The following is a 121954-nucleotide window of genomic DNA, read 5'->3' as shown; positions in this document are numbered from 1 at the left end:
TGATGTAATTTTTTGGTTTCTATATTGTTAGACTTGTAATGTTTCAAATGGTATTTTATTAACTTTGGACTGGATGTATGTCTCTAGCAATACGAGGTACTTTCTAAACTGTCCTGGGGCTCACAGCCCTGTGTCAAGATAAGATGCTGGTCGTGTACAATTGCATTGTATTTTTTTTTTTTTTAGCCTGCAGGGATATTTTGTGTTCATGTGTCCAAAAATAATAATAATAATAAAAAAAAAATTGGCATTCTCGTGCCAAATGTTCTGTTTTTCCTTATTGCTGTCCAATAAATGCAATGTACAGAGTGAGCAACCAATACTGTTGCCTGTAAACAAATGTCTTAAACTATTTAACTTTTAATTAAAACTTGTACACAACGTGTTACCTGTGGAACTCATTACCACAATATATCTATATCTGATGCATTAAGAGTTAGCAAGTTAAAGAAATACCTATGGGTGACATGTCCCAGGATCCTACAGGAAGCTGAAATTGCAAACCCCAGGGATGTGGTTCAGAATGGGTCTGTTTTTATAAAGTTTATAGAGGAAATTTGGTGTTCATTGACTGTACCTGCATGGAGAGGGGATTCTATATCAGAGAGATGCAGTGAATAAATACAAGAGCTGTTGGCTGCTTCATCTTCTCTATGTGAGGTGAGGGTTTGTGTCCTCAGCCAGCTGCACTGCACTATAAATACTGCAGGAAGGACAGGAAAAGCTTTTGGAGGAGGCCAGAGCATGGGAGCTGTGACTGAAAGCGGGACAGGATTGTCTGAAATGCCCGGCACCTTCTGCAGCCCCGCCTTAGGTGTCAGTTCCGTTTGCGGGGCAGATCCTGAGGCTGCTCAGCCTCAGGGAAACCTGAGGAGATCAAGCCCCAAGGTTTGCTCATCCTGGTGTCTTCCAAACACGATGTAAAGACCAAACCTCAGGAGCCCAGGGCTGAGTGATGTGTGGGATTCTGTGCCACCACTTTGCTGTCTGTGCAGCTCCAATTCCAAAATCCCAGCTGGATCCTGCTCCAGCCTCAGGACAGCAGGAGCTGCTGCTCATGGTTTGGGAGAACAGCACGAGATGGGAATGCTTTGACAGCCTCAATTCCTGGAATGGGCCAGCCAGGAACACACACCTGGGCTCGTTGTGGGAGTGATGCTCCTGAGGTTTATGATGCTATTGACAAAGTCAAGGCACAGGGTCGGGATTTGCGCTTTCTGGGAAGGACAGGTCTGGGACGTGGTGGGAGACAGGATGGAAAGGGGAATGGGACTCTCTCTCGGTTATGTGCATTTAGATGGAGCAGGGCCACGGGGAATTCCTGCCTGGCGAGACTCAGGGCACGTCAGAAATGACCGTACAGCGGCCGATACAATGACTGGCCCTTCCTCCTCGGCCCGGCCAAACAAAAAAAGTCAAAAAAAAAACCCAAAAAAAAAGGGAAAACCACGAAATAAACCCACGAAATAAATATTTGTGGCAACGGCGCAGCAGGGTGCCCGAGCGCCGGCGGGTGGACAGCACTCCGCCGCTCCCCGGCTGCAGCGAGGCCGCGGCTGGGCATCCCCCGCTATCCCGAGCAGAGTCCCCCGGTTCCCCCCGGTCCCCGCGGGCCCCAAGATGGCGGCGGGGCCGGCGGGCGCCGCCTTTGTTGCGCGCGGGGCCGGGCGGCGGCGGCGCGTGCGCGCGGCGTGAGGGGCGTGAGGCGGCTGCGGCACCGGCCCCGGCCCTGCCCGGCCCCGGCCCCCGGCACGGCCCTGCCCCGGCCCCCGGCTCGGAGCGGCGCCCGCGTGGATGGGATGGAAGCGGGACCCTCGGGAGCAGGTACCGCCGGCGGGGATGGGGAGGTCGGAGCGCTGCGCGCCGGGGAGCGCCGGGAGAGCGGCGAGGGGCGAAAGGGATGAGGCCGGTGGAACGGGTGACGGGTGTGCGTCGGGGGCCAGGGGGCCTGTACCGGGTGGGGACCGGGGCGGGGAGCGCGGTGTAGGGGTGTGCGGAGAGGACCGCGGCGGGCGGCGATGGATGTGGCGGCGGCGCGGGATGTGCGGGGGCGATGCCGGGGATCGGCGGGTGTCGGAGCGCGCGGCTCGGAGCAGCGGGGCTGCGGGGGGGCTGCGGGGCCGGCGCGTCCCCCGGGTGCCCCGAGAGCAGCAGCGCTGTGGGCGCTGCGCAAGGGGCGATGGAGGGACCCGCAGAAACCTCGCAGGAGGGGACACAGGGCCGGGGTCACGTCCAGCCGCAGGTCCCCAGAGCGCGGAGCGAGCCCTGCTCAAGGGGCCTGTTCTGCACAAAGCAGCAGCAGCATCCCCCCAGCTTTTCAACCTTCCCCCCAGCTCCCATTCCATTCCCTCTATCTCCCACCCCCATCCATCCCCCCGGCTGCCTCTCCACACCCTTCCCTGCCATTCTCCCCCTCCCCAGCTCCCATTTCATGCCCCAGCTCCCCGTTCCCGAGCTCAGGGAGCGGGGCGCCGGCTGCAGCTGGCGGGAGGCCGGCGACGCCGTGTGCCGTGACAGCACGAAGCGTCTCCCCTGCCCGTGCCAGGGCATGCGCGGAGCCGGGGCCGAGCCTGGCCCCGGGGCCGAGCTCCAGAGCCACCCTGTACCCCCGTGTACCCTGCCCCAACCTCCGCCCCCCGGCTGGGCACGGGAGCAGCTGGCAGTGCCCTTGGTGCCGGGCAGCTCCGCGGGGGTTTGGGGAGCTGTTCCCTAGGCAGTAGCATCAGCTGCTGCTCGCTCCTGTGCCTGGCCTGAGCATCGCCAACTTGTGCTGATGAGTCGCAGAAGGATTTTGGTGCCTAAAATAAGGCAGAGGGAGGGATGGGGTGATGGAGATGCGGGTCACTGCCCTGCTGAGGCATGGGGCAATGGGGATGGGGAGCTGCTGCCCTTCCAAGGGACAAGGCACAGGGATCGGCAGTCACTGCCCTACCACCTCTCTCTTGTGCTGGTGCATTTGCCACCCTCCATAACCCATCAGCCTGGTGAGATTTTGACAGAAATCTGCTGAGTATTTGTAAACTTCAGTCCTTTCTTACGATGTTTACTTAAAGTGTGACACAGAAATCTCCCTCTGTCTGCCTTAGCTTCTGGCTGCTGGGTGCTTTGTGTTTGGGCTGATTTATGGCCTCTGGAAGCCGTGATTTGGCGGCACCACAGGCTTTGCCAGCGCCTTGGGGCGATAGCAGCACTGCTGCCTCAGGGCCACGCAGATAACGCTGCCAGGCACCCTCCTCCCCCAGCCTGAAATGATGCTCTTAAGGTGCTTTAAAATAATCTCTTGTGTTGTGATGGGCATGCACTTGGTGGACAGGTTTGGGTTGTGAGGGCTGCACTGGGAGCAGGGCTCTGCTGTTGCACCTTTGGGAGTTTCCCCTTCTGTCTGACTGGGGGATATCTGCTCCTACCCCTTGGGAGGGGACTCATGAACCCCATGTTGTCAGAGCTGCTGTGAATCCTGCCCTGCTGTGGAAACCCTTTGCTTGTGCCAGACCCTGAGCCTTGCATGTGAGCTCTGATGATGCTGTGGCTTATCAGGGCAATAAAGCAGAAACTGGCGTGTGCCTGGATGTGCCCAACATGGAGATGCTTGGAAAGGCAGCGGGAAAACCCAGGACAGCACTCGGGGAAGCACACACATGCGGTGGTTTTAAAAACTAAACTTATTTTCCCACAACTTTTAGTTTATCCCTTGTGAACTTCCTAAAGGCTGTTAATCTCAACCGTTGTCTTCCTGTGCTGAACCTTGCAAAAACCCCAAAGCTGCTCCGTCTGTTGGGGCTCTTTATCTTCAGGAAACACGAAATTGCGTATGCCTGGTTCTGGGACAGGATTAGGCTGAGAAACAAAGCCAGGAGAAGCACCTTGCCTGGAGACACAGCACGGATGGTTTATCTCTAAACACTCTTTGCAGCCTCTCCCTAAACCCTGGGAAGAACAAAACACAGACAAGTTATTAAGATGGCAGACGCGAGGAGGAAGCCAAATCAGGCAGAGAAGCTGCTCCTTGGGCAGGGTGATGTGTGCAGAGCCACGGGCGGGTTCAGCCTCCGCTCCGGGAGCCGGTGCCACTGCAGGGCTGTGATGGGACAGAGAGGAGCCGGCGTCGCTTTTGTCCTGTCCCTCCGGCACTGGGGGCCGCCTTTGTCTGCGGCTCTGGCTCTGCGCTCCCTGGCTGCTGCCTGGGCAGCGCAGGAGCAGCAGGAGACCCCGCAGGGCTGGGCAGGGCGTCTCAGCCTCCACCCGGCCCAGGCACCATTAGCAGGGACCCCAGGGTCACTGAGCAGAGTCACCCGGTGTGCTCAGCAGGGGTGCTGGCACTTGCTGTGACAGTGTTTCTCAAACCCGTCAGAGGGATGGAAAAGAGAGCTGCTGGACAGCTGAGCCCAGCTTGGCAGAGCCCTCACGGGTCAGCTCATGATTGAGCTGTGTCCACACCACTGGCATCACCCTGCTGGCATCACCACACCGCTGGCATCACCACGCTGCTCTCCAGAGCCAGAGCAGCTGGAGTACAACTCGTGTGCGGGTGTGATGGGGGTGGCACCCCTCTTGCTGCTGTTCCTTGGGCTCTGTTGTAGCCCCTACAGCTTCACCCTCTTGCTCGGCTCAGCCTGTGGGACTGCACGTCCCAAGAGTGCAGGGGCACCATTCGGCCAGGCAGGTTTATGGCTTGCACTTTAGGGTGTCACCTGTGATTTCCAGTGGGAAGCACAGCAGTGTCCTTTGCAATGTTTAGTGTGAGGATATGAAGAACTCAGCAGTTTTCAGATGTCAGTCCTGTAGTAAAACCGTTTAAAGCCCATTTTGACTCATTTTTTGCATGAAGCCACCCCAGAGCAGGGCTGAACCAGAGCTTGGGCAGCTCAGCTGTGCCCTCAGCAAGCCAGGCTCTGGTGCACAGACAGATTTAATGCTGGGCTCTGATGGCTGCAGATGGAGCCTCTGTCCGGTGTGTGCATCACCTGCTGAAACTCAGTTTGGTGTCAAACCAAAGAGCACTCACAGCTGCGTGACCCTGGCAGTGCTGAGGTCGCTCGGGAGGAACAGGCGGCGATGTCTGGCTTGGCAGAGCTGAGATGGGGCTTTTTGAAGTCTGGGCTGCATGGAATGGTGTTGGTCTCCTTAGAGCCAGTGGTTTTGAAGCTGTCGAGCCTGGAGATCGGGAATGCCAATTGCTCATCCTCCCCAGGAGCTGCCTTTCCCACTGGTGCAGCCCCTTGCTTTGCTCCCCGGCAGGGATTTCATTTCCCGGGGGGATTCTGGGGTGGTTTAGGATGAAGATGTCTCAGGGTGAGGATGGACACGCTGCGTGTCCGGTGGCATTTGTTGTGTCTGCACCTCCGTGATTACCGGCTGTATTTTGGCGGGTGGGTGTGCGGACAGGGCCCGGCACGGACCCGCCGCCGCCGCAATAAAAATCCCTTTTGTCTGGGCCCCGTTCCCGCGGCCCCTCGGCTGAATGCGGCGCTGGAGAGGATTTCAATGACATGGTAATTTCATGCCGTCCCACCGGCGGCTTCGCCCGGCGCAGGCAGCTGTTGGGCAGCGGGTCGTGTTCCCCAGCTGTTACAATAAATAACAGAAACAAAGCGTATTCCAGCGCTAATTACCTCAAAGTTGCTCTCACTTCGTTGGCTCTGCCCTCGCCGCCGTCTCTGCCCGCGGTACCCGGTGCAAGGGCGTCGATGCTCCGCCGCCGGCGCGTCCCCAGGGCACGGCTTTGTGTGCGAAAGTCTGTGATTCCTCCCGGGCCGCGGAATTTCTAATGGCAGCGGATTTCATCCCGCTCACTGGCCGCATTGTGCTGCAGGAACAACACTCGCCCTGCAGCCCCCGGCCCCGGCGCCCACATTTACATGACAAAGTGGGAGCCTGTGCGGCTTCGCCATGGAGAGTCGAGGTATGCAGGAGCCAACCCCCCCATGCAGGAGCCCCACTGTGTGCTGGAGCCCCCCTGTTTCCATGCACTTTGGGTAGCTTTTTAACGAGGCTTCTTCTTGCTGGCTCCTTTGCTGCTGCCTGAGCCGGCCTCAGGCATGAGGTGCCTGGGGATGTCTGTCCGAGATGTCCATCCGGGATTCCCTGGCAGCATCCTCCGAGCCAGGAGAAGGGTGGCTTTCACTGAGGCAAATCATGGAGGGACCCTGAGTGCTCCAGGGCAGGAATGTAGCATGTGAAAGGATGAGCCAAGCCTGCATGTTCAGCAAAAGGTTTTGGGGGTCTCTCCCACCTGGGCTGAAGCAGCCAAGGCTGGGTGAGAGCCTGCCTCACATGCTGGAGGTGCTGCCTGGGCAGCTGCTTTGGCTTGTCAACATTCAGGGACTGTGTGTTGTGGTCACCAAAATAAAACTCTGTGAGTCAGCCCAGCACTGAACTTGCCTATCCTCGATGCTGGTCATGGTCCTGCCCTGGTCTTTGCAGAGCATCTCCTGTGCCATCAGGTGCTGCTCCCTCTGGCCACTCTGCCCGTTTATCTTACCCTGTCTTTGCTGTATCTTCTGTGTCCAATCAAAATTCTGAGCCAACTTTTGTGTTGCTGGAGGCTGGCTCCTTCCTTCAGCTATGATTCATGAGCCTAATTGTGGGGTGTTGTGTTCATGAGGCATCTGGGGATGCTCTGGCAAAAGGGTTTGCATGGATAAGCCTTAGTTTGGGAGTGACCGAGGCAGTGCCAAGTGTGGGATTGCTGTGGGGCAAATTGATCATACCTCTGCAACTCCTGCCAGCCCTAAACTGCCTTCAGCCCTTCTTGGGCACCCAAGTGCCACTGAGCAGCTGTCAAACTGTGGCCACTGTCCTGTGTTCCCTGCATCTGTGGGGTCACCACGGGCACAGGGAATTGCCTGTGGTCCTGCTCACACACGGCTGCCAGGATTGTCTGAGGGGTGAGATGATCCAGAGGAGGAGAAGCTGTCGGTTCTGGCCTTGATGTGGCTGCAGGAAAGGCAGCAGAGAGCTGCTGTCCCTGACAGATCTTGCAGGTGGGCGGTCTGGCTCCTCACTCAAACTCAGGGACTGGGAGGCTCCAGCAGCACTGGCAAATACCTCTTTGCTTGTGAGCCATGATTTAAAAATGCATCAGCTCGCAGCCAGGGATCTGGCCACTGCCAAGAAATGTTAATCATGTGGAGACATGACTTATACCGGGAGCAGCTCATCTGAAAATCAGTTCCTTCAAACGAGCTTCTTCCGAAGTGCAGCACAGATGTTTTTTGGGGGCGGCTGGCACTCACCCTGTCCTGGGGCAGCTGTGGGTGCCTGCAGGGTCTGAGCCCCATGGTGAACTCAGGGATCCCCACCCTGCTCCAAGTCCTGTGCTGCTTTGTCTGAGGAGGTGCTGGGGCCAGGCAAGCCCCAGCTTGGGGCTCCCAGCAGATTTTGGGTCTTGAGCTCCTGTTGCAGGGCAGAAGCAGGAGCAGAGGTTGGCTTTGGAGAATTAACTTCTGAATCCAGCAGTTCAGCCCCTGGATGCTCACAGGAGTTTTCCCATCCCCTCAGTGTCCTGCAGCACAGGTGGCCTTCCATAGGCAGGAAAACTCTTGCAAAGTTTGGGTGCAAAAGTAAAAGGCAAATTTGAAGCTTAGTTTGCTGCTCTGCTGTTTTTCTGCTTCTGGTATTTTTAGCCTGGAATGGAAATTTGGATTTAAAAAGAAAGTGGATGGGAGAAAGGGGTGCTAAAAGCACCATGTGTTCAGGAGCTGGAATTGGAGCTGGGTGCTGTCTGTGGGCCGGTGTGGACAGTTGGCTGTGCAGGTGGAGCTCTCCAAGTACCCCCACACTGATCCCCACAGCGGCCCAGCTGGCTCGGACCTCACGGGGTTTGAGGAACAAATAGAAGGTGCAGACAGGGAGGGGTGGAGATGGGCAAGGTGGGAATGGGGCAGGAAGGGCAGAGCTCATCACCTCAGGGAGCAGCGGGGTGGAATAATTCCTTGGCAATATTTTCAGATATATTTGAGTCCAAGGGTGCTGTTGATTTACAAATGCAGCTCAGTCATGTAGCCATGTGCTGGTGCCATCCTGCATCTCCCAAACTTCATAAGTGAGTCTTTCTAATGGGAGTTGTGGAAAAACTGGTATTTCCCTCTTTACAGGTCCCCACACTGCTTCAAGTGGGGATTTGGGATTGGTTTGGAATTGCTTTGGGGTTTTTCTTGTGCAAAACCCAGCCGTTCAACAATTGTGTAGTGCAGATGGAATAATGCATTTCCTGTTTCTCGTGAGTTGGAATTTGCTGGGGAATGAAGGGGAAATGCATGTGTCTGTATGTCCCTGCTGACAGAGTATCCAGGGAATTGCATCCCCTTGGAAAGGGCACCATGATGATGGAGCTGGTGCTGCTCTCCCGTAGCAGGTGGCAGTGCTGGAGCCTGTGCCAAGGGAGTTGATGGGGCCCCTGTGCCTGGCACTGCCCTTCAGCAGCTTGGCTGGCACCAATGCTCCCCAGATGGTGCCCAGGGAAGCTGCTTCCTGGTGTGCTACTCTGAATTCTGCCACTGCCACCTCCTGCCAGGAGGAGGGGTAGTGGGACACCTTCCAGTTCAGGATGTGGTGATGGAGAGCGCTGTGACTCTGAGATCTGTCTGTCTGTCTGTCTGTCTGTGTGAGTATGGGGTCCCTGGCAGCCCTCCTGACCTGTGCTCCCTTCCACAGCTGCAGGCGCATACCTGCCCCCCTTGCAGCAGGTGTTCCAAGCACCACGTCGGCCTGGGATAGGAACTGTTGGCAAGCCCATCAAGCTCCTGGCCAACTACTTTGAAGTGGACATTCCCAAGATCGATGTGTATCATTATGAAGTGGATATCAAACCCGATAAATGTCCACGCAGAGTCAACAGGTAAGGCAAGTATTAGAGGTTTGGCACTTGTTCCCTGCTTCTGGTTTCCTAGTGGAGACTCTATAAGTGCCTGTCTCTGTCTTTGCAGTAGAAGCCATTAGGGTGACCATTATGGTAGGGGTCACAGCAGTGGCAGGGGTCATGGCACTGCATGATGCCCACAGGTGGCTGGACCCCCCAGCCATGTTTGTGCAGCCAGTGCTGCTTCCTGGCCTGGGAGCACGAGGGGTCTGGAGCCTCAGCACAGTCCCTGCTGCTCCAAAGCAGCTGTGCTACTTTGGCAACAATCCCTGATTTAAAAATAGCAAGCCCAGACCTCAGGCCATCATGTTCTTTTCTTTGTTTTTCTTTTTGATGTGCTCTTCCCTGTCTGTCCCCTCCTGCCCCTGCAGCCTGGGGAGCTCTGTGCCCCAAGGGCTGGTGAGCAGATGCTGCATGTGCTTTCAGCAGCGAGTCACACTGAGGCAGCTCCAGCCACTGTGTGTTCCCCTGTGCCATGTACACTCCTTCTTCCCCCCAGTGCCATGAACACTCCTTCTGCCAAAGCCAATGGCAGAGCTGTGGGACAAGGCACATGTCTGCTTGTCCAGGGGCTTTCCTGCCCCACAGGTCTCAGCTCTGTTTTCAGTTGCCCTAGGGAGAGAGGCTGGGGTGGACTGAGCAGATTGCAGAAGGTATCAGGCTGTAAAGAAAGTGACAAAACAAACCTCTCCCTTCTCTCCTCCTGCTCCTCTATCTTGCCTGTGTAGGGAAGTCGTGGAGTACATGGTGCAGCACTTCAAACCACAGATCTTTGGTGACCGAAAACCAGTCTATGATGGGAAGAAGAACATCTACACTGTCACAGCCTTACCCATTGGGAACGAGCGGGTAAGAGGGGCAGCGAGCCCCATGTGGGCACTGTGACCTCCCTCCTGCCTGGGAAAGACCAGCAGAAAGCAACCTCACCTCATCCTGCAGGGATGCCATGGTCACTGTCCCTTCCCTCCTGCACCCAGGTTGACTTTGAGGTGACGATCCCAGGGGAAGGCAAGGACAGGATATTTAAAGTCTCTATCAAATGGATGGCCATCGTGAGCTGGCGCATGCTGCACGAGGCCCTGGTCAGCGGGCAGATCCCTGTCCCACTGGAGTCTGTCCAGGCTCTGGATGTTGCCATGAGGCACCTGGCTTCCATGAGGTACCTGCACTGAGGGACAGTGGGGCTGTGCCAGGGAGGGGAGGGGACTGCTGCCCTTGGCAGGCTGCTGTGGCTGAGACTGGCCTTGACAGTCATTGGAGAAGGCAGCTGTGCCAGCCGTGTCCTTGGGTGCTCCTGTAAAAGAAATAGATGCAGCTGGCAGGGTGAGTGCCAGCTCGAGGGTCTGAGGGTGCTGCTGTGGGCGCAGTGTGTGCCATTGACGTGTTCACAGGTTCCCAGGTGTTCACAGGTTCCCTGGTTCACAGGTACACTCCCGTTGGCCGCTCCTTCTTCTCCCCCCCTGAAGGCTACTACCACCCCCTGGGAGGGGGCAGGGAGGTCTGGTTCGGCTTCCACCAGTCTGTCCGGCCTGCCATGTGGAAGATGATGCTCAACATCGATGGTGACGTTATTTCTCATGCTGGGGGGCTGTAGTGGGAGGGCTGGGTGTATTTGGGAAGGCTGGTTGAGAGCAGAGACACATTGTGATGTCTGTCCCACAGTGTCGGCCACTGCCTTCTACAAAGCCCAGCCTGTGATTGAGTTCATGTGTGAGGTGCTGGACATCCGGAACATCGACGAGCAGCCCAAGCCCCTGACGGACTCACAGAGAGTGCGTTTCACCAAGGAGATCAAAGGTAGAGCCCCCAGAGAGCTCTGGAACCCGTCCCCTGACACTGGCTGTGGCTTGTGTCCCACCTAGCCCCTGCAGTAAGGTGGGGCTACATTTTAAATGTCTTCTGGGGCACCACTGCCTCCCTCATGCTATTGTTGAGGTATTTGCCAGCAGAAAATTAGTTAAGGAAGCTGTTGACAGTGTCCTGGAGAAGGGACAAAGGGAAATTGCTCCCATCTTCACCATGACTGTGCTGTCTCCCTGTCTCACATCAGGTCTGAAGGTGGAGGTGACCCACTGTGGGCAGATGAAGAGGAAATACCGTGTGTGTAACGTTACCCGACGGCCAGCCAGCCACCAGACGTAAGGCGGGTGGGCAGATGCCCTTGGAAAAATCCTCGCTGCTCTCCTTGTTAACAGCTGCTGGTGTCGTTAGGGAGAGCTGAACAGGAAGCTCCAGTCTTTGATGGCAAAAGGAGACGTGTGTGGGGCTCTGCAGCCCTGTGCCATGTGTGGAGTGGGATGCAGGGAGATGGGAGCTCAGAGGATGCTGTGTCTGGCAGGCAGAGCGCGGCGGCGGGCGGGAGCTGACATGCCAGGAATTGTCCTACTTTTTACCTCCGGGTTTGGTTTTCTTCATTCTTAAAATACTCACTGCCAGAGCAGAGACTTTATCAGGAGCTAACACGAGTGTCTGCCTTGGAATTTTTTGTGTGTGCCTGAGAGCAGGCTGGGCCTGGGCACCCCTCAGTGTCTCCTGTGCGTCAGCATCCATGGGTCACAGCCTTGGGGCTTGGCGAGCACAGGAGGAATGTGGCACCTCGCTGATGTAGTCAGCCTGGCTCTCCTGTAATTTTGGTTCTGTACAGAGTATCAGGTCAATTCTGCATTTTCATGGAGCTCTTTATGGGGCTGGGAGTAGCTCTTGCTGGCTGAGGATGGGTATTGCACTCCAGTTGTGTCGTGGCACCTCTCAGCCCTGCAGCCAGAAAGTTTGATTTTTTCCCCTGTTTCTGAAGGGAGATGTTCCCTTCCTGCCTCCCTCTGCCCACCCTGCAAGTGCTGTCCAGTACCTGGAGACGCCAGTTAGCCTTTTCCTGCAGTTCAGTTCAGCTCCCAGAGAGGACACCAGGCACAGAAGCCCTCCTGAGTGACAGTGTTGTACTTTTGTGCCCAACCATGGCATGTGTGGCAGGTCCTGCAATAAACATCTGCCCTGATGTTTTATTTTGTTGTATGGCAGCTCAGGGTGGGAGCCTGGCAGCTCCCTTTTCCCAGCCACAGTACATAGTGCCTGAGGTCTGAAGTGTCTGTTCTGAGTAGGTACATGCCTTGTGTCCTGCCTCTGCCAGGTTCCCCCTGCAGCTGGAGAGTGGTCAGACAGTGGAGTGCACAGTGGCTCAGTACTTCAAGCAGAAATACAACCTGCAGCTGAAATACCCTCACCTGCCCTGTCTCCAGGTTGGCCAGGAACAGAAACACACGTACCTTCCCTTGGAGGTGAGTGTTGGCACCTGTGGTTTGGAGCTGTGCTCAGTTGTGGTCCCCTCGTGTCTTACCTGTCCCCAACACATGGCTGCTGTCTGTCCCCTCCCTGTGCAGGTGTGTAACATCGTGGCAGGCCAGCGGTGTATCAAGAAGCTCACGGACAATCAAACCTCAACCATGATAAAAGCAACAGCCAGGTCTGCCCCAGACAGGCAGGAGGAGATCAGCAGACTGGTATGTGACACAAGTCCTGGGGAGGCAGGGTTGGGGCTTGGCACCAATGGCAGATTATGGCATTGTGTCCCTGGTGGACTTTGCCATGGTTCTGCTCCTCAGCTGCTCTGTGGTGGAGAGCTGTGACCTGCTGAGGAGGTGTTGGTGAGGTTAATGGTGGGGTTTTATCCCCCTTTTCCCACTGAATCTCTGTGCAGTGGTGCCTGTGTGTATGTAATGGACAGTGGCACAGGTGAGCCTGGCTCAGAGAGACCACACAAATGCACATGCCACAAATTCAGGCCCTTGCATTGATGGAGCCTGATCCAAAGGGAGCTGGAACTAAAAATGGGAAACAGATTAAAGACACATCCCTGGCTGTGGTGTGTGTGGGGCTGTCTGTGGTGGGGCTGCAGTACAGGAACTCTGTGCCTGGCCCCTGGTTAACGGGGCTGTTGTTCCCCAAACATTACATCTGGGATTTTGAAGCCAGGGACATTTGGTATTCCTTCTGGGCTCTTGATAAGTTTCTTGCCAGTCTGAACCATCCTGTTGAAGTCTTAAATCCCAGGAGCAGGCTGTGCTGTTAGTTGCATTGGTTAGTGTGTTTCAAAATCAGGTCTCCGTGGATTAGTTGGCAGGAGAGGATTTGGGCCTCAGTTTTGATCTGCTCGGCCTCCCCTGTCAGAGGTGCTCCACCTGCAGCTCTGTGGAGAACAGGGTTCAGGTGTCCATATTTCCTGGCCAGCTGCAGCTGCCTGGGATGCAGCAGTTGGTCCTACTCCCTCCCATGGCCTTCCTTCCCTCTGCAGATGAAGAATGCCAGCTACAACCTGGATCCATACATTCAGGAGTTTGGGATCAAGGTGAAGGATGATATGACAGAGGTGACAGGGCGGGTCCTGCCAGCTCCCATCCTACAGTATGGAGGCCGGGTAAGTGGGGCTGCCTGGGCTGGGCTGCACTGTGCAGGGAGATGCTGTCCACAGCTGGAAACACTGCTTCTGAGCTGGAATGTTTTATCAAAGTGCCTTGGCTTTGAGTTTTTTGCAATATACCTGGTTCTGAAAGTTGTAGCCAAGAGTCATTGGTGATGAGATGAAGAGGAGAGGGGTGCTCAGCATAGGGCAGCTCGGGTGAACTTTCTCTCACTGCTGAGGAGCTGAGGCTGTGCCCATTGCCAGGGAGTCAGCTCCAGCACTGGGACAGGGAGCACAGCCCCAGGCCATGCAGGGCTCTGGGGCTGAGGGGCCAGGCAGGCTGTGGCTGTGCTCTGACCCTCTGTTTGCCTTGCAGAACCGGGCCATTGCAACTCCCAACCAGGGTGTGTGGGACATGCGAGGGAAGCAGTTCTACAACGGCATTGAGATCAAAGTCTGGGCCATTGCCTGCTTTGCCCCGCAGAAGCAGTGTCGAGAGGAGGTGCTGAAGTAAGGAAAGGGGCAGCCCATGTGGGTGGGGGAAGGCAGAGGGGCCGTGGCTGCAGAGCCACACTGCTGCTCACAGCTGGGGACTGGGGGTCTGGCATCTCCACTGCTTGTGGTACCAATCTGATGTGGGGTGTCCAGTTCCTGTTGCTTTTGCTTTATCCAGAGAGCCGGTTTGTCCCAGCTGCAGATGGTCCCAAAGCCATCACAAAGCTGCCAGGTTGGAGTGAGTACCTGTGAGCTGTCAGTCAGGCTCTTCTCAATCTACTCTTTGCATCAGGGAGCTGCAGTATTGAGAGATGAAACTGCCAGCTTTAAAGCTGTATTGAACTCTGAATCTCCTGAGAGAAGAGGTTCTGAGGATTAAAAATTTTCCCAATAATCTGAAATGATGTAATTAATGTAGGAAGCATACTAACTTTCCACCGGTTATTACAGAGAAGTTTTGGGCTTTCTGAAAAGCTTCGGTGGTTTAGAGAATATGTTTCTCTAGCAAAGTGACACAGAGCAGGAACAGTTTATTTGATTTAGGGAAATGGTCACTTTGTTTTTGGATTCTTCTGAGGCCTTAGGTTTCTCCTGACTGAGAGTGGATGCATCAAGGTGAGCACTTTGTGTGTTTGGCATGGTCAGTGTTTGGGGTTTGGAAGAGCTCAGAGTGTCCAAGTCTGCAGTACCTGGGTGCAGGTGGGAGTGACACTGCACTCCTCCCGTGATCCCTTTGCAGCAGAGCTGTGAGCCCTTTGTTCCCTCTGGCTCTTATGGCATCAAATCCTTGGCATTCCCAAAATCCAGAGTGTGGCTGAGTTGTGGTAAGTGCAGGCTGGCATCAGCTTTGCAGTCACCTGGAAATCAGCTGTTGCAGGCAGCAGGTTTGTTCCCTGCTGCTCCTGCTTCCTCAGGGAGAAGGGCTCAGCTCCATTGCATTAGGAAGAGTCAGTACATGGGTGAGAGGGCACTGAGAGGGGACAGTTCAGCCCTGTCATGTGCTGATCTTGTGTTTCTTGTTCCATGCATGTGCGGGTGCCATAGAGCTGATGGCCCTGTCTCTGTGCTGTGCTGCAGCACTCGGCCGTGGGGCTCAGTGGCACAGCTGGTGTGCAGGAGGGTTCAGGGCTCACAGCTTCTCCTCCCAACACAGGAACTTCACAGACCAGCTGCGCAAGATCTCCAAGGACGCCGGGATGCCCATCCAGGGCCAGCCCTGCTTCTGCAAGTACGCCCAGGGTGCAGACAGTGTGGAGCCCATGTTCCGACACCTCAAGAACACCTATTCAGGGCTGCAGCTCATCATTGTCATCCTGCCAGGGAAGACACCTGTGTACGGTGAGTCTGGGGCCAGCACAGAGAGGGGCTTTGGGCTGGCTCAGCAGGGCTGGCTCCTGCAGGGCTGTCTCTCCCCATTCCTGAGGGTGCTGCTGGAAGTGGTGCAGGGCTGATTAATTGCCTTGTGCTCATCTGCTTCCTCTGCCCACAGCTGAAGTGAAGCGTGTTGGGGACACTCTCCTGGGAATGGCCACACAGTGCGTCCAGGTCAAGAATGTGGTGAAAACCTCCCCACAGACCCTTTCCAACCTCTGCCTCAAGATCAACGTCAAGCTTGGCGGGATCAACAACATCCTTGTGCCTCACCAGCGGTTCGTATGGCCACTGCCTCTCGTACTTTGGGGGTTGTACCCCTGGTCCCTCATGATGCTGCCTGCCTGCTTTACATGGTGAAGAGGGGGCCTTCATAAAGCAGCTCTTTGAAATGAGGGTTTGTAACTTGTTTCACCTTGTTGATAATGAGGTGTTGATGTGTCCAGGCCAGAGTTGGAGATCAGGAGATATCCTTGATATCATCTGCTCATCTCCATTGGGTTGTACATCGCCCGGAGATGGCCCCAAACACTCACTACTTGTTTTCTCTCCTCTCCCACCAGCTCTGCTGTCTTTCAGCAGCCAGTGATCTTCCTCGGAGCTGATGTCACTCACCCGCCAGCAGGAGATGGGAAGAAACCCTCCATAACAGCTGTAAGTTCACAGCTTGGTGCCCAAAACCCTGCAGGATGCAGGAGCTGGAATGGGATTCACGTGTCCATGTGTTACTGCTGTCCCCATAATGACACTTCTCAGGGTAGGCCTGTACCCTGTCAGGTGATTTTATCTGAGTCCTGGGAAGTTTCCTCCCAATCCCTTCCTGCCTCTCCATGCAGGAAAGCTGCAGTTTCTGGGAGCTGCAGGGAGACTGGCAGCTGCCAGCAGATGGGGCTCGTGGTGTGCTGGCCCCGAGTGTGGCCCTGACAGCGCCAGGAGCTTGGTGCTGCATGCAGTCATTCTGGGGCATCCCTGTCCAGCTGCAGCCCTTCACAGACCTTCCCCCTGCTGGAGAGCTGGGGTTTGGGACATGGAGGAAACTGGCGTGACTGGGCTGCTGAGCCCTTTGTGCAGGAGGATTTGCCTTTTTCTCAAATTAAAAATGAGCATCCATGGAGCAAAGTGCTGCTCGGTGCCAGCAGGGCCAGGGACAGCTTGTGCCCCGTGTTGGGCTGGGAGACACTGCCCCGTGCTCGTTGCCATGCAGGATAAGCACGTCAGCATTTTCCTATTAAGTTCTTAACTTTCCAGGACTCACAGCTCAGGTTTTCCTTGGCATGCAAATGCGTCTTTGGAGGAGTGTTTTTTTCTTAATTAGAAGGGGTTGGGAAAGGCTTTGGGCTGTTTGCTGTAGGTGTGGGTGGGACAGAACAGTCTGTTTCCTGGCGGCAGAGCTTCCCCTCTGAAAATATCTTTTGTGGTTTGTGCAGGACCACTGGGGCTTTTTTCTTAATTTTTGTGAAAGCTTTTTTGAAGCTGCGGGGGAGGAGAAGGGAAGAGCCTTTGAAGTAACTTGACCGTGTCCTTGGTGTGTTGCTGGTTGGACAATAGCAGTGGGTCTGTGGCTGAAACTAAAGAAACAGTTTCTTGTACACATTGGTTCTAGTGGGGGAGCCCCAACCCCAGAGCTGTTTGCAAAGTGAAAATGAAAGTGTTGGGGAAGGCAGGGGCAGCAGATTCACACTGCTCAGGATGTGGAGTCTGTGGTGCTTCCCCTCTGCTCAGGGAACATGGGGCACACTGCACAGTCACTGCTGAGTGTGGGGAATGAGGCAGCTGGGTGTTTGTTCCCCAACATGGGCCAGCCCTTGATTCACACTGTGCCCCCAGCTCTGTGTCACAGCCAAGCCCAGCTGCCCCTGAGCTGTTGCTCTGATGTGTCTGAGGTCTGCCTGCACTGCAGTGGGAACTCCCTGCTCAATGGCTGCCATACAGTGACTCGACCTTCCACATCCTTGGGCTGCCCGTGGCTGTCTGGGGCAGCCCCACTCCCTCTCACTGCCAGGCAGGAGAAGTGAAGCAAGGGCAGAGCAGCAGCAGTCCCCCACAGCCACAGCATTCAATGGCACCCACCAAAGTTGTCTCACTGTAAATTCCCACAAACGTTTAAAAGGGCATGGCAGAGTGTGACTTCAGGATGTGGCTGTGACCAGGGATGTCCCTTTTGGGCACTGATTGCCTGTACAGTATTTGCTGTCCCATCTGATCTGTGAGTTCAGGTGTTCTGTTTTGTTTCTGTGAGAAGCAGGTGGAAGCTGGCAATGACCCACATCCCCTCTGTCCTTCCTGGTGTAAGACATGGCCTGTCTGTCTGTCTGTCTGTCGCTGCAGGTTGTGGGCAGCATGGACGCCCACCCGAGCCGGTACTGTGCCACAGTGCGCGTGCAGCGTCCTCGCCAGGAGATCATTGAGGACTTGTCCTACATGGTGAGGGAGCTCCTCATCCAGTTCTACAAATCCACACGCTTCAAACCCACCAGGATCATCTTCTACCGTGATGGTGTTCCTGAGGGGCAGCTCCCACAGGTGAGGACCCCTCAGATCCCTGTTTGCCAGTGGGGCTGCACCAGCTGCCATGGAGTTCCTTAGGGGTGCTCAAGGACAGCTGGGTGCTGCTGTGTCCCCTCATTCTGTGTGCCCTTGTGCTGCTGTGTCCCCTCATTCTGTGTGCTCTTGTCTCTCCAGATCCTTCACTATGAGTTGCTGGCAATCCGAGACGCCTGCATCAAACTGGAAAAGGATTACCAGCCTGGCATCACCTACATCGTCGTCCAGAAGAGGCATCACACCCGTCTCTTCTGTGCAGACAAGAACGAGAGGGTGAGTGCTGCAGGGTGCCAGGGCTGGAGGCGGCTGATTCATCCCTGTCTGATGGAAGAGCCAGCCCTGGCTTTCCGAGGGGAAATCTCACCGCTGGCAGGGAGAGCTTGTTCTGAATGAAACGTGCTGCTCAGTGGACTCCTACAGCCACATGGATTAGTCTGCTTCTAGAAGCCCAGCCAGCTGTTTGCTGTTATTATGAGTTACTGGGTGCTGATGATCCTGGTGACTCTTGAAATAGCCTCTGTCAGCTTGAAAACATCTGTTGTTTTGGTGATAGCTGGAGTTGCTGACGTGACAGTCTAAATAACCCCTTGCTTGCTCACAGCTTGTTCATGTGTGCTGTGTAGTAACATTGATTGCTGTCACTGTTCCTAGATTTCATCTGAATTTAATGATCAGATTGAGTCTAACCAGATTGCTCCACATGAGCAGGAAGATTTAATCTTGGGAACTAAAGACAGTTTTTGATCAGGATATAAAAGCCCCAGTATCTTGTGGCACAGACTCCAGCACATGCTCTGCAGAGATCCCTGGCATTTTCCTCATCTCTGTAGTAGGATGGGCCCCTGCCCAGCCCTTACCCTGCTGCTCTCTTTCCCGTGCTATTGGCTATGTCATGCCTGGTGTTGATGCCTGCAAAAAATGCCAGCAGGCCTATTTGTGCAGGGAGCAGAGTAGGATGAGTTGCTTCTGTCCCCTCTGAATAGGCGCTTGGAGACCATCTCTACATCTCAAAGGGAGATGGAAACCCTCTACCATGGTCCTGGGACAGGGCAGCTGTGTTAAAGACAGTGCTCTTGGCAACTGGAAATAACGAAACTCTGCAGTGCTTGGATCTCTTTCTATTCCCTGCAGATTGGAAAGAGTGGGAACATCCCAGCAGGAACAACAGTGGATACCAACATCACCCACCCCTTTGAGTTTGACTTCTACCTGTGCAGTCATGCAGGCATTCAGGTACTGTGCTCCAGCACTGGCTCTTGGGATGCTGCTGGGTTTTTGGCTGCTGTTACAGATTGTCCTCATGCATTTGTCCTGGCCCTGTCAACAGCCAGGATTTGAGGATAGTTGGATCTGAGCTGCCACTGCGGTGGTTTGGCAAGCAGGTGCAGGGTCTGTGCCGCTACTGCATTGTGTGGCACGTACTCGGTTTCTCTCCTGGAGCCAAGGGTCTCTCCTAAGAGATTTTCCTCCATCAGAGCAGCCAATTCAGCAGCTTGTCAGCTGGTGTCTGAGCGTGCCGGGCTCGCCGGGGCGCCCGCTCATCAGCAGGGACCTGCTGTCTGCCCGTGGGCGGGAGAGCCAGGCCAGCCGTCCCTGCCTGCTCTGCAGCTGCCTGGCTGCAGGCAGCCAAGATTAGTCAGAAACCGGACTGGAAAAACTGCAGCTGCTTCCAGAAGAGAGGCTGCTCGGCTTCCCCTCCTCTGTGCAGACAGTGGGAACTGGCCTGGGTCGGTGGGGATACAGTGGGAGATACAGTGGGGGATGCAATGGGGGATGTGTGGCACAGAGGGAACAGGCACCAGGCAGCAGCATTAGTACTGCTTTGCACCTTGGTGCTAAGGGTTTTCCTGCCTCAATGCCGTGTAGGGTTCTCACAGCAGGGAAGCACAGGCATCCCTCCTGCCTAGGCTGGATCACAGATCATTTAGCTCAGGGAGGAGCTGATGGGGATGTGAGGCAGCTGCATCCAGGTGCCAGCAGCATCTCTCACACTGGCCCTCTCCTTCCCAGGGCACCAGCCGGCCGTCCCACTACTACGTGCTGTGGGATGACAACCGGTTCACGGCGGACGAGCTGCAGATCCTCACGTACCAGCTGTGCCACACCTACGTGCGCTGCACCCGCTCCGTCTCCATCCCTGCCCCAGCCTATTACGCCCGGCTGGTGGCGTTCCGGGCACGGTACCACCTCGTGGATAAGGAGCACGACAGGTGAGGGGCAGAGCTGTGGCTCTGGGAGGGCACAGGCAGGCATGGGAAGGGGATCTTGATGTTTGAAAGTGCCTGTGTCTGAGAGTGCTGCAGCAGAGTGTTTCTAGGGGAAGACCTGCATGTAGCTGCATCCTCTTAAGGCTCAGCACAGAGGCAACGGGGATAAAGGAGGGTTAAATTCTACCCTAAGCTCATCCCAGGCTTGTGGGAGCATTCCTGGGGTGTCTGAGCATTTCCAGCTGCCTCAAGGTGCTGGAATCTGCAGTACAGGCATGGTGACCAGCATGCACAGCATCCCTGTGCACTGCAGTGAGGTGGCTTTCTGTGCTGCCAGCGCTCAGCTAATCCCTGTCTCCAGGGGAGTTTCTCAGTGTTCCTGAGGGGAAAATATGAAATAATTACACAGTGATTTCCTTGATTTTCAGTGGCGAGGGCAGCCATATATCTGGACAGAGCAACGGCAGAGACCCCCAGGCCTTGGCGAAGGCTGTGCAGGTTCATCAGGACACTTTACGTACCATGTACTTTGCTTGAAAGCCTAACTTTTGTTACCTCACTCAAGAAAGCTTTCAGATTTGTAGGAGCCATACAAAAAAGGAAGCATTGGGACACCTTGTTTTTTTTTCCAATGAGAAATCACTGCAGGGCAGGCAGTGTCGACTTGAGGCAGGAGACCAGCACCATGGGACAGAATGATCCAACACCTTTGTAGGATTGGAAGAGACTGATGACGATGATGATTATTTTTTTAATTTTTTCTGGCTTTGCAAAATTTTGACCTGACCAAACACATGAAGGCATTCAAGGGAAGGGATAAAACTCCCGGGAGGCGGAAGCAGGTTGTCATTTTTAAGATGCAATACTAGAGACTCCTGACTGTGAACTGGCGGCTTTGGTCCTCCGTTGCCCACCAGGCGCTGGTAGGTATTTTTTGTGGGGGTTGGGGGAGGGGATTTTTAGAGCCTTAAAACAGAAGACTAGATTTATAAAACTAATATTTTAGATTATGAGATGCTTTAATGGGTTGAGGGGAAAAAACACAAAAAACAAAAACAAACCAACTAGTTTATAGGAGAATTGTAACACTAACAGTTCCCCACCCTTGAGTAATTCCCCCCGGATAATGTAAGGCACCCTAGCACTTAGCTCAGAACTGAAAACTGTCTTCCTCGTGTTACAAGCTAGTCAGCTGCTGCCGCTCAAAGCAACAGTCACAGACTTTTCCATGGGTGAGTGCCTTACTATGATGCTGCAAAATTTCAATGTTTTTAATCTTGTAAGGAAACTAGTAATCTTGTCTTGATGGTGGTCCATATTTCCATCAGAAGGAGTTAATTTCTATGGTCCTCAGTTGCAGTTTGTGTCAGATCACGACCTCACGGTGGTTAAACCCCATTGAAAGATGTGCACTTTCATACAGGACACGTTTAATGGCTGCTGACCCATTTCTGTTTCCAATGTACTACTTGTTATTTAAAACTGTTTCTGACAAATGGGGGCATCTCCATCCCATTAGGACAGAAAGCGCTATCCATGTTTTTCTTTCTTTTATTCCCCCCCCCTAATTTTTATGATGGACACCGGGATTTTTTTACTAAACATTATTTTTATACGATATTGAGTCTGTTGCCAAAATCCACAAGTCATTAACATTCTCAGAGTTTACATCCCCACGCTTCCTGAGGCTGTGTACTCACACCACAGCTCTCCAACATTTCTGTCCAACGAGTGCTGCAGCCTGTGCAGTGCTGGGTGCTCCACAGTGCCCATGCCAGTGTGCATTTGGCACGTGTCTGCCCGGGCCAGCTGCTTTCCCATCTACCACATCCCCACCTCCAGCACCTCCAGGCTCTCACCCTCTCTGCTGCTAGGTTTTGCTGCTCTTTGTGTCATGGTATCACTGCTCTCATGCCCAGGGTTTTTATTCTGAAAGCACACCAGATTGTTCCTTAGAATGATGAAATCCCTGTTGTTGTCAGGTGGGAAACTCCTGATTTGTGCTTGTACCAGGAAAACAGCCTTTTTCCCCACAGGAACCTGGTCACTGCTTTTCAGACCCGTTTTGCTGCACAGTGACCGTACGCACGGTGGCGGGGCCGTGGTGGCAGCTCAGTACCAATATCATCCGGGCACATTATCTGGGTTTTTCTCTATGAAAGTGTTCACAGCGCTTCCTTCAAGAGACAAACGAGGCGCACGCTCCTGCCACGTTCTGAGGGGAAGAGCTCTGGTATCATTTTCCTGCCCAACGCGTTTCCCAGGCGGCCCCACGCGAGCGCTGCCCCTGGCCCGCGCGCGGACAGAAGCACATCTCCACCTCTTTGGTTTGTACTTTCTGACGTTGAAACTTGCCTTGCCTTCATGAAAACCACACTGGTCATGTTGGCCCATTGAGCTGTCCTAACCCCGGGAATTCACTCTTCCCGTTTTCTTTTGGGGCAATGTGTTTGTGAACAGTGACAACATCACTATGCTATGCAAACTAAGTGCTGAGCCCACTGATGTCACGTTTGGTGAAGATCCTACGTTTAGCACAGTCCTGTTTTCCTCAAGACCACACTGTTTGGTTCATATCCTCCTTTGCACCTTGTGTCAACCTCCACTGCTGTATATCCTCAAGGTGACGGGGAGGAGACCAGGACCTATCCGTGGTCAGTAGGTAGGGAACTCTTAGGAAGGCTTTTAGAGCGTAGGGAACACATCAACACTAAGTGTCAACATGAGAAGCCTACATTCCTCTACACAAGTGCCTGCATAGTGACACCAATCAGCACCTCCATCTCATCCTCCGAACTCTGACTTACGTTCATTGAAAGCAAAACAATCTCAGAGGGGCTGTTCCCGCTCACCTGGTGTTAGAAAGCTCCTCATTAAGAATAAAACTGGGGTCAAGGTCAAGGTTCTCTCTGCAAATCAGTTTGTTCACCAGCATTACACCGGAACGCACCTGGCTGCTGCTCTGCAGTGAGGGGCAAAGGTATTTTGGTTCCTCGTTTTAATTTTAGTGTTTTAGTTGGGTCTAGAATTCTGAAATGTCTTTTAGTAGCTGTGGCATAGCACGTGCCATTTTTAACCATTTGAAAAGAGATAGTGTGGGCATTTACAGAAACAGCTTGTTGCTCTGTAACAATTTTTTTTAACCTTGAGACTTGAAATGTAAAATGGACCTTTAAGATTTGCACTCATTTGTAAGGTGGCTGTTCATAGAAAACTATGAATGAAGACTTGCTGATGTAGCACCTACTTTTAACAGCAATTTTAACTACACAAAAGCTTCACAGCTTCTGAAACTCTCAGCTGTTGACTTGCAGATCGTGTTCTGCCCTTATTTCACCCTCTGCGTTGGGTTTTCATGGTTTTGGATAAACAAAAAAGCCAAACTCAGTAGCTGCTGTGCCCTTTAAACCCTGTTTCCACTTTGAAGAAGTTTAGAGAGGTTGGAGTGACCCGCATGTTTTCTGTACCGGACTATGCACCGTACCCTCTCCGCGCTCCAGCATCGGCATTTCTCCCCCTCTCTTGTCTGAGATGCAAACGAGTAGCTGCATGTTGAGGTGCGTTTTGCTGCCTGTAGCGGATAGGTGTATTACCCCAGGTACATATCAGGATCTGTAGTTAGCCCCAAACCCCACACGGGCATCCCGATCAGCTCTGCCTTCCCGAGTTCCACCTGCGCCTGGAAGCGTTGCCGAGTGCATGCAGCTCTGTGGGAAGAGGAGTAGCTTTCATTTACCTGTAGAATTGTTTCCCTTATCTGAGCAGGACGGGGTGGGAGGGCTGCTCTGCCCTCTCCCCACAGTTTCCAGGGCAGTCGGGGTGTTCTGGGATCGCACACGATGTCTCAAAGCATCCAGCGTTGCCTCGCGGAAGGTTTTCTTCTTGGAAAATCAGTGTGAAATAAAAGAATGTGATTGTTTCAGGAAGGGAAGCCAGACAGCAGGAGAGCAATAAACAAGTGAAATTCATATCTTGCCTGAGTGATTTGCACTTCAATAGTTGTGAAAGAAAATTTCCAGGACTCCAGTGCTTTTGTGTTTGATTTCCAGCCCCTTTCATACCTCCTTTCGATGAGCAAGTGTGGGACTGTACATAGGGTGTTTACAGGATGCTCCATTTGGGTTGTTATTTTTCTTGTGGGTTTTTTTTGCTCTAGCTTGAACTCTGTATGGTCCATTTGTTAAATAGCCGTGAACACTTGATGTACAGTACTTACTAAACAAGCAGCAGCACAAAACTTATTTTATTAAGAAAATATGGCTTATATTTTAAAGGTTGAATATCAATTTTTTTTTCTGTATGTGTGGAATTAAGACTGGTGAAGAGTAACAAAATCCTTGGATTAGGCCAAAAGAAAATACTGTAAGATCCTAACCACCTCTTTATTAAAGAAAGCAGTATGATTAAAGCTCCAGAACAGTGTATTTATATTGGATTTGATTTAATTGCCTTTGTGGATTTTTTTTTTTTGCCTTGGTCCTGATTTTTGCTTGCAACTTCGACTTGCAGTCCCAAATGTCTGTTACCCTGTAACTGTTGGCAGAAGACCTAAATAAAAGCAATGTGAATATGTCGGGGTGACACTCCTGAGTCACATTGGTGGGGAAGGAACATGTGCATCCCAGGCATTCCCTCGGGACAGGCTGGGGGACAAACAGGGAAATGCTGACTGGAGCTGAATTGCATCAGACACTGCAGAGGATCCAGCATCCTCACTGTCCAGGTCTCAGTTCAATGAGAGAAACACTTACGCAAATATGTGCTTAAATCTTCTGGGAATACCGTACAATTCCACTTTTATTAAAATGTCACCTGAGAACTGACTGATTTTGGGCTCCTGGGTTATTAGATAACAGAAATGTTCATCAAAATCTGCTGTTCCTGCAGCCTCACTGAGTGCTTCAGGGGCTCCTGGCTCTGAGGTGCTTTAAGGACAGATTTCAGACTCCTTTTGGATTGAGGTTAAACTCGATCCTCTGGGTTTCTGCACTGCCTCGTCTTTTGCATTTCCCATCATGTTTTACATTTCCCAGCTGTGTAAATCTTGCAAAAATCCTAATCTTCTCCAATGCCAGCAGCCTATGGTTGAGTTTTAGGGTCCAGAACTGAAGGTTGTTTACCATCCTCTGAGTTCCTTGTTGGAGGAGTTCTTTGTTTTACCTTACAAAGATGCAGGGGCAGACCTTAAGCCAATGAATGATTTAGCAGTTGAGCTGTAACTGGGTTTTTGAATAATGCCAAGGAATTTTAAGGAAATGCTAATGGCATGCAGGCACTTGTCAGTTAATTTACCTAACTGCAGCACGAGAAAGTTCTGCCCTGAGATGGGCACCTGTGCAGGTCCTGCACACATCCAGCTGCTTTGTGGGTTCTATCTCCTATTTTTAAAAGAATCTTTAGCAGTTTTAAAGGGGCTTTTTCTATGTGAGGTACAACAGCAAATCGTGCCTTGTGCAGCTGGGTATGGACTCCTGGAAAACAGGTCAGAAAACTGGTTTCAAGTGTTAGATTAGCATTTGAGCCCCAGCCCTGGTGCTGATTACAGTGCCCAAGCTGTGGGACCAGATGTGCTGCCCCTGAGGGATGTGTGTGTTTGCAGAGATGCCTCTCCCACGTATCTGCTTCATCCTGGAGATCACATTTCCCACTCCCCATTTCAGTTAGGAAATATTCTAGTAGGTTACCTTTAATTTGCATGGGTTTAAAATCCTTACTGTGTCACTTAACTGATAACTAAATGTATGCTTTTAAAGACTAATTCAGCTGGGAATCTTCAGGATGGTAATTCTTAATAATGACCCTGACATTTGGATTATGGATCTTTAACTTCTGTTGGCCTCAAATTCCAGTTCTTTGGTACTTCCCAGTTGTTTCCCAGGGGAAGGGCCCTCTCAGTATCACAAAAAATGACATTGTTTCTTCACAATGAGTAGCAGGTTCAAACCCACTTGGAAAAGTCCCAATATACTGTTTTTACAAAAAAAAAAAAGGATCTTTTGAGGGCAGAGGAAATAAAGGTGTCACTGCCTGACCCAGCAGTGAGCCTGTTGCATCTGGCACATTCTAATCTCTTCCCCACATGCCATTTGCCCCTTTCACCCCTCTGCTTGTTTGGTGTATAATATCCCTAACACAGCGGTACTGAACATTGCTAAAACGTCTCAAAAAATGAGGACAGGGCAAGCATGAGCTCTGAATTTATGTTGATACAGTGAATCATCAAATAATGAATCATGGAATATCCTTAAATTGGAAGGGATCCACAGGGCTCATCCAGCGCAATGCCTGGCGCTGCACAGACACCCCAACAACCCCACCCTGTGCGGAGAGCTCTGTCCTGGAGCTCTGGCAGGGTCGGGCCGTGCCCATCCCCGGGGGGCCGTTCAGGGCCCGAGCACCCTCTGGCTCCCGCAGCCGGGCTGGTTCCGCGTGTCCCGGCTCCCGCAGCCCGGAGCGGGTGCAGCGTGCGGGCCGTGCGGCCGCTCCCAGCCGCCGTGCCCGTGGGCATCCCCGGGGCCAGGGCGCGGGGCTCCTTCTGGAGGAGACACAAGCTGAGTTCCTTGGGGAGCGGGCTGGAAGCCCTCGAAGCCGCCGCACAGGCAGCTGCTGCGGGGGGGAGAAAACGCCGCAGACATAACGCGTTGTACTCAAACACCACAACACCGCGGGGCCGGGAACAACCCCCAGCGCTCCCGCTCTGACTCCCGCTGGGCTTATGTGGCTCAGGTCCCGGCCATTCCCGCTCCGGCGGTGCCTGCGGGGCTCCCCCCGCGCTGCCCCGGCCCTCAGGGGCCCTCAGGGCTCCTCAGGCTCCCGCCGCCTTTCCCGCCTCTCCCCGCCCAACCCCGCGCTGTTGCCATGACAACCGCGCCGGCTCGCGCCCCGCCCGCTTCCGGCGCCGCTTCCCCTTCCCCCGGAAAGGCCGGGGCGCGCGCGGGGGCAGGGGAAGCGCGGGCGGGATTTCCGGCGTGCGGGGCGCGCGCGCGGCGGGGCGGGAGCGGCCGCGCGAGCCGGGGCTGCGGGGCGGCCACGCCACTTCCGCCTCCGCCGCCGCGTGAGGGGCCGGGAGCGCCGCGGGGAGCGGCACCGGGAGCGGGACCGGCAGCGGCACCGGCAGCGGCCCAGCCGGGAGCGCGGCGGAGGAACCGCTGCCTAGCGCAGCCCCGCGCCGGCCGCCGCAGCCCCGAGCGGCTGCGCCCCAGCTCCATGAATGGAAATCGGCAGCGCAGGTGAGCGCGGGCCCGGCGGGGCCTGGCGGGCTCGGAGAACGGGCCCCCCGCGCTATCCCTCACTAGTCCCGGTGCCCGCCCCGGTGCCGCGGGGCAGCGGCCGGGCCGAGCCCATCCCGAGCGGGATCGGGCGGGAGGAGCAGGGCCCCGGTACCGGGCAGAGCCGGGGCCGAGCCGCTCCGTGCCCTGCTCGCCGTGCCGGAGGTGGAGGAGGAATTGTCGGTATTTCATAACCGGGGTGCCCGGCTTGCGTAACCCGCGCCGTGCCGCTGCCCGAGGGACGGAGCCGCAGAGCGCGGCGGGACCGGGCAGCGCTCCCTCGAGCAGCTCCTGCCGGGCTCACTCCGGGTATTTGGCTCCTGTGGGTCAGCACCTGAGTTTTGGGGCTAATTCCTGTGGCTTTGGGTGTGCTGCTTCACAATAATCATCACAAATGGGTTATTGCACGGAGAAACTGTGGTGCCCCATCCCTGGCAGTGCCCAGGGCAAAGTTGGACAGAGCTTGGAGCAACCTGGGATAGGGAAAGTGTCCCTGCCCATGGGATGGGCTATAAGGTGTTTTCCAACCCAAATAATTCTGTAATTCTGTGAAAATCTTCACATTTTGGCCGTTTGATCGTTTTGCCGGGAAAGCACGTGCTCAGTATTTATCAACTTTGTGGTTTAAATGGATTTTGGGGGTTGGAGAAGGAAGTTCTGATTCAGTTTTTCAAGATAACTTACTCCAAATCTGGCAGAAGAGTGGAGGAGGATTCAGGGTTTGGGCAGCGTTTGATCAACAGTTCCCTGGCTGTACCTCGACGGAAAAGGGAATGTCCAAAGCCACCTGGAGTTCCATGTCAGTCACTTGAATAGGTACCACAGGTGGTGAAAATACAACAGTGAGACTGAAGGTGTCAACAGAAAACGTGCCTTCCCATCTCCATATGGAGATCCTTTTCTAACATACTTGGAGATTTAGGGACAGTGATGCATTTGGCTGGAAAAACTCCCTACCTCAGCTGTTGCCTGCCTTGGGGTTGTGATGGGTTGAGAATGTTTTAAGGTGCAGGATTTTAACAATCTGGTGGAGTTCATATGATGCTCTCTTACACGGCGTTAAATGAATTTTAATTTTAATGTAGTGCAGTTGTAGTTGTCTCCTGATAAACAGATTTGCAAGAGGAACCTGTAAATGGTTTCGTTTTCCTTTGGGGTGAATTTTCCTGTTGTTAGGCTGCAATGTGTTGGATTTTAGCAAAGCTGCTGCAGAGTGTTCCTTGTGGGCTGAGGCAGTGTCCAGAACAAAGGATGGTATGGTTTTTCCTGTGCTTAGGAATGTGTTAAGTGCAGTGTGGGACACAAACCATCCTTGGTGGAGCAAATGAAGATTAAAACTCTGTCATGAAAGAGAGAAATACACTGAGATGTGCTTTGTTTTCTGTGCATGAAAGGAGAACATGGGATAAAATAAGCAGAGAGGGGAATAAAGATTGGGGTGTTAGTATCCCTGGAGTAAAGTGTGGAAGTGTGTGCCAGGACATCTGGGGTGAAGCAGTGCTGTGGGTGATGTCCTGGTTGTGTGAGAGGCTTAGGCTGAGGAATCTGGGGAGTGTTGTGGCTCTCCTGGTCCATGGAGTTTGAACATCACTGAAAGCAGGAGCTGGATGTGAAGGTGGTGTGGGTTGTGGTGAAACCAAACTGAGGAACAGCAATAAAATGTTCAGTGGGGAAGGTGCAGTGAAGGAAAAGCTGCTCTCAGCACAGCTCAGGCATTGCACTTCCACCAGGAGAATGTTCAGTAAAATTCCAAACAGGCAGGGAGGTTCAACCAACAGGGGATGTTCGTGGTGTAACCAAGTTGTGTCAGTGCCATTGTCTTCATTTCCATGTCCTACATTGTTCTTTCAAAGCTCACAGCTTTTTGTGTTAAAAGTGTTAACTTGTGTTGGGTTGGGTTTTTTAATTTCAGTTTTAATGAGGCACTGAAGGCATCCTTAATGTTCTGTTTATTTTCCATACAAACTTCGGGCAGAGAAAATCCTGAGAAGTGACTTTTCTCTGTGATTCAGAGCAGTGCTTTGGGAGGCCCATTAAAAGTCCCGTTTTTGTGGGTGTGGTAGAGCAGGGAAGGGGGTGATTCATAGTTGCCTTCAAAAGTTATTCTACTGTAAGATACAGTGGCAGATTTCCTCTGGAGTTGCTGTGGAAGTTGTTTGACTCACAGTATGAACATTACAAATTGTTTCATCCTCAGAGCTTTGCTTCCTCAGGGGTGAAGGTGTCGAAGAGTATTTCTTGAGCTAATTTTTACCTCCAGATTTTGGTCTGTGGAAATACCTTCCAGGGAAAACTCTTGCTGGGTTTGTGTGGGCTGGCACATTCTCTTCTCCCAGAGCAATTGGGTATTAACTTCACAATGTGCATTTTTGGGCTTTTTGTATTTACATTTTTGGGCTTTTTGTATTTACATTTTTTTAATGGTTCAGAAGCATTGATTGTCTTTTAAATTCTCCCAAAACACTCCAGTGTGTTTTCTGTAAGTCCACTAGGGCAGAATGAGTTACCACACCAGTGTTTGCTTGTGCAGTTGGCAGTCACAGAGCACAGCATCAAAACCTTGGCTTTTGATGAGTTTGGACATGACTTAGGATCCAAAACCTTGAAAAAAAACCAAACCCTAAATTGCAAGGAGGAATGTTTAGAAAACATGGATTGCATTACTCATAAATAATGTAATGCCACACGGCAAGGCCGAGTGACAGAAATGAGGCAATTCATGATTTCTGGCAGACGGCGCTCGATCATTGAAACCAACGTTTGAATCAAATCTTCTCTGTGTATTTTTTTTAATCCAGAATTAGGTTATTTTCTGTTAGTGATAAAATTTTCTTAGAGCTCCACAGGCTGGGCCTCTGAGTAGAGGCCAGGGGCCCTGTGAAAGGGAGTCTTTTATTTTTCCCCCTCCTTGTGAGAGCTGTAGCTCTCTCCAGTGCAGCTCCAGCCTGAGGCTGGGATCGGTTCCACAAATCTGCCTCATGTTCCTGAGCCAAACTGAGTTGTATTTACCTGCTCAGGCCTTGCTGTTGTGTTTTGGGCTGTTCCAGCACCCATCCAGTTAGATTTAGATCTGTATAAACAAAAATAAAACTACTAAGTTATCTCTTTTATTAGAGTTTGGCTTTATATGCTGAAGCCACAGTGTGAAAGAGGATAATTTCTTTCTGGAAGCTTGGTGGGGATGGCCCTTTCTGCAAGGAAATCTGCATTTCCTATTAGCATCCTGCTGGAGATCAGGGTTTTTTCTTCATTCTGTAAAATCGCTGCTTGTGCCAGAAGCTGCAGCTTTTTGTACAATGGTGCGTTGGAAGCATTTGCAGGTTTCTGAGCTCCTGCTCGTTGTGCTCAGGCTTTATTCCGACAGGGCTTCTCTGGTTGCTAGGTAGGTGCAGCCAGGCTTTGGATGGAGGCCAGGCCTGTCCGTGTGCTGCCCGGGCTGCGAGGAATCGCCGTCCCTTCTGGCTGTGTCTGAGCTCCACTGGAACATTGATCCTTGCATGCAAGAAAAAAGATTCTCACTCAGAGCTCCTTGGAGCCGTTAGAGGGCCTTGCACAGTGCGGCTGGGGGGGCTTTGTGATCCCTTCCAAGTCAAACCATTCCATGATCCTGAAACGTGCTGCCTTGCTGCACAAAAGCCTTCCAAGAATCTGTCTGAGACACCACTTTTAGTTCCTGTTTGTGTGTTCATTGTTTTCTGTTAGAAGTCAGTTGAGTTTTAGTGCTGGGAGCTTTGCTGAGCTGCTTTTATGAATTGAGCTCTGCTCCAGCACACTGAACAGACTTGGTGTGGGGGTTTTACTTGGAATTTTCAGAACATCCTGGGCATGTATCTGACAGGAGCCTACAAGAAAAATGGAGAAGGGAGACAATTTACAAGGCCTGGAGTGATGAGGGGGATGGCTTCCCACTGCCAGAGGGCAGGCTTAGATGGGATATTGGGAAAAAATTCTTCCCTGTGAGGGTGGAGAGGCCCTGGCACAGGGTGCCCAGAGCTGCTGTGGCTGCCCCATCCCTGGAAGTGTCCAAGGCCAGGTTGGACAGGGCTTGGAGCAACCTGAGACAGTGGAAGGTGTCCCTGCCATGGCAGGGGGTGGGAATGAGATGATCTATAAGGTGCCTCCAACCCAAACCATTCCATGATTCTATGGTATGTACATACCTGTACTGTAATGGCAGAATATTGGTTTCCTTAACACAAAGAAGTTTCTCCTCTCAAATTTGTGAGCAGCTGAGCAATGCAGAACTCTCTGGAAGCACTGAGGAGCTGCTCCATCCCCTGTGGAGGAGGCCTCACAGTGCTGCTGCTTTGAGAAAGGGTTTTCAGCCTTGACCCACTTTGTTTTTGCAAAGGTTAAAGGACTTGAAGGAAAGGCTCTGCCACTCGGGCATCCTGTACTCAGTAGAATAATAGCACTTTGAATATTTTTGGTTTGTGTGTTTATTTCCATGGGTTTGACACAGGACTTAGGCATGAGGTTGGGTGAGTCACCGATGGATCGGCGGCAGAGCCATCCCCAGAGCGTCGCTCTGCTTATTTGTGTTTTATTGGGCTTTGAGTCACAGCTCTGAGGCCACTGACACAAGACTTTCACAACAGAATCTGGCAAGGCAGGGTCTCTTCAAAGCAGGATCTTCTCAGTGGGTGCCCCTGTATTTGGGCAGTGCTGGCATACTCATGTTTTTAAGTTAATTTGTCCAAGGGAGCATGATTCACACAATAATAGCAAAATAGCTGAATTTCTTTAAATTGCACCTGAACAATGTGTAGGCCTGCACTTCTGATTCATTTATTGGTCACTTAACTCCTATTTGCCAAAATCTGAGTTTCTAACTTCTTCCAGGGTGACTGAGACACACAAGGCTGACCAGACTAAAAGAACCTTTTTAATGTTATCTTTATTTCAGCAGTTTTGTTACTCTGTCCTCCAGATAGGAACTAAATATAAACTGTGGTGTGTATGTCTTCAGAATATTAAAACAAACTGTTGACTTGTTTATGCCACTCAAATGTTTAGTAGTAACTTTTCTGCTTATGCTTTTATTCTGCAAATGTAGCTGGAGTAAATTCTAGGGCTGCTTTTACTCACGTGAGAGTATTAAAATGAAGGAAAAGTTGAAGAGAGCAGATGCTTGGAACAAGTTTTGCATAAGCAGAGTCTGTGAGCGGGTTTTAAATGATGCTTCTTGCTTTCTGTTTTGTTTTATCTTGTGGCTCCAAGCCAGCCCCACTCAGAATTTTTCAGTAGTTTTCTGGGTAGAGCCAGACAAATGTTACAGAGGAACTCGGCTTTGATGTTCACCTGTTCTCAGGACGTGACCATTTCCTTCAAGATAATACAGGGGATTTTTACAGAAATTATGGAGATTAATCAAAAGGCAAATAAAAAACATTTTTCCCAGCACTTGACATTTTAACTCTGCTATGAAAATGAGTGGGCTGGAATCGCTGCCTGCGTCACCGAGTGGGAGGAGAGGGGAGAACTTTGCACTACCTCGCTCAAATGCTCTGGAAATCAGGACATTTGTACCATGAGTAACTTCTTAAAACTGAAGCAACCAAGCACTTTGGGTTTGTTGTTGTTTCTTAACTGGAAAGAGGTGCTTTGAAGTGGAAATACCAGCAGAAATTCTGGGAAATGGGCTATGTTTACTACCCTGTTTGGTTTGTAAGGCATGAGTAATGCAAATCTTGAGTGGAGGGTTCTCACCTAAATGATGCAAAGCAAATTAAATAGATGAGAATGGAACAAATCTGGGCAGGTATTTTAGCTACTTTTATTTTAGCTATTTTTTATTTCAGCTATTTTCAAAATACCCATCTCATTGCAGATTTGGATCTTTGTCTGAGCAGTTCTGGGTATTCTTCTCTAGCCTACGAGTAATCAAGAGTTTTACAATCGTGTCTTAATCTGAGTCTTTACTCTTCTGGCAAATTGGCTTTATGGGGGCAGTTAGATGGGAGGTAATGGTCTTACTTTTCATCCATTTTCAGCCAGCAAAGTTCAAGAGTAATCTGTCTTCCAAGACTAAGCTGATATTGGCACTGAAATGAAGAGTTTATCTCAAATCCTGTGCATCAGTCCAGAGCTACTTCTGTATTTTTGTACTCTGCAGCCACTTGGTTATTACCAGAGTGTTCAGAAAAGACTTGTAAAACTTTCTGCGTTATATTTTGGGGTTGTTTTTGTTTAAGGGTTTTTGAGATTTTGGTTTTTTTCTTTTTGTTTTGGATTTTTGGTTGGACCTTTTTTTTTAGGAAATCTCCTAAACAAAACCTCCTGATTTTATTCATGCTGATCACTGAAGCTCATGAGTAAGAGAACAGTCTAGGTGTAGGAGGAGGATTAAGGATTAATAATGGGAAAGGATTTATTTAGAATTCCATGCTGTTGGAGACAGCTGATTTCCTTTCCTCGAGTGTGCTGCCTCTGGTGCCCACCTGCTTGTCCTGGGAGTTAGTTTAAGGGATTTTTTGTTGTGCTTTTCTCCTAATCTGTGGGATTTTTCCTTTGCAGGACCCGTGGGGGCACAGCCCCTGCTCATGGTGCCCAGACGTCCCGGCTATGGCACCATGGGCAAGCCCATTAAACTGCTGGCCAACTGCTTCCAAGTTGAAATCCCAAAGATTGATGTCTACCTCTATGAGGTGGATATCAAACCAGATAAGTGTCCTCGGAGGGTGAACAGGTGAGAAGATACATTTGTAAAATGTAAATTGTAAATTAAACCAATGGGAATGTTGAATAGCATCAGGATCTATGAAAAGGGAGATTTTCTTTTCCCCACCTCCCAGCTGGGAGGTGAAAGTGTTGCTGCTCATTCAGCTTGAAGAGGAAGTCAATATTTATCATCTTCCTGAAGTACTTTGGGTTAATATTGCCTGGCCAGGACGTGGTGCCTGGAAGCTGCTGCTGTGCAGGAAGGCTGCTTTGCATGTGCTGAAAGGAAAATGTTTCCATTCTGTGAAACACCAAGACCTCCCAAAGAATTCACATCCCAAAGGCCTGTTACACTTGGAGGTGTTCCAGAAGTCCACTGTGTTCCAAAAGTTTTATCTACTGCTTGCATCAAGAAGCATTTTTGTATAAGCTGAAAGTTTCATCATGGTTTTTCAAGTGTAATTTCAGTGCTTGTGTCGGGTTAATCTTTATTGCCATCAATTTATAATAAAGCGAGGGAGGCAAACCTATAATTGTGTGCAAATTGGATCAGACTTTTGCCTGATTTTGTAGAAACTCAGGTTATTGAGGACTTAAAGCCAAGCCTGTTTTGTTAGGGCATCTCATGTTTATAACCAGTGTAGGCAGAATTCAAAATCTCATGGAGGAGCAGATAAACATTGCTGCAGACAGCACAGTGAACTGGCTGAGCTTCCACATGGGGTATGTGCTGTTTTTTCACAGTAGCACTTTGTGGGTTTTTTCCAAGGTAACAGTGTTCTTGTTTTCCATCATAAAGATGATACCAAGGCCTTGGTAATTTCTAGGAGTTTCTGAAATTATTTCAGTACCAATATTCCTCAGTATCTGAGCATTTACATTGATTCTGATTTTATTCTGTAGTGTTTATTTAGTTAAAGTATGTGAAGCACCTTTTGGAACAGCAGTGGGTGTTTATAATTCACTCAAGTATTGTTTATTGCAACTACTTCAGCAAAACACCTGGGAGTGGGAGCCAGCTTGGGTCTGATCCTTCTTCAGAAACATTTTCAATGCAAATATCCCCTTTTCCAGGGACGTGGTGGACTCTATGGTGCAGCATTTTAAAGTGACAATATTTGGGGACCGTAGACCAGTTTATGATGGGAAAAGAAGCCTCTATACAGCCAATCCACTTCCTGTGGCCACTACTGGGGTAAGATAACTGGGAACATGTTATATTAATAGCAGCTTCATAGGAAAGGAAAACACCCAACTTTAAATATTGCTGATTTCAGAAAAGCTGGAAGTGTCTTACAGTATCTGTACTGAAACTGAGTCCTTCTGATATATTTCCTGCAAATTCCATTGTGTGTAAATGTTCATGTAATAGTTGCATCCAGAACTTCCTGTGTACTTTAGTAGCTGCTTTCTACAGCAAAATCTATTAAAACATTTCATTTTACAGACTGTAGCACATGATCTTATGATTAATTGAAAAAAAAAAAAAAAGCCAGAGTTTTTCTAGAATGTATTGCTTTATCATTTGGGGTGACAAAAATTTATTCTATCCTCTTCTGCTTGGTCAGGGCCCAGTTCTCTTCACTTTGTGCATTTGATAATGTACTTTCATCAAACGTGCTGTGTCTTCAATATCTGAGTTTTTGAGTCTCTGGCCCAGTTATGGAAAGGAGTGGAATCTCAAGGCTTCCAGATAAAAAAGCTGCTTTTTATTTCTTTCTTTTCTCCCCTGCCCAGGTGGATTTGGATGTGACACTACCCGGAGAAGGTGGAAAAGATCGTCCCTTCAAAGTGTCAATAAAGTTTGTTTCTCGGGTGAGCTGGCACTTGCTGCATGAAGTTTTGACAGGAAGAACCTTGCCTGAGCCTCTGGAACTAGACAAACCTATCAGCACTAACCCTGTTCATGCTGTCGATGTGGTGCTACGACACCTCCCCTCCATGAAGTAGGTTCACTGTCTTCCTGCAGTCTGTCTTTACCTGAAGTATCCCCACTGGGAGACCTTCATCCCCATTTCTTCACAGGTGAAAAGAGAAACTGTTCATTCCCCTCTGCAGCACAGCTGGTGACCTGAACAGGGAGCTTACAGCCAGTCCTGTACAAGTGTTTCTGTAGGCAGAGCAGGTGATGTGTGTGTTGGAAAAGATCAAGAAACATCAGGCATTTATAATAGGCTTTCATAGAAATGCTGAGAGGTTCCAGTGAGCTGCAGCACTGCTGTCCTGGTTCTGCTCAGCTTGAGCCAAGTGAGGGCGGTGCCTGTGGAAAGCAGAGTCTCTTTAATCCATTGGTACACTGTCACCAGTGCATGCTTCTCATGTCTGAAATACATGGCTGGGACCAGGACCTATCCTAACAAAGTCTCATATTTGCTATTTTATCTCAGAACCCTGAAATTTAGAGAAGGCTAATTTTGCTTGATTTGGTTAATGAAAGTTACTTTTGAAGTTGGTTGGCTTCAGGCAGCACAGTGACTTTGCTCTGAGCAGATTTCTGATAGGTTTCACTTATAGCTCTGATAGGTTTCACTGCGTGTAGCTGACAACCAAAAAAAGTGCCCTGTGGTTTTGTGGAATCCAGTGTTCCTCAGCTTCCCCAGATCTGAAGATGTTACCCTCTGTACCAATGCCTGTGCATTACAAAACAGGAGGTGTGGAGGCTCAGGAGCAGCTGCTTTCTACCTGTGAAAGAAACATCATTTCACAGGTAGAAAGCTCGTTGTTTCCCCCATAGTTTTTGCTTCTCTCAATGTATCTTGTATTCAAAAGTTCCCTATTAATTAGGAAAAATGGTATTTAAGGGTCAGGCCAGTATAGACAAGGCTGTTGTACAGAATCTGCTGTGGTGGAGATTCCACTTTCTTGAAGCAGAAGATCAGGAGGGGTAAGTTAACTTAGTTCTTGATTTGTTGTAAAAACTGAAAGTGGTTTGTGCATTGCTAAAAGTAGTAAATGTTTTTTGTCTAAATTTAAAAGCACTGCAACAGGAACAGAAGCATTCAGGGTATTTTGTTTATACTTGCTTCTTGGCACAGATTGCTGGTGCACAAAATGCCAAACAATAATAATGCTGTGTGTTATAATCTTTGTTACATGAATTTGGGGTTTGGAGAACAAGAACATAAATGTGTGGCCACCTGTTTCACCAGGTACACCCCTGTGGGCCGCTCCTTCTTCTCAGCTCCAGAAGGCTATGACCACCCCCTGGGAGGGGGCAGGGAGGTCTGGTTTGGCTTCCATCAGTCTGTCCGACCTGCCATGTGGAAAATGATGCTCAACATCGATGGTAAGTGGAGATTCAGAGCTGAGATTCAAACCAGACATGTAAGGCAAAGGCTACCCCTAGAAATTCTAGTCTGTTTTCCTTGCATGATGTCAATGTTTGAGCAGAAATTTTGCTGCCATATAAAAACCAATATCTCTATATAAGAAAGAATTGCACAGGGCTTGTTTTCCTGCTTAATTTCAGTTTTGGTGCATCCCCAGTGGCAGAGGCAGGTTGCCTGCACTGTGTCTCTGTGCAGCTGTACACAGTGAGTGGTGCTCAGTACTTCCAAGAAAACTCTGTAAAACATACCCCAAACACTTCTCTGAATAGGGCTGATTGGAATAGGCTTTCTTATGCAAAAGGATAAGCTCTGCAGCACTGTATTGAGTCCCAGATGAATGGATCTGAGATCAACTGGTGCCTGTGTCAGACTCCCTCGTCCTGTGAGCACTCAACTCTATTTAGTTGTTAAACCCTCATTGAAAAGTGTCAGTGGTGGAGATGCAGGTGCTGCCTGAGGTTTTCTCTGATTTGCATTCAGTTCTCACTGTCTTTGAAATGCTTTATAAACCCAAGGTAAATTGTCTTGCTTTACATTGAGCACCGCAAGTCAGGTTGTGCTTGGAGCATAATAAAATATTGCAGATGTTGAGCTGTCTTGCTGAAAATTTGCAAGTCCATGTGTTCTGGTTGACGTAAATTGTGGGTGATTCTTGTGTGACTGAAGTCACACAGTTTGTTCTTGTAAAATTGCCTTTCTAACAGCAGCTGTGCTTCAAAAAAATGAATGTAAAAATCTCAACCTGTCCCAAAAAGAGCCAGTTCTGGTATCTATATGCAAGGTACTGAGAGAATTGCAGTTTAGGTAGAAAAGGATGAATTTACACCAATTAATAATGTACTGTGCTGTTACTTTGTGACACAAGTTTTTCTTACCAGCATTAGCAAGTGTAGTAGTAACTCTTGGAGTAGAAGTTTTTTAGTCCTTCCTGTGAATGAGAAATTTGAAGCCCTTTGTAAGTGCTGATTCACAGAGCTGTTGTTCTGTTTCCTCATTTGAGACTGTGAAATTGTCTTCAAATCCCATCACTGGAGGTTTTTTAGTTGTTTAGTTGGATGAGGTTCTCCATGGAAGTGTTGCTGTGGGAGACAACCCACACACTGCCAGGGTGGGGAGAGTGAGGATTTGGGGTCACTCAGAAATCTGGAGCAGTCTCAGGCACCTGGAGGTGTTGGTTGATGCCTCATGTGAGGTTGGTAGGCTGCTCCAGTGACACATGTCTGAAGAATGTTGGGTTGTGTGAGCACAGATGTGTGGCAGGTTTGGTACATGAGATCTGGAAAACTGATAAATGCTTGTTGAATATTTCTTTTCTGTTGTTGACATTTAAAGTTTTAAATGTGTGGAACAGTTTGTGTCTGAGCTCTGTCTTGTCCCACCTCGCCCTTCCTGCCAAAGGTGTTGTTTCAGTTGCTTATAACTTTGTCAAGATGGTAATTTATGATTTATAATAAGTCAGCTGTCCTGCTTAAAACCAGTGTATTGTCCCTTAAAGTGGTGGTGTCATTAGCATGTGGGGAGGGTAAGATTTGAGTAGATCAAGGGTTCCACTCCCCCTACACCAACACAATTTGTGCATAGTCAAAATAGTGCTCATGTCTGCACCAGATATTGTTTCAGTAATTGAGCAGATTGTGTAACTGACAAAATTACATTGCATGTTGAATTGTGTTAGCTTTTAATATTCAAAAGTCTGTGGTAGAGGGATATTAATCCTGTCTCTGCAGCTTCATAGAGAGGTAAAAGAGAATGTCTCTCTGGGGTGTTGCAGCTTTCTAGAAATAAATGTTCTCTGGGGGAAAAACCCTTTCAAACCCCTGAAATTCCAGGTAGTAGCAGGATGAGTGTACTGGAGAGAGATGTGTCACTGTAGACTTTCTGCTGGCTTTTTGATATTTTTCTCTTGCAGAACTCACTGTTCTGTTTCTAAATGTACCTGAGGTTTATGTGGAATTCTAAGAAATATTGATGTATGAACTGCTTCACAATACCTTGACTGGGGTTTTTTTACACTTCATATTTTGCTCTTTGCAGTTTCTGCCACTGCCTTCTACAAAGCACAACCCGTAATTCAGTTCATGTGTGAAGTCCTTGACATTCATAATATTGATGAACAACCAAGACCTCTGACTGATTCTCATCGGGTAAAATTCACCAAAGAGATAAAGGGTGAGTAGAAATGGCTTGGCTTTGTTCCAGGTAACACAGTAAAGTTAATTCTAAGGGAATTGTTTTAACTGGAAGCCTGTTTAACATGGATCAGAAGGGCCTGGAGCTGCCAAGAGAATTGCAGTATCCATGTGTGTAGCTCTAATCCTGAGACAAATAATACAGCTCTGCAGAAATGGGAGCTGAAAAACATTCCCAGTGGCTTAGAGGGAAAAGAGGGGGCACGTTGTTCATTGCCTGGGCAGAGGTAAGTGGTTGGTGCCAACCTCTCCTAACCCAGGGTCCCTGAGGCCACCTGGCATTGTGTCTGGGCTCCTGTTGTTTCAGTGCTGTGGCAAAGTGAACATTGATTTTAAGGCTAACATTGATTCTTTGTTGTTAGAGTGAATTCTAATAACTGATTGCCTTGTGGAAAAATAAGTACCACTTGCAGCTGAAGGCCAAATTCCATTCCAAAGGAATTGCATAAGCTGCTGGTTTGAGTGGTTTCTCTCCATATATGCTACTTGGGTTTGTATTTTCCCATATCCTTCATTCCAGTGTAATTTGCAGAGAGAAAAACCTTGGAGGAGCTCAGCTCTTAAACACTTGATGCAAGATTAGACTCTACTGAAATACTGGGCAGCTAAAAAGTAAATTTGAACTGTAATCATAAAGGGATGTGCTCAGAGAAGAGCCATGACTGAAAAAAGACAGGAATTATTTTGTTCTAGTCCTAACATGCCCCCTTTTACATCTGCCTGTCTGCCTTAATTCTGTAGGGCAGGTGACTGGAGGTTGAGAAACTGCCTCTGCTTGATCTCAGATGCCTCAGAGGCTCTGTTGCCATAGTCAGAAAATATTGAAAGTTCTTCCTTTGCTCTCAGACTCATCTTTGCTGCTGTAGGGTCTGAGAGCTCCAGCCAGGACGTGACCATGTTGTACAGCAAAACGAGCCCTGCATTAGAGCTGGCTGTGTGTGAGCAGCACTGGGGGAGGGCACTGCCTTGCTAGTGTCACAGCAGAGTAATGACAGAGCAGGGAATGGGTTCCAGATATCTCTGTGTTCATCAGCCCTTGTCTGTGGTCACAGTGCCCCATGGTTTCTTTTCTCTATTTTCTCTTAATGCCGTGTCACGGCAGTGGTGGTTTATTTTTACTGTGCTGTCCTCTGAGTAATACTGATGTTCTTGATGCAATTAGTGTTGTCAGGGAGCAAGGAGGCACAGTCAGTGCTTCTTTGTGATATCTGTGTCCCCTGTAAACTGAACACAGTCTGGTGTCTGGTACCTGGGGACCTGATTTTGGGTGGTGTTCAGTCAGTGGTCCACAATCCACACAAACCTCAGCAGAATGAGCCATCCAGTTGCTCTCTCAAAGCCCTGTGGTACTAGACTTCACTAAAATTAGACTTTACTACTGGAGGTGAATCCTTTGAGTACCCAGGCTTTGTTTTTAGCTGCTTTCTGTCCTGTGGAGCTGGGGAAGGACAGCAGTGTGTGGATGCTGTGATAAGCTCAGTGCTCCCAGCAGATGTTGAGGCTGCTCTGTGTGAGCAGCACAGTGTGTGCACAGTCACAGCAACAGCCCCCAGAGCCTCCTGGAGCTGCCACTGTCATGATTGTCGTGGGCAGAGATAAGTCTGGAGAGGCTCTGCTGTGTAGGCTGGGTGCTTTGAGACGAGATTCTCAACATGCAAAATTAAACTTGGTCAGTGAAATTAAAGAAAATTACAGGATGAATGTGGACACAAAGCTGGAGGGAAGATGATAAAGTAGAAACCTTGTTTTGTCCTTTTAATTTCAATTACATTGGAACTGATAGGTTGGAGAGATGTACAAGATAAAGAAGGAGAACACGAGGATATGATGAAAACTGCTGTCCGAGTTCAGTCAATGCTTTTTAGATGAAATTCAGAAGCCATTGAACATTAAATATTTTACGTCATGATTTCTGAGGATAATCACCAGGATTAGTCAGAACTCAAATTATAATGAAAGTAAAAATGTTTGGCGAATAATAATTTCTTTGTGCTATTTGATGCTGACCCCAAAGCTGTTATGTTCTATCATTTAAAACCTTGTGTTTCCTGTGTACATGTTTGTGTAGCTATGGCATCAGGTTTTTTTTGATGCTTTTATGCAGGTCTAAAGGTAGAAGTGACTCACTGTGGGACAATGAGGAGGAAGTACCGTGTGTGTAACGTAACGAGGCGGCCTGCAAGTCATCAAACGTAAGAGCCTTTCTGTCAGAGCATGAAATGTGTGATGGTTTCACACTGAGTAACAGGACCTGACATTTCATTCATTTTGGGATGATGCTGTTTGACAGATAATATTTTACTGAAATGTCTGTCTTCTCAGCTTTCCTTTACAGCTAGAAAATGGCCAGACTGTGGAGAGGACAGTAGCACAGTATTTCAGAGAGAAATACAACCTCCAGCTGAAATACCCTCACCTTCCTTGTCTGCAAGTGGGACAGGAACAAAAACACACCTACCTGCCTTTAGAAGTAAGAGCCTTACTCTGATAGATCAGCTGGGCTTGGGTGGGTTCTGTCAGTTTACAAAACATTAAGAAATCTGTGCTCTTTGCAATACAAGTGTGTTTATGGGTTTACATGTACAGAGTACATGGTTTACTCTTTAATTTCACTAAATACTGTCTGCATCCTACAGTGCTTTGAAATGTAGAAATAAGAGAAAGAACAGGCAGTTGTTCAAACACACTGTATTTTATAGTGGCAGCACAGTGTCACGTGTGTGCGGTGTGGTGTGATCTGAGTGCTTCTGCTGTGAATTAATGCTTCTGATTTCCCCTGCAGGTGTGTAACATTGTGGCTGGCCAGAGGTGCATCAAGAAGCTGACAGACAATCAGACATCAACCATGATAAAAGCTACAGCCAGGTCTGCCCCAGACAGGCAGGAGGAGATCAGCAGACTGGTGAGTGCCCCAATCCCAGCTCCATGGGACACTGCTCAGAGTGGCACTGGACTGGATTGCATCCATGCAAAACTTCCTGGTATTTTCATTCCTCTTCATCCTTTAACTTAACAGATTTTAACTACATTTTTAATAGGGTTTATTTAGAATGGCATGCAATGATAGCATGAGTTCATAGTACAAGCTCTTGCATTATCATCTCTACACTTAATTTACTGTGAGGAAATGCTCCAAAAAATGCCTTTGAAGGAACTAACTGAAAATGAGCACTTGAGTAATGAAAGGAACAGAAACTATCTCATCCATTAGATCTCATGGTGGTAATTGTTTTCATTGGGGATGGGTTGATAGTGTTGAGCAGTCACGTCTGAGCCTTTTTCAATGAAATTGTTTTAAGAACACATCTGCAGTGTTCCTGTTAGCCTATGGTTTGTTATATGGATTATAATCAGATACTTCTGTAACATGTAAATCTCTCCTAGGTGAGAAGTGCAAATTATGATGCAGATCCATTTGTTCAAGAGTTCCAGTTCAAAGTGAGGGATGAGATGGCCCATGTGACAGGACGTGTGCTCCCAGCCCCGATGCTGCAGTACGGAGGACGGGTGAGGCTTTGGCTTTTCCTCTGCTTTCCATTTTGAGGAGTGATTCCTGTACACTTTGACTCTACAGGGATCAGACTTTGAATGATGAACTCTTCTTTGTTGTCCTGAAACTGCAAATAGCACTGGCTGCTTCTTTTTTTAGTCACTTGAGTGTCTGTTGCTTTTGTTTCTCCAGAATCGAACCGTGGCAACACCAAGCCACGGCGTGTGGGACATGAGAGGGAAACAGTTCCACACTGGGGTGGAGATCAAGATGTGGGCCATAGCTTGCTTTGCAACACAGAGACAGTGCAGAGAAGAAATTCTGAAGTAAGGCATGTTGTGGTTCAGGCTTTGGACTGTTCTCTTAAAGAAGTGAAACATGAATGTAGGATTACAATGAGCATTTTACCTGGGTTTAATGTGAGATGTTAGGGTGGGAATCTGGGCTGGTTTGCTTACAATCAAAACACTGTACTGGGTACACTGTGGGATGTTTGTTCACGGTATCAGAAAGGACTATATACAGTGATATTACAAGACAAAGTACTGTCTAGACTACTTTTTAGCCCATTCTGGTCTGTGGTGTTTCACAGCTGTACATCCTTCACATAACAAACATTTTTAAAATGTTGCTTTAAAAGCTATTTGGAATCATCCTCCTTTGACGATTCTGTCCCGTTGTGCTTTGCTTATTGTGTACTGCTGCTACTGCAAAAATCCAAAAATCTCCTCCTCTGCAGGGGTTTCACAGACCAGCTGCGCAAGATCTCCAAGGACGCCGGGATGCCCATCCAGGGCCAGCCCTGCTTCTGCAAGTACGCCCAGGGTGCAGACAGCGTGGAGCCCATGTTCCGACACCTCAAGAACACCTATTCAGGGCTGCAGCTCATCATTGTCATCCTGCCAGGGAAGACACCTGTGTATGGTAAGGGAACGCCTCTGTCTTTACCTGTTCAGTCAGGTATCATTTGGAGAATTCTGCTGCCTAGCATATGTTAAAAATTACTCAGAACCATCCTTTAGGTATTAGACACCACTGTTTTATGTCTGAAGATAAATTGGAAGCAGGTCTGAGTATTCAGATAAATTAGAAGTTACTGCACAGTATGTGCACTAGAATTATTGTGACTTATCTAAGATCAAAATGCAGCAATAACCTCAAATGGACTCAAGTTGTCTCCTTGTGTTTGCTTCCCAGCGGAGGTGAAGCGCGTGGGAGACACGCTGTTGGGAATGGCCACACAGTGTGTTCAGGTCAAGAACGTCATTAAAACATCTCCACAGACCCTCTCAAATCTGTGCCTGAAGATTAATGTTAAACTAGGAGGAATCAACAACATCCTTGTACCTCATCAACGGTAAGACTCTGAAGATTGCGTTGGGTTTTCTTTTTTTCTTTTAACAGATGTGGTTACATTTGCTACTTAGCACCCAAAATTTAAATGTGGCCAAGTTTTAAATTAAAATAGTCTTTTGATAATATTATGTGGTATTTGAAGCAGAATTAGTAGCTCAGAGTGGTGGTTGGCCTGTGCAGTAGGTCTTCAGCCAAGGTTCTTGTCAAATGTTTGATCAGTATCAAAGTTGAAATGAGGAACAGTTGTGTGAGGAAAAATATTTTAAAGGCAGTATAAGAGCATGCTGCTGCTCAAGTCCTGCAGAACAGTATAATGTGTATGCTGGTGCTGTAGCTCAGTGGGGCTCAGGGGACCCCCAGGCTCACATGGGGCCTCTAAATCCCCCAGCTGTGCCGTTCCACTGGAGCCCTGGGGCTGCTCCCCACCACAGTCATGCCCCAGTTCTGGCAGTGTGTTTGCAGTGTGTTTTGTGCTCTGCTGGGGAGGGTTCCAAGTTCACCTCTCGTGCACAAAGATCCCATTGTTGAGCCTTGGCCCGGGTACCTGATAAGGCTGAGACAGAAACAACCCCCACGGTGAGCAATGACCTTGTGGCAGCTCTTCAGCTACGAGTGTGACTTAGCACTTTTTTCTTTTTGAAGACCTTCTGTGTTCCAGCAGCCAGTGATCTTTTTGGGAGCTGATGTCACTCACCCTCCAGCTGGAGATGGAAAGAAGCCTTCCATTGCTGCTGTAAGTTTTATTAAATTTACATGGTGTTTTTTCATTGTGGGTAAATGTTAGAATAGTAAGTGCAACTCATGGGCTGTGTCTGTATCAAATATCTTTCAGGGCTTATGCCAGTTCTTCAGGGCTTATGCCAGTTCTTTGTACACATTCCCAATGATATTAAAAATCGTGTATTTAAAAGAAAAAAACTGCCTTGTACTTCAGAGTGGCTCCTTAGCTCTTTAATTTTTAAATCAAGGTAAAATGGCATTGTTAAATAATATATTTCTGCAGAAGTATTCTCAAGGAAATAACACAGCTTGGTGACATTAGCTATGGGAATAAATCATACAGAACATGATGGAAAAAGGCCATTCTGTATTCACATAAATAGCTAGCCTGCCTTAGAAGAAATTACAGGCCAGCCAGAGCAGGCCTGATTTTATGAGGCCTTTCTTTATGATTTTTCTTCCTTACTGCAACAGTTAGCTAGTAACCTTTTTGTTTTTCAAAGGAGAAAAGTGTCATTAAAGACCTGGTTTGGCAGAAATGTTTTTGACATTTCTTACCTTTTGTGTTGGTACAGTCCAGGAACTCAAGGTGGTGATTAGAGGCTTGGTCAGTCCTCTCCTACTTTGTCCCCTTGGTATTTTAGTTGCCATTGATTGCAGGAAACTGCATCTGTGTTTAAAGTAACTAAGGGAAGCTGAGGTTTTTCTCAGTGTTAAAGGTGAGAAAACGTCACAGAAAAATGTCTGTCTGGATTATAAAATACGCCTTAGCGAGAAGCCAAATTCTGCAGGTGCATTTCAGGATGCTTGGGGGCAAAAGGTGTTAAACCTGTACCAAGTACCAGTTCCTGTTGAAAGTGTTACTGTGGTTGTTGTTTAGCACAAACATCTCGTGCTTGCCTCTTTTGGCTTTTTTGTTTTTGATTGTTTTGGCATAGATTTGAGCTTGAAGGCTCCCCTGGTGCATCTCCCCACAGGTTGTAGGCAGCATGGATGCTCATCCCAGCCGGTACTGTGCCACGGTGAGGGTCCAGAGGCCCCGGCAGGAGATCATCCAGGACCTGGCCTCTATGGTCAGGGAGCTGCTCATCCAGTTCTACAAATCAACACGGTTCAAGCCCACCCGGATCATCTTCTACAGGGACGGGGTCTCTGAGGGACAGTTCCGACAGGTTGGTTCACTTGTGGGTTCTTGAAAGATTCTTCTACTCTGTAGTAGCTGCAGGTGTTGTTTTGTACTGTTTGAGTTGCTTACATTTACACAAAATAATTGAGGAGAGAATTTCTTAATCTTGTTGGGTAAGAAGAGTTGCAGGTTTTTTTCTGTCTGGGAAGGAGAAGTCTTCAAATTTGGGAAATCACATATCTCTAAGTACTTTCTGACATTACCAGCTGTTTGCCAAAGTTGTACTTGTTAACTACACCAAGTTGTGCGTAGAATACAGTGGAAGGAAAACCTAAACCCCTCTGTTCTTGTGCTTGTAGGTTTTGTATTATGAACTGCTGGCCATTAGAGAAGCCTGCATCAGTTTGGAGAAGGATTACCAGCCTGGCATAACCTACATTGTGGTGCAGAAGAGACATCATACACGGCTGTTCTGTGCTGACAGAACAGAAAGGGTAATCACTGCCCTCTGAGGAGCCTTTTGGGAAAGCTTCATGAGGAGCTTTTAGGCTGCTGGAGAAAATATTAGTGTGGGCTTCTGTCCATCTGGTTAAGTGTACATGCAGGGATGTGTTGATTTGATAAAATGAGGCCCCAAATTGAAAAATCATTGACCTTAAGTCTGTTAAAAACCCCCACAACATCACATTAAAGCTAAAATCCATGTGACCACTCAGGACCAATCTCCAACAGTAATAGAAAGTAAAAAATGGTGAAACCCTTTTTCTGAGTTAATCAATCCAAACTGAAGCTGACAATTCTAAATACAAATGTCTGCAGCTCCTCATTCTGAGCTGGAAAGTTCTGATGTGCTGGAGGTGCAGTGTTGTGTAAGGTGCAGGAGAGCCATCCAGTGTCCTTGTCAAACCTCCAAGGCTGATGTAGTGGCACATTCCAAAGAGTTCTGTGGCACTTGATGTGCAGAAACCTTGCCAGTGGTGAATAGAAACTTGTATTTTTCATTACAGTTGAGCTGTAGAAACAGCTGAGGCTGCACTTACCAAACCTCTTCTCTAGGTTGGACGAAGTGGCAATATTCCAGCTGGGACAACAGTGGATACAGACATCACACACCCCTACGAGTTTGATTTTTACCTCTGTAGCCATGCTGGAATACAGGTATGGATGCTTTGTGTAAATAAATGTGAATTCAGAACAAATTGTTTTTCTTTTTGTGACACCTGTTTGCAAACAGTTAGTTAGCAGGGAAATGTTCTTTTAGCTCAGTTTTATCTCAGATAAAACATTATTGTGGGACTTAAAGGATGATTTGCCTAACAAATGATTTGCACATTTAAATTTGCACTGATGGTAAGTAGTGATTTTTAAAGTTTTAAGAGGCCACTTTATTTTCTAACATTATTATTTCTGAAAAAATATTATAGCTTTGTATCAGGCTATTGCTTAAAAGGTTAAAAAAAATTTACTCTTTAAATTTTTATCATGTGCATCTGACCACATTGTCATCAGTTTTGTTTAGGTTGGCTGGGCATGACTTCTTTTCCAGTTTTGAGTCATTTCAATGGGTTTTTTGTCAACCTTTACACTGTGTCTGAGCAAGCTGCTTTCTGGCGCTGTGGAAAAAGATTTATATCAAGGAGAAGCAGAAAAGATTTATATCGTTTGAAGCCGAAATGCTTTGTGTAGTTGCAGCTCATTGTGTTTATTACAGCAAGGCATAAAGAACCTCAACTAAATTGATACTCCAGATATATTTGTTTTAAAAGAAGAGATTTGTAGCTTGGCTAAAGCACAACCATTCACCCAATTCAGGTGCACTGTAAGATTTAAGTTGAGTTTCTAGTGTTCATACTTGCAGTTAGGGTGCTCAGGAACTGGAAGGATTTAAAAGCACCGGGTGTTTCTCTGGGATGTTTTGTCAGAAACAGCTTAATTGAAGGTAGGTAAAAGGAGCTGTAATTGTAGTTTAGTCATGTTGGGAGCAGATGTTGATCTCTGAGGAGTTTTATTCAAGGAAGAACATACAGAGCAATAGAATCATGTATATGTGAGACTTACTCATCTTTAAATACATTTAGGGCTGACTTAATAATGAACTTGTTCAGCTGCTGTTACGCAGGCATTCACACTAGATAGCTTGAGCCTTTCTGAACATCAAAACCTGACTTGTTTATGGCAATCCAGAGGAGTGACTGTCCATGCCCATCTCTGCAGGGAACCAGCCGTCCCTCCCACTACCACGTCCTGTGGGATGACAATTGCTTCACAGCAGACGAGCTGCAGCTGCTGACGTACCAGCTGTGCCACACGTACGTGCGCTGCACCCGCTCCGTCTCCATCCCCGCGCCCGCCTACTACGCTCACCTGGTGGCATTCAGAGCACGCTACCACCTCGTGGACAAGGAACACGACAGGTACATCACAGGCTCTGCTCAGGGTTTAGTCCTCACTGCTCTCATCCACTGTCAGGCCTAAAGGCACCTGACTGTGTGTGGGTGATTCCCGCTGGTCTTGCGCTCAGTTTTTGTTAAGATCATCACTCCTGGCAGCTGCTGCTCTACATCAGACCAGAGTGGGTTGGTAGATTCCACTTAATAACACTCAAATTAAAAGAATTCTTTTACTAAAGTATTTTGTTATGAATTTGACGTGGTCTGAGACAATCAAGCCACCAATTTAATTTTTTTGCTTTAGGATCAGAGTAGTCATGAATGAACCAAATTTTAAGTGCTTCCACTTATCTAACTCTGTACGTCAGAAGTATTTTGCAACCTTCAAGCCATCAATTTATTTATAAAAGGCTTATTTTTAGATGAACAAGCTGAGCAGCCATGGTGAAGAGATTTGTCAAAAGCCTCAGGGTTGCTGGGTGAATATGAGAGTTGATATTTCTCAGTGTCCAGTTCTGTCACTGGTGCTGTGTTGGTGAAGGGTCTGAAGAGTCAATTCTTTGGGGGCTCAGCCTGGAGAAAAGTGGGATCTTCTCAATCACTACAACTCCCTGACAGGAGGGTCCAACCAGGGCTGGTTTGGCTTCCAGGGAACAAGGGGCAAGTCAAGGGGAAACAGCCTCATGCTGTGCCTGGGGAGGGTCAGGTTGGACATCAGGAGGAATTTCTCCATGGAAAGGATGGTCTGGCATTGGAAGGGGTGGAGTGCCCATCCTTGCAGGTGCTCAAGAACAACAGAACATCAGGAGGAATTTCTCCATGGAAAGGGTGGTCAGGCATTGGAAGAGGCTGCCAGGGTGGTGGTGGAGTGCCCATCCTTGCAGGTGCTGAAGAGCAACTGAACATGGCACTCCGTGCTCTGGGCTGGGTGATGAGGTTGGGATCGCTCACAGGTTGGACTCGACCTTCGAGGTCATTTCCAACCTCAGCGATTCTGTCCAAGAGATACAAAAGCAGCTTTTTGATTGTAAATTAATACAATTTACAGCCCTGCCTGTCTCTCCCTCGTTCCCTGCAGTGCTGAAGGGAGCCACGTGTCAGGACAGAGCAACGGGCGAGACCCGCAGGCCCTGGCGAAGGCTGTACAGATTCACCAAGACACCTTACGCACGATGTACTTCGCTTAAGTCAGTGACCCGGGAGACACTCACGGAGAGGAGAACTGAGAACTTAAGCCACATACAATGTATGTTTCCAGGGGGTTGGTTTAGGGGCTGTGCCTCCCATCGTGCTGGAGCTGACGCTGTGCAGGGGCGAGAGGCTCACCCTTAAATTGACACGAGGAAGATTGTTTACTTCATCCAGGAACACAGCACTATTATGCAATATGAAACCAGCCAACTGCTTTTTTGGGGCGGGCTCCTGTGGGAAGCCACCGCCATCATTTTTTTTTAATTATTATTTTCTCGTAGTTTAACCCTCTTCTGCCTTTACCTCAAGTTGCTCGGCAGCACAACTATTGTTGCAAAAAAAAAAAAAAAAAGGATAGTAATAATAAACTAAAATCTATTGTGTAATTTAAAACAAAAAAAAAGCAAACCACCTTTTAGAAACAATCACAGTGATTGTTTGGAGAAGGGAAGTGTGCAAAAAAGAAAGTAAGTTTTTAACCCCCGTGCATTGAGGAATCTTCCTCTCAGTATTGCCATCGAGCGTTCGAATGTGAACATATCCAAGTGCATTGGAATGTACAGCCCTAGCTAGGTAACAGTGAGGGGGGGAAGATGTTTTGCACACTAATCCAGTAATTTGAACCTAATTTAGCCAACGGCTGCCTTTGTGTCTTTTCTCACTGCTTTGGAGTTCTCAGCTCCAAGAGTTCCCTTTCAAAAGCAATCCAAGAAGTTCGTGGTTCATGTGCAGGCAGTAGTGACCCAACTCTTCTTGCTCCCTGGGGGAATTTACTAAAGCTGCTGTTTTACCTAGTCCAAAAGTTTCAATTTTTTCCTATCTGGCAAGTCAAATCTGTTGAAGCCTCACGTGAGATCTGATGTCCCAGGTTTTCTGGGATGACATACAATAACCACCAGAACTGAAACTTTAGAGCTAAGGTCTTTTTGGAAAAAAAAGAAACCTGCTACTTTACTTGCTGCCTCTCACACCTTAATGTGATTCATATGTATGTGTGTTTGAAGTTTAGCTTCCTTTTGTTTCTTTTATATTTATTAGAGTAATAATAATGCTTTAATTTAATTATTACAGAACATATGGTCAACATCAACTTTTATTTTTTAGAAATGTAATCATGTTTATTTTTAAAAAAAGAAACTGACAACTTGTTTTGCTATCTTTTAGTGCAATAAGCATTCTAAAGAAAAACTGTGTCCATTGAGCTGTACTGAAGCAGTGTCCGTACCACGGACCGTGGGAGAATGGACACCTCCAGGATTTTAAAAGGACAAAGTAAAAGCCTTAATTTTGAAAGGAAAGTTTTATAGTCAGAAGGAATCTTGAATTTTCCTTTTTTAAATCAAAAAAAAAAAAAACAAAAAATGCTTCTAGACTTCTGCAAGCTTTACTTGTCGCTGCAGTCTTTTGATTTAACAAAGGAATTGGCCTTATTTTTGGCTTTGAAATGTGGAGCATATTTGAATTAAATGGAAAGGGTTTTGTATTAAGATCTCAGTTTTTACATGCTTAGTTAAACCTATTTGACATCAGTAAAATGTCTGGAATTAATAAAAGTTTTTAGGCTTTTTTCCTCTTTGATAGTGACTTTCCTTTTAAAATTAAGTTATTGGTAACTTCATTTCACTTTGCAAATAAAGAGGGCTGGGATAGTTCTAACATGTTAAATCACCGAAATGTGAAACAAACCAATGGGACTCTTTCATTCCACTTTAAAACCAATGTTTAAGATGTCAGAGACGAGCATTTATTCAACGAGGGGACTGGGGAGTTTTGCACTTTGTAAACTCGTGAACTGCATTTTTGACTGTTTTTATTTGCACTGGTTCATAGTATATTTACTGCAGCTGTTTGTATGGGCATTGCTGTGATCCCAGCCCTCCTGACCTCCACCTGCTCTCACATGAAAACCTGGTTGGTCTAAGTAGCTTCTCTCCTCATTCTCACCAAATCTGCTGTTTGCCAATATACTGTATTTTGAGCCTAAAATCTGAGCCCATTTTGCTTCACCAGGCATGAGCCCCCTTTTTTCTGCCAGAAAAACCAAGTACTGTATTTTGTGCGTTTGTATATTGTATGGAAATGTCCGTAGTGCTGTTCACAACACTGTCTGCAAGAGCTTTACTAACAGCTGGTGTAGATACCTATTTTATCTCTCAAAGACAAGGAAAATAATGTAAAAAACTAACTTGGCAAAGCTAAAATTGCACTGGAAACAGTGGTGGGGGTGGGCATTGGCTGGGGGTGCTCGGTGGGGGTGGCTGGGGGGCTCAGGAGGCCCTGAGGATTTGGGGACCCCCAGAGCCAGGGGGTCCCAGCTTGGAGTGCCCTGTCCCTGTGGGTGCCTTTGGACACACCTGGTGCAGGGAGGAGGGTGTGACAGAGTCCTTTGAGCAAGGTGGTTTCTCAGTGAGTCTCTCAGATGTTTTTCCCAGTCTGTGACCTGACACTTTTCTCCTAAAGCTCTCTCAGTAGCAATGCTGTTTGTAAAAGGTTCAGCTTAAGCTTTATACAGAAATTTCTTTTGAAAACAGAGAACTTTTTTTTTTTTTTAAAAAAAAAAACCTATTTTACAAAGAGTTCTTGTGGACTTCTGGCATTTAGCTGAAAATTCCTTTTTACAAAGCCTTCTAGCTCTCCTTTCAAAGCTGCTTCTCACCCTGCCCACGCTCGGTGACTCGGATCTGAGAAGATTTTTTGCTCACTACTTTCACCAAAAACTAAAGAAACTTCATTGGCAAAGTGACTTCAGTTGTCAAGGTAACATTGTACCTGGTTTTCATGTGAAGAGTATTTGGAAGTTTTAATCTCTCTTCTTGGTTTTGCAAATATCTACGTCAAGTGCCGATACTTCTTTGTATTACGATATCAAGTTACTGACGTTGTGAGGGCCACACATTTATGATGCTGTAGCTGCTATATTTATTTAAATGGAGATGGACAATTACTGCACTAAGGAATGAGGAGAAAAGCAAGGAATCAAGGTTAGTTAGATATCTTGGTTTTTTTTCAAAAGAGAATTAATGGTGTGAAATATCAAGTGTAACAAAGGGTGCTGTCATTTTAACTGAGATTAAATAGCCAGATATTCTTCTTTTGTTTAAAAACATATATATTTTGATGTTTGCAGTTTGGGGGTGGGGGGTTGGGATAAATGGTACCTCATCTGTGGTGGCAGTTTCCAGTATATTTTCAGAGTATATGGATTTCTTTTATTTTTGTACCTGCTCTCCTTGAAAAAGAAAAAAAAAAAAATCTCAAATTTTTTGTGCTGTTTGAGGAAACCTTGAGTGGCACAGCAGATCCCCCTCTCTGGCCGAGAGCTGGCTGTGGATAGTCCAAAGAGGGATGTGGGCACAGGCTGATGGCTCTTCTTGCTTTGCAGACACCGGCCTCGGGTTTCTGCCTGTGGAGAAAAGCAGTTCCCATCTCCTCAGACCCCGAGACCTCACTTGTGCTGAACAAGTGCCACTAAGTGCTCCCGTGGTGGGGGCAGGCCCAGGGTAGCACAGAGCCCCTCCTCACCCAGCCAGCCCTGCCCAAAGCTCCCACCTGGCCACTGCTAGATCCAGAGCTGGAGGGAATCCCAGGATGTTTGTGGTTGAGGCGTTAAACTCGCGACATTTGCCAACAGGAGGAGTGGCTCCGCTGTAAGTCGCCTTTTTTCCCTTCCTAGGGACTTGAGCCGTGGCCATTTGACTCAGGATCGCTGTGTCACTGTTCCATGTGTCATCTGGTTACACGTGTCCAAAAGTTATTTTTATAGTTTTCATTCCGGTCTTCTTTTGGGAGTTTGGCCACAGAAATGGTTTTCAGGAGTAAAATGGGTTTCTGGAAGTTGTCAGTCAAATTATTTCAAGATGCTCTTGGTCCTAAATGATTTTCACTTCTTCATGTACAAATACTTGTCCTATAAAATGCTCAACATGAGATACCATGTAGTCTGCTGTAAAAATTCCAGCTACAAATACTGGTTTTCTACTAGTCTTAAAGTTCACTCTGGTGAAATTCCAAGCTCAAGCTTAAGGCCTTTTTTTTTTTCTTCCCTTTTCTTACACTTTCTTCCTATCTTGTCCACTTTTGGTATTTTTCCTGTTTTGTGACCTGAGGGTTTAGAACCTTACTCAAAGCACTTTTATAACCAAGGAATCAAAAGCTCAGATTGTGTGTTGGACCTGTAAATTCAGTTTTCAAAGGTGGTTGTTTCTAAATGGCCATCGTGGCCTCTGGTCAGGCCGGGCAGATGCTCTGTCCCTTTCAGTGCTGTGGAGTTTCATGGCTGCTACTGGCAGGTTGTTTGGATCTAGTGAAAAATTCCATAGGGGTGTCAAAGGGAAAGATTTCTGTCTGTCTTTTCTACCCAAAGATGGTACTTTAGGTTGATGCTGCATGTTTGGAATATCATTTTTGGTTTGGCACATGTTGAAATCAAACTTCACTTAGCCAATTCACTCCTTGTTTTTGTAAAATATCGTGGTTAGAGCTTGAGCTCGTTGATGCTTTCTGCTGGTAGAAGATTTTGTACTTTCTGTAGTTGAGGTGTGGGCAAGATGGATACAGGAGCCTACATCTTACCTCCCGAGCAGAATCTCAAAAATCCTGATCTCCGTGACACTAAAACCCAAATTGTTGTCCCCTGAGTAGACAAAGGTGCATATGGTGGGGAAGGAGTTGTAAGGGAGAGGCTTGTGAGGGAAAATATCAGAGTATTGGTTTGGCAGGAATGAGGGTGTTGGGGAGACTCCATCCACTTTCCATCCCACGTGCCCTGGCCTTTCACATCCTGTCTGAGGTACCCCCTCACCTGACACGGGTTGTTACCATAGGGTCCTTTTCAAACAAAGCAGTTCCACTGTTTAAAACTTGGAGTGACTTTTATTTTTTTTAAGCAAGACAGTCCTCAGAAAGTGCCTTTTTAGAAGATGGTGCTGTAGATTTTTATTTTCCAGTTGTACGTGGCTGCAAATTTAAGATAAAAATATTGAAAATGCCAAGTGTTTGATGGTATCTTTTAGGTACTTTCAAGCATCAGCTTCTCTGAGTCAGGACCAAGAATAACCAGGAAGGTGTTTTCCTTTGGAGGGAGAGGCATTGAGGAGCGATCACCAAATTCAGCTGGTAGGCTGGGGGTTAGGTTGGGTTTGGTCAATGTGATTTTCCTCTTCATTTTGAGGGGACTGGGGCTTGGGGTGTGGGAGAAGCCATGGGGACCTGACTGGTGCTGAGAGGAATCCAAAGCTCCCACAGGATGGCTTCTCTTAGGGGAAGCACAAACTGAAGGGTGTCTTAGGAGGATGGCTGGGAGATGGTTGGTCCTCACACGGCTCATGTGTGTTTGGGGTGGATCAGTGGGTGTTTGTGGCTGCCAGCTGCTGCTGGATGCTCTGGATGGGAGCAGCTTGGGGGCTGGGTGATGCCATGAGGGGGTGGGTCCATGGTGGGTTTGGTGAGCGTTCCTGCAGTCAGGAAAAGCTGTAGACTAGACTATTAAACACTGCACCTCAGTAACCTTGTAATGCTGCATAAAGTAATAATAATAGCAAAGTTGTGCTTTGACACTGTAATGTGCTTGCACATGCCTGCAAAAAACGCTTCCCTTTCCTTTGGTATCAGTCTGAGTAGCAGTTTGGGATTTTTCTTTTATGATGAGCCTTGTCCTTTGTTGTGGTGTTTCTGTATATTTATTGGTCTGTGTGCAGCTCATAGGTCTGTGTGTCTGCTCTGTGTGTTGCTTTTAACATTTATTTTTAGGCAGGAGAAGTTTCTGAATGTTTTGGTTTTCTTCTCCAAAGAAAGTTGGCTTAAGCAGTCGTGTTTGAGAGGAGACAATTAACCTGCTCACCATAGACAAGTGCTTCATTGGTACCTTGTTTCTCTACAACTAAAATGATTTTGTGCATTTTATTACTGTTTATAGTGTTGGACATTCAGGATGTGGAATAACTTGATGTCAGGATATTTTTGAATATCAGGAGCTTAACCACAGAACTCACTGAGTAATTCCAAGTGGTCTCTTTGCAGGAATATGTTTGTGTCCAGACTTTTTCTAGGAGTGAGCAGAGCTTCTGGACATCACGAATTAAATATGTGGGGTTCAGAGTCCCAGCACTGGGCAGTGCCCTTGCTGAGTTGCCCACACCTCGTTGTTGAGGGGATGCTGCAGCTCCCCAGGCACAAGTTGACTCTCTTTGCTATGTAATTTCTTCTGATTCAAGTTTGAGACATGATCCAATGTCTCTTGTAGCTTGTACCAACTTTCTTGTCTTATTGCAGTGCCCAATGCCACTGTGTTGGTATTAAGCTTGCCATGATGTTCAGTTATTTTATATTTCCAATTTCTCAATGTTACCAGGCTGGGGTTTAGAAAGCATTTTTCAGTCTAAATTCTGAGCCAAAACTGTGTCTCCTGACCCTTTTAGTAGTAGCTGTTTCTATCTTTTAGACTAAAAAGGGCCAAAAATCTTGCACCATCAGCTTGTTTGCAGCAATACCCTCCATCTCCTCCCCTGCCTGTCAACCAGCTGCTTTGTTTCTCTCTACATTTAGCTCATCCTGAACCTGTTGAGATTTAGAAGGAAGTTGCTGCCTCTTCTTTCTATCAAAAGGAATGAACTTGCACCTGATAAAGAGTTTTCTGTTGGACACAAATCTCTTGCCTTGGTGTCCATGAGCTGCCACATGTGAGGTGTAATTCCAGTAGAAATGTTTCTGTTGCAGTCATTGGAAAGTGCATGATGGTTTAAAATATCTAAATTAAATAAGAGCTAACAAACTACTGAAAATAGACATTATTAAAATACTTTTTTAAAAAACCAAACCAGCAAACCAAAACACAAAAAGGAGCAGCTGCAGGTTAACAGGGAGGACCTCCTCCAGGAGATGGAGAACCTGTGGGACATTGAGATCCTGTGGCTGTTGGGACAGCTCTACAAGGGAAAGAAAAAAGGTGGAAGAGGCAGAAAGGGCAGACTCAAAGTAACAGAGTGCTGTAGGAGTTATTCAAACTCTTTTAAAAATTATCAAGTGGGAACATCAAAACTGAATATTGATGCTAATGAAGAAGCAGCAGAGCCTCCTTTGCCTCCTGTAGTAAATAAAAAAGCAAATCTGGACGGCTGGTGATTCCCTCCAGTACCTTTCAGTACTTGAAAAGGCCTGTAAGAACGATAGGGGTGAACTTCTAGAAGGTCTTGTTGCCACAGGTTATGGAGTGATGGTTTTAAACTGAGGGAGGTTGGTTCAAATGAGATTTAAGAAGTTTTTTACAATGTGTGTGATGAAACACTGGCACAGGTTGCCTAGAGAAGCTGTGGCTGCCCCATCCCTGAAAACATCCAAGGAGTCAGATTGGATGGGGCTTGGGGCAACCTGGTCTGGATATCCCATGTCACAGCAGGAGGGTTTGTCTGGATGAGCTTTAAAAGATCCCTTCCAACCCAGACTACTCTGTTATTCTGTGACTGCTAATTCACAAACTAACATATGAGGGGGAAAGCATGTTCCTGTGTATTTTTAGGGGTGCCTGTTCTTCTCCAGGACTGTGCTGTGAGCAGGTGGCAGTGCCTGTGACAGCTGTCCCTGAAACCAAACTGTGGTTTTATCCAAACCTTCACTTGGGTGAAACAGATGCAGCTTCCAGTGGATCCACTGGTTCAGACAGCACCAACCCAAGGGGTTTTGTGAGCAATATGTGGCCCTGCTGTACAACACAGATGCCCTGAGAGATTCCTGGTTGCCTGGAGGTGTGGAGTTCCTTTTGCTGCAGCTGCTCTGCCCTTACTCAGCTCTTACCTACCTCCCCATTCCCTGGCCAGGGTCTCTCTCCCTCCACTGCCTGGATGGAATTAGCCATGCTGAGGGTGCTGTGGCTGCTTGGAGCACAGATCAGCTCTGGATGTGAGGGGTGGGGCTGGGATGGTGACAAAAGCCTGTAGGAACAAAGGACTGGGTAGGAGGTGGGTGGGTGTCAGGTGAGCTGTGATCAGCTCACACCTTTCAGGGACATCAGACATGAATTTGGTTATCCTGAACTTTTTGTGTTGGACTTGAACTCACTGAGAGCAAGTATGTGCCTTTTTCTGACCAGGAACAGAGCTGGAGAAACTAGTATTTGCATTAGTAGGATGGTTAGTATTTTTCTTGAACTGTTTTTAAAGCTCAAAATCCTTGGTCAGAGTTGGTTTTGTGTTGAATTACTTAATCAAAGCGAGCCCTGAATTATTTGTGAATTAGAACTACCCAGAGAGGAGAAGCTTTTAAAATAAGTGGTTTCAGGAAAGTAATGTCATCAAATAAATCTACTTCCTGGTAGACTTGCAAATTTTTAAAATAAAATTTAACCTTGATATGTTTATCTAATGAGAATCATTAATTCTGCCTTTATTTGAATGTTGCCTGTCCAGTGATGTCCTCGCTCTTTACTGTGCTCCTGCAGCTTTCCATACACTCCATTTTCTCTCCCCTCTCCACCCATTTGGAGGTTGCAGGGCCATGGGGAATGTTGTCCAGTGAATGTTGGGGAGCAGTGCAAAGCCCTGGCTCAGTGGGGACGTGGAGGTGAGGATTAAATGTCACAGATAAGTTCCAAAAGCAGTTTGCCAGCAGCAGGGTGGCGATGTCTGGGGACAGAATCACCTGGGTGTGGAAAGAGGAACAATCCCCCATTCTCTGGCACCGTTTAGAAGTAAACACATGTTTGCTTAGATGCCAGTTTGGGCTTTAAGCTGCTAAAAAAAAGTGGATTTTCAGACCAAAATGAAAGAGCTTTTCCAACAGGTTCTGTTTAAAGCTGTCTTGAGACATTGGCAAGTTGTCCAGCCAGGAGCTCTGGAACCAGCTGGCTCTGAAGCAGGTTCGCTTTCTGACCTGGGGGAAATGATTCTGCCTCATTTTTCATCTAGAAAATGTTTGTGATGATTCACATCACCTTAGGAGAGTCAGTTACTGGGTGATCTGAGGGTGAACCATGTTGTGACAGTGGTAACCTCTGATACAAACCTGTGCACTTCTTGCACATTTGCATCTTCCAGTGATTCCAGTTTGGAGCCCATCCCTGCTGGGAGCTGGAGCTCTTCCCTCCCATCCCATTGCAGCTCTGAAGCCCCTTGGGGTCAGTCCTGTGTTTGCCATCTTCCTTTCTTTAGCCCATTTGTTGTAAAACAGATGCTCAGAGGGCAAGTTTATTTAAATGAAAGGGGTTTTTTTTTCATTGCTGAGAATTACACAGGTCTTTCAAATGCATTTGGCAGTTGGAAAATTAATGCTATAACACTAGCAACACAAAAATATGGCTGTATGTTGAGTTTAGGGCCATGCTTGCCCATAAATCATAGATCCACAACCCATTTCAGTACAGGTGTGCAAAAGTTAGCTTTTAAAGTAGTTACTAATAAACTTTCATTTGCTTACACTTGCAAATCTCCTAAATATCTTCAAAACCAGTTTCTTTGGTAGAAAATACGTGTCTCGGTAGGTAGTGTCCACTCAGATGTAATAGCAAAGTGATGCCCACTGGAGCAATGCTGAATTTAAAATTTTTGGAAGTTTTGGAACCTGATGGTGTGCCTGCAAAGTGAAAACTTGAGTATTGCTCCTGAAGTAGTGAGGATAATTGAACACCAACAAAACTTGGTGAGAGGAAGAATGCCAGAGATGGAGTTTGGCTTCTGGCAACTTTGCAGGGCAGAATGGCTTCTTCTGGGTACTCGCTTTTGTGCATCACTTCTCTCCTGTGGCTGTAGTGTTTACTTTTTTTTTGAACTTGATTTCTGTTTTTCAGTGAAATCTTCCCATTTTTGCAGTTTTTCAGTGTTGAATCTCTCCTTGAGACAACTACATGTTGTTTTCCTGTAGAAAAAAACCTGCTTCTAGCTCATTGTGTTTGGTGTCTGTTTGCAGGCAGGTGTGACAAGTGAGCTGCAGCACAGCAGTGGGGCGGGCAGAGCGAGTTTTGGGTCAGAAATGTTGGTTTTACAGGCACTGGTGTGCAGATCCAGGGGAGCAGTGACACTTTGGACTCACAGGGTACAAACCCTCCTTCCTGTTCTTGTCTCTTCCCTTGGTATAAGCAGTTCAGCTCCCCAGGTAGCCTCGTGGTGGGGGAAAGGTGGGCTGTTCACCTGGCTGGAGGTGTGTGATCATGGACAAGGACATTGTCTGTCAGCAGGTGTTACTCCAGAGCTTTCACAGGAATTGGTAGCATTTGGTTACAAGCTAATATTAAAGGATTTTGGGAAGAAGGTGGCTCAGGTGGCATTGTGTGTGCTCACTGAGCAGTGAGCTGTGTTAGTTTTGGACACTGCTGGAAGCAATGTCACACATAGAAATTTTGCATAGTTAATACCATGGGTTTATATTGTTCAAAAAAAGAAAAAAGTCATGCTGTTTGGGATTCCTTTTCTGAATAAAATTCTAATAAACCAATCTGGTGGATTGATCCTGTCCCATGTGTCTGCTCTTTCTCATATGCTGGTGACTGCTCCCCTGTTTTGGTGTCCCATTGCTTCGGCAGGAGCGTGAATGTTTTCCCACCATAAAGGTCCTGGGGGCTTTCGAAGCAAAAGGGAAATGTTTCAAGAATAAAGTAGAGCTGTGACTTGAGACGTTGCACAAAATAGATTGTAGATGGATGGCAAACAAACTGGTAAAAGCCTTTATTTTTACTTAACCATCTTGACCATGTGTGCCTCTTTGTACCGTGGGCTGCAGCCGTGCGGGGTGGGAGGGAACGTGTCGGTGTTTGAGATGTACTTGCTAAGCAGAAGCCGTGTCCTCTGCCCCTTCTCCCTTTCTGGACAAATTGTTCTTGCCAAAATTTTCTACCTGTTGCAAGAGTTGCTTTCCTTCCAGCACAGTAAAATGTCGACTTCTTTCACTGTTCCTTCCCTCTCGTAGGCATCTGTAACCTCTGTACGACTGTGTATAGGACACAGCAGTCATCGATCTCTGCTGGCTATAGATACCATCAACTTGAGTGTATTGTAAACGAACTGTATTCATTTGAAAAATAAATTTTTTTTGAAATGCACGTGTGTGCGAGGCTTTATTTATACTTGCATCATTTTGATTTAATCCCAAAGAACAGAGCTCATATTGGTTTGGGTGGGGGTTGTGGAGGGAGGCACTAGGCATATCCAAGGAGAGAAAACTATTTACTTTTGGTCTTTTTTTTTGTATTTTAATGCCATTTAACTAAATTTTAAATAAATTTTAAAATGCAAGAGCTTGTTGAAGTGGAAATGGGAAACGGCTCTGGCAGTAGATAGTCCTGTCTCCTTCCTGCTTTAGGGGGCATTTTGTGCGATTTTTTAGAACAATATTTGTCGCTGATTTGGGCGCCGCTTTGCTGCGGTTTGCGGTGTCCCTGTCACCGATACCCGCCCAGGAGCCGCCGCCGGAGCCGCCCCGCAACGGCCCCGCACGAGAGCGGGGAACGGTGAGGGGAGAGGGGGAATCGGCTGGAAACCGTGAAGAGACAGCAGGGTTCGGCCAGGAACGGTGAGGGGAGAGAGGGGGTGATCGGCCGGACCGGTGAGGGGAGAGAGGAGGGGAATCGGCCGGGAACGGTGAGGGGAGAGAGGCGGGGATCGGCCGGGAACGGTGAGGGGAGAGAGGCGGGGATCGGCCGGGAACGGTGAGGGGAGAGAGGGGGGGATCGGCCGGACCGGTGAGGGGAGGGGGGGGGGGAATCGGCCGGGAACGGTGAGGGGAGAGGGGGGGAAATCGGCCGGGAACGGTGAAAGGACAGCGGGGATCGGCCGGGAAGGGTGGGAGAAAGGGGGATCGGAAGGGAACAGTGAAAGCACAGCGGGGATCGGCCGGGAACGCTGAGGTGAGAGGGGGAATCGGCCGGGAACAGTGAGGGGAGAGTGGAGGTCGGCCGGTAACGGAACGGTAAGGGTGAGAGAGCGGCCCTGCGGCGGAACAGGAGCATGGTCGGGCCGGAGCAGCTGAGTCCCCTCATAGCAGCCGGGGTGAGGCCCTATCCGAGCCGGCGGCTCAGCCCTTTCCCTTTTTCTCCCCTTCTCCTCTTTCCCCTCCACCTACGGTCGGGCCCCTGTGTCCCGCGGCCCTCTGTGCCCTCTGTCCGGGCCTCCTTCCCTTCAGGAACTCCTGGGTCAGCCTTGGGCTTGGAGCTTGAGGGGCTCCGGGCGCAGCGTCCTGTGCCCGGCGGCTGGGGCAGACATGGGATAGATATCCCACTGCCAAGGGATTCTGCCCCCGAACTGCCCCCGACTGTGGGTTTGGGCACCTGCAGCCCCCTCGGGAGCTCCTCCGACCTTCTGGAATTGGGTCTCTAGTTTCTCCCCACTGTGCACGGTGTGCTGGATAAAAAAGGAGACTAAAAACTCTGCTATTCCTTAAAAGCCTTGGAGTCCCGGGGGTCACTGCCCTAGACTAAGCCTTCAGTGGTAGGACAACAGAATCAGTCACATCCTCAGCCATTTTTGTCTAAGCTGAATACGATATGGAAGCTGGTGCTATGAGCAGCTCCTTGTCCTTGCAAACAATTAAGTTCCTTGTGAGGGACAGATGGGACAGGGTTTTTCCCCCTGGCTGGGACAGAGGATGGCTCCCATCACCTGCCCTTGTGCTCCCCCATTTTAAGGACATGTATCTGCATTAGGCCAGGCTCCAGGTTGCAGCTTGCTGCTGCCTTTCTCCTGAAGAGCTTTGTAGTTTTTGGCTGCAGCTCCATTTCAGGTGCATTTCCATGAATAAACACAGAAATCTTCCGCTCCCTTTCAGTCACCCGTTGAGCAAGATGGCCTCGCTGAGTGTAAAGCCGGGCCAGCGCTTCACCTTGCCGGACTGGAAGAACAACTCCCTCCTCATCTCGGCCGACGCCGAACAGCAGCGTTATAATTCCCACCACATCCGGCAGGAAGGACGAGTTCTCCGCAATGACACCGGCAACCAGGTGAGCTCTCTTTGTCAGGATAGTGGGCTGAGGAGCTGGGGAGAGTGTCTGGATTTGGGTGTATGGATGAGGGAATAAAGGCTTTACCTGTACAGAACATGCTAAGAATAGACATTTATTCCCTGTAAACCCACCTGCAATGATGTATCTATACTGTCACAAAATGTCTGTTTCTCACATTTACTGCCACTCATATTCTTCTCTGTGCTCTCCATTTGTGTAAATGACTGTGATTCCAAATGGCAACACGTTGTATTCCTGTGAGAGGCTCAGTCAGTCCTGAAAATGGGGAACGGCTTCGGCAAGATTCACAACTACAATTTTAAAAAGAGTGACGGCATTTCTCTCTAATTCCAGGCAAAATGGGATGAGCACAACAGCCGAACCCAGCTCAAAGATCGTATCACCACCGTGGACAAGTGGAGAGAGGCCCTGGCCAAATGCCTCACAGACTTAGATTTGGAAATTGAAGCCTTAGGCAAAGTATGTTGGCAAGGCAGATGGCTGGAAATGAACTTTCACTCTCAACATGGGATGTGAAATTATTGAGGCTTGTCTTGTGCAATGGGCAAGCCCATCTGGAGTTCAAGGGGGGCTTCTCACTAGATAAATTTATATATATATGTATATTTTATACTGAGATCCATACTTGATGGAATGACTTCCTGGAAAACAAACCACTGTGTTCTTGGCTGAGCCAAGCCATGTCATGCATCTGTGTATTACATGCTTCTGTTTGGATTTCTGGGTGGATTCTGTTGTTTGGACTTTTTTATAAAGCTCTGAAGGATAATAAGAAATATGTAAAACACCACCCTTCAAAAATGTTTGGATTTACATAGGGAATAGTGGTGAGAGATCTCTGATACCATGAGTTTTAAACCCAGAAGCTGCTGCTGCTTCTGGAATTGTTAATCCCCAGCAAGATGTGATTCCCAATGCAAATGGCAGGTGTAGAGGACTAAGGTGTTTGGCTCTGGCAATTTTTATTCCAGACTTGATAAAAGTTTTCAGAACTGCAAAGACAGTGTGAGTCCCTCTTAATGATGGTATGGGGGGGTTCCCCTTCCTTTCTCTCTCCTATCTCTAAAAGATCCCCCACACACCTGATTGATTGCTTCTTCCAGGTGAAGGAAGCAGCAGAAAATGCCATCCAGGCAAAGAACTTGTGCTTGGATGTTGCCATTGAGTGCCTGACATTCCGTGAGAGCCGTCGTGACATCGATGTGGTGAGGGATCCTGTGGAAGAGGAATTACACAAAGAGGTGAAGGTGATTGAGAAAACCAAGAAAGAGCTGCAGCAGCGAGTGGATGATGCCTTCAGACAGCTCTGGTGAGCAGTTACAGCTGTTGGCTGATGACTCTGCTCTCCTTGCTTGGCCACAGATACTTAATGTGCCTCTAATGCCACTCTGAGATGAGCAGGGAACCACACAGGAACCCTGGATGATTTTCAAGCTTGGGGATTTGGCAGGGAAGGGTGTGTCAAGGACAACTTCACAAGCACCATTTGGAAATTTTGTCCCAGATCTCTTGTGCCTTGGTTTAGGAATCAGTGGCCACGAGGTGTCAAAGCTCCCAGGCCCTGGTACTCTGTGGGAATCCTTCACAGCTCCATTCTCCAGGGTGATACCAGCCAGGCAGGCAGCGCTGGGCAGGTCAGGCCCTGTTCCCAGGGAGGGTGGGAGCTCATCATTCATTTCACTAAGATGACTGACATGGTGATGAAGGCTTTGGGAATTGTGAGCTGCCCCTGCCCTGGGCCTGCTCCCTGCTGACTCCAGCCTGGCTCTCCACAGCCTCTTGAAGGAAGCTCGTCAGCAGCTGAGCTGTGACCACCGGCACAAGGTGGAGGCGCTGGAGCTCGATCGGCAGTGCATGTCCTTCAATTGCACCTCTGGCAACATCTCCTTCAAGGTCAACCCAACACGGATCCCAGATGGGTAAGGAAAGAATCTGTCCTTCTGTCCTTGTGTGATCAAATCTGCCCTGAGCCCTGGGTTGCTTTTTCCTTCCATGCTGTGTCCAGGCTTGATGGGCACAGTTTTGGAGAAAGCTCAGAAGAGAAATTGGCTGTGGCATGGGGAAGCCACAGATTTTTGGGAGATAGCTAAATTGTCACCACAATCCCAGTGGGGGCTAGGTGCCCTGCCTCCCTCCTGCCTGGCTGTAAGTGACACTCAGCAGTGTGGTGTCATTGTCACCTCTGGCACAGCTCAGGGGGACCTGCTGCACATTTTCACTTGCCTGACATTCCTTTCCATGGTTTGGAGGTGTCCCTGGTGGAGCAGATGTTGGGCCTGGTGGGGTTCAATCTATGAGGAGATCAGGGAAGATGTGACCTCCAGCTTTCCAGAATAATTTTGTGTTGCCACCCTGGTCTCAAGCAGGTGGTTCCTTTAAAATGTCTTGCAAACACTCATTTTCGTAACTGATTTGTTCCCAGAACAACTGCACTTAGTGAGTGGGAGATGAACAGCCGGTGCAACAAGGAGCGTGCTGAGGCAGAGATGAGAGCCTCAGTCGATCTCCGAGGAGCAATCACACTTGCCATTGCCCAGGTAAACTGCTCCCTTGGCCCGGAATCTGTGGTGCCATTCTGGATCTGGTGTGGGAGACTGGCAGCCATGTCTCTGGATCTGTCTGGGAACAGCTGCCCTCCTGGTTTAAGTGGGAGCTTGGTTGTGCTGCAGAGCTTGCTGAGACTGGACATGTCCCTGTCCATCGATCCCCACCTTCTGGCTACTGGGGAAGTGTGACATGCACACATGGCAGCAGCCAAACCTGGCTGGTTTTGCTCCTGGGCTTGTCCCAACCTTACAGGCACAGCTTGGGGGGGACACAGACACCTTGCAGCCATGTGTGACTGGAGCTGTTCTCTCCTCAGACAAACAATGAGCTGGATGCTCAGCGTATAGCTACAGAGTTTGCGCTGAGGAAGAGGATGAGAGACATGGAAGCAGCCCTTAGTGAGCTGAGATGGCAGGAGAAGAATGTAAGTGTTGTTTCTTTGGTCATTGACTGCAACCCTGGCTGGGAACAGAGTCCCAAAGGCTCTTTGTTACATGGAAAGTGACTCAGCCTGAGTGTAGTTTCCATGTGTTTGCTGTTCAGTAGCACACATATGATCCCAGCAGTATCCCACCTCTCACAAGTGCTTCTCTGGCACTGCTTGGCAGCACTGCCAGGTTTCAGCCTCTTCATTTCACCCCTTGTCTCAGCAGCACCATCCTGGTCCATGTGAAAGCAGAGGATTCAGTCCTCAGAAGCCCTTGAGTAAAATCTATGCCCAGCACAGCAAAATTCCCAGAGACACGGGGGCAGCTTCCCAGTCTGCATCCCAGGCTGTCCCTCATGACACATTTATGTCCTCAGACCCTGGAGGAGATTGCTGAGATGGAGGAGGAGATCAGGCAGCTGGAGGAAGATATCAAGAAGAGAACCCTGGATCTGAAAGTGGCTCACACGCGCCTGGAGACGCGCACGTACCGGCCCCACATCGAGCTCTGCCGGGACCAGGTACCCCACCTGCCATGGTCCCTGCAGGGAGCTGAGGGGAGGGGGGCTCTGGAAAACATGGATGAGTGTTGGAGCAGCTGAGCAATGCGTCCTGCAGTGACACAGCAAAGCAAGGGAATAATGTCAGAGCTGGGGGACAGGGGAAGGAGGGAACTGTGGCCTTTGTCAAGCCCTGTTAAGTTCTGTCCCCTCCTCCCTGCAGGCTCAGTTTGGACTGACAGACGAGGTCCAGCAGCTGGAGGGGATGATCCGTGCACTCCAGCAGAAGAGGACAGAGTCACAGTGAGTGTCCTGCTGTCCAGGAACAGCAGTGCTCAGCACTGCCCTGAGGGGATGTGGCTCTGGGTGTCCCTGCTCTGGGCACACCTGCCTTTTGGGACTTGGGCTCATGAGGGGCAGCAGTGTTTGGGCTTGGTGCATGTGGGGTACTGTGCTGGGAGGGGAATGGGGCTCCCACAGCCCCTGCTTGACTCTGAATTCATCCAGATCCTGACTGAAAAGGGACAAAAAGAAGAGTGACAAGGAAGGAACACAAGTGCTGCTGTGGGCTGGCAGCTCCCCGGGCGCACATCTCTTGCTGCCCTCCCAGAGCAGTGTGTGGGCTGGCTATTCACTGCCCCAAACAATGAGTATCTGATGAGTTCACTCCTTGTACAGGGCCACATGCTGCCAGAATGTGGGAAGTTGGGTGCTTCCTGTCCAGTTTAAAATCATGGAGTATCCTGAGTTGGAAGAGACACAAAAGAATCACTGAGACCAACTCCTGACACTGCATGGGGCGCCCCAACAATCCCACTCTGTGCTTGAGAGCATTTTCCAAATGTTCCTTGAGCTCTGGCAGGATTGGGGCTGTGACCATTCCCTGGGGAGTCTTTTCCCATTTGATCCCAACTCCTGTCCCTTCTGCTCATTCCCAGGGATGCCTTGGATGCTCTTTACAGACAACTCCACCGCATTCAGACCGATATCGGCTACAAAACCAATTCTCTGCAGCTAGACAACAAGTGCATGGATACTCGGAGAAAACTCGTGGTCCCTGTGGAGAAGTTTGACCCAGAGGTCGACGCTGTCAGCCGCACCAGGAACCTGCCGAAGGAAAGTCAGCTGGAGCTGGCTTAGCGCGCCGGGAATTGTGCAAGCGCGGGGGGAATGGAAAACTCCCGGTGATTCAGTTCCGCAGCAAGGAAAAGCGACATCTGCGTCGTGTTTGGGGAGAATGGAATTCTTCTCCTAGTTTGTTTTATAACTGTCTGGCCCTTGGATGATGTTTACAGCCTCCCGCGCTCCGAGGAGATTTATAAACAATAAAGGGCCTGTCCCCAGTTGTCATCCGCGGCGATTAAATCCAGCTGGATTCCAGGAGGGATTTAAGGGAGCAGGGCTGTGCTGCCGGCGCCTCGGTCCTCCTGGCCGCCAGGGGGCAGCACTGTGCGCGGAGCCCCTTCGGCCCACGCTGCCCCCTGGCGGCCCGGGGGAAGAAGGCGCCGCGCGCGGCAAGATGGCGGCCGCGGGTCCGGCCTCAGGCGCCGGGCGGCTCCCGGCCCGTCCCCGGCCCGGCCTCGCTCGGTTCCGGGGCTGCTTGGCCGGGGCGTTGTTGGGGGATTGCCTGGGAGCTGTTTTCGAAGGCAGGAGCATCGTGAAGCTGCCGGAGCTGCTGAGTTTCCTCAAAGGGCTGGAACCGGCGCCGCCTGAGGAGGGAGGGGAGGCGGCGGGGAGCGCACGTGGAGGTGCGTGGGCGGGAGCGCGGCGGGGAGCGGGGGATGTGCCCCGGTGCCCCCTCACACCCCCCGCTGTGCACGGCACTCGGCACCCCAGAGATTCGGGTTGGACCCCAGCACCCCCAGGACTGGGCTTTGAGAGTGCCCAACCTGCAGAATCCCCAACGCCTCAGCTCCTCCGAAACGTGGGTGCCCCCAGTGCTTACCCCTCACCTGGTTGTGGGGTATCTCTGCTGTGACTGCCCTGACTGTCCCCTGCCCTGCTCTGTCCCATCCCCCTGTGCTGTGGGGGTTCAACACCCATTCCTGATTCCCAAGGGATTCCTTAGGGAATATTGGGAAGGAATTGTTCCCCATGAGAGATTATGCTCTGGCACAGATTCCTCAGAGAAACTGCGGCTGCTCCATCCCTGGCAGTGTCCAAGGCGAGGCTGGATGAAGCTTGGAGCAACCTGGGACAATGGAAGGTGTCCCTGCCCATGTCAGGGAGTGGAACAGGATAGGCTTTAAGGTCCCTTCCAACCTAAAGCATACTGGAAATCTGTGATTCTGTGTTGGCCTGACTCTTGTCCATATACACCTCTGGATGTCAGACATCTCCTGGCTCTTACTAACCTTGAAGTATATTCTGTGTCATTATAGCTATGGATGCAGCTCCCTGGCTGTGTCTCCTTACTCTGACAACCATGGCAGTGTCAACCTCAGAGTGCCAGGAAACTTAAATTCCAGACAGGTTTGGGTTGGAAGGTGCCTTAAAAATCACCCAGTGCCACCCCTGCCATGGCAGGAACACCTTCCACTGTTCCAGGTTGCTCCAAGCCCTGTCCAACCTGGCCTGGAAGACTTCCAGGGATCCATAGGCAGCCACAGCTGTCCTTGACAGCTTGTGGCAGTCAGCCCTGGAGATGAGGGTGGTGCTGGCAGAGGACAGGAGCAGTTTGTCCCTGGCTGCTGGTGTGACTCTTTGCCTTCCCGTTGCAGAGTCGCTGCCCTACACGGACGACACGGCCATGAGCAGGTCGGTGGTGCAGTCACTGCTGGCCAAGCAGGAGTTTGATGAGGTTGACATGGCCAAGAGGTGAGCATGAGGCTTCCTGAAGGTGTGACCATCACTGTGACTATCTGTGGAAGGGGACAGAGGCTGAGGCAGACTAATTCTAATTGCTAATTTTTGGAGGGGAGAAATTTAGGAAATAGGTGGTTAATCCTTTAGTTTGTTAATCCTTTTGCTTTGCCATGCCTTGGACCATGCAGCAGCATCAGCTGCAGTGTGGAGTCTGAAGCTGCCTTGACAGGGCAGCACTGCTGTGTGTCAGCCTTCTGTGTGTCAGCCTTGTGTGTGTTCACCTTTGGGGAGGAGAATGCTTGGAGATTCCAGAAACATTTTGTTACATGTTTATTTGTTGCTATTTATGTTTGCACTGCCCTTAATTTAGTGAGGGAATAGGAGTGAGCTCAGCTTGACTCTGTTTATGATCCATTTCCCTGTTGAATCCCCAGCCCTGAGAGCATTTGGTTCCACTTAAGGGAAAGCATTTCTTTGTTTAGAAAACTCTTCCATTGAACTTGAACAAAAGACTTTCCTTGTGGTTGTGACCCACGGAAATGTTTCTAGTTTGCTTCTATTTTGAGGCAGAGCTGAGAGGGAAACAAGTGGGTTATGGAAGGTGATGTTTATACATCCTTCTTTCACACTGTTCTTTGGGAATTGTTTCCTGCAGAACTGAATCTCTGAGCCCTGACTGTCCCTGATTTAGGTGTGTGTTGTTAATTCCCTTTAGCAAGAGCCTTCCTCCAATCACAAACCCCAATAACAGACCAAACCCTCGGTGTGTTTTCCCCCTGCCCACACCAGGTTTGCTGAGGAGTACAAGAAGGAGCCCAACAGGGGCTATGGGATGGCCGTGGTCAATGTCTTCAAGAAGCTGCTGAGCCCCAAATGCAGTGATGTGTTTGAGCCTGCGAGAGCCCAGTTCAACGGGAAGGGCTCCTACGGGAACGGCGGCGCCATGAGGGTGGCTGGCATCCCCCTCGTCTACTCCGACATCCAGGATGTCAAGAAGGTATTAATGGAACATTCTGGGCTTCTCTGGGTGTCCCTGCTGCCAGGGGAGCGTCCCAGGAAGCTCTGCTGACACCGGGGTTTCTCTGCAGTTTGCGAAGCTGAGCGCGGAGCTGACCCACGCCAACTCCCTGGGCTACAACGGGGCCATCCTGCAGGCCCTGGCTGTGCACCTGGCACTGCAGGAGGGGCTCAGCAGGGAAGCCTTCCTGGAGCAGCTCATCAGCCACATGGAGCACGTGGAGGCTGATGACAAATCTCTCAGTGATGCCCGAGCGTGAGTTCCTCGGGGAAAGCCCCAACCCTGCTCTGGTGGTTTGTTCTGGCTCTTCACTTTCTCTCTTCTTCACTGCCCTCTCTGTTTGCAGGCTGGGATTTGAGGATTTACCATTTTCCAGGCGTCTCAAGAAAATCAAGGAATTTTTGGAGCTCGGCAGTGTTCCCAAAGCAGATGTATTGTTTGAGTTGGGTGAGTACCTTTCTTAGGAGAGCTGGAAGCAGGACTAACTCAGCAAGCCTGGTAGATGCGTGTTCCCCGAGATTCCTGTTCAGCCTGGTCGATGTGTGTTCCCCGAGATTCCTGTTCAGCCTATGCTGCCTGTCAGGCACAGACAATGCTGGAAAAGCAGCCTGTGCTCACCAGTCAGGAATTCTGAGTCTCAACCCAGTTATTTCCTCTGTGTATTGATAGGAAAAAAATGTCTTGCTAAGGGAAACTCACCTTGCATAATGTTTCTTAACATTCCAAGACTCTTAAGGGCTCTTGGGTCAGCATATTGAGTGGGAATGAGTAGATGTGTATGGCCAGGCTATACTGGGGTAACTGGGAATTGCTCTGCAGGATGTGGGTGGTACTGGGGGGCTGGGGGGTTTCTGAGGGACAACTTTTTGCACTTTTTCCTGGTAAAATCTGTGATATCATTATGGAAAGTCACCAGTAGGATGGGAGAAGGAAGGAGGCCAGAGGGTGCTGACGGTGTGTGTTCCAGGCAATGGCATCGCTGCGCTGCGCTCCGTCCCCACTGCCATTTACTCCTTCCTGCGCTGCATGGACGCTGACCCTGACATTCCTGAGCACTACAACGCCCTGCAGAGAACCATCATCTACTGCATCTCCCTGGGGGGGGACACGGACACCATCGCCACCATGGCGGGCGCCATCGCCGGCGCCTACTACGGCCAGGAGCAGGTGCCCCCGAGCTGGGAGCAGAGCTGTGAGGCTTTCCAGGAGACCCAGAGGATGGCCAAGAGCCTCTATGAACTCTACTGCCAGCGGCTCTGAGCTCCAGGGCAGCCCCAGGGCTTTGCTGAAGGCAGAGGGATGGTCAGCTCTGCTTCCCTGGTCAGGCCCCGCGGTGGATCCGCGCCGTCGGCCCACGCCAGCGAGCCTCTGCTGGGAAGGGGAAGGTGCCTGCTGCTGTCAGCTGGGAGCTGGGAGCAGGAGCCAGCCTGGGAAAGAGGGGACATCCCCTTCAGTCAAGGGTCAGCTGGGAAGTGGCTGCACTTGGACAGTGGCTGCAGCTCCCTGAGTGTACACGAGTGTCTCATTTTCCATGGATTTCTGCTGCTTGCTTTGTCCACCATTGTGCCATTTGTCATTGCAGTTACTGGCAGGTGTCTGAATCCATGGACTTTTCCCTGTTTTCCTCTGCTCATGTGTCCGTGGGCTGTGTTTTGGTGGTCAGTGGCTTGTCCAGTCTCCACACCCCTGGTACAGCAGCAGGTCATTGTCAGCTGGCCAGATGAGGGATGTCATAGGAGTCACCAGAGATTCACAGTTGTCACCTGTGCTGAGTTAGGATAATGGAGCACAGATTTCCAGGGAAGTTTGTTGCCTTAAAGGCAGAATGAGAAGGGCCAGAGAAGGGATTTCTTTGCATTGCTGATGGCTCTGTGAGAGACCTTTGATGCCTGCAGACAATCCCAGCTGGCTCATTGTCCCTGCTGGGAGAGGGTGTCACCAGTTGCTGCTCCTCCTGTGTCCTTGGCCCTGTGATCCAACAGGCACCTGCTGCACTTTGTGCCCCCTTGCACAGCTGCTGTCACACTGCTGCAGCCACTCTGGCTGCTCCTGTGTTCCTAATCTATGTATTCTGTATTTTTAAAGTCCTGTATATGCCCAGAGCACCAAGTGAGATTCCTGTTTAAATCACAGAATACCCCAAACTGAAAGGGACCCGCAAGGATCATGAGAGTCCAGCTCCTGTGGAGTGCAGGGATAGAATTCCTGATTCTGCTGCAGTCACAAAAGTGACTTGAGCAGGATGCAGGCGTTAATTTATCACATTCTTAGCCTCTGTACTTGGTAAAAATTGCCCCAGAATTGAAGGGAAAGGTGGGTTAATTGGGGACATCAATATTAAAAAGAAGCTGGTGCTGGTGGCCCAGAACATTCTAGCACAGCTGTGTTCCAGAACCTCACATTGAAAACCTTTTCCTAGTGGAGCTGCTCAAAAAGGGAAAAACAGCTTGGGAATGGCACATCTAGAAAGGGTTGGAAGCCTTTTAGTAATTGAAAACAAAAAGTCATCACATGGAAATGTTTATAAACTTAAATGTGACAGTGTAACTCTTGTTATTTCTCCAGCATGTCTTGTGACACTGGGAAGTGGCTGTGGTGCTCCCCAGTGGTGTCAGCACGTGGTGGCTGTGTCAGGCTGCATGCACATGTGGGAATCTGGCTGCCACAGGTCCTTCCAGCTTTCCCTGTTGTCTGCTTCCTTCAAGTGCCAGTCTTTTGTGTGATGCTATAATGGGTTTTCCTTGTATAAATGGATTCTTGTCCTGGGAACATGTGAAATTTTGGTCTGTTGTATATTTTTGTATTGTGTTACAGATCTGAGCTGTAAAATACTAGGTTTTCCACATTATTCTGCCAGAGGGACAACCAGATTCATGTAATTATTTAAAAGAAGATATTTTTCTTTCAAAGCAGCTTTATAATTTTAAAAGTCTGGAACTCCTGACAAGCAAATAGCTCCTGTTTAAAGACTGGAGCTTTTTGAGCCTGAATTTAGATGCGTACTAAACCATTCAGTTTCCTTGGAAAGAAGTAAAATCCCTTAGTTATCTTTAAGTTGCCACTGCTGTGTTTTCACTCAAGTCATGAAGTTGTGCATCCTCAGTACCAAGAGGACCAGGAGTGGTTCTTGGTACAAGGGTGAGTTGACACTGGAGGGCCTTTGGAAAGGCCCCTTTTTCTTCTCAGCCTGTGGAAGGAGTTCAGGTGCTGGAATCCAGCATGTGATGATGGTGCAGAGAGCAGGGAATGCACTGGGAGCCTCGTGAATGGCAGCAGGAGGATGGCTTCCTCCTTGGAATGAGCTGTGTGTCAGCCAAGCCTTCCTGGAAATGTTTCACCCCTTAAGGTGAGATCAGGTGGGAAAACACATTTTCTTCCTTTTGGACTGTGAGCCTGTGAAGGTGCAAGTGATTCACCAGTCCTGAGTGTTCCTGACTCACTCAGGATTGAGGCTGGCTGTGCACAGGGTGTGTGATGTAGGATAAAAAAATAATGGAAAAAACCACACAGAAGGGAAAGGGAATCCCTAAGACTTTAACTTGACTCCCTGAAATTAATAATCACCAGGCTGCAAGGATCTGGGTTTCAACATTTCTAAAACTGGATTTCTGGAGACAGTGTTTTCCTTAATCACAAGAAACATGCATTAACTTTTTGCATAAGGATATCAGTTAGGGAATCTGCTGGGAATGAGCAAGATCATTTGAGGTGGAAATAGAGTGTGTATGAGACGGAGCAAGACCCAGGACAAAGCACAGCTGAGCCCACCTCTATACAATAAGTTTTATTGATGTTTGTCAATACAATCAAGTACTGCAGTTTTAGTTGTGAAGAGCAGGTCAGTTTTGGGTCACAAAGAGTGCATTTTAAACCAACTTTTACTAGGACAGTGCATGTAATAAGTATTTACAAAACTAAAAACCTCTATATACTAGGTTAGAAATGAAGATACTAGAGGCAAATTTAAAAAAAATAGTAAGAATTTGTATATAAAAATGCACATTGTAATGCAGTTTTCAGCATTAAAAATAGACATACCTCATCCAACCCAACCTTTTTTATTCTTGTGATTGAAACCAAAATCCCACGCGCTCACACACACGACAGAAAATAATCCTTTCTGCTGGCTAATATGTACTCAATATTCCAGAAAAAAAAAATCCTTCTGGAGAGTGAACAGCCTCCCTCATCCTGTGCATCGTTTTTTTTTTTTTTAGCCTAACTATGTGCGTGTAATATCTTTGCTTTCCATTAGTGTGTAAATGTAAGAGGTTAAATAGCTGCTAGGGGTGATTATGGGTTTGCTCTGCACGTGATAGGAAAGTGGAATTACAAAACTGTTATCTACAGCACAAACTTCATCTGGGGGTGGCTACAGTGAGGAGTTTGGTCGTTGCTTTTTGCCAGCTCGAACAAGAAGTTTGGAATGAAGCAGAACAGAACAAGAAGAGATGGGCTGTAGGTTAGGCACAGTATAAATAAGTTGCTTTGAGGAGCAGGATGAAGCTCCCACCAGGCGTGGCAGCTCCTGGCCCTGCACGAGGCTGGACCAGCTCAAATCCCTCCATTCTCCAGAGAAAAGGAGCCAAGTCCCCTCCCAGCATCCTCTCCTACCAAACCTGGGCCTGGAAAAATCATCTGAGCTTCCACTTTTAATTTAAGGGACTGTTCCTGCTGGGAAATAACCTGTTAGGATCACAATCCAAATGGTCCTGGCCGTACCCTCAGGAGTTAAAAATGTCCAGTGGGATCAGACACCTTCCAGCTTGGAGGTTCATCTCTGCATGAAACTTGCAGCTTTAAGGAGAGAAATTCACAGGGAGAAATCCCAGGGAGAGGGCACACACCCCTAACAGGCAGTGCTCAGAGCACTGGCCTTCCAACTGCAAATTTCCTTCTTGTGTTTCTAAATTTCAGGGTAGGTGAGTTTTTAAAAGGAAGGCCTGAAGCCTGAATGGCAAGAGGCAGAAACACAGGACAGGCCTGAGGAGAAAACAAACAAGCAAAACAGAAATAGGAAAAGAAAAGTTGTTTAAATATCTCATAGAGTCCATCTGGAAAACAAGCCCAGTCCCAGTCTTGCTACGTTTCTTTGGCCGTCAAACAGGCTTTGGGAAAATGCAAAGGTCAGAGCTGGTGACCAAATTGTTGCTGTTTCTCAGGGATGTGCCTTTGCAGAAGGACATGCAGTGGGATATGCACATGGATTGATTCAGCAGCATGCTCCTGGCCTGGGATGAGCAGCATCCCTGTCCTGGAAGTGGCAGTGACTGTTCTACTGTGAGGAAACCTGCAAAGCCACAGGATCTGTGTGGGGCAGTGCCATCATGCCTGGCCCAGAGCCCTGCAGCTCATGCTCAGGTCAGTAATGCTCCAAGCATTAGAGAGACAAAGTGGTAACAACAGGCAAATGTTGATTTCTTTAACCTAAGTCACAGAGTGGCCCCGGGGCTGGTGCCCTGTCACAGGTATTGCACTACACTTGTAAGTGATGTTCTTCAATGGGTCATAGCACCGTGGTGAAATCACTGTGTGGAAAGTTAAAACCAGCACTGTTTTGTCTTAATTCCAAGATCCCCAGAAAAAGGGGGGACACCAATGCAAAGAGTTCACACATCCCAAAATAGTGAGACAGGAAAAGCAAGTTGTCCATCAGTGGCACTTCCTTATGTCACACCAGCTGGCAGCACCGTGAGCTGGGCTTGCACTGCCATCCTTGTGTGGGCAGAGATGCTCCTGAGGCCAAGCAAGTCTTTGGGCTGCAGAGACAGATGGGGCAGGACCAGCCCTTGGACTTCCCAGCAGGTGAAAGGAGAGAGCAGATCGTTGTTCATCACGGGGTCCCAGCTTCCCTCACCGCCTTTGGAACTGGTCACGGCATCCTCCCAGGTACCAGTGCCTGGATGATTTTATTCCTAAAGGTGCTGGGGGGGGAGGGTTAAAAATAATATTTACTTCTTAGAAGAAGGTGCTTATGCAAAGTGTTCCACTCTTTAGGATTATAAATCCAACCACACTGAATCTGGAGTGAATCGGAGAGACTGCCCCAAAGCACAGTCTGGAAAAACAGGCGTCAGCAAGCCTGGAACTTGGGCATCTGATGGTTTGGAAGGAAATTTCTCAATCCAGCGTGGATCCCTGCTGCTGTATGGGTTTGTGTAAGTGCCTGGGACCCTGCATTGGTTACCAGCACATCAGCCATGACACAGCTGGATTTATTTATCTAGCATTCCAAATGGGAAATGCGGGCACTTGATATAGACCATGGGGGTCTGGTCTTCCTCTCAGGATCACAGAGCCAGATCCTTGCCATCCCAAGCGTGTTCCTGTGTTTGATGTCCAGTCACTGGGGTACTTATTCCAAATATGCTTTGTTGAGGAAATCGCTCCCCTCCCTCCCTTCTCCCTCCCCCCAAAAAAGAAAGATAGATGGATAGATGTCTCCTTCCCGATTACCCTCTTGACTCATGGATCAAACAGCGTGAAGCAAGGTCCCGTGACAATGTCTTGCGTGTTCTTCCCAGTGATTTTTCTTTTTTGTATTAATTTTAAAACACTTTTTATCAAAAAAAAAAAGTTTATGGCTAAAGTGGGTGAAAAGGAGACGTGCCCAACAGCTGTTATGTGGGGCAGAGCAGGAACCCAGAGAAGGAGGAGTGGATGTATTCCGTGGAGTACAGCCCATTGGCCTGGTCCGAGGGCATCTGTACCCAGACCTGGTCGTTCTCCTTGAGTTCAAGCACGGCACTGCCCGAGGCCTGGTCCAGGTAGCCCTTTTTGTACTCATCGTAGGTGTAGGTGGCCGGCACGTTGTTCTTATACAGAGCCACCCAAACGTTGGTCCCTTTGACGTGCACGTGGTAGGCAAAGTAGTAGATTCCGGATACGGGGCAGGTGAAGATCCCGGTGACCGGGTTGTAGCCGTTGTGCCCGTTATACAAGGTCCGGTCAAACTTGACGGGCATGCCGGACGCGGGGAAGGGGGAGGTGAGGATGGCAGTGAAGGCCGGCGCGATGCGGGCAGCGAGCTCTCCTCGGCCGTACTGTGGCTTGCCCGGCTTCCCGTTGCCCAGCACAGCCCCCTCCACGCCACCGTCCGGCAGGTGCAACCCCGCGATGCCCGTCTCGTCCAGCACTCCTGGCGCTCCCGGTGGCCCGGGTGGCCCCGGTGGCCCTGGTGGCCCGTTCAGCCCCGGCGTTCCTGGCATTCCGGGTGGGCCGATGGGTCCGGCCAGGCCAGGCTCGCCGGTCTTCCCCTCGCCAGGAATGCCAGGGAGCCCGGGCTCCCCTTTCAGGCCTGGTAACCCCTGAGGCCCCATGGGCCCAGCAGGTCCTTGCAATCCCGGGATGCCGGAGGGGCCCCTCAGCCCCGGCTGCCCCGGGATCCCACCGTCCCCTTTGGGCCCGGGGCCGCCCGTTAATCCCGGCACCCCCGGAAGGCCGATGAACCCCGGTTCACCTTTGGGGCCCGTCGGGCCGGGAGGTCCCAGTGACCCGGGCAGGCCCCTTTCTCCCGGCACCCCCGGCTTCCCCGCGAAGCCGTTCGGGCCCTGGTCGCCGCGTATCCCCGGCATCCCCGGGGGCCCGCTCGGTCCCACGTCCCCCTTGGGGCCGGGCAGGCCGTGCTTGCCCGGCAGCCCCATGGACCCCGGCGGGCCCGGCGGGCCGATGATGCCGGCAGGGCCTGGCTCGCCCGGCTCGCCATCAACGCCGGGCTCCCCCTTATCGCCGATGGCTCCCTGTGCCCCGGGCTGCCCGCGGTCTCCTTTCAGGCCGGGCATGCCCGGCTTCCCATAGCCCGTGGGGCCCGGCAACCCAGGGAGGCCGCGGATCCCGGGCTCTCCCTTCGGTCCCATAGGGCCCTGTATCCCCGGCACCCCCGCGACGCCCGGGACCCCGATCCCATCGATCCCGGGGGGTCCCCGCGGCCCCACAGGGCCGGGCTCCCCGGTGACACCCGGCCCGCCCGGGGGACCCATGTCGCCCTTGTCCCCGGGCGCTCCCGGCAGCCCATCGAGGCCAGGCTTCCCAATGCCGGCCGGCCCGGGGGGCCCCGCGGGGCCGGGAGGGCCCCCGTTCCCCCGGGGCCCCGGTAAGCCTGGCTTCCCCACGCCGTTTTCACCCTTCATCCCTCGTTCTCCGCGGGGACCCGGCTCTCCTTTCGGGCCAGGCTCTCCCCGAAAGCCGGGCAGGCCGGGGCCGCCCTGGGGACCCGGCTTCCCATTGACAGAGAGGCCGGCTGGGCCGGGCAGCCCCGGCGGGCCGGGCAGGCCCCTCGGCCCTTGCTCCCCTCGCATGCCGGGCTCGCCCTTGGCTCCGGGCATCCCTTTCATACCCGCCTTCCCGGGGAGCCCTGGGATGCCCGGTTTCCCAATGCCCGAGAAGCCCGGGGGCCCAGCAGGCCCAGGCTGGCCGTGCATTCCCGGCTTCCCCGTGCCCGGTTTTCCCGGGTAGCCGGGGGGCCCGGGAGGTCCACGAGGGCCAGGCTTCCCTGGCGGTCCTGGCTCGCCTTTGAGGTCCATGGGCAGCATTGGTGGCATGTCTGTGGAGAGAGGAGACACAGAGTGTCACTAGAGCTGGCCGTGGGCAAGGTGTCCTTGGGATGTTGGAGCTGGGGTCTCTGAATGGCCTGGGCTGGGCTTGAACAGGGACCCTTCCACTGAGACATGGCCACAGCAGCTTCCAGGGCCCCCACATCAGAGGGGTGTCCTGAGGCGAGGCCAAAGCCCAGAGTTCTCTCATTGCAGCTTCACATCCCTCCATGATGTCAGGTGCCACCATGGAAGGTGCCAGTGCTTGCTGTCAGCTCTGGCAGGGCTATTTTGTGATGCGTTACTGCAGGGTGGTTTTGGAGCTGGATTCAAACCTCCTGCTGCCTCACTTCCCAGTGGCCTCGAAAGCACCATGGGATTCAGTTGTTCCTGCCTGGGCTCAGCTGAGAGGATGGCGACAGAGCGAGCCAAGACTGGGGATAATCCCTCACCCCGTCCCGCGAGTCCAGGGCCTTGGGAGACCTTTAATCCTTTTGGATTAAAAAGAAAACTCTTGGACATGTACTCCAGAGCCTGAGGAGGCAATGGATGTATGGGTTAGGCCATGCCTACAGTGCTTGCTGGAACAGCTCCCAAGTCCAGCAAGGCAGAGAAAAACCAAAAAAGCAAAAAAGCTTTGGGGATGGAGCAGAAGCCAAGAGCTGGGAGGGAAATGCAGCCTCAGCTCCGTCCAAATGAGTCAGCCCAGCTGGGAATAGGCCGCAACCACTTGACATTTCAAGAATTTATTGAGGTCTTTTGCAAACGGATATAAGAAAGAAACTAATGGGCTGAGAGACTCCAAAGGCAAGGAGAGGCAGATGACATGCCCACCACAGCTCAGCATGGAAAGCACAGACATGAGCATAAATAACTCCTCGAGGCTGGCCCAGGCAGGGTGTCACCTCCCATGTGACACCAGGAAAGGGTGAGAAAGAATAAATCTGACAAACTCTTTTTTTGGGCAGTTTGAAATGAAGGAAATACTCGACAGTCACATGAACACACGATGATGGTGAGAAATGCGAAAGGCAGAGGAAAGGGCTATGACATTTTGGGTGAATTTAAATCAAATCTGCCTGAGGGAGATCATTCCAGTTGGGAAGAGATCTATATGGACAAGTTCCTGGGGTGGGAGCAGGATACAAGGTCTGCCAGTCTGGCGCCCTCAGAGAGCCAAGCTGGGCTTTGGGAGCACGGACACACGTGGTGCTGGGATCCGCCAGCACGGAGATTTCCTCAGTCAACGGGAAAAGCTTATGGGAGATTTGAGACACGTGAAAAGAATAACTGTGGCAGCAGCAGGCACAGCTCCCGGAGCATCAGAGGTGGCTTTGCCTGCCCTGAGCACAGCAATTAGCTCTGGCCCTTCCCAGCCTGGTGCTGCTGTGTTTTCCTTGGGTAATGGAAACATTTTTAGAGCTTATCTATAAATCAAAGCCTGGCCCACGTCCAGCTGTAGCTGTGGTCACTTGGCTCTCTTGATGAAGGAAATACTTGTCTGTCATGACACTGCCACTGGATTTCTGCAAACTTCAGCTCCTCACCCAGGAAAACTGTGGAAAAGAGGGCAAGGGAGCTGTGCCGCGCTGCACTATTTCTGGGGTTTGGATTCTGGAAAAAAAATCTCCAGTAAATTATTTCAATGTGTTTTCTCCCCACACTTTTTCTTTTTAATTTTTTATTTTCTTGCAACGGTTTGAAACGAATTAGTTTTCTAGGTCATTTTGCATGGAATCAGAACAAGGATCTACAGCTGAGCCCACGAAGGAAGGAAAAAGCACACACACACACTCTCACACAAGGCAGCGGAGAGAAACGCCAGGCGGGAGCTGCCAGCTTGCAGGCGGCCAAAAAAGCAGACGGGAAAACCAAACCGGGGCCGGCAGCGCGGAGAAACTGGGACACTGCAGCCCCACTGGTGTCCGATTTCAAAAGCCCATGTCTTACCACAGACACATGTCTCGGAGCTCTGCACTTCACAGCACCAGCGTGGGGTTCTGTGCTCCCCTCGATGCCTGAACTGAGCTGCTGTGAATGCTGACAGAGCCAGCTGGGGCAGCAGCAGGGGCACAGGGCAGGAATGACCCCTGGGAGCTGCCACCACGGAGCATCCCAGCTCCTGAGGAGCATGGACACGGCCAGGTGGGTGCTGCAGCCCCTCTGGAGCTGTGTTCATCCTGTTAAGGACCCTTCCTGACTGGAGAAGGGACCCAGCAGCACAGCAGAGGAACAATCCAGCAGGATGGGAAGTGGTTCCCAGCCATGAGCAGCCAGCAGCGGGTCTGGCCAGCACGGCCAGATGACACTGCAGGAAGGAGAGGTTGGCTGCTCTGTGGCGGAGCCCGGCCGAGCTTGTTCCAGAGCTGGTGCCAAGCTCTGTCTCGTGAGAGAGTTTCACAGGCTCACAGGGATGTTGTGTGGGATCAGTGTTTTAGCACCTCTCATGCTGTCTCCCCACAGTGGGTGCCCCAGCACAGCACTCTTCGTGGGTTTACCTGGCTGCAGGGCCATCGACCTGGTTGAAATTAAGCCAAAATAAACCCCCAATGTGCAAATCTCTGCTTCACTGTTCTCAGCACTTCAGCATTTAGCAGCATCTTCTCCCTGAGCTCCCTCTGTGCTCTGGTGCAGCTATCTTTGGGTGAGAAAAGGTGTCTGGCACCCTGAGGAAACCTGTCACTCACAGATGGCACCTGGAGCAGGAGGGAACCCCCCAGCCCCAGGGCCAGGCTGGGGCAGCCAGGGGGCCCCACAAAGCTCCCCCAGGTCGGGGTAACCCGCGGGGGCACGGCACAGCCCTGCGCCGTCGCGGCCAGTCAGCTGAGCTCCCCGAGCAGGGCAGAAGGCCAGCAGGGATTTTCCTTGCCAAATTAGAGGTTAAGCAGAGATGGGAGCTCGGTGGGATCCAGGAGGCACCGGCTTCCCCAGCTGCCTCTGAGCAGCCCCACAGCCGGTGGCTCGGGCTGCAGCTGTCCCTGCGTCCCTCTCTCCTGTCCCCCACCTGTCCTCTCCTTCCCAAGGGTTTTAGAGGAGTAATGTCCAAGGGACCTTTGTGCTCTACCCTGCCTCAGTGTCCCCTCTGCCTGGTCTAACCTGGCAGAGCTTGTCCAAACCCCTTCTTGCCCCAGCCTGGCACACTCTGCTCTCCCCACCATAGACAGCATTACTCAGAGGCAATGCAAGTCACTCCCATGCATAGGAAGAGGGGAAAAAAGAAGAACAGCAGGGAGAGATTTGAATCCAGTCCCACCAGCAGCTGAAGTGTTCCTGTGCTACGCTGGAAGGTTTTGGCTCTGGCTGGGATTCAGGGAGCAGCTTTACAACAGCTGGGAAGGGGGCAGGGAGGGGGGTCTTGTAGCACACTTCGGCTCCAGGTTTTGCTGTGTGTTTTCTGACACATGTGCTGGGCTGAACTCCTGATAAGCCATTCAGCCCTCCAGTAAATCAGCCACCGGTGGCCCAGCCTTCTCTGGTTTCTCCTCCCAGAGCCAAGACTTCAGCTCCTGGGAGGCTCCAGGTCTATGATAGCCCTTGGGGAGGCTCCAGTGGCTCTTCCCAAGGGCCAAGCACTGACCTGGCAGGTCTGGATACCTGAGCCAGCAGTGCCCCATCCCGTGGTGGTGCCAGCACTGGGGTGGGTGCAGGAAGGGCAGCTGGGGACAGGGGATTACAGAAGGCTGGGCGTGCTGGAGCCCTGGCTGTGTGGAGCACTGACCCGGGTGCCTCTGCCCCTCTGGGTGCACATCGCTCAGTGGGGAGCGATTCAACACGTCTGGAGTTTCTGGTTGCTGCTCACCAAGAGAGGAAATGTCTCTCTCCTGCTCTTCCCTTGCCAGGCTGGTCTCAGCTCCAGCCTTGGCACTCTTTCCTTTCCCAGCTGGTGCAAAATGCAGACAGGGAAACAGAATAGGTGGAGGAGTGGAAAAAGCCTTGCCAGGACAGCTCAGGTTTAACAGCAGGGAAAAGAAGAGACAGAGAGTGCTGGGGCTTCTGTGCCTCCTGCTGCTGGGGATGGACAGGAGGGCAGGAGCCAGAGGCTGGAAGGTCCCCTGTGTGCCCTGGCTCCCAGACCAAGGTGCCCTCCCAGTCCCAGCAAAGGCTTCACTTCCCTGCTGAGCCTCTACCCATGTCCACCCCGTCACTGGGTTAAAGACTCAAATGATCCGGCCATGCTTGGCCAAGTGTTTTGGACAGCAGCACCCTTGGCTGTGCCAGGCGGCTTCCAGGAGCCTGAAGGGTGGAGATGACAAGCGCCCAATGGCTGCGAGGTGCCACGTTCCCTTCCCACTGCCCCGTGTCCTCGCGCAGAGCGCATCCCTTACCCAGGTACTGCCCTTTGCCTTCACGGAACGGGGGTCCCAGGGGTCCCTTCACCATGGGCTGCATGTACTTGACTTGAGCGTAGCCCCCCACGCCGCCTCCCGCCGCCGAGCCGGGGCCCATCGCCATCACCAGCGCGCCCAGCAGCACCGGCAGCGCCGCGACGTCCGGCAGCATCCTGCTCCCACGGCTCCTGCAGACAAAGCAACAGTGACATTGGGAACACACCCCCCTCAGCAGGACCAGCTGGGAGCCCGGGAATGATCCCCGTGGGAACAGGGCTCCCTTCAATTTGTCTTTTGGTAGAGCAGATATCCTGAAGGTGTTGCCCTTCCCAGCACACCAGAGCTGGGAGATGCATGGTAAATATAGTTTATAGAATAGAATCCTAGAATTGCTGAGGTTTGGAAATGGTCTTGGAGGTCCATTGAGCTCAACCTGTGACTGACCCCCACCTTGCCACTAGCCCAGAGCACTGAATGCCACATCCAGTTGTTCCTCAGACACCTCCAGGGATTGGGACTCCACCACTTCCCTGGGCAGCCCATTCCAATGCCTGACAGCCCTTTCCAGAGAGAAATTCTTTCTGATGTCCAACCTGAACATCCCCTGGCACAGCTCAAGGCTCTTCCCTCATCTTGCACTGTAACCAGCCATGGAGGTGCCCAGTGGAGTCTTACAGAGGCTGCCCTGAGTGTCTGTGGTAACTCTCACATCCCTTACAGATTTTAAACAAATATAAGAGGTGGGGAAAAGGCAGATGAGACCTGCAGCCCACCGAGCCCAGCATTGCTGTCACATCCCTCAAGTGAGCCGGGGCTCCTCTCATTTGGGACCCTGTAGGAGGCACAGGCTGCCACTGCCAAGCCTTTCCTGGGGGCAGGGAAGGGTGCTGAGCGTCCCAAATGGGTGTTGAGCATCCCAAATGGGTGCTGAGCCTCCCAAATGGGTGCTGAGCATCCCAAATGGGTGTTGAGCATCCCAAATGGGTGCTGAGCCTCCCAAATGGGTGCTGAGCATCCCAAATGGGTGCTGTGCCTCCCAAATGGGTGCTGAGCCTCCTGAGTGGGTGCTGAGAGTCCCAAATGGGTGCTGAGCCTCCCAAAGGGGTGCTGGGCCAAACCCACAACGTGGGAACCAGAGATTTGCCGCGTTTGTGGCTCAACTGCGGCGCTTCGCGGGCAGCACCGGGAACTCTCGCAGAGGACGAGGGATGGGAGCAGCAGCCTCAGCCTTAAGTGCCTGTTTATTTAAAATAAACCCCCTTTATAAATACTCTCTTCCTCCAGCAACTCTCCCTGTCAGCTCCACGTGCAGAGCTGCAAACAGATTGATTTGCAAAGAACATTTATTTTCGGAAGCTTAAACAACGTGACGCCAAAGAGCTTTTTGCTGCTTTTCCTCCTTCTTGCAATAATTGACCTGTGGTGGTTATTAATGAGAATTAAGCTCCTGGCCTGTCCTGCCAGGGAGCAGGGGCAGGGCTGCAGCATGCTGGGATTTCATCGGAATTTCCTGAATCGCTTTTGCTGAAGCAGCAGTGGAAAAAAGAAAAAGCTGCAGCCTAGAGAAAAAACAACCCAAATTAAAACAAAATTAAAGCAAATTAAGTCAAGGGAGCAGGGAGCCCGGGCATGGGATTGTTCCTGATGCCACAAGGGCTTGGCAGGTTTTTGGAGTCTCCAGGGACGAGGCAGCCTTGACAGCTGCTCTTGTGCCTGGAAAATGGTCTGGGAGTCAGCTGAGGGATGGAGGGGACAGGGATGGCCCTGCCATCAGCAGCACGATGGACCCTGTGAGGATGCAGGTGCCTGTGGCAGATGCTGGAAGGGGAACTCTGCTCTGCCCATCCCACCAGAGCCCCGGCCCCTGAGCGGTGCCATTCCCACTGAGACACCAAAGCTGTGGCTGTGGGTTGGGTGGCACTGCCAGGGACAGGGGTGACAGCCACCCCCATCCTCCTTGGCAGCACGGCCTCGGCCTCGCCGGCATTATTGTTTTTCTGTCTTCAGGGTCGAGGAGAGGAACGCTTCTTTTTATGAAGCATTATTTTACAAGGATTTGTTTAAGGGGAAAAGAATCCCATTCTAAGGGATTGCAGCTGTAAAAATACAGTTTCTGTTAAATAAAAGAGAAGAACAAACCCCTGAATCAGCTATTTACTTGTTTTCCTTACCTGGTATGACCCCTGTGCCTCCATCTCACCTCCCTCCCTTCCTCGCTCTCTGCTCTCCCACCTGGGCTGGATTCACCCCTGCTCCTCCTGCCATGGGAGCAGCACCCTGGGCTGGTTCAGCCCCTTGCTGCTGGGCATTGCATCCTCCTGCTGTGAGACCTCAGCCTTTGGAGAGATGTGGGATGCAGGGAAAATGGAGCCAGGGGAAGGGAGAGGGAGGACAGGGGAATCTGACCACGGTTTCATTGTATATCGGATATAAAACTGAGTTCCCTGCTCTGTGTCCTTTGTCATCCCCTTGATCCAGTCAGGTCATTCCAGGTGCCCCAGTCTCTGCAGAGGAGCAGGGGGAGCCTGGCCTGAGCCCCCAGGTACATGTCCCTCACAAAAGGGGTCTCTGGTGCTGAGCTGTCCCCCCAAGCTGTGCCCGGCACTGGGGCAGGAGGCCTCCTGCTACCCGCGCTCTCCAGGCGGTGATTTAATAACAATAAAATGGAAACATCTGGAGTCTCATATGATGGATAAAGTGTGCACAACGTGCTTGTGGAGAGGCTCTTTCATGCTTGAAATCTTCTGTGTTATGAACTGATAATTAATCACACGGAGCAGCCACACGACGCTCCCATCTCGCCTGGCAGGTCGTGAGTGGTGGCAGATCCATCATGTGTGTGGGGTGGCTACAGACAGACAGACAGACAGACAGACAGACAGGAGTCACCTGCCCATCCTCCTGGGGGTCACCTGCCTGTCCTCCTGTGCTCTGGGGTCAAGAACCTGCTCTTGTATGGCCAACAGAAATCCCATGAGATTAATTTTTTTTCCAACTTAGAGCAGGGGAGATGCTTTGGGGGTCCCAGTTGTATCCCCTCCTGGCTCACTCCACTCTGCTGGGCACTGCAGCCACCAGGATGGGCACTGTCCAGCCAGGCTGCTGTCCTCCAGAGGCAGCTCCAGCCCCCCAGCACACTCCAGTACAACCAAAACCATCCCTTGACGCAAAGCCAAGCCCAGCAGGAGCTGCTGAGCCAGGAGGGTTCACACAGGGGCAGCACTTGAGGGGTCCCTGCTGTTCTCTGGGGATGCTGGAGCAGGATGGGGCTCAGCAATCCTCCACTGATCAGCCCTGGGGGGAGCAGGGCCCCGACCCAGCACCGAGACCCCTGGCACGGCTTCAGAGCCGCGGCCGCCACGCTGACGGTGCGAGTGTCGGCTCCCCTGGCAGGCGGCGAGCAGACGTGTTAAAAACCCTTGGCACGCCATGAAAGCGCCGGGAACAGGGAAAAAATCTCACACTTAAACCATGAGAAAAGAGACAAGAAATGTCACCTTGTTCTTGCAGGAAAACAACCAGCCCGTGCTGCCTCTGTCGCTCCGCAACTGCTCGTGGCTTGTGCTGGGCGGCCTGGTGAGCTCCCAGCGTGTTCCTGGAGTGCTCCTGGCCATTCCCAGTGGAAGGGGGCTGCTGCCCCCCGCACTGTCCCACTCTCCCCACAGAGCCCATGTCAGCACTCCCATGCCTGTGCACTGGGCAATGTTCCTGTGAACACCATGGTCCCGCTTCCCCACGGACACGGCCAGGGCTGTTGGCTGAGCTGCAGCTGATTTATGGCCCCTGTTACTTAAATATTAATGAAGGGCCTGGCCGGCCCCGCGCCTGCTCCCTTTGAGGCTAATTATTTTTTAAGTCAATATATGTGATCCACGGGGGATCTGCCATTGTGACTGAAGGTCGGCACAACGGGGAACTTGTTTAAACCCGGCAGTCAAAGCGTGGTCAGTTTGGGACACAGCATGTGCTCTCTGGCACTCCCCCCAGCTCTGGCCCCACATCCATCCCAGCCCCACAGAGGGGCTCAGGGATGAGGCAGGATGGGGAATTTGATGCACTTCAGCTGCATGCCCAGGCTCACCAGTGATGCATCATCCCATCCTGGTCCATGTCCCCATGCCCATTGCTGTCCCCATTCTGTGCCCTGGGATCACAAGGCACAGCCGCCACCTCTGGAAGCCGTGGCAGAAACTGTCCCCAGGCTGGGGGGAGCCGTGGGAAGCTCCTTGCCCTTGCCCAGGGCTGGGGGGATGCAGGGAAGGGAAGCACCAGGAGCAGCCGGCGCGTGTGGGTGGGCTGGAGCTCGGCTTGGCCGCCGCCGTGTCCCATCGAGCCGCTCCATCCTCCGGTCATTTACAATAAAAAATAAAGCAGGGAGGATTTCCAAGCCCAACACGGGGCTGGCCCGGCTCCAGCAGGAGGTCGATGATTTGCTTTGCGCTACACATGCTTTAAAAATAATAATAAACCGAGGCAAAAACGAAAAGTGAGCTATGAAGAGGGAGAACAGCACGTTGTTTCCGCAGGCCGGGCTGCGAAAGCCAAAGGCATCAGGGAGCAGCTCGGCTGAGCAGCGCCGGAGCGCGGGGGAGACTTGGCACCAGCCTGTCCTTAACTGCATGACACCTGATCCCATCCAAGGCTGCTGTACGCGCTGCCGGACCCGGAGCCCGAGCCGGAGCCTCGCCCGCCAGCAGCACAGGGAACAAGAAAACATTTTCCTTGATGAAGAAAAAACACCCCACCCCATCTGCAGGGACCTGCTCCTGCACACAGTGCCCAAGACTGGCCTTGAACGGAGCAGGATAGGCATGGCATGGTGTGGTACAGCATGGTACAGCATAGTATGGCATGGTACGGCATTGTACGGCATGGTATGGCATGGTATGGCATGGTACAGCATGGTACGGCATGGTATGGCATGGTATGGCATGTTATGGCATGGTACGGCATGGTACAGCATGGTATGGCATGGTACAGTGCGGTACGTCATGGTATGGCATGGTACGGCATGGTACGAAATGGTACAAAATGGCATGGCACGGTACGGCATGGTACGGTATGGTACGGCATGGCATGGCACAGTACGGCATGGCATGGCATGGTACGAAATGGCATGGCACGGTATGGCATGGTATGGCACGGTACGGCATGGCATGGCACAGTACGGCATGGCACAGCATGGTACAGCATGGTACGGCATGGCTCAGCCCAGCAGATCATGGCGTGGCCTGGCACAGCATGGCACAGCACAGCATGGCACAGCACAGCATGGCAATGGTGCCAGCTGCCCACAGCTCACGCTGCCCGGGTCCCGCAGCGATGGCAGCCCCAGGGGCGGTGGCACCGCTTGATCCCGCGGCCCCGGGTCAGCGCTCAGCCGAGCGGATTAGCGACCCCGGGCGTGTGTGCCGGGAGCGCAGCCGCAGGTCACAGCTCAGGGCTTAATCCCTCACCTCCAGCTGTCAAAACTGCTCTGCACAGCCCCGGCGGGCGTGCGTGGGGCCGAGGGCATCCCTGAGGATGGGTGGGCACCCGAGAGCCAGGCGGGCACCCCCAGGTCGGTGCTGGTTGGGGTCTGGGTCTGGTCCAGGTCAGGGTGGAAAACCCTGGCTCGGGGCTGCAGCAACACCACGTCCTGCCTGGGGCAAGGCTCAGCCTGGCTCACAGCATCCCTGGGGTGTCACAGGGAAGAATCTTTTATGAAAAATCTTTTCTTTAGGATTTTTCCTCTTGAGAAGCTGAAAGGCCTCAGGAACAAAATGTAAACATTGATTATCTGCTGCTGTGGGATGAAACAGGTGGATCTTTGATTAGCTCATGTTGGTTGTTTCTAATTAATGGCCAGTCACAGCCCAGCTGGCTCGGACAGGAAGTTCGAGCCACAAACCTTTATTATCACTCTTTCTTACTCTATTCTTAGCCAGCCTTCTGATGAAATCCTTTCTTCTATTCTTTTAGTATAGTTTTAATATAATATATATCATAAAATAATAAATCAAGCCTTCTGAAACATGGAGTCAGATCCTCATCTCTTCCCTCATCCTCAGACCCCTCTGAACACGGTCACACTGGGGTGCTGCAGTTTCCTCACTGATGCACAGCTGGGAAGGTGCCCGTGGAGGTGAGTGAGACCCAAGGGACATTTCCCCCCTTGCTGTGGCCCCAGAGGAGTTTCTGCACCCCAAATCCCCGGTCCCAGCCCCCCGCCAGCCTCCCCTGCACTGAAATACCAGAGCTGCAGCATTAATAGCAGGGTTCCCTGCCAGGTGCATAGTTTGACCAGTCGGATCACACATGCCAAACCACAGGTATTTTATGAGACGTTTCCTGTTATGAAGACATTTTTGTGGGGATTCATTTTTTTCCTCCTTTCTTCTTCCCCTCTCCTCCTCCTCCTCCTCCTCTTCCCAGTGGGATGGTGGCCTGCCCGGAGGCAGCGGTGATGCTGTCCCTGAGGGCTGGAGGAGCAGAGCAGGAGCCAGAGCTGGGCTGCAGTGGGGATGAGGGTGCTGAGGGTGTTGGAGGCTTCCATCCCCTCAGCTGGAACCCCTTTCCAGGGGGCTGTGTAGGGTCCAAACTACTCTGTGAACTCAGACTCATGCCCTGACCAAGCACAGACACTTGTGCCTGGCTCCTGGTGTGGGATGTGGAGCATTTGCCCAGACACCAGAGGAAGGAGAGGGGCTGAGAGCCCCAGGGAGCTGCTGGAGCTTTGGGCATCGCTCTCCAAGGACCCTGTGCTGCTGGGCCAGCCCTGCTCCAGGGACAGGTGGGTCCTGCTGGGAGCAGTGGGAAGCACTTGAGTTTTCCCGAGCTCTGCAGGTCAGACCCACCTTGCTCCTGTGCAGAAATAACATTTCCTAAGGCAAAGGGGTGTTTTGCAAAGAAATCTGCTAAGCCTGGAGGGACCCGCAGGGAGCGATTCCCATCCCAGGGAATTTGCAGGCAAGCGGCCATCAACCACAGACATTTAAACTTCCAGCCTCGTGCTGGGGTCACTGGATTCATTGTAATGAGCCTTCTGGGGTGGGGTGCTCAGGGCAGCTGCCTTGGGGGGCTGCAGGGTGGGACATGTGGGGCAGCATCTCTGTGGCTGTTCCAGCCCTTCCCACCCATCCCATGGAAGGGGACCCTGCTAAGGGAATGCAGTGGGAGCCTAAAGCAGCACTTGGGGAGCCCTCAGTGGCTCTGGGTGCAACAAGGAGCCTCAGCAGCAGCACCCTGTTCTCCCAGGGAAAAGAGGTGCTAGCCTTGCACCACGGTAAATGCAAACCCCAGAGCAGTGGGACAGCATGGAGCCAGCAGCTCCCAGTGCCCCAGGACAGCTGGTGCTACTGCTCAGTCCTTGCCACAGCATCCCCACCTGTGTCCCCACCCTGTGGTTTCCCCACCTGAGCTCTCCACTCCTCCCTCAGCACCTGCCCAGGTGCGACAGCAAATGTGTGAATTGCTGTGAGAACATCTCCTCCTGTCTGAAACACCAGGAACATCCCCATCCCTGCCCAGCTGCTCAGACAGGAGCCTGCCTTGCAGTGTTTATCCTAACAGGGATTCTATTTTAGCATCAAGAGTTTGAAATTCTGTCTCCTTGGTTTTGCTGGGTCCTTTGATCTCCATTTCCTCTCCTTTTCCAGCATTTTAGCAATCCCCAAGGTGTCAGCACTGCTGCCTGTGCCTGCTCGCCTATCATTGCTCCCACACATCCTCCCCGCGGTTATCCTCCACAAAACCCTCTGACAAATCACCCGGTGACTTCACTCCCACTTCACTTTGGAGCTGCATCTCCTCGGGGGAGACTCCAGAGCTCGGCTTCTGACCCCCAACAATGCAAGACCTTGGTTGGGGCACCCCTGGCTCCACCAACCCATCTCCAACCACTGCAAACTCCCCGTCTGCCACCACTCCCTGTCCCGCCAGGTCGGTCACAGGCCTTGGGGACAACGCAGGTGACAGGACCAGCCCGGAGTGATGCTGGGGTGTCCCAGCCTGGGGTCAGCCCAGACAGGTGCCCTGTGGCCGAGGATGGTCAATGTCCCCCCTGTCCCCCCACCAAGTGTCACCAATTCGGCCCCTGTGCCTCTCCTGGGGTTAACGGGGGAAAAAAAATATTGTTTATGCTTCTCTAATATCGGCCTTCTGTTTTGCATTTGCCGTTTCTTCAAAGATAGGGAGCCGCCTCTGCCAAGATTCCAGAGGAGATATCCTCAGCAATGCCGACCGCGCTCCCCACCGCACTCAAAGAAAACAAATGTCAGGCCAAGGATTGATATGAAATAGTTTAAAAATGAGAAAAAGCTGCCTTACAGCTAGGTTTACATTAAAATAAATTTCAGGAGCGGGAGCCTCGGCTGCGTCCCTCCCTGGCGGGCGGCGCTGGGGGATGGATGGGGTTACCTGCCGGGGCGGTGCCTCGGTGCTGCCTTCCCCTCGGTGAATCGGTAAATCGGCAAATCGGCAAATTGCAGCCCCGCGCCAGCATCGGCTTCCCCATCCCCTCGCCATCCCCTCACCACACTCCTCTCTTCACCATTTCTATACCCATCCCCTTCCCCATCCCCTCGCCATCCCCTTCTCTTCACCATTTCTATACCCATCCCCATCCCATCCCCATCCCCATCCCCATCCCCATCCCCATCCCCATCGCCATCCCTTCACCACACTCCTCTCTTCACCATTTCTATACCCATCCCATCCCATCCCCATCCCCATCCTCACTCCTATCCCATCCCATCCCCATCCCATCCCATCCCCATCCCATCCCATCCCATCCCCATCCTCACTCCTATCCCATCCCCATTCCCATCCCATCCCCATCCCATCCCCATCCCCATCCCCATCCCATCCCATCCCATCCCATCCCATCCCATCCCATCCCATCCCATCCCATCCCCATCCCCATCCCATCCCATCCCCATCCCCATCCCATCCCATCCCCATCCCCATCCCATGCCATCCCATCCCCATCCTCACTCCTATCTCCATCCCTATCCCATCCCCATGCCCATCTCATCCCCATCCCCTGCTGCCCCATGCACCATAAAGGAGCACTCCTGGCACAGCAGCCATGTGCAGCTGCTTCCCCATTTCCAAATCCAGAGAAGGGGATGGAGTGCATGTTTCAGGCAGTATTTATGTTATTTAATTTAATTTCTCTGAGCTGATGTGAGACCCCAGCCAGCCCGAGGTGCTCAGTGGAAACTCTGACAAGACACTCCCATATCCCACGCTCCTGTCTGGCACAGCCCCGTGCTCCTGGCTGGATTTCAGAATTCCCCTGTGCCCTGTAATCCCCATTTTAGGGGCCATCCTCTCTGCCAGGCTGTGCTCCTGAGGCCCTGCAGCACCATCAGGCTTCCATGCCCCCATCCCAATGGACAACCCCCATGTGCCTTTCCATTGGGACAGCTGTGAGTTGTGCAAAATCAAGCTGATTTTTTCCCAGAATTTTGTTTGGAAATAATTTGCCTGACGCCGTCACAAGATGTTTCACCATTGCTGAATAAGCTGCTTTGATTTTTCAATTTGAAATTTCTACTTTTTTTTTAATTTTTTTTTTTTTTTAAGTTTCCACATTTCCTTTGTCTTGGAGTCGACAGCCTCACAGGGAATTCCAGTGGCCCTGCTTTCCTGAGGATTACACCAAACCCTCATGCCATGGGAGCCTGTGCAGAGGCAGCAGAATCCCACAGGACAGCACTGCTCCTGGACAGCTGGGTGATGTGTCCTGGGGACCATGAGGTGCCACTCAGTGTCCCCACGTTCACCATCTTTGTCATTAACCCCCTTTCGATATCATTTATCATCACAGTGCCATGACCACAAGGCCACACTTTCCTTTCCAGGCTCCCAATTTCCAGTTCAACCAAGCATCCCATTGAATTTGCTCCAAAAGGTTCCAGATCACCCCCTAACCTGGACCCACACACCCAAAATTGTGCTCATTTCTCACTGCTCTTCTCCTCCCAGTGTGACACCATTGGGCAGCTCTGCCCTGCCCAGGGCACCCAGCACCTGCAGAGCAGCCAGCCCACAGGGAAATGGTGTGGATTTCATGTGTCCCAGATAATCCCAGAGGAAAAACCACTTCTGGATGGAGGATGGAGAAAGGAGAAGCTGGGACAGTGCTGGGAGCTGGCTAAGAAAGGCCCAGAGGAGCCAGTGACCTTCACAGCTCCAGAGCATCTGCCCTGGGCGTCGCTGTTACCATTGACCCTTTGCCAAGCAAAATTGGGGCCTTGGAGCTCCAGCACTGGTGGAAAGCAGTGCAGAATATCTGGACTATTTTCTTAGCAGGACTCATTTGTTTCTGTTAGGGCCCCTGGCCCTGGATGGACACACAGCCAGTGGCTGTCTCTGTGTCCCTGCAGTGTCCCAGGGGACTGACAATGGGATGGAGCCTGGTCCCTCAGGGTCAGTCCCTGATTTTGCACCCCTGTGGTCCCATCTGCTCCATTCAAATGCACCCATTCAGAAGCACTGGGGTGCAAAGCTGGACCCTGAACCCAGGGACAGGGAGACATTTATTACAAAACCTTTTGTTTGGGCTTGGAGCTGGAAATACACTCAGCTCACTCTGAGTTCTGCCCCAGGCTGTGTCATGTGGGAGCCTCCCTCGGTCCCCACTCGGGACCCACTGCCCACGGGGGTGGCACTGCCAGGACCCCCTGCCTTGGCAAGGGGCACCCACAGGTGCCAGGAGGCTGCCAAGGTGCTCAGGAGGGGCTGGCATGGTTACTGCACCCCAAGGCACCCCAAGTGTTGTGCCAATAATTTCCCCATGTTAGTTGCAGACCCAGAGCTGGGAAAAGATCCAAACCTGGGCGTCAGACCTGATCCAGGGATCAGACCCAACCTGGGGCATGTTGCTGCCTTCTAGGAAGTGGCAGGCACATGGCACTGAGCATCTGCTGCAGGTGCCACGCTGCTGCCACACTGGCCTGGCATTTCTGAGCAATGAAATATGGGGAGAAAATTAAATTGAGATATTCAGCCCATTTTTCTAGAGGACAGTCATTAAAAACCCCGAAAAAACAGAAGAGAAAAGATACCCAAGGAACCCTTCAGCCTTCAGCCTGGAGTTGGTGTGGGAAGAGCACAGGAGAAGCTCTGGAGGCAGGGATGGCAGGAGCAATGCCAGGGGACAGTGAGGTGACAGCTCCCTTTGTGCCCCGAGTGGCTGCAGAACCCACCTGGGACAGCACCAGCCTCAGCCTTGCTACAGAAACCAGGGATGAGCAGAGCTGGCTGTGGCTGCAGGGGTGTCTCAGAGAGACCCGGGGCTCCACAGGATCCCCCAGGATCCCCCCGGATCCCCCCGGATCCCCCCGGATCCCCCATCCCAGCCGGGGCTCAGCCCGCGCCCGGCACACCCACAGCGGCGTGGCCGCTCCCGGGAGCCTCCCTGCACAAGCCCACGGACATTTTCCACCGCTTTTACAGCGAGAGCATTAAAACGCTGCTTTCCGAAGGCTCGGCACGCTGAAATGTCAGGCCCCGGGTGGAATGGCGGGGGCGCGGCGGGAGCAGGGCTGCGGTCGGGGCTGGGTGCCAGGAACCCCGAACTGTGCTGGCCTTTGCGCCAAAGGGGGCACCGGGGTCTATGGTCAGGGATTGGCACCAGGAACCCCCATCTGTGCTGGCCTTTGCCCCAAAGGGGGCACCAGGGGCTGGGTGCCAGGAACCCCCATCTGTGCTGGCCTTTGCCCCACGGAGGCACCGGGGGCTGTGCTCAGAGCTGGGTGCCAGGAACCCCCATCTAGGAACCCCCATTTGTGCTGGCCTTTGCCCCAGGGGGGCACCCAGCAACCCCGATCTGTGCTGGCTTTTGCCTACAGGGAGGCACCGGGGTCTGCAATCGGGGGTTGGCACCAGGAACCCCCATCTGTGCTGGCCTTTGCCCCAAAGGGGGGCACCCAGGAGTCCCCATCTGTGCTGGCCTTTGCCCCAAAGGGGGGCACCCAGGAGTCCCCATCTGTGCTGGTCTTTGCCCCAAAGGGGGCACCAGGGTCTGCGGTCGGGGATTGGCACCAGGATCCCCGATCTGTGCTGGCCTTTGCCCCATGGAGCCCCCGGGGGCTGTAGCCGCCTCCATCCCCGGTGAACGGAGAGCCGAGAGCGGCTCGGGGAGCCCTGCCCGGGTGCTGCCCCTGCTCTCTTGGCTCCCGGCGCTGTCTCCTGCCCACTGCCGGGCTCCCTTTGTTGGGAAGTCAGGGCTGCCCCTTCCCACGGCCCCCGCCGGGCTCTGCCAGGGCCGGAGCGTGGCCCCGATGAGCCAATGGAAAGGAAATTCCGTGCAAGGCCAGTGTCCCACAGCCTCCGGGCACTGCTGCCCGCACCGGCCCGGCACGGAGCGGGAGGTGAAGGGGTGAGGTTCGCTCTCCTCCCGGTTCTACAGCAACCAGAGATGGCCAAGGGGCTTTGGAGGCAGCCAATGACCCCTCTGTGCGTGCCCTGGGGATGCTCCCACACCCAGTTCTGTGCCAAACTCATCTCCAGGCGTGGCGGTGTCTGCTCCTCCTTGCTATGGGGCCAGCGAGGGAACAGAGCCCAGCCAGGTCTGTCCCTTTAGGAGGCTGGTGGGAGCAGGGATACATCCCAGCTGGCCAGGGCAGGGTGTCCCAGCCCTGCAGGAGGGGTGGGTGCAGTGGGGCTGGGGATGGGACACAGGGATGGTTGTGCAGGAGCAGCCAGGACGGGGTCGGGAAGCCGGGAGAGCCCCGGGTGTGTCCCTGTGTCAGGGCGGTGGGACTAATTCAGGAGCTTTCAGCACCACCCACAGAGGTGTCCGACGCTTTTATTTATGAACCCGCTGGCTCCTGCGCAGCCCCAGCCTCTCACATGCAGGAAAAAGCGCGTCGGAGCCAAGACAAACAGAGCCAGCAGCATCCCCGCGGGAGGCAGCGCCGGGCGGGCCAAGGATGCTCCGGATGCTGCTGGTGGCCGGAGGTGGCCGAGCCCCGGCAAAACGGCCCCGGGGCCGGGCTCTAGCAGCACGGGCTGCCACGGCATCCACACAGCTGCCCTTGGTGTGCTGGCTGTGCAGGGACGCTTTGGGGATGCCCAAATGATGCCCCCGGTGCAGGGGATGCTGCTGGTGCCCAAAGGCAGAGAGGGATGTGAATTCACACGAGCATCAGGGTGGGATCCAGCCTAAAAGGGCTGCAATCCATCCCTGGATGGATTGCCCCAGCACTGGCTCCAGCCCCCAGCAGCGTGGCAACAACTGGGTTTTTGTCACTGTGTGCCAGGGAATTCAGCAAACCCAGTGCTTCCTGCTGGTCCCAGCCCAGGCTAATCCCATAAGATGCTCTGTCAGCACAGCCAGCAAGGACAGACAGCAGCTCCTGCCCCCTCCTGTCCCCCAAGCACCATCCAGGGGCAAAGCAGTGCCCCAGTGCTCCCAGTGGGCCCAAGGTGGATGCAGACAAAGGCACTGCGAGCGCCAGCTCCAGCTCCAGCTGCTCTGGGGACTCGGCTAATGGGGTCCATTTGCTGGGTAGTTCTTGGAATAACAAATTGTATCATCCAAAAAGGCAAAACCACAAAAGGGGATCGGCTTGCAGCTCAGCTCACAAAAGCCCCTTGTCTGGAGGCCCCCAGCGCCCCCCAATCTCCCAGAGAAAACTCAATTTAACCAAAATAAACAGCACACCCAGCCCTGGGCTCTCACGCTCCACACAAACTGGGGATCAACCCGACCCTGCAGCTGGCAAACGCCACCAGCTGGGCACCTGGCTGTGCCAGGCAGTGCTGGAGCTGCCGCCCACTCCTCTGGAGTGCCATCCGGCCAAAACTGAGCTTGCAGGGCTCTGGCCATGGTGCAGACCCCAGTGCTGCTCCAGCTCCCAGTCCATCCCAGCCACCCTCTCTCTCTGGAGGGAGAGGGCAGGGCTCCTGCAGGAACAGGGAAGATGAAGCCATGGATTTCCTGCAGCAGGATGAAAGATGAGGTTCAACACCTGCCAAACCTTCTAACCCCCCTCTCACCCTGCCAGCTTCCTGGCAGGCTGGAGCCCACTGACCTGGCAGAGGTGGAAGTTTGGAGCAAACAAGGTTCCCAGCATGGCAGGGATGATCCCAGCCTGCAGCAGGACCAGCTGCAGGGCCCCATTGGCCCCTTCTGGTCTCCAGCTCCCACAGGGATGTCCTGTGACTCATCTCATTGCCTCAGGGTCACCCAAGGTGACGAGCTCCTGTTTGCATCCTCAGAGGACACAGCAGCTGAGGTGCTCGCCTGGGTCCTGAACTGGGAGGCTGCAGGAGGGGGAAGGTTGAGGGGAGGGGAGTTACACCCCTTCCCAGTGGGTCAGGTCTCCACAATTATGGGATTTTTGAGCTACTTCTCCTGCTGGGGTTGGAGCCCAGGGACTAACCTGCCTCCAAAGCCAAGAGCCCTCCAGCAGCAGCCCTGCAGAGATCCTGCCTTTGGGAAATGCCCCTACCATGTCCCAGCAGTAGTGGAGGGAGGTTTGTTCCTCCCATGGCTCTGATCTTCACACCTTCTCATGCAAGGCAGGAGCACCAGCTTCCAACCCTTGTCCACACACTGCTTCTGCCCCCAGCCCCAAAAATCACCTGAATTATTGACAATCTGAGCAGTTTGGCCAGATTTAGGACCAGGTTCCACCCCTGGGCCAGCTGCCTCCAGCCAGGGGACTCAGGCAGATGGTCAGTGATGCAGGGACAGCACTGGGATGGGAACGGCCACAGCCACAGCCTCCACAGAGCTTTGGGGACAAAACACCTGCGCTCCCACACCCCTGGGAGCTCAGGACGGATGGCACTGCTGCAGCTCCGTGCCTGGCTGTTCCCAGACGGTCACTCCAGCATCCCTTCCCAGCTGGATGCCCCCAGGATGCCGTGGGCGACCCCGCCGCCGTCACGGCCCATCTGCCGCGGGTAATTCCCGCCTGCCCGGCAGCGCTCTGGCTGCATTCCTGCCCTAAGTACCGCGGATCTGCTGTGCTTTATGAAAAACGAGAAGAATGTTTTAAATGAAATTAATTCTGACGAACCCAAGATTTCATAAAAGCACTGCCCGGGCATGGTTTGGCACAGGCCTGCTCTTGTTCGCTCTAGTGCTTCCCTGGGGGGAGGAAAATACCAGGCTTGGCATAAAATAATTACAGACTCCTCGTACAGCTCAATTTATGGCTGCTGGAGGAGCGCTGGGGTCTTGTCCTGGCCCGTAGCTGATGCTTGGCAATGACCACATCACGTGTGGTCTTTAATGAGTGGCTATGAGAGGTGTGATGGAACAAACCATCAGCACCAACTGTGCCAGGCCTTTGGGGCAGTGCTGGACACCTGAGTGTCCCAAACCAGGCCTTGAGGGGTCAGGTCACGCTGCCACATGAGCTGGCACTTGCCAGCACAGCACAGAGCTGGCAGGGACAGAGTGTGTTCGTGGTGAGGACGTGTCTGTGCCGGCGGTGGGAAGGAGCAAGGGAGGATCGGGAAGCGGGCACGGAGCCACCGGTGCTCGGCACAGCCCCACCAGCTTCCTTGGGATGCAGACAGGGGAACTGCTGTGGCCCTGCCCGCCTTTCCCTTTCATCTCGACTTTAAAAAGCCATTAAATTGAAACCATAAAGGCACCCAAGCCCTGGAGCGGCTCCGCCGTCCCGCTGGCCCCCGTGCCGGGGATGCTCGGCAGGACGCGCGCAGCAGGAGCAGCTCGCAGGCTCTGACCTTGTTATTTATGTAACACAAAGCTCTTTTCCTCTGTTCCTGCACTGCCGTGAGCCAGAGGCTGAGACCCCCACAATGGGACCCTCAGGGGTCTGTGGGCCCTTGGCAATCACTGGGCTTTGGGGTGCTTGAGCTGCTGTGAGGGGCAGGGGGTTGGCCTGGGTCCAGCTGTGGAAGAGGCTCCCCAGGGATGTGATGGAGTCAGAATCCCTGGAAGTGTTCAAAAAACAGATGTGGCACTTCACAGCACGGCTTAGTGGGCATGGGGTGTTTGGTTGAAGGGTGGGCTTGATGATCTTGAAGGGCTTTTCCAACCTTAATGAATCTGTGTGCCTGGTTTGGTGTCTGCCCTTGACCCAAGCTGCCCACCCTGGGGCTGTGGGCTCTGCCCTCCAGGGTTATCAGCTCAGCCCCTACAGGGCCCAAAGAATCTGAAATTAAAGGCAAAGCAAAGACAAAGGTATCGCCACTGTAATCCAAACCCAGGCCCAGGTCAGGATCTGCCTGTGGGTTGTGAGTGCCAGACTGGCAATATCAGGAAATATGAAGAAATAGCAATAAAAGTCGTCTTGTTCTTGTCCGCTGGCTCACAGTACAGGCAACAGAGAGAAATACCTTTCTGCAGTCATTGACAATGCATGTTTCAGGGTGGAAATATGCTTCTCTGGCAAAAGCCCACATATTTAACCCCGGTGGGCACTGGCAGCTCACCCTGCGAGCCCAGAGCAGGGCTTCAGGGAGGGCAGTGGAACTTCCCAGCCTGGCTGGGCACAGCAGCTCAGGAGATGCTGCTCTGGCTGCTGACACGGAGCAGGATGTGAGGGTGATAAGTGCTGAGTGTTGAAATGAAAGCTACAGTGAGAGCAAAGGACCTGCTGCAGCTCTGTGCCGTGCCAAGCCTCCCACTGCCTTATCAGTGCTTCCCTGAGAACATGGCTGTGTTGTCCTGACATTAAATATTCTCCTTGGTGATCCATATCTCCTCCATTTCAGTCACAGCACCCGAATGCTCCAGCCCTGATGCACACCCTGGATTCACACTCCCAGCCCTGGAGCGGAGCCAAAATCTCCAAAGGAAAAATGCAGCCAGAGCTTCCAAGTTTCGTGGTGGAACCACATGATTTTGATGGGAAGCCATAAATCAGTCCCAGGCTCTCTCAGCCTCCGGTAACTTCTTAAAACAAACCTGGGCTGAATTCTGGGCCTTGTAATGAAATCTGAAAGCAGGTGAATTGGCCACAGGGTTTGTGCATCACCACAAGTGAGTGCATGGAGCAGCCTCAGATGCCCCGACTGTTCTGAGAGGGTTCCCACAAACGATGAGGCACAACCAAAGCATCTTCCACCTCCTGTGGCATCCAAGGACAGGAGAGGCCTGAGTGCTGCCCAGTCCCTGAGACCTTCCCAGCCCTGGGGGAATGGACACCACCCTGCCAGGACAGCAATGAGATGGGCAGGACCTGCCGCCCTGCCCTGCCAGGAAAACGGGGAAAAGTGCAAATCCTCCTGTGGCTGCAGGGATGGGGCAGCTCCCTGAGGTGGTCTGGCCTCAGGGCCTTAGGTTTCGGCACAAAACAAAGTGAAGGCTCTTATTTGGCTAATGTGCCTCGGAAGAAAGGCTCTATCCTTGTTTGCTCCCACTGCTGCATTGTCTGTGGATAAAGCCAGGGATAGTTCTCATCTGATATGGCAATATCATCTCGCCCATCTGGACAGGGCTCTTTACAAGACCCTGCTTTAGAATTTAGATCCCTGGGAACTTGGAAGGCAGCAGTGAAACAAAACCCTCCACCAGAACAATAAAGAGGCTCTCAGCGACAGCCAGAGCTCTGTGGGGCAGGCACAGGAGCACTGCAGGGTCCCAGGGGTCCAGCATTGCCAGGCTGCTCCAGCGTGCAGCAGGTCTGCAGAAATCTTCTGCTTTGGGGCAGTTCCTGGGGCCACATCCTGCCTGGAGAGGGCAGAACTTGGGCTGGGGATGCTGAAAGAAATAAGGACTCGGGTTTTTGGTGCAAAACAACCAAGCTGGGCAAGGCATTGCATCGGCCACTGCATCCACAGCAGGTGGACACTGAAGTCCTCTCCTCCTCCCTGACTGCTCCCTGCCAAGCCCTGTCCTGGATGGAGGAGCCTGGAAGAGCCTCTGAGGACAAACATCTCCAGATGGGCCAGCAGGACGGGCTCGGCCCCAGGGAAGGTCACAGAGACCAGACCTGGCTGCTCTGCAGATTTTGGCTGCTGCTGCCGCCTGTGAGCTGGAGCTTCGCTCTGTGAACTTGGCTGACACTGGGGCCAGAGGCCATGGGAGCACTGGGCTGAGGGGACAGCAGACACCCTCACACTGCCACCTTTGGTCCTTTTTGGGACCCATCTCCCACCTGCAGCCCCCAGCCAAGCTCGGGAGCACTGCAGGGATGCAGCAGCCATCAGGAACTGTGGGGTCCCTGCTCCTGGGGTGCTCCTGCAAAAACAGGGCAGGATGTGGCTTTGCTAAAGAGCCCAGCTCCTGCAGCTCTCTGGGGCAGCCCAGCAATGCCCAGGGCTGAGCCAGGCTGTTGGGGAGCAGAGCATCACAATCCCATCCCAGCACCAGGCCAGCGCTGCCCCCCCGGCCCCTGCAGATGTTTCCCTGAGCGCTGCCATCCCCGCAGCCCTTCCCGGCCGGGATGGATCCCATTGCTTTGATGTGCAGGGTTATGCAGCCAGAGCAGACAGCCCTGGGGAAGAGCCAGGCAGCCAGGGATGTGACTCAGGAGCGGCTCCGGTGACAGGGGGAAAAGGAAAAGCGGTTTATTATGTCTGTGCCGGCGTCCAAGTCGCCAACACAGGGAAGCAGCTGAGCCCTGAGCAGGAGGGGAGAGCTGGGGGGACGTGGTGTGGGGTGTCACCCCTGCCTCACAGCCCCCCTGAGGGTCCCAATCCCACTGGATTGCTGCAGGACACAGCCAGGTTCCAGCAGCACCCTGCCCTGCTCCCCAAATGTCCCCAGTGGGTCTTTTGCACAGGGAGCCCCTGAGTGCAAAAGAGGGAATGGGCATGTGTCAATGCCATCCCATCTTTGTTAAACCAGATAATTGCCCTCTCTAATTAGCTGTGACTAAAGTGCATGGGGGGCTGGGGATGCTCAGAGTCCAGCAAGTGCCCCACAGTGGGCTTGCACCCTCTCCCAGAGGGAAAAACGTGGGATTGAGAAACTGAGGGAAGACAAATGCAATTTGGTGTCTTTTTATCCCTCCCTCTTCTCAACTATGAGATTTTATTGTCACAGATATTTTCTTCAGTGCAGAGGAATGGAAACTCTGTTCCTTCCTGGGCTGTGGACAAGATGAAATAGGAGACAATGACAGAGGGGTGTGTGGGGACAGACGGACAGACGGGACCGGCCCCACGCCCTCCCCACCGGGTTAATGCCTTTTGCAGGTGCCACTGCCCAAATCCCCTTGATATTGTAGCGGTGTGAGGAGCCTGGCCATGGCATGCAGGGCCTGTGGAGGAGGTTTTGCCTCTCACATCACAGACCCAGGAGCAGACAGAGCATTAAAACCGGGCGGTTTCACCTCCACCTCCCCAGCAGAGGCTGCACCGCAGCCTTGGATGCACCGCACAGCGTCCCGTGATGGATCAGCTCTGAAAACAGCACCCTGCTAATCTGCCTCCCCAGCAGCCATAAAACTGTCTTGCAGTTCCTTCGGGGAGGATTTACAGTGGTTCAAAGCATCCTGGAGCAGCCAGCAGAGGCAGGAGCTCCCCACAGGTGCTGCCCCCACACCTGCGGCACCTTGTGCCATTGGGGTGATGCCCCTGCATCTTGGCCCTCAGCCACTCCACTTGATTCCCCCCAAACTAATGCTCCTCAACAGGGACTTGGCAGGCCCCCAGAGCATCTCAGTGACCCCAGGGTCATGCCTGACCCCAGGAGACCCTCACCAAGGTCCCAGCACCCCCCAAAAAGGCTCCTCTCTGGGCTGCTCCTGTGCCCTGTGCTGAGGGCAAGCAAGGCAGGCTCTGCCCCGATGGGCACAGCTGGTCTGTAGCGATGGCTACAGCCTTAGTGACCATCAGTGGAGGGGCAGAACCTCGCCCAGCCATGGGCTCACCAAGAGGTGGCTGCTCACCAGCCCTGGGGCTTTCTGGGCATTTGTGACCCCAGAGAATCCAAACCACAACCCCTGGGCACAGCCCATGCCAGGCCCCTCTGGCACCAGGAATCTTCCAGCACTGGGCACAGGGAATGGGAGCACTGCCCCTGTGCTCCCCCTGCTCCGTATCCAAGTGGGAAACCAAAAACCCAACGCAAGGCGAGCTGTGCTGAGCCCCTGCCAAGAGCCACGGACAGAAATATCCTTGATTTCACCAAGGTGTGAATAACTTTTGACACTTCTAGGGCTTATTGCCTTCAAAAAATCCCCCCTCAGTCCCCATTCACACTCGGCAGGACTGTGTTTCATATGAATGGAATATATGAATCACTGCAAAGAATTTAAATGCTTCCCTGTACAAAGAAATGCTCCCTCCCCGCCTCTGTGGCCCGGCTCTGCACAGCCTAAAACAAAGGCATGGCAGGAGACGGGACAAATCCCGATCACCAAACTGCTGCCTCCTCGGACAAGGGCAGCCTGGCCTCTCAGTTTGGCCCAGTGCAGCGGGGCAGAGCCTCCACCATCTATTCCAACCCACAACCAACTGCCCTGGCCGCAGCACTCGTGGTTTCCGAATTCCCAATGAGCCCCTGACAGCTGCTGGATTCACATCTCTGTGTGCTGTTTGCGTTTTGGCTCTGCTCCTGCTTCTAAACCCCAGTTTTCAGATTGGAACAGGCAAAGAAAATTGCTTTATTGCCATTCCTCTGGCCAATGTGGGAGCTGGGACAATCCACCGCCCCGCTGCTGGGAGATGGGGTCAGTTGGGCTGATGGAAACCAGGCGAGTCTTCCTGCAAGAACCTCTCCCATTTTTTAGCACTTTTGGGTTTTGCTGCTTCTTTTCCCTTCGGGCAGCAGGGCGAGGAGGAAAAATGTAACTGGAAGCCTGGTGCAGCCCTGCAGCGTTTCCAGCTGTGATGTTTCCCCTGGCATCGCTGCCTCGGCTCCACACACGCGGTTGTGTCCAGAGCCCCAGAGGAGTGAGGAAAGCCAAGATGGGGTTCAGGCACCTGGATTATATTGGTTCCTAAAAGAGCAGGGACAGGACAGCCCCACCACAGCACTGCCCCTGCCCAGGGGGCTCCCAGCCACCAGCCCTGCTGCCAGGTCCGTGTCCTAAATTCGTAGGATCCGGCTCTGAAAGGAGCCGCTTTGTTTCCCAATATCCCTCGCAGACGGATCAAAACTGCATTTTTACAGAAGCAATAAAAATCCCAGGAATTCACCGGCCTTATGATTTATTAAACATGTTCCTTATAGCAAAGCTGCCCATAGATGAGAAATATCTCCGGTAGGTTATTGCCTGGCCTGGGGCTACCGTACAGGGGGGATCTTTCCTGGCTTATTGGGAATGTTCAAAGCCGGAGAACCTGGTAGCTCAGGAGCCAATTAACAGCAACACTCTTAAAAAGAATAAGCACCTGGTGTTTCCCAAGGTTTTTGTGGAACGCAGTACCCGGGAATGGTGCCGGTACCCGGTGCAGATGTTGGAGCTGCGGGAGGGGACGGGACTCCAGGCAGGGCTGGAGCAGTGAGTGCCAGCAGTGGCTGTCCCAAAGGCCACGGCACTTTCTCCGAAACACTTTTGTTCTCACAAACATTTCCTAACAGCAGAAAGAAGGGGCTGGGCACTGGGAGACGGCAAAGGCTCTGGGGAGGATTCACTGGGAACGGGATGGGTCAGAGGAGGGAGAAACGATGAGAAAAGGTGAAGTAGAGGAAAGCGGGCTCAGACCTGCCCGAAAAGGGATGGCTGGAGTGTTCCTCGGGGAAAAGGCACCAGAACAGCGGGACTCGTGACTGGGAAATCCACGGGATCAATTCTTGCCCGAGCCCGGCGCAACCCGCGGGATGCGCAGACGAGCGGCACCGGGAGCGGCACCGGGAGCGGCACCGGGAGCCCTGACCCGTCCCGGCGGAGCGGCGCGGACCTTACCTCAGCTCCCGTCGGCGCGGCGGAGCGGAGCGGAGCGGAGCGGCGGGCACGGGCGGCCGCTGGCGGGAGCGGCGGGCCGGGCCGGGCCGGGCCGGGCACCCCGCGGGGCGGAGCGGGGCGGGCGGGAGGGCGGAGCGGGGCCGGGGGCGCGGGGGATGCCGAGCGGGACGGGGGGATGCCGAGAGAGGGATGCGGAGCGGGATCAGGGGTGCGGGGGATGCGGAGCGGGACCAAAGGTGCGCGGGGTGCGGGGAGCGGGTGCTGCGATTTCTCTCTTTTCCCTCTTTTTTCCTCTCTCCCCTCGGCGGTCCCAGCCCGGCCGCGCTGGTCGTTCCTCGGGCAGGAGGGAGGGAGACTGCGCGCACCGCACCCCGAGAGCGCGGCCCCTCTGCCCCCGCCCCCCCGGCCCCTCCTCGCCACCCCACCCGGGACAGGGGGCCCGGGCACGGCCCCCAGACCCGCCCGCCTTCCCCCGCGCAGGGATGCCCTGTGCCCCGGGATGCTGCTGCCAGCAGGAGCAGCCACAGGGTGGGAAAAGGGCCCCCTCCATGTGCAGAGCCCACCCTGGGATGGGGTGAATGGCCTCCAACCTTCTTTCCCCCTCTTGGCAGCCCAGGGCTGGAGCAGCGTCGCCCCCATGCTCACCCAATGTCCTTTGTGGACACAGGGCCTCAGCAGGACATGATCCCCACTTCTGTGGTGGGGTAACTCTACCACCCTGAAAATCCCGTTGCTCTGGGCACAACAGTGCCAGTGCAGCCGGGTCCTGCGGCCTCGTGTCTTGGCACAGTTTGAAATCACACACACCAGCACAGAGGTGCCCCAGCCCCAGGAGAACGGGATGCCGGCACCTGCCTGTCCCGGGCATCGTGTGCTGCCCATGCCCGGGGCGGAGGAGCCGTGGGCATCCCGCTGGCAGCCGCGTGCCAGGCACAGCCGGGACATGGCCAAGACACAGCGGGGACACCACGGGGACAGAGCGGGGACAGAGCGGGGACACAGCGGGGACACAACGGGGACATCACCGGGACACGGCCGGCGCTGCCGCAGCCCCGGGTGCGGGGTGCAGGGCCCCGGTGTGCCCCGCGAGGCAGATTAGGGTTGCTCAGGCAACGGGCACGGAGAAAGCCCGTCGGGATGGAGGCCGCTGGGTGCACAAGGGTGTTTGTTTTCTGTATTAAGCGCCTGAGCAAGGGGGGCATCAGACAGCTAATCCCCCCTCAATGGCTTCCCCCGGAGAGCAGCCGCCGTGGGGCCGGACCCTGCTCCCAGGAATGCTGATGTGCTGTGCCCTGCGTGGGGCTGGGCTCCCCTCGGTGCCCTGAGCGGGCAGGGCTGGGGGTCCGTCCTTTACCAGCGCCCCAGGGCAGGGTGAGCAGCTCAGGGCAGCCCCAAGAGCGGGGCTGAGCCCGGCTGAGCACACGGTGACTGCTCGGGGGATGGCTGCTGGCAGCAGCTGCTCTGCCACCACCTCAGCACCTCAGCCACAGTGCTCTGGCTCTCCTGCCCACGGCCTTGTGCCACCTGCAGCACCCGGGCACAGGGCAGAGCATTCAGGGGCCTCCGCTGGCACGGCAGCTCCCGCAGAAACGAACCAGCCTTGTTTAACCAGAGCTCTCACTGGCAAAGCATTTCCTCTGCTCGGAGGCTCATTTGCCAGCACAGACATTCCTCTGTCCCACAGATCAAACCATGGGCTGCAGCCTCGCTCGGTGCCGGCCCCTGCTGCCTGTCATCGCTCCTGTGCTGGCTCCTTCCTCCCCAGGATGGAGCCTGGGCTGCACCCCTGGCACCCTGGCCATGCCACCTGGGCTGGGCTGTGCCACTCTGGCTGCTCCTGGCCATGCACAGCCTTCTCCCTGCTGCCCAGCAATGGTCATTTTTGTTCTGGGGTCTTCTAAGCCCTCATTGAGTTCTTTCTTTTCTTTTATAGCTTGTGGAGTCACAGCTGCTTCTGACGGCAGCCCCCTGATGCTCTGGTTTGGGTGCTGGTGCACCTGCTGACTGGTAGAGAGCAAGGAGCTGAAAAATGTGTAGGAATTGAATAAATATTACCAAGCAACACCTGACCCTCAATATTCTTACACTAAAGGTAAAACCCAGCTCTGTACCAGCTGTTGGGAAAAATCCTATGAAATTAGCTCTATTCCAGCCCAAAAGACATCCAGGTGTGAGCTCACAGAGGATGCAGCAATCCCAAGCTGAGCAAGGAAAGAGAACAACTCACCCAGTGCCGTAACTCTGAGTAGCTCATCCAACTTCAAATTTATTTATTTATTTATTTATTTGAGCTAAACAACTGATGCCTCTCAGCACTGCGCCGAGCCACTGCTGATGGCTCTCCTCCCCAGCAGGAGAGGGAAGCCAGGCTTAGAGTGGGATTTAGGGGCTCTGCTGCCTGTATCTCCTGGCAGCTCTGCAGCCACTGCTGTGCCAGGGCTCCACGGTGTCCCCAGGGCTCCGCGGTGTCCCCAGGGCCACACTGAGCCACTGAGAGCTCCCCTGGGCACTGCTGCACCTCAGGGTGCTCCCCAAAATCCCTGTCCCAGCCTTGCAGCGGCTCTGCACAGGAGGAACAAGAGAGAGGCAGGAGACATAATTCAATCTGGGGCTGCAAAATGCCTTAACTTAATTTCGGTGGGTCACGGGCATAATCGAATCAGCCCCGTGCGCCGGAATATCGTTTCCATGTTTCCACAAGGATGGATAATTGTGCTCAGAAAGCCAGCCCTTGGTGCTCCAGTGGGAAAATGTGCCATGGGGAGGTGGGAGGGGGTCAGGAGCTGGGCTGGCAGTGCTGCTGTGCCCGCTCAGGGTGCTGGCATGGGGTGACAAGGGCACACAAAGGGTTGGGGACATCACCCTGCTGTGCCAGCTGTGGTGTGCAGGTGAGAGGTGGCCCGGCCAGGAGGACACCAGGCAGGGTGTGGCAGTGTCAGCAGAGTGCAGGGTGAGCCACGGCTCCGTGTGGAGCGTGGTGCCAGATCCCAGCCTTCGGGAACATTCAGTGATGGATTAAATGCAATCTGACTACCACTGTGGGAGGTTGGAGAGAATTACTTCATACAAATGCACTTCGGAAAGTATTTAGAGTCAAATTTTCAAAAGCCCCTGAACTATTTAAGAGCCAAAATCCCATTTTCCAAAGTCACTTAAACGAGCAAGAAAAGATCAGTTAAGAAAACACGCGAGCAGACGGGGCCTGGAGGGACAGGGCTGCGGTGGCAGCACCACGCCACCATCAGCCACTGCAGCCCTCACTGGGGACACACGAGGATGCATCAGCCTCAGAAAACATCCCTGTGTGTGTCTTTCCAAGGAATCAGCCCGGGATGGGTCAGATTGAAGGCAATTGTCCCGCTGGGGACAGGGACAGCGCCCGGCTCAGCAGCTCCGGGGACATCGGTGCCACCTCCGGCTGCCACCCCGACCCTGGCGGGGCAGGAAGGGTCCCCGGCTGTAACGGGAGAAGGCAGGGCTGCAGCTGGGAACCGCAGGGCTCCTTCCCTTACCCCACAACCGCTGCAGCCTCCTAAAAGCATCTCCAGTTCCCCGCTCAGCATCCTAATGAACCGCAAGGGCAGCTGGGGCCCTTTGAGGCAGCAACCATGGAGACTCAACCCCCCCAAAGAGCAAATCCCAAAGCAATTAGCCTTGCAGGGCCTGGTGGAGGTTCCACATTCCTCGGTGGCTGTAAAGCTCTTTACTGGGATTGTTTTCCTGCGTGAGCCCTGCCCGGGGTACACACGGTGGCTCCGGCTCCCAGCACCTTTGGTGCGCGCCATAAAAAAACGCTCTCACGTTGCCTTTGCTGGGGCTGAACCCGAGCGAGTTTACACACTTCCCCCAATAGAAAGCAAAAAAAAAAAAAAGGATCTGAGACAGAATTCTTGCTCCAGGATCCTTTACAATTCCTGGAGGACATTTTTGGAAAGGGAAGGGTTGTATTTACTTTGGCAGCTGACTCTGCTTCTATATACATATGCATGGAAAAACTGCACTCACCTACGGTTTCCAGGGCTGCCTTGTCTGCAGAGCACCAGCCCAGGTGGTAGCTGGCGGCCCCTGGCCCTCTGTTTGGAAATGGCACGTGGAATTGGGAGCTGAAGTTTAAATCTCTGCCCAGGGCAGCCCTGGAAGCTGCTGGCACTTCCCAGGAGCGCTGGAGGGGGTGCAGCATCCCCAGAGCTCATCACAGCTCAACAAAACCAGTCAGGATTGTCCCTGTGATGCCCCCATGTGCCCCCATCACCCCCTCCATGGGCATCCCTCCCCACCTGCACCTCCAGCCTTGCCGTGGCTGCTGTGATTAATTCACTGACAGTGGGCTTGGAATAAATCCGCTCGTTGGCACGCTGTAAATTCATCACGTGCTGGGGACGCGCATTCCAGCCCACCATAAACACCCCTGGTAGGAGCTAGTAAATCTGCCTGCAGAGCCGGGGGATGGATGGAGCCCCTGGGTCCAGGGCAGGGCTGGGCTGGCCCCACAGCACCCAGAAAGGAGCTGTCAGGAGCAGCCTCGCTCAGCTGCTGTCATCCTCCCAGCAAAAACAAGAAACCAAAAAAAAACCCCAAAAAACCAAAAAACCAAACCAAACAAAAAAAAAAAAAAAAAAAAAACCAAAAAAAAACAAAAAGAAGAGATATAATGTTGCTATGCTAGTCCCACCTGAAGAGTATAAGAAGTAAATTAAGGTTCGCTGGAAGAAGTTGCTGGAAGAGGCTGGAAGTGTCCCCCTCCCTGTGCCATTCCTGCCCTGGTGGCTGGGCTGGGTGCTCCCATGGGTGCTGGGGACCCATCCCATGGGATCAGGGTCCTGCAGCCTGTCTGGGACCTGCAGGAGCACACAGAGGAAGTTCAGCTGAGCTGCTGAAACATCCAGGCAGTAAACCAGTTGTAAAACAGAGAAAAAAAAAAAAAAAAAAAAAAAAAAAAAAAAAAAAAAAAAAAAGTTTTATTATCCACCAAACAGCTGCTGCTTCAATTTATGGGGGTCATTCTGTGAGGAGGTCAGAGAATGACCAGGTCTTGGTGGGCTCCAGGCTCCTGGCACTTCCAGCTGTGTTCCTTCAGTCCCCATCCACCCCTAGCACCAGCCTGGCACTGGGGACACTGTGGGCATGGGCAGGGAAGGGCACAGGGTACAGGGAAGGGCACATGTGGCTTTATCAGCTGCTCTGTTGTTGGAGCTGTCAGCAGGTCGCCCTGGGGAGGGGGTCTGGGGCTCTGCTTGGTGGTGCTGCATCCTGAGGCAGCCCGGGATCCCTGTGCAGGGCCAGGAGGGTGTGAGCAGTGCCAGGGCAGGGCAGGGAGCGGGCACCAGGGCTGGTTCCCATGGCTTTGCCCCAGAGAGGAAGCTGGGGCACAGCTCAGCGTCCCTTTCCCAGAGGAAGCCAAGGGCTGGGAGGTGGCACTGCCACAGGATGCAGGTGCCATCCTGGGGGGCTGGGGCAGCTGCAGCACGGAGCTGCGTGGAATTTGTCCCCTCTGGAGAGCTGAATGCAGGGCTGAGGGTCCCTGGGCTGTGTCCCCATGGAGGGATGGGCATCACCAGGGACAGACAGCCATGGGGACGTGCCACACACTGCCCTGCTGCTCCTTTTTCTCGTTCTCCATCCCTTGTGCCCCCTTTGCCCATGCTGGGGTGAGCTGTGAGCTCCACATGGGCTCATTTTGGGGACCCTGGGGTGTGGCTTCTGACAGCGCCAGGGAGGGGGCCCAGGGGTCTGCGCCTGCCCCAGTGCAGCACCACAGCCCAAGAGCTCCCGGCAGCTCCAGCCTCTATGAAATAATTTGTTATTTTAGTTGTAAAACAGTAAGTGGCCCCTTTCCAGGAGGAGAAGGGAAAAGCCAAACGGCCCCAACTCCTGCTAATGAGTGAAGCAGTCAGTCAGCATGGGCAGGACTGGCATGGGAGCAGGACCCGCCTGCCCTGTGCCCCCTGTGAGACCCCTGTGACACCCCTGTGCCCTCTCTGACACCCCTGTGCCCCCTGTGACACCCCTGTGACACCCCTGTGCTCCCTGTGCCCTGTCTGGCACTCCTGTGCCCCCGTGACACCCTCATGCCCCCTGTAACATCCCTGTGTCGCCTCTGACACCCCTGTGCCCCCTGTGACACCCCCGTGCCCTCTCCATTGCCCTGAAGGGCACAAGGGCTGAGCTAATGATTAATTACCAGGGCTGCCACCTCTCAGAGGAGCTGCTGCTCAGGGCCACGCTGTCACAGTGCTGCAGGGACACAGCCTGTCTCACCATGGATCTCATCCCAGGTGCAATGGATGCTCTGTTTCAGAGGTGCCAGGGGAGCTCCAGTGTGCCCAGCACAGCACTAGTGCCCAAACCACTGTCCGCGTGGCTGTCACCAGGATGTCCCCAAGCACAGCAGTGAGGTGACAGCAGCACAGCTTAAGCCAACCAAAGCTGTCACAACCTCACACCCTTCATGCCCCATGTTGGGTGCTGGGACAGGTTTCCCCACCTGAGCTCCAGAGGGGATGGGAAGCCCCAGAGGGAGGTGGGGATGGATGAGACTGTGCTGTTCCCTAAGCCAGGGGTGGCTGTCATTTGATTCTTGGCATCTCCCCTGTCCCCAGGGATGGGGACACCTGGAATGGCCCCTCCTGACCCTGTGAGCACAGCCCTGGGGTGCAGCAGGGCCCTGCTTAGGGATTTCACCCCCCAGCAAAAGCACTGCCTGCTCTGAGTGCTGGGTATGGACAAAAAACCCAACATCCTTTGGCCAGGGTCATTCCCAGGGATTTGACCCCCTAACAGAGGCAGTGACACTCTAAATGCTGGGTATGAACAAAGAACCCAACTCCCTTTGGCCAGGGTCATTCCCAGGGATTTCACCCTTCAGCACAGCCAGTGCTTGCTCTGCGTGTGGACAAAGAACCCAACATCTTTTGGTCAGGATCATTCCCAGGGATTTGACCTCCTAACAGAGGCAGTGCCTGTTCTGAGCACTGGATATGGACAAAGAACCCAACACTCTTTGGCCAGGGTCATTCCCAGGGATTTCACCCCCTAACAGAGCCAGTGACACACTGAGTGCTGGATATGGACAAAGAACCCAACACTCTTTGCCCAGTGTCATTCCCAGGGATTTCACCCCTCAGCACAGCCAGTGCCTGCTCTGAGTGCTGGGTATGAACAAAGAACCCAACTCCCTTTGCCCAGGGTCATTCCCAGGGATTTCACCCCCTAACAGAGCCAGTGACACACTGAGTGCTGGATATGGACAAAGAACCCAACACTCTTTGCCCAGTGTCATTCCCAGGGATTTCACTCCCTAACAGAGGCACTGCTTGCTCTGAGTGCTGGGTGTGAACAAAGAACCCAACACCCTTTGGCCAGGATCATTCCCAGGGATTTCATCCCTCAGCACAGCCAGTGCCTGCTCTGAGTGCTGGCTATGAACAAAGAACCCAACTCCCTTTGGCCAGGGTCATTCCCAGGGGTCTTGCAGTGACGCTGGGGCACTCCAGGCATCACTCCCAGAGTCTGCCCCAGGCATCACTCCCAAATTCTGCCGTGGAGAGCTCCAGGGCTGTGCAGGCAGCACCCCTCCCGCTGTCGGGTTATAGACTCGAGTCCTCAAAAATGCCAAAAATGCACCGGGAATCAAGGTTGGCCCGAAGAGTTTTGATCTCCCCGCAATTGCTGCGGCGTGGCCGTAAGTGCATCCAGATGGCTCAGACCACACAGACGGGGCTCCCACCGCCACCGTCACCTGCGGCCACCCCGCCTGTCCCCTCGGTCACCCCCGGGGCTGGCGGGATGGGACGAGGGGCAGCGCTCGGGGACACCTCAGGAAATGCATCAAAATAACCCCTTCAAACACCAAACAAAACGGGTTGGAGTGTTTTGATTTCAGAGGTTAACAATGTTAACAGTCTGAGCCTTTGTATGTATGAAGATTATTTTTTTTAAGAAAGAAAGACAAAAAAATAATAGATATCCCTCCAGCTGAAAAATACTTTTGCAAATGGGAGCTAGGACAAGATATTTTTATAGTATCTCCTCATTAACTATAAATCCAATTTTGGTTCTTTTTATTTTTTTTTGTTATGCATTATAATACACATTACTCTTTGTATAATATATATTATAATTCTCTATTCTCTATATAATTTACATTATATTTCTCTATTCTCTATATAATTATATATCATAATATATACATTATTTTCTATATAATATATAAAACATATAAATTATCTATATAATCTCTATTCTCTACATAATTCTCTATATAATAATGTCCCCATTATAATACACACTATTCTCTATATAATATATATTATAATTCTCTGTTCTCTGTATAATTACAATTTACAATATATAAATTATTCTCTATATAATTTCTCTATATGATGTATAAAATATATAAATTATCTATATAATCTCTATTCTCTATATAATTCTCTATATAATAATGTCCCCATTATAATACTATTCTCTATATAATATATATTATAATTCTCTATTCTCTATATAATTATACACACAGCCCAGAGCACCTGGGGATTTGATTTTGACCCCTGGAGCAAGTTGCCAGCTTTGTATGAGGACCTGAAAGCCACAGAGGTTTGAATGGTGTAATAATAAAATTATCACAGGGTGAAAATGTAGATTTTAGGATTTTTGGTATGGGGGTTATGGCGTGTCCAGCCTTTCTTCTTCTTCTTCTTGTTCTCCATTTCCTGCAGTGATGTTGGCACTTTGGGGTTGGTTTAGAGTAGAAGTGCACTGTCTAACACAGGTGATGGGGATTGGGAATTAAGTGTAAATATGTTATACGTAGTTTGTAGTATAAAAGGACAACACAGAGTGCCTGTGGCTGCCCTGCTGAGCAGATCTTGGCTGGGCAGAAAGAAAATTTTATAGATAAGAATTAATAAACAACCTCAAGACAGAAAAGTGAAGAGCAGAGACATCCTGCACATCTCAGGGCAGCAATAAACAACCAAAACCTGAGAACCTCCCGTTGCTGTGCTGGATGTCACAGAGACCTGAGCACTCTGCAGCCACAGAGGAGCTGCTGGAGGCGATGCTGAGCTGTGGCTCAAAACCCCTGGCTCTGTCCCCTTGGCTCCAGCACCGCCACTGATGGGCTCCTCAGTGTGCCAGGTCCCTGCCTGGCTCTGTCCTCTCACTATTTCAGTGAGCTTTGCTATTGCCAAAACTTCCAAGAGAAGGGAAGATGGTCGTGGTAGTTTGCAGCAGGTGAGAGCTGTGCCTGCAGCAGCTGGGGCAGGGCAAGTCTGGGATTATTTTGGTGCTTTTACTGCATCTCGGAGCTGAGGAGGGACTGATGAAGGGATGGAAGGGTAGGGTTAGGGTTAGGGTAGATGAAGCCTGGCAGACACCCTGGCCTCAAGTTGCTCCCCAGAGATGCTTGGTCCCAGCTCAGTGCATCTGTTCTGGCCCCACCGAGGGCACTGCTGCCCATCCTCCTGCTCCTGCTCCCCAAGATCTGATGAGCAGGTGATGCTGAATCAGACAAAGGCTCATTTTGACCCACCAATCACATTACTCATGCTCAGAGGCACAGTGGGAGCAGGGCTGGTGAGGCAATGCAGGTGCTTGGAGTCAGCCAGGGGTGCTGGAGGGGGCAGAGGGGCACAGACAGGGCTGGGGGTCCCTCCTGCCCATACTGGGGCCCCCAGAGCACCCTGGTGCTGACTCCTGGTCTCATTCCTTTCAGGAGAGGGAATGTGTTTACCCAGAGCTGGCTCCTTAGGGAACAAACCCGCAGTGGCTTTTGTCAAAAAGCATTTCTAGAGAGTTCAGAATTTCCTTTCCTGAAAGCCAGCTCCCAGGAAGGAAAACATGTTTTGATCAAAAACTGATGCCCAGTTCTGTGTGTTTAACTGAGAACAGAAGGCACAGTGTCAGCAGTGAGAGTGCTTTGCCCAGCTCTGGTCCTCCAAGGACACCAGGGACAGCGGGTGACCTTGGTCAGGGGACAAGGGACAAGCCCAGTGCCAGCCCAGCTGCCAGCACGGGGCTCAGGTGGTACCAGGGAACCCAGGACATCCCTCTGGCTGTCCAGGATGGCCAGGACCCGGACAGGGGGCTCAGAGACCCTGGCACAGAGCCCAAAACACCTGTGGCTTTGACTATGACCCATGGAGAAAATTACCAACCCTATGAAGATCAGCAAGCCACGACAGTTCAGGCAGAATAATAGTGAAGTTATCGCAGGGTGGAAAAGTAGATTTTGGGGTTTTTAGAATGGGGGTTCAGGAGGCAAAATGGAGGGAACTGGGCATGTCCAGCCTTCCTCCTTCTTCTTGTTGGCCTCCATCTTCTGCTGGGATGGTGGCACTTTTGGATTGGTTTAGAGTAGAAGCTCACTGTCTAACACAGGTGATAGGTATTGGGAAGTGATTGTAAATATTGTACATATAGTTTTTAGTGTAAAAAGATAACAACACTGCCCTGGGGGCAGGCAGAGTGCCTGGAACTGTCCTGCTGGATGGACCTCAGCAGGACAGGAGAAAGAATTTTATAGATAAGGTACAATAAGCAACCTTGAGACCGAGAAATGAGGATCCCTGACTCATTTTTCAAGTGCCAGGCTGGGAAAAGAGAATTTCTAACACATCTCAGGGTCACTCTGAGCAGCTAAAGATCCCAGCACTGGTGGGGATGCTCCCAGCATCCAGCCTGTTCCTCTCCCATCACCTGGAGCAGGTCCTGGTGCCATCCCCATCCCCGCTGGCCTCCTCGCCCCTGGTCTCAGCTGAGCCCCTCGGGCCGGTGCTCCCCCTCCCCTGCCCTGCCCACCAAACCGAGGAAGTCGCAACCGCAGAGCTCTTGAAAGCAATTTTCTGGTGGAGACCACCGGTACTGAGAGATTAAAATTGCTGTTGTTTCTTCCATTACTCAGCTTTCCTGAATTATGGGGTGTAATACTCAGGGAGTGGGAATAATTAGGGGAGAACAATGGCAGGCTTGAAGGCTTAACTACGCCTGTGTGGTACTGCCGGCCAGGCCAGCCTGCTGTCACATTTCTCTGGGCCTCCATTTTCCACAGCCCCTGCCAAGCCCTTTCCACTCCGGTGCCCGCTCCGACTTCCTCATTCCTGGGGCTCTGCTCCCCGGAATGCCCCGGTTAACGCTCGGCTCCCCGGCCCCCAGCACCCACAGCAGGGCTCTGTGCCCTGCCTGGATGGGATGGAGAGCCTGGGGGTGCAGGAGAGTGGGATGGAGGGATGCTGAACCCTGGAGTGAAGGGATGTGGGAGTGGGAGAGGATGGAGGGCTGCGGGAGTGTGGGACAGGGGGATGGAGAGCCTGGGGGTGCGGGAGTGTGGGACAGAGGGATTCTGAACCCTGGGGGAGGCAGGAGTGTGGGACAGAAGGATGCTGGACCCTGAGGGGTGCAGGAGTGTGGGACAGAGAGATGCTGAGCCCTGGAGTAAAGGGAAGTGGGAGCTCTGGGGGAGGCTGAGGGGATGCAGGAGTGTGGGACAGGGGATGCAGGACCCTGGGGGATGCAGGAGTGTGGGACAGAAGGACGCTGAACCCTGCAGTAAAGGGATGTGGGAGCTCTGGGGATGCAGGAGTGTGGGAGTGGGGAAGGCTGAGGGGATGCAGGAGTGTGGGATGGAGGCATGCTGAACCCTGGAGTGAAGGGATGTGGGAGTGGGGGAGGCTGGGGGGGATGCAGGACTGTGGGGCAGAGGGATGCTGAACCCTGCAGTAAAGGGATGTGGGAGCTCTGGGGGAGTCTGGGGGGTGCAGGAGGCCAGGACAGCCCCATTGCCTCTGTGTCCCCTCCAGGCTCCTCAGCACGAGGCGAGCAGAGGTCCCACCAGGTCGCTGCAGCGTTCCACGCTCGAGGAAGCCGCCGGATTTCTCCCCTTGGCAGGGAACACCCTGCAGCTCCTCGGTGGCATCTTGCTCAAGAGCCTTCCCAGCAATGGCAGGGCCTGGGGAGCAGTGAGAGCCCTGGCCCAGAGCTTGGGCAAGAGGCCACAGTGCTGCTCCCAGCCCCGGGCAGGCGCTGGCTCCAGCCGGGGCACGCGGGCAGCTGTGGGGGGCTCTGTGCCTGCCATGGGACAGGGACAAGGAGCCACAGCCCGGGGCACAGCCTGGCAGCTCCTCCCTGAGCTCTTGGATGTCAGCGCTAGCAGTAATTAAAATAAAATCAATGTTTTTTTGCTGTAAAGAAGAGACATTGTTCTGGCGAGCGCTTTCCCCGAGTCAGCTCCTGTGTGTCTGTGGGATGGGCAGGGAGAAGCCAACGGGATCCTGGGGCTTTGCTTCGTCCTGGGAGGGGATTGGTTTTAAAAGTTCAAATTGTTTTCTCATTTCTCTATGAACTGGACTGTTTGGAAGTCTTGTCTGCAGCCATCCCTGGCCATCCAGGCATCTGGTTCAGTCCTGCTTGTGGTGAGCCACTTGCCATGGCAGGGACAGGGTGGGATTTGGGATGGATTGGGTTTGGGGGGCGAGATGGGATCAGGGACAGCCTGGCTAATTAGGTGACCACTTTAACTAATGTTTTCTGGGCAGGTGGCTCCCCTCGAGCTTATGAGAAACCCACTCTGCTCCCAGAATTCCTGATCTCTCAGGAGCTCCTGTTTTCTCTCACAAACAGCCTCAAGACTTCATTTTTGTGCTGAAAAACAGCCTGAGTGGGATCATATTTTAGCTATTGGACACTTCGAGGAAAATTCCCACTTGGGAATGTGCTTAGGATGGGAATCCACTGATGCCTGAAATCAGCCATCTCACAGCCCTGCAGCCAGTGGTCCTGAGTGACCTCTCTGAGCTCTCTGGGCTGCAGGATCTCCCCCAGAGCAGAATTCCGCTTGGAGCCCATCCTGTGACACCCAGAGACCAATGATGATGATGATGATGATGATGGAGCCTGGGCTGACGCCCCCCATCCCACGGGACTGGTCCTTCCACCCTGGAGAAGATGCATCAACCAATGTGAGTATTTTGCTGAGCTGGAGGGGAATTTCTCACAGGTCTGTTCCTGTGTGCAGGCTCTTTATGTCCATGTGTGCATGTTACTGATGTTGGCTACTTTAGATTTATAATTCAGTTAGAATTATTTATAATTCAGATATAGAAAATCCCACTTGAGTCATTCTGTATGAGTAAAATTATTCAATTGATCAAGTGTTGTTATTGCTGTGTTAATGAGGTATTGCTATGATTAAGTGTTGGTAAATCCTTTAGACTTAATCCATTGATCCAATCTGAGGCTAAATTTAGTGAGGGGACCCTCTCTGTGCCTGGTGACTCAGCTTGGGAGTGTCCCTTACCCCTCTGCATTCCTGACTTTTTCCTCCCTTCCTTTTCCTCTCCCCATTTCCACATAATTCATTGTAGACTGCTTTTAATCCTATTTTTCTTGGTGTGATTTATCTACACCATAAGAAACAGAGAAACAAAATTATATCAAACCTGCATTTGCCAGCAACTCAGCCCCAAACCCCTCACTCACCACAGGCTCAGGGAAAGGGCGACCATTCCAGAGGCTCCCTTACTCAGAAGCCACAATTAAAACTATTTTAAAAGAAAACAAATATTTCTCATCGAAATTCCTGCCTGGCTCTCACTGTGGGCCAGGGCTGCTCAGCACCAGCAGCTTCCTCTGGGCAAACCCACCGTGCTGGGCTCCGAGTCCTGAAAAATGGGAATTCTCCTGTGGAAATTCAGGAGGGCTGGAGCAGCACTTCCCTGGGGTTCCTGGGGCTCAGGGAGATCGTGGTTTTGGTGTTTATGGTGCAGAGCTGGTGCCTGAGCTGTTCCCATCCCACGGGCACTGCAGCAGTTTTGGGTGGACATCGTGTCCCCATGTCACATCCTGCACCACCAGCAGCTGGGGCTGGCATTCAGAGGGGACTGGAGGGGCTGTGGTGGTTGGAATTATTGGGGTTTGGGAGTGTGGGGTGAATGAGGTATGGGGGATGGACTGTCCCATGCAGGAAGAACAGCAATGTCCTCACTGGGTCATGCCATGGGGCTGGGAATGGTGGCGTGGCCAATGTCACCCTCCTTCCTTGCAACTGGGTCACCCCTTCATGGTTTTCCATGGTTTTCCACAGTTTTCCACAGGTTTTCACAGTTTTCCACAGTTTTCCACGGTTTTTCAGTTTTCCACAGTTCTCTACAGTTTTCTGCAGTTTTTCACAGTTTTCCACAGGTTTTCTCCACCCCTGTGGTTCCTCACTGCTCCTGTCCCAAACCCTTCCCTGCTTCACCCCTTGGTCACCAACACCTGCCCTGGGACACACCACAGACCCAGCCCTGGGATGCTGGAGAAGAGCCCACCCTGGGGGACAGAGATTTTGGGGTGCTGAGTGAGCCCAAGGATTTGTTCAATAATGCTTAAAATATTTTGATAACCTTGGAGTAAAAATCTGACTGAAGTGTTCTACAAACTGAACCCAAAAAAGAGGCAAAAAAATTGATGTTAACAACTAATTAAAGCCTTCAGAGTGGTGCCTCCAGAGTGTTTGACATGGAAAAGGCTGGAAGGTTCTGGGAGTCCTCCCCAGGACAAGGATGGGGGTTTTATGTGGGCACAGATCCAAAATGTACCAAAGGATGGTTCCCACCTTCTCCCTGAGGTAAAAATCCAAGCTCACAGCCAGGAAATTGCCTGACCAGAGGGTCTGCAGGAATTCCCAGGACATGGGCATAAATCAGAGTGAAGAGCAGAAAATAAGGGGCTGGTGTGAGCTGCATGGCCACATTTAGCACACAAAGCACCACGGGAGCACGGACCTGAGCAGGGCAGGAGGGCACTGAGCCGAGCTCTGTCCCTGCCACAGCCCCTGGCCATCCCTGCACGTGTCTGTGCTGCAGCAGGGACGATTTTGTGCCCGCATTTCCCTTCACCCAGCACTCAGCAGGTGTAGAAAATTGCAAGGCAAGTTGTTTTCCATTACCATCTGTATGGCAGATTACTTTGTCAAGTGGACAGTTTGCCTTATCTCTCTGAGTGACCACATTCACACCTCCCTCCAGAGGGGACACCTGCTGATAACAGCTATTGAGTGTCCCTGCATGGCTGATAAGAACTACAGCATCCCATTGGGAGATGGGAGCCCAGGGGGAGGAGCCAAGCATTCCTACCCGGATAGAATCTGGAGATTCTGCAACACCAGCACGGCTTCTGCACTGCATTGCCCAGAGGAACAGCAGCTGCCTCTGTCCCTGGATCTTCAGAGGCAGAGACTGCACCTTTCTGCAGGATCCCTGCTCCAGCAGAACCAGCCCTGACACTGCAGGAGGGCTGAGCCACAATTCCAATGGCACTGCTGCCAACAGCCTGACCCACAGGGTGTCAGGTTGGGTTCTGACTCTGGCACTTTTGGTTTAGTTTACTGCATTGTTTATTTCATCCTTTTATTTTTCTTCTCTGTTAAAGAACTGTTATTTCCTGCTCCCATATTTTTGCCTGAGAGCCCCTTAATTTAAAATTTACAGCAATTTGGAGGGGTGGGGAGGGTTTACATTCCCCATTTCAGGGGAGGCTCCTGCCTTCCTTAGCAGCCTCCTGTCTTTCCATACCAAGACAGCAGGGCTGGCTTTCCCAGGGCTGGATCCGCTCTGCAGCCGGGCAGAGCGTGGGAGGAGGGTGCTGATCCCGCTTAGGAAACACGAAACAATAAAAGAGGAACAATGGAGCTTCCTTCCTGTCACCCCAAATACCAAACGCCACCAGAACGTGGCTCAGCTCCGAGCAGCGCTGCTGGGGCTGCTCCTGTGTCCTCTGACCCAAGGAAGGGAGGAACTGCAGGCGCCTCCTCCTCCTCCTCCTCTTCCTCGCCCTGGCAAGGCAGGCTGTGGGAGGGAGGATGCCAAGGAGCATCGCCAAAGGGCTGCCCTGACCCGGTGCTGCTGCCAGAGGCATTCCCAGCATAGGAAGCTGTGTTTGGGCCAGGGCAGGGGGTGCAGCGTGGCCGTGCCTTGAGAAAGGATTTTGTCAGCTGCCTGTGCTGCCAGGGTAGCCAAACACGTGCTGCAGCCGGCCCAGGGGCCCAGGAAGGGTTATAAAAACATCAGGGAACCCAAACTCACAGATCATTATCAGCCAAAGAACAGGTTCTCATGGGTTTGGTGCCCATGTGGTGCCAGGCATGGGGAGATGCTCGGCCAGGTCAGGCACAGCTGGGCATCTGGGGGAGCTGGATCCACACCTGAGTGGAACTCACGCCCTGAGTGTCCCACAGCTGCAGGTGGAAGGTGCTCAGGACACAGGCTCAGAGCCCCCTGAGGGGCTGGTACCCACCTGTCCCTGATGGCTGCACCCTCACCTTGGCTACCTGGAGCCATGGGCACTGTGCCAGCCTTGCCAACATGCCCTGTCCCTGGGGCACGAGCCCTTGTGGGTGAAACATCTCTGCATCCTCAGCAATGCCCAGCACCCCGGCCAAGCACATCTGGCTGAAAGCTGTGGGAGCTGCCCCTGCAGTGAGGACACCAGCCCGGAAACGTTCCTTTCCCTGAGAGATCGTCTTGTCCCATCCAGGATCCTCTCCTGGCTCCATCCCTGTCACCTCAGCAAGTGCTGGACTGTGGGGTGTGGGGAGTGCCCAGGGATGTCACCCACCCTGTTTTGGGTGACGTGAGGGGGGCTGGGAGCTCTGCTTCACCTGTCCCCTCAGCAAGTGCTGCTTTGTGGGGTGTGGGCAGTACCCAGGGATGGCACCCACCCTGTTTTGAGTGATGTAAGAGGGGCTGGGAGCTCTGCTTCCCACTGGAGAGTAAAGAAGGGATCACCTGCTCCTGGCTGGTGCAAGAGTGGGGAGTGGGGCTGCCACCAGCCAGGAGCAGCAGCCAGCTCGTCCAGGTTTGCCAACGTTGGCCAGGTTGTCTCCACACTGGGGACATGAACTGGTTTAAACCCTTACCCTGGACCCTGTGAGTCACACATTGACCTTCAGCTCCTGCCAGCGCGCTCCATCAGGACACCAGCCAGTGTCCCACTTTCCTACAGGAGGGGGACAAGGGCTGGAAAGCTCCTTCCACCTCCTGCATCCTGCTGCTGTGGGAGCCTGGGATGTGTTTTGGACAAGGTTCTGTGCCTGATGCCATCATGGGGTGCTCACACTGGTGAGGACACATGAGCTTGGACCCCAGGCACCGGGATCCTGCAGCATCACCCCCCAGCACCACTCCCACCCCACATCCCCTGCATCCCCCTTGACTTGTTGCTATTGTCATCTCCAGTATCACGCAGGGATGTGGGAGGCTGGAAGCTGCCTCTTTTGCTGCCAGGTTAAATGGCTCCCTAGGAATGTCTATTATTCCCACAAGTCAACTTTCCCCTCCGCGGTATGTGTCAGGGGTCAGGGCTGGCACCACATGAAAGCCACGGGTATTCAATAACCCAGAGCCGTGGAAAGGCTTCAGTCCAAGCCCAGCCACGTTGGGGTTTATTGATGCAGATGCCTTTCCCCATTTGTTTCCTATAAACAGCACATGGTAATATTTAGTAGGTTTCAAACAGAGC

General features: G+C 51.9%; 5 protein-coding genes across 5 annotated transcripts; 4 read left to right on the top strand and 1 right to left on the bottom strand.

Annotated features, from left to right (window-relative positions):
• Nucleotides 1–8703: 8703 nt before the first annotated feature.
• On the top strand, nt 8704–24426 carry LOC131568068 (protein argonaute-1). The gene is made up of 18 exons (XM_058819941.1): nt 8704–8839; nt 9589–9709; nt 9838–10023; nt 10290–10422; nt 10523–10657; nt 10911–10998; nt 11988–12135; nt 12238–12357; nt 13149–13271; nt 13633–13766; nt 14905–15089; nt 15241–15400; nt 15686–15776; nt 17451–17645; nt 17805–17939; nt 18798–18899; nt 19677–19876; nt 20302–24426. The coding sequence occupies exons 2-18, from the start codon at nt 9605–9607 to the stop codon at nt 20408–20410; spliced, it is 2349 nt and encodes a 782-aa protein (XP_058675924.1). The 5' UTR covers nt 8704–8839; nt 9589–9604; the 3' UTR covers nt 20411–24426.
• Nucleotides 24427–26953: 2527 nt separating this feature from the next.
• Nucleotides 26954–51750, top strand: AGO3 (argonaute RISC catalytic component 3). The gene is made up of 19 exons (XM_058819938.1): nt 26954–27102; nt 33658–33829; nt 34876–34996; nt 35539–35747; nt 36951–37087; nt 39165–39299; nt 41424–41511; nt 41642–41789; nt 42102–42221; nt 42704–42826; nt 43002–43135; nt 43549–43733; nt 44007–44166; nt 44808–44898; nt 45863–46057; nt 46371–46505; nt 47068–47169; nt 48226–48425; nt 49480–51750. Exons 1-19 carry the CDS (start codon nt 27084–27086, stop codon nt 49586–49588), a joined length of 2583 nt encoding a protein of 860 aa, XP_058675921.1. The 5' UTR covers nt 26954–27083; the 3' UTR covers nt 49589–51750.
• A 10602-nt stretch (nt 51751–62352) lies between these two features.
• On the top strand, nt 62353–67174 carry TEKT2 (tektin 2). The gene is made up of 9 exons (XM_058819972.1): nt 62353–62508; nt 62866–62991; nt 63636–63841; nt 64308–64451; nt 64955–65069; nt 65396–65503; nt 65884–66027; nt 66230–66309; nt 66945–67174. The coding sequence occupies exons 1-9, from the start codon at nt 62353–62355 to the stop codon at nt 67144–67146; spliced, it is 1281 nt and encodes a 426-aa protein (XP_058675955.1). The 3' UTR covers nt 67147–67174.
• A 351-nt stretch (nt 67175–67525) lies between these two features.
• ADPRS (ADP-ribosylserine hydrolase) lies at nt 67526–72883 on the top strand. Its single transcript, XM_058819973.1, has 6 exons — nt 67526–67754; nt 68727–68823; nt 69601–69808; nt 69900–70084; nt 70176–70276; nt 70797–72883. The coding sequence occupies exons 1-6, from the start codon at nt 67526–67528 to the stop codon at nt 71087–71089; spliced, it is 1113 nt and encodes a 370-aa protein (XP_058675956.1). The 3' UTR covers nt 71090–72883.
• A 3393-nt stretch (nt 72884–76276) lies between these two features.
• On the bottom strand, nt 76277–104522 carry COL8A2 (collagen type VIII alpha 2 chain). The gene is made up of 3 exons (XM_058819940.1): nt 104459–104522; nt 82686–82876; nt 76277–78371 (listed from the first exon to the last, which is right to left on the bottom strand). Exons 2-3 carry the CDS (start codon nt 82858–82860, stop codon nt 76450–76452), a joined length of 2097 nt encoding a protein of 698 aa, XP_058675923.1. The 5' UTR covers nt 82861–82876; nt 104459–104522; the 3' UTR covers nt 76277–76449.
• Between the last annotated feature and the right edge of the window lie 17432 nt (nt 104523–121954).

The sequence above is a fragment of the Ammospiza caudacuta genome, chromosome 25, assembly GCF_027887145.1.
Source record: "Ammospiza caudacuta isolate bAmmCau1 chromosome 25, bAmmCau1.pri, whole genome shotgun sequence".
NCBI lineage: Eukaryota > Metazoa > Chordata > Aves > Passeriformes > Passerellidae > Ammospiza > Ammospiza caudacuta.
The sequence above is the reverse complement of the archived record's forward strand: the minus strand, read 5'-3'. Positions and strand labels throughout refer to the sequence as shown.

Bases quoted from the DNA above. Each gene is read 5' to 3' on its own strand.
- LOC131568068 (XM_058819941.1), top strand. From the start codon at position 9,605: ATGGTGCAGCACTTCAAACCACAGATCTTTGGTGACCGAAAACCAGTC. The intron at 13,767-14,904 runs GTAAGGAAAGGG...CTCCCAACACAG, and splicing joins TGTCGAGAGGAGGTGCTGAA to GAACTTCACAGACCAGCTGC. The intron at 17,940-18,797 runs GTGAGTGCTGCA...TATTCCCTGCAG, and splicing joins GTGCAGACAAGAACGAGAGG to ATTGGAAAGAGTGGGAACAT.
- AGO3 (XM_058819938.1), top strand. The intron at 33,830-34,875 runs GTGAGAAGATAC...CCCCTTTTCCAG, and splicing joins TGTCCTCGGAGGGTGAACAG to GGACGTGGTGGACTCTATGG. The intron at 43,136-43,548 runs GTAAGGCATGTT...CCTCCTCTGCAG, and splicing joins TGCAGAGAAGAAATTCTGAA to GGGTTTCACAGACCAGCTGC.
- TEKT2 (XM_058819972.1), top strand. From the start codon at position 62,353: ATGGCCTCGCTGAGTGTAAAGCCGGGCCAGCGCTTCACCTTGCCGGAC. The intron at 64,452-64,954 runs GTAAGGAAAGAA...ATTTGTTCCCAG, and splicing joins CCAACACGGATCCCAGATGG to AACAACTGCACTTAGTGAGT. The intron at 65,070-65,395 runs GTAAACTGCTCC...TTCTCTCCTCAG, and splicing joins TCACACTTGCCATTGCCCAG to ACAAACAATGAGCTGGATGC.
- ADPRS (XM_058819973.1), top strand. From the start codon at position 67,526: ATGGCGGCCGCGGGTCCGGCCTCAGGCGCCGGGCGGCTCCCGGCCCGT. The intron at 67,755-68,726 runs GTGCGTGGGCGG...TTCCCGTTGCAG, and splicing joins GGCGGGGAGCGCACGTGGAG to AGTCGCTGCCCTACACGGAC. The intron at 68,824-69,600 runs GTGAGCATGAGG...TGCCCACACCAG, and splicing joins GAGGTTGACATGGCCAAGAG to GTTTGCTGAGGAGTACAAGA.
- COL8A2 (XM_058819940.1), bottom strand. From the start codon at position 82,860: ATGCTGCCGGACGTCGCGGCGCTGCCGGTGCTGCTGGGCGCGCTGGTG. The intron at 78,372-82,685 runs GTAAGGGATGCG...CTCTCTCCACAG, and splicing joins AGGCAAAGGGCAGTACCTGG to ACATGCCACCAATGCTGCCC.